The following is a 121,262-nucleotide window of genomic DNA, read 5'->3' as shown; positions in this document are numbered from 1 at the left end:
ATCTTTCTAGAATATTTTATACATTATGAATGAAAAAGCTCACGACGCTGGTGTAATACTCAACAATAGTTATTATTTTACAAACCGCTGTTCGGCTGTTACGCTCTTTTTGACAATGACGTAACAGCCCTGAATGTGTTTTTAAAATAAGAACTATTGTAGAATATTACACCAGTGTCATGTATTTTTTGTTATTAATGTCTGTTTTAATTCAATCACTTAATATGGTTAAAACACTTAGGACATAGAAGGGTGTCTAATTAGAAATCAGATATTTTTCTTCTAACAATTCTCGCCTTTACTTATACCCAAAATCTAATTTCAGAATATTTTCCACTCTTAACGATCAGTCTAAGGCATTACATTCTACGAACTTCGGTAGTCAAGCTCTAAGAGTAAAGTATGTATTAAAGATGGTAAAAATAACTTAATTGATATAAATCAAATTTTACTGAGAAGTCACATTTACCGTAATAACCGCACATCTAATATTAACGGTTATTCAAATAACTGACAATAGTGCGTGGTGCCATCTGTTTACCGAAGAGTGTACTACGCTAGGCTGTCGTATCAACTCAGACCTGACAACTGGCAGGTCGTGTCCTACGTGAGCGACAGAAGCGACTGACACCGCGTGACAGCTTCAGGCGACAAAACACAATCGCTCGGTATAGTTACGGAAGTGTCCTACGTGGCGTTGCCTGTTCTCTGCTACAACAAAGCCCCTGCCACGCCGTAACGGAGAAGCGAGGCAACTGTCCCCCAATTGAAGCAGCTGATCGCCGCCATTTGCAGGGATGAATCCTAGTACTGGGGATGTGAAGTTTATGAGACGCAACGAAAACAAATTGAAGCACAAATTAAACACGTTTGTTTAAATAATACTCAGTATTTGAGTCTATTTTAAAAGTATACTTAAATGAATGAAGTTTCCTAAAATCCGAAATACGTTTGCATAGAGACGCGAAATATAAGAATGTAAGGCTCTTTCCTGACAAGGTCGAGCAAGTTTACATCGAGTTATTTGCATTAGATAATTACATGAAACTTTTAAAGTAGCAGACAGTACCATTATTATTTAATTCACGTAATTTTCCTGTCAGGTCCTGTTTGCTTTTTGCCGACTACTGTGTACATTTTGCACGCTTACTTTTGTTTAGCACAGTATTGTCTACACTCGAATTTTGGTATGATGAATTGTAATAACCCATATCACTTTATATACCGAAGAAATTTCATTCGCACATTGGTTTTTAACACTGATAGCACCTCTGAAAGCACATTTGATCAAATATTTGACCATTTACGAAGTATAATCACCACCTGACAACACGTGTTAAGTATCTAAACGCAATTATTCGACCTACCTCTACATGATCAAAAACGTAAATACCTATCATGTGCCTAGTTCTTCATTCAGTTCAACTTAGTACATTAACCCTGTTAGTATTTTTAGCAATTTATATGCAAATACAATATAAGTACTTGACATACAACAAAGTACCTTTGTCTGTAATCTAACACTGCGACTTTTTCCCTATGTAGCTTGCTATTTTTGTAGCAGAAAGTTTATTAGATACAGTGTAAGGTGTAAATATAGACATCAGGTTAGGCTATAGAACAATCTGCTGTGACCTACATTTAGCATTTGCATTAATTGGCTTTGCAAACAAATTGTTACTTTCCAATTTAACCTACAACTCAGAGGCATCACATATTGGTTTATCACAACCAAGATGTAGTGTCACTTCAAGAATATTCTGTAACAACCTATTATTCGTATTTTGACAACTATCCATTAATACCCTTTATCATTATCAACATTTGTCACTTCAAATAAATGGTGAAAGCATGGAAATAAAATACTAGGACCAAAATAGCCTCTGCAAAGACCTAAAGGTACTAAGAAGAGTCAGCTATCCATGTTTTCAGTAACTTACCAGAGCACATTAAATGTCATGTAGTGGAGGTCAAAACACTCAAAGAACTTTCTATGTGGCAACTCCTTGAAATATATTCAGTAAATCTTAAATTTACTATTTTGGTTATAGAATTAGCACTTGAGTACAATGATGTTATGACTTTTCACTGTCTTACACTGACATCTACATCTCTAACTTCATTCCACACCCCACGGTATAATGATGATGTAATGTTCAGTAGAAGGAGGTAAGAGGTGTGAGGAACGACCACCACACTACAGACATTAATTGGCATAATTAAATTCACAGGATTTAATTTTGTACACATACATAAGAAAGACATTTACTGCAGTCTTGATTACTCATACACTGGTGGTAAAATGCAAGAGTTGAAATGATACAACAACGCTATTTTCAATTTTAAACAGTATTTAGCTTAGTCTTATATTGCACAATTTTTTCTTCCTTCCTTTCTTCAATTTTTTCGAACTTTTCCTTCAGCTTACTTGGACTTGATGGAAGTGAGTAATTGTGGTCTCCAGTGTAACCAGAAACGTGCACATCCTCACACACGTTTTCTGCTGTCTCAACATTTCTTGGCTTTGGCGGTTTCCTTGCCTTGCCAACATGGAAAAGGAACGTTCAAAATTATGCACACCGACAGTATTTCCACACTATTTAACCTAGGCCTATATTGCACGATTTGCAGGACACTATACCTTTTTGAAATGAGTTGGAAAACCAAATACTGTCGGTAGAGCATCGTCCTTCAGTTGACGTCTATTTACATAATTTTCCATGTAACAATTCTCTTCAAATTGAAGCGAGCACAGCAAATGATTTGCTGTCGGTTGGAAGTTCTCTCTCCGAGAAGCAGCTATCCATTTCCGATTTAGAAAATCATTTGTAAGGGGGAAAGGTAAACAAAAACAAACGCTCATGATGTTTTATTTCTCCATGAAAGTGCTATATGCAAGTAATAGAAAGTAACGAACAACCAGAAATGACTGACCTGTGAAGTTTAACATTGTTTTCGTCTTCGTCTTGCTTCCATTCTTACTGTTACCATTAAAAGCAGCACACGAACGAACCATGTTTACGCACTGTTTCCCTGCAAATGGCGGCTTGTATCAAGAAGGGACGCGACACTAGCGCCAATGCGCGGTCTAGTTTTTATTTAGTAAGTCTATGGCTACAACTAGCGACATTTGAATTCAAACGTGTTTGGATCTTGCTGCAGCACGCGCGACAGCGAGAGCGACAGCCACGTGTCTTCTCGGCAAAGCAGTGGAGCGGACGCGACGGCAGCTATGGAATACTTATTATCGGATTTTAAGAAATCTGTTCAGTGAAAAAATTTGATTCTTCCGCATCTTATACCTTAACATCTTTGCTCGATAAAGGTCTGAATTTATTTCGTTGGCGGCCGGAGTGGCCGTGCGGTTCTAGGCGCTACAGTCTGGAACCGCGAGACCGCTACGGTCGCAGGTTCGAATCCTGCCTCGGGCATGGATGTGTGTGATGTCCTTAGGTTAGTTAGGTTTAAGTAGTTCTAAGTTCTAGGGGACTGATGACCTGAGCAGTTAAGTCCCATAGTGCTCAGTGCCATTTATTTCGTTACTCGTCATAGTTTTTATGCTGCACGTAACTGAGTACATGAGTGCACGAAATTTTTAAGAATTTGCAGAGGTAAAATCACATTGCGTAGAATTTCAATATAGTTACATTAAAGCCACACATTACTGCGTAGGAAATATAACCAATACATCTAACTTGTATTTGAAGTTGAAACCGGAATGATAACTCTTTTAATTCTTGAGATATTCTTTGTTATATCAGCGGACGGGTCGCTCACGGTGCGTCCGGACGCTTTCCTGCACTTCGGGAATCAAATGGTCGTAAAAAAAAAAAAAAAAAAAAAAAAAAAAAAAAAAAAAAAAAAAAAAAAAAAAAAAAATTAGTTGTATCTCGTGAAAGGTTCTAGATATCGAAATGGCGTCTTTTGGAAATGACATCACGCAGAAAGGACTATATTATTGTATGATTAACACTCGATGCACTTTTGTAAGCACGTGAGCAGAGCGAAAACAAGTCTTTTTACAAATTACACAATCGGGATTTGTCCGAATTTTCGTAACCAAACAAAGAGAGAGAAACAGGCAAATGGGGTATCAAAGTGACCTGCATGAGATCAGTTTTTGCATGAAAACATGTAACTGCTTGAAAGTAATCAGGGTAAGTACGGAGAACTTAATTAATGAGCTGAGGAAAAATTGAATTATTTCACGAAAAGCTGCTGCCAAGCTGCGTAAATGAAGTCTCAGACGGTTCATCTGTTCAAGTCCTAGCTGTTTTGCACACAAAAAGATACACTGGTGTCGTATTTAAATGTCAAAAATGCTTCCTTCTCATCAAGTACCAAAGCTAGGATTTTCCAGAACAAAAGACGTTAGGAAGGCAAACGAGGAGTCAGTAAGATCACGCTTCCTGAATGAATTTGAAAATAAAAAAACGAAAGAAATCGGTCAAATATTTGTGAAATGATTTGTGTAAAGAAATAAATAGACCAGAGAAATGTTCTACGTGCCTTTGAATGATGCTCGAAATCATGAACAGAAAATGAGGTGCTTCAAACGTTTCCCAAATATTTTTTATTTCATACTTTTGGACTAATCATTTCACAAAACGTTTGACTTTCTTTTCAAAAATTTTGTATCCTTTACGTATACAGACTATTCTGATTAACTGATACGCTTGGCCTTGACGCTGGCTGCTTATGACTTACGTTCGAAACTTCAACTTTCTGTAAAAGTTCATGATTGTTCGTTGTAATTTATTAGGAATTTAATGTGTGTGATGTACTGGGGTAGGTTTGTATACACTTAAAGATCAAGTACTTTGGCACGACATTAAAATATACTTCGGGATGCAGTGTTAACAGTTTACATAAAACTTAGTATACAGAATATTAGCTCAGTCAGTTAAAATGTGGGGAGTAGCAGGGATTGATCATCGATCCCACGACCCTTCCGCAGCTGTATACTCATAATTGAGGACGTAGGTTGCAAGTGCTACTCTGAGATGAAGAGGTTAGCACAGGAAAGGAATTCGTGGCGGGCCGCATCAAACCAGTCAGTAGACTGATGACCGACAAAAAAAAAAAAAAAAAAAAAAAAAAAAAAAAAAAAAAAAAAAAAAAAAAAAAAATCTGGAACACTACTCTTACACCAGAACTCAGTATGTTTAGTAAGCGTTCATTCTTGTTATTTAGTCTAGTCAGTCATTCCTCTGCAGTTATTGGCTGTTAAAAATTCTTGATCATGTAAAAAACATTCGTCTTTAATTTACTGATGAGATAGTGGAATGCTCCTCTGCCCACTCACGTGTATTCGAGGAATTATCCGGTGATCTTCGCATTGATGATATAAATTATGAAATTCTCCATGAAGAGTCTTCCCTTTCTGAATTTCATACAGAGCATTCCTTTTTACCTTATTTTCCTAAGCAACGCTAATTTTGTAGCCTTACTCTCCAGCTACAGTATTCTACAGTGTGGTGGTGCCGTTTTATAGAAACAGCTGGTCGGCTCTAAGCAGCCATCTTGTAGCGCGACATGGTTGCTCGCACGCAAGACACCGGACCTTTTCACCCGATGCTGCTGGTTGTGACTGGAGTGCCGCGTATCCATACGCCGCGCGCTGTCGTTCGCTTCTGTCGCTCACGTATGCTATAGACACACACTGTATGTTGTTTTGAAGCCAGAGTGGGATGGGCCTGCCGCCATCTTAAATAGCTCAAAATATTAGCAGGCTACTGTTTGCGTTTGCTTCTTATTCATTATTCATGTCTTTTATATGCAACAGCTGTTTCAAATACAGTACTGGCCAATAAAATTGCTACACCAAGAAGAAAAGCAGATGATAAACGGGTATTCATTGGACAACTATATTATACTAGAACTGATATGTGATTACATTTTCACGCAATTTGGGTGGATAGATCATCAGAAATCAGTACCCAGAACAACCACATCTGGCCGCAATAACGGCCTTAATACGCCTGGGCATTGAGTCAAACAGAGCTTGGATGGCGTGTACAGGTACAGCTGCCCTTGCAGCTTTAACACAATACCACAGTTCATCAAGACTAGTGACTGGCGTACTGTGACGAGCCAGTTGCTCGGCCACCATTGGCCTTTCAATTGGTGAGAGACCTGCAGAATGTGCTGGCCAGAAACGCCCGTACATGACCTGCAACATGCGGTCGTGCATTATCCTGCTGAAATGTAGGGTTTCGCAGGGATCGAATGAAGGGTAGATGGTTCAAATGGCTCTGAGCACTATAGGACTTAACATCTGAGGTCATTAGTCCCATAGACTTAGAACTAATTAAACCTAACTAACCTAAGGACATCACCCACATCCATGCCCAAAAAGGCAGGACTCGAACCTGCGACCATAGCAAGAGCGCGGTTCCGGACTGAAGCGCCTAGAACCGCTCGGCCACAGCGGCCGGCAATGAAGGGTAGAGCCAAGGGTCGTAACACATCTGAAATGTAACGTTCTCTGTTCAAAGTGCCGTCAATGCGAACAAGAGGTGACCAAGACGTGTAATCAATGGCACCCCATACCATCACGGCGGGTGATACGCCTGTGTAGAGATGACGAATACACGCTTCCAATGTGCGTTCACCGCGATGTCGTCAAACATGGATGCGACCATCATGATGCTGTAAACAGCACCTGTACTCATCCGAAAAAATGACGTTTTGCCATTCATGTACCCAGGTTCGTCGTTGTACTCAACCATCACAGGCGCTCCTGTATGTGATGCAGCGTCGGGGGTAACGGCAGCCGCGATCACCGAGCTGATAGTCCATGCTGCTGCTGCAAACGTTGTCGAACTGTCTGTTGACTCAGGGATCGAGACGTGGCTGCACGATCCGTTACAACCATGAGGATAAGATGCCTGTCATCTCGACTGCTAGTGATACGAGGCCGTTGGTATCCAGCACGGCGTTCCGTATTATCTTCCTGAACCCACCGATTCCATATTCTGCTAACAGTCGTTGGATCTCGACCAACGCGAGCAGCAATGTCGCGATACGATAAACCCCAATCGCGATAGGCTACAATCTGACCTTTATCAAAGTCGGGAACGTGATGGTACGCATTACTCCTCCTTACACGGGGCATCAAAACAACGTTTGACCAGGCAACGCCGGTCGACTACCTTTTTAATGTTCACGTTTGCTAAAAAGTTTCCTATGCGTTCTTTGTTACCCCATAAACGTGTGCAATGAGGAAAGAAGCAAGGTATGCTATGGTATCTCATGCATGTCAACAAAGTGAACAATTATTGAAATGTCAAAGGAACAGAAGAGCATAGAGGAATATCTCCACGCAGAATAGAGTTCTTGTTTTTCTAGATTGTCAGTGCATTAGTCTCGCTATAGTTTACACGTCTTCTCACTTTGATATCTTACATATGATACGTCATTCAGTGTGGGGCCAATAATGGCAATTTACAGAATAAAAAAGGAAATAATTTTTTAAACGTCTTCCAGCATTGTGGAGGTTATAAATTTGATTAAGGGAATGGTTCCAAACGTTTAAGACCCCATAAATGGATATTTTGCTTTAAGATATACGTAAGTAATTTCTTTATTAATGATACCCTAACCAGTGTAAGATGTAGACCTACCTTTCCGACAAAAGCCTATTTGCTCCTTTTCCCGGAATATTTCTCGCCAGTAACTCTTGTTAGTTTTTCAGGAACAACCAAACACAGAACTGAAATATACGTCTACTTTGATCGTCTGCTTGATTTTACTGTCGAATTTCTTTTTGAGTTTTTCAGAGTACATAACCGTAAGCCATGCTTTGTAATATATCAGTACTTAGTTAGTTTCATGTTCCACTGACATTTGCACGATAAATCATAATGATGTCCAACGAATCATTGTATACTGACGTCAATTGTTTTCTGTAAATATGTCTCCATGCTGATCACTTATTAGTTTTTAATGTGGCCTAATGAATCTTTTTTTCTTCTGGTATTGTAATTCATTCGTCATTGTTCCTGTTGAAGTATAGTGAATTATTTAAAACAAAGTTCAGGAGGAAATAACTATGCTGCGAAACGGACTGACTGCTACTCGCTCGCCGAGCACCGGACAGGCACGACGAAAAGAGTATTCACGTAAGTTTTCCGCCAAAGCCTTCTTCAGGAAGGAAGCAAACCACACATACACATTCATACAATCATACACACAAAACTCACACACTCATGACCGCTGTGTCCGGCTGTTCTACCCGACAGAATATTTTTTACAGGGTGAGGAAATGTGAACTATGAATAACCATTGGAGGAAGGAACTTACGGCATGAGATGCTGTTCCAACAAGCAGCGCGCTTACGTAGCCGTGCGTTGTGCGGAGACGAGCCCGTTGATACAGTGTGGCTCGGATGTCGGAGGTTTGCGATTTATTTGGAAGGCAACGAAAAACGCAAGGAGGAAGAAAAACTACAGACACTGAGTGAAGTACGGCAAATCTAAAGACAAATGACAGAAATAAAACCATTCATGTGTACAAAAGAAAATATTGCTTCGGATCCACTTACAAATGAACTGTGATTACCTTAAACTTTAGGTTACGAGCGGATCGATTAGTTCAGAATGTAAGCTGGCATGTTTCGTGAAACAAGTACGTCTCCATACAATCAATGCACCCAACACGGTCGAAACTAGTCACGGACACGGCACGGAGAAATACCACCGCGGTGAACCATGGAGGTATCAGTGCGGTGCCACTAATGTTGTGGGCTTCTTGCGATGGTGAACGTCGGCTTCAAGTTTATGACGTAATGACAACTCCCTTCTCTTCTTACCTCCACGTAGCTGTCAGGCTGCATGCCATCTGTTTATCGAAGTGTGTACTTCGCCGTCGTGCTATATAACTAAGTAGTGAGACCATAAGTAATTCGTGCAGCAGTGGAAATAATCGTCAGTAGATGGTTAATCAGTTATATTTCTGTGAGTGTTATAACCTTATGTTCCATGGTTTTAACTGTCAGACCGCGATTCATCTATGGAAACAACCGTCAGTAGATGAGTGTATTTGTAAGTTACTTTTCTGTGGCAGTTACTTCTCGTTCAGTTATTTTTCTGTGAGAGTTACGGATTACCATTACAGGGAAGTTTATAACCGTCTCTCAGACTCCAGTAGGTCGAAGCAGACGATTCTGTTTTCAAAGAGGTTAGATACTGGAGTTAAATAACTTTTTTTTCGTATCCGACCGACAGGGAACTCCTACCCCCCCCCCCCCCCCCCCCCATATTAATTCCAAATTAACTTCTCGATGAGACAGAGATCTGAACTTTCAACACAGCTCAGAAGCGGATGGCTATTCAACATTAATTCGCTCTCCTTTCTAGTTTGCGGCGGAGGGAACTCTGTTTTCCTGCCTATCTGATGTCTAATACAAGTCGATTTTAAACTAACTTCCAGATGAGGTAGAGACATTAAACTTTCGACATGGCTCAGAAGCGGAATACAGTGCGATATTAACTCGCTATCCTGTCTGGTGTGAGGCGAAGGGTACTTTGTTCTTCCGTCTTCTTCATGTTCAGTACACATTGATTTTAAACTCACTTCCAGATGAGCTAGAGACTTGAAAGGTTCAACACGGGTTAGAAGCGGATGAAAATGCAATACTGATTCGCTTTCTTGTCTGTGTGGAGGAACGTATTTTCCGTACCACTGCTGTCTCCCTCTTTCTCCTGCTCCAGTCGCGAATCTTCCGTAGCTAGAACGATTGCTGGTAAGTCGCAGTGTGATTTCGAATCTCTCTAATTTTTATCTTCACTGTCTTCTCGCAATACGGTATATACGTAGTAGAGAGCAATATACTGGTTGACAAAGATGAACAAAGATGAAAAGAAATTGAAATAAACTTGAAATTTACAAATATCTGATGCACTGTCAATAAAACGTTTGAAATCGATTGAAAAATTAAAGACTAAAGACTAGAAAACAGAACACAATTATTTAAATAAAAATCTTGTGGATATAACACATTTTTAAAACGAACTAGAAAGTATAAAACAATTTCCCCTAGGCCCATGCAGATTCCCAGCCTCATACTGACAGTCCTGAATATCTGTGATTGTGAAATTTTAAGAGCTATGACAACACTTGAAAAATTTAAAACGAAAAATGGTGGCCACGTGCAATAGGTAGTAGTATGGAACGTAGAGGGTAGCTGTCCTTGAGAAAAAGCCACACAACAGTTGAAATCATTTGCAGTCCAATAAAATTGTTTGTGACTTAAGCGAACTGCTCATGCGTCAATTGTCTATTATATGTGGCCCTCGTTTGTCTTTCTATTTATTTATTTAATCCACAAGAACAAATTTTTACGACTATATTAATGGGGTTAGAAATCAATATGGGGTCGGAGAAGTTATTTTATACTTTTTAATCCTTTTGAAAGGCGTGTCTCGCATCACAAATTTAGGACCTTGTCGCTAACTGCAGAGAGTTTGATTATATCAAGCAGTTTCTCAAATCTCACAAAAACTTCATTACCACGCTCCCAGTTTCGTTCAAATGGAATATCTTGCCCAAATGGAGTAAACGAATCTCTCATGTTACATTTACTTTTGTGTTGTATTTCATATCCCTACACTTACAGCACCATGTAAACAGCGGCAGATATACAGCTTCGTACATTGCCTACAACATTCAGCTTAGATATTAGTTCATACTAGCAAAAGCATATGTTTAATATTTCAGTTTTAATAGTTCTGTGTCAATAATTCGTATAACGTATGTAGTAGCTTCGAGAATTTATTTCTACTAGCGACTGATAGCCTATATCGATGTAACATCAAACACCGAATACCTTTCAAACATCAACTGAAATGTAATGAACAATTAATTAAGTAAGGTTGTCGCTCGGTTCAGCCGATATTTCTGCCAGTTCGCAATACCAGCAGTTTTATTTATACTGATAAAGTAAACTGATGGATTCCATCTACTTAGTTATTTAACTCAGCCCCCGTCTGGTGAATTCGGTAGTAAAAAAAAACTGACAGTCATAAACAACTGTTAAAAGTAACTGCTATAAAAAATAGTCGTACCCGCGGTAACTGATACTTCGAAATTACCGTTTGGTCGACCTGCAGTGTGTATTTCTTCTCACGTTGGATCTAAAGAATCGGTGGGCAGTTAAACTCCGATGCGCCATCAGCGTACAAGGCAGCTACTAACGCATAAAAAATTCTCTGACTTGACTTCGCAAGAAACTGGTAGTAAATCTTTGGAGACACTATAAACTGCCCATTAGAAACAGGTATCTTGACCTATTAAACATGGCTGCATTTATTCAAGTTCTACAACGTCTGTGGCTGAAAGCCGCTATTATTTCATTCACATCCATTTGCTAGAAATTGTTCGCAAAATGTGAATTTTCCTTCATTGCGGCTAATAAGAACAATTCGCAGGTTTTCTTGTTGCATTTTAACACGTATATATATATAAAACATATACTACAGATACACAAAAACCGTTTCGCATTCCACGCACACTAACAGCAACATTTAGCATTTTTTAATTTGACGTACTATGTCCTATAAGATTTTCAGTTCTCATTGTACTTTTGATGATTTAATAGTACTGTACAGATATGCTCTTTTGAAGACATGTTCGATTAAGCGTTATGTTACAAACATGATAAACATGTAATCATCAGACCCCTCCATTCGTCAAAATTTGTTGGTGAGCGTACCAAGCATGTGATCATGCTGTTACTCTGAAATAAGTAAAATAAGATGAAATACATTTATTATTACTGCTGTTCAGGGACAGGTCCCAATTCATTTGCTTCCAATTGAGTAAACACGTGTGTAAAAAGCGTATTTGCTTGACTTGCCTCAGTGCCTTTTCCTCAGATATGTTATTAGCAAAGCATCTAGAAGACTAAACTTCCAAGAACTTTGTACATTTAGTTATGCCTACTGAGGAAAACAAATTCAAAACTTTAAGGATGCTTACCATTAAGCAGCACTGTCCATTTGTGGTGTATGCCAATTTTGAATGCCTTCTCGGTCCTGTGACCTGCTGTGAAGGTGACCCAACTGCCTCACATACTACATTCACAGGAAAACACAAACCATGTGCGACAGTGTACAAGACTGCATCGCCCTATGATTCGAGTCTTAACTGACACAAATCTAATGTCAGGGATAGTCCTGCGGATTTTCTTCTCAATGTGCTTGAAAACATCTCATAAGAGGCTGATAAGACTTCAGCACCGTCATTCCCGTTACCAAATCGAAAGAGAAGGAAAATTTCTACAATGCTGCGGTTGACTGTTATATTTATGGGCTGCTGTTATAGAGAAATGCAGAAACTCCTCATAGGAACCCCTCTCATCTTACGGGAAAGTTCTGTGGCATTACCTGTAACACACGCAACGTGAAGCATCAATTACCTCAACACATAGCCGTTTTCTTTCATAAATTAAACGGGCATGACACTCAGTTTCTTATTCATAACGTGGATAATTTTGATATGGAGAAGGATTAGGTCAGTGTTCCACCTGAGGCTGTTGCAAAATATATTTCGTTCTCCAAACCGATGACGCCAAGAAGTAAGCTCTGCTTCCTTGACTCGCTACGTTTTATGCAGGCACCACTCCACAAAATTGTTTGAAAATGTGCTTCAGAAGGATATAGTCATCACCTGAGCTGCATTCCCCGAGCAGGAAAAATTTCAACTTGTACTAGGATGGTCGCTTTTCCAGGCGAGACCTAGATAGTGTGACAAAACTCAACGAAATCAAGCTAGCTAAAATAGCATTCTCCAGCAACCTTACAGGTGATGCATAATCGATGCAGAGTATGAGCTTGCTGTGAATGTCTGGCAGAATATCAGCATCTCCACTTTAGGAGGAGGAGGAGGAGATTAGTGTTTAACGTCCCGTCGACAACGAGGTCATTAGAGACGGAGCGCAAGCTCGGGTGAGGGAAGGATGGGGAAGGAAATCGGCCGTGCCCTTTCAAAGGAACCATCCCGGCATTTGCCTGAAGCCATTTAGGGAAATCACGGAAAACCTAAATCAGGATGCCGGAGACGGGATTGAACCGACGTCCTCCCGAATGCGAGTCCAGTGTTCCACTTTAGGAGAGAGTGCACAACTTTACATAAACACTTACGTAGACCTGTTCGTGGATGTTTTCGAGAAATTCTGGAGTCTATGCATGGCCTCATGCTTTCCAGATCCCACATTTTACTACACAGCACCTGGGTTGTCTTGCGATGCAACGCACAAGAAAACAAAGCGCACCATAAAGGTACTGACCGATGCTAACTCGCTTCTTTTCCTTGAGTGAGGGCTCTGTGGGGTCTTTGTCAATGTGTCCACAGGCACGCCAACACAAATAACTTTCGTATGTTTGGAGGTTCAATACGGCCCTAGATTCGAGTTACATCACGTACGTGGATGTTAATAACCTATACAGCCACATCATGCAACAGTCACTGCCGATTGGCCAGTTCTCGCGGCTGCCCAAAGAAGAATGAAAGGGATTAGCTGGAAAAATCGCGGTTGTGCCGACTGATTCCGATTTGCTTTAGGCAGAACCCCCCCTCCCCTTCTAGTCTGCATGATACGCAGGCCGATTTGCTACAGTATCTGGAGCAATTAGTTCCACAGGGAGATTCCACCCAAAACTGATGACAACACTGGGATATAAGTGGAGATACATTATGCTCTTTCATAAACTCGTGAAATGTCTCAGAGTGGGGATGAGGCTGTTTAGAACCACCGGAGCTACCTCCTTCATGCAATGCCCCTGGTTCAAGGAGTATGTTTATTTGAATATGACTCTGAGGGCTTCAGAGACGTTTAACTTTGAGAAAGATTTCTTCAAATTAACGAACAAATCCATTTTCGGCAAAATGGTGGAGAATTTAAGGAAAAACGGTGAAATTTTCATTAGAACCGAATACGATGGGCACTGTGGCATAAGAAAATGCATCTCCAGACCAAGTTTTAAATGGGTCATAATATTCAATGAGAACTTCGTTGCTGTGGAATGTGAAGTTTGCAGTAGAGTTTACGAAACGATGCAATATACAGTATCGAGGGTTGATGTTTGAGCTGGGGACAGATACTGCATTGGGGACAGATCTGGGGATCGTGCTGCCCTTGGAAGTATGTCAGATTCATGCACACTGTTCACAAGTAATCTTGCGCTATGTGGACGAGCTTTGTCCTATTGAGAAATGGCTCCACGATACTGTCTCATGACAAGTATCACGTAAGAAAGCAGGATGTCAGTGACCCACCGTTGTGCCACCCTCAAACACAATGACCAGGAGTCATACCCAGTGGCTTCTCACACCCTGACGTCAGCACTGACACTAAAGCGCTCCTCCAAACTTTGGAAGAATGGACATCTTCCGTGTCTCCGTCACACGCTCCGAACATGGTTATTCTGGATAGTGCAGAAGCGTGATTCATCGGTGAACAGAATGCTATGCCATTCACCAGCATCCCAAGCTTACTAGTCGAAACACAGCCGTTTCTGTTGTGGTGTTAATGGCAGCCTGCCGTAATTCCATTGTCCCGCTGCTGTGCTTCATATATTGCTGTAAAGAGACTGAATAATACAATGAATCCTTTACTTGATGTCGGATGACTGACACGGAAGTGAAAGGATTACAATGTGCTCGATGCACAGTACTAAGAGCCTACCTTGTAGTGATCAGACTTGGTCGGCCGGCACCTTGACATATAACACTCGTTTGCTGTAACATAAACCAATGTTCCCCTCTGGGAGGATGTTTAATTTTGACCATGCGCGTGTCTAATGGATGAAGGTATCGGACAGTAATTTTGAATATATATTGTAATTAACAGAAAAACTAAACAGGCTTTAACTTTGGGGCTCCATGAAAGTAAAAAAGTTCATACGAAGGAAACAGTAAACGGTCTCCAGCCCAATTAGGCACATTAATTAGAAATACTATGATCAAGACAATTGAAGATTAGTTGTTGTAGTGACTTTCATTAAGACTCCCTTTGAATAGCACACTAGATATACACAAATACAGGGTGATCTAAGTTATGGGTAGCAGTAGTTACCATTAATGCACAAACCAGCAGTCATAGAAAGAAAAGTTATACCCAACTCATAATAATGACAGTCACAATCACGATCATTACTTGACTCATCATTGAGATGTTACTGCGGGAAGCACTGAACTAAAATTGGGCATGGATGGGCTTCTGACTTAACTGACATATAAATATCTCAAATAAAATTAAATAATACTACAATTACACTGTTTATACTCCCATTTATAGCAATGTATCAGATTCCTTTACTAATGATATTATTCCAATTATCTTTCTAATATGAGAAGAATATGGAGGGGACCCATAAACTAATACTGTATCACTAGTCAAACTCTATCATTATTTCAGTAGTAAGATTCAGTTCAGCTAAATTTAATTCTTAGCCTCACTTGGAATAGTTTATGTTTTCATCCTCCAAAACATATTATTCAACACTTAGCTCGATTAACTTAAAAAATCGTTCGTGATAGCAATCAAAGCTAAATTATGTTTCAAATAAGTTCAGTTTGTGTGCCTTTTTCATCACCTGTGAAGCAGGTATTTTAGACAGTAATATTTACACAGACTGGCACTGAAGTTTTGCACATTTAATACACAGAAATAAATTACTAGTTTGTTAGAAATAGGGTACTCTGGTTTCTGAACACTTAGGAGTGGATCCTGAATCGGTTCATGATTAGGATAAAAGTTGTGGTTCTAAACACAGGTTTATTTCATTGAAATCCCACCAACTCTTCTATGTTCTTTACTTTTCTTGTCAGACAGTGTGTAATGCTTCATCATGACAAACAGTAAAAGGGAGGGTAAATTATAAATTAGGTTTTCCCCAAAATTCTACACAAGGAATACAAAGTACACTATTTAATAAATGTGTCATACGTACTTACTTGTAGTACCAGTTATTTTGGCAGCTTCGTCCCATTTACAGTACGATATTAAATGATTGTTATAATTTTATTTCTCCTATCCCACAAAACACTACGTTCTTTTAGAGCAGTGATGAAAATTGCTGACATCGAAAGTTGAAACATAAACCGCAAACCACGTTCACTCTGCGCCTGTTGTTAGACTAACTGCCGAGCCGTCACCGCGTTCGTAACACAGCACAAAGACTCACTCCGTTTCAAACGTTTGAATAAACCCCTTTTTGCAGCCCAGCTAGCGCAAAACACTCGTTCATTTACATCGACATAAAAAAAACCTACGTATCGTACACAGTATCGACAAAGGAATAAAGAGGTATCCTCTGGAACAATTACAGGTTCCAACTCATAGCATTAAATCGCCCCACACCATTTAAACTGAATGAAGGGTATCAGCAAACAACCCATTTTTTTCAAAATTTCAAAGAATCTTTAATCTCTGTCTCTGTCTCTATCTCTCTCTCTCTCTCTCTCTCTCTCTCTCACACACACACACACACACACACACACACACACACACACACACACACACACACAAACATCTTTTTGCAATGATACACCTACTCATCAGTCTCTATCTTGTTCTAGTACATACACACACACACACACACACACACACTTAATGCAGAGCGTTAACGTTTATTCCATAAGATATGACGAACGTATATTAAACATCAAGATAAATGTCCAACGTAATCCCAGCACTAAAATAGTAGTTGAAATATCATGCAAGCTCATTGTTTAATAGGTTTTATAAGCAGCATATATCAAGTTCTTAATGCAAATTTATGTTATTTTTGCAAGGATAAGTACACTATGTTTCAAAAGTATCCGGACACCTAGATGAAAATGACTTATAAGTTGATGGCGTCCTTCATCGGTAATTTTGGTATTCAATATGGTGTTGGCCTATCCTTTAGCCTTGATGACAGCTTCCACTCTCGCAGTCACACGTTCAATCAGGTGCTGAAACGTTTCTTGGGGAATTGCAGCCCATTCTTCACGGAATGCTAAGGAAAGGAATCGATGTCGGTCGGGGAGGCCTAGCACGAAGTCGGCGTTCCAAAACATCCCAAAGGTGTTCTATAGGATTCAGGTCGGGAATCTGTGTAGTCAGTCCATTACAAGGATATTATTGTCATGTAACCACTCCGCGGGTACTTGATAGTGTTGAAAGATGAAATAGTCATTCCCGACTTGCTCTTCAACAGTGGAAAGCCAGAAGGTGCTTAAAACATGAGTGTAAGCCTGTGCTGTGATAGTGCGAAACAAAACAATAAGGGGTACAAGTTCCCTCCACGAAAAACACGACCATACCAAAACACCACAGCCTCCGAATTTTACTGATGGCCTTACACACGCTGGCAGATGACGTTCACTGGGCATTCGCCATACCCACAACCTACCACCGGATCGCCACATGGTGTACCATGATTCTTCAATCCACACAAGGTTTTTCCACTGTTCAATCGTCCAATATTTACGCTCCTTACAACAAGCAAGGCGTCATCTGGCATTTACCGGCATGATGTGTGGCTTATGATCAGCCGCTCGACCATGAAATCCAAGTTTTCTCACCTCCCACCTAATTGTCATAATACTTACAGTGGATCCTGATGAAGTTTCGAATTCCTGTGTGATGGTCTGGGTAGATGTCTGCCTATTAGACATTACGACCCTCTTCAACTGTCGGTGGTCTCTGTCAGTCAACAGACGAGGTCTACCCGTACGCTTTCGTGCTGTACGTGTCCCTTCAAGTTTCCACTTCACTATCACATCGAAAAAGTGGACCTAGTGATGTTTAGGAGTGTGGTAATCTCGCGTGCAGACGTATGACACAAGTGACACCCAATCAACTGACGACGTTCGAAGTCCGTGAGTTCCGCGGAGCGCCCCATCCTGCTCTCTCACGATGTCTAAGGACTACTGAGGTCGCTGATATGGAATACCTGGCAGTACGTGGCAGCACAATGCACCTAATATGAAAAACAACTGTTTTAGGGGGTGTCCGGATACTTTTGATCACGTAGTGTATAATATAAATTGATCCATACTTATTGTCGCCAATGTGCAAAACAAGTAAACAAGTGCTGAACAAAGAAACTCTCTGCTCCAACGTGAACTTTTAGATTGTAACTTTAATCATGATCTTACTTTATTAAGTTTTTTAAAGCCTGTGGAAGTTGTTACCTATGACTAAATTTGTGAAGTGGTGTATAATTAACGTTAGAGGAAAACGTAAGTTTTGTTTTCTACATCTACATCTACATGACTACGCTGCAATTCACATATAAGTGCTTGGCAGAGGGTTCATCGAACCACAATCATACTATCTCTCTACCATTCCACTCCCGAACAGTGCGCGGGGAAAACGAACACCTAAACGTCTCTGTTCGAGCTCTGATTTCTCTTATTTTATTTTGATGATCATTCCTACCTATGTAGGTGGGCTCAACAAAATATTTTCACATTCGGAAGAGAAAGCTGGTGACTGAAATTTCGTAAATAGATCTCGCCGCGACGAATAACGTCTTTGCTGTAATGACTTCCATCCCAATTCGCGTATCATATCTGCCACACTCTCTCCCCTATTACGTGATAATACAAAACAAGCTGCCCTTTTTTGCACCCTTTCGATGTCCTCCGTCAATCCCACCTGGTAAGGATCCCACACCGCGCAGCAATATTCTAACAGATGACGAACGAGTGTAGTGTAAGCTTTCTCTTTAGTGGACTTGTTGCATCTTCTAAGTGTCCTGCCAATGAAACGCAACCTTTGACTCGCCTTCCCCACAATATTATGTATGTGGTCTTTCCAACTGAAGTTGTTCGTAATTTTAACACCCAGGTACTTAGTTGAATTGACAGCCTTGAGAATTGTACTATTTATCGAGTAATCGAATCCAACGGATTTCTTTTGGAACTTATGTGGATCACTTCACACTTTTCGTTATTTAGCGTCAACTGCCACCTGCCACACCATACAGCAATCTTTTCTAAATCGCTATGCAACTGATACTGGTCTTCGGATGACCTTACTAGACGGTAAATTACAGCATCATCTCCGAACAACCCAAGAGAACTGCTCAGATTGTCACCCAGGTCATTTATATAGATCAGGAACAGCAGAGGTTTCCTGGGGAACACCTGATATCACTTCAGTTTTACTCGATGATTTGCCGTCTATTACTACGAACTGCGACCTTCCTGACAGGAAATCACGAATCCAGTCGCATAACTGAGACAATACCTCATAGGCCCGCAGCTTGATTAAAAGTCGCTTGTGAGGAACGGTGTCAAAAGCTTTCCGGAAATCTAGAAACACGGAATCTACTTGAGATCCCCTGTCGATAGCGGCCATTACTTCGTGCGAATAAAGAGTTAGCTGCGTTGCACAAGAACGCTGTTTTCTGATACCATGCTGATTACGTATCAATAGATCGTTCCCTTCGAGGTGATTCATAATGTTTGAATACAGTACATGCTCCAAAACCCTACTGCAAACCGACGTCAATGATGTAGGTCTGTAGTTAGATGGATTACTCCTACTACCCTTCTTAAACACTGGTGCGACCTGCCCAATTTTCCAATTTGTAGGTACAGATCCATCGGTGAGCGAGCGGTTGTATATGATTGCTAAGGAGGGAGCTATTGTATCAGCGTAATCTGAAAGGAACCTAATCGGTTTACAATCTGGACCTGAAGACTTGCCCGTATCAAGCGATTTGAGTTGCTTCGCAACCCGTAACGTATCTACTTCTAAGAATCTCATGCTAGCAGCTGTTCGTGTTTAAAATTCTGGAATATTCCATTCGTCTTCCCTGGTGAAGGAATTTCGGAAAACTGCGTTCAATAACTCCGCTTTAGCGGCGCAGTCGTCGGTAACAGCACCATCGGCACTGCGCAGAGAAGGTATTGACTGCGACTTGCCGCTTGTGTACTTTACATACGACCAGAATTTCTTCGGATTTTCTACCAAATTTCGAGACAATGTTTCGTTGTGGAACCTGTTAAAGGCATCTCGCATTGAAGTCCGTGCCAAATTTCGCGCGTCTGTAAATTTCAGCCAATCTTCGGGATTTCGCGTTTTTCTGAATTTTGCATGCTTTTTCCGTTGCCTATGCAACAGAGTTCGGACCTGTTTTGTTTACCACTAGGGATCAGTTCCATCTCTTACCAATTTATGAGGTATGAATCTCTCAATTGCTGTTGCTACTGTACCTTTGAATTTGAGCCACATCTCGTCTACATTTGCATAGTCAGTTCGGAAGAAATGGAGATTGTCTCTTAGGAAGGCTTCTAGTGCCACTTTATCCGCTTTTTTAAATAAAATTATTTTGCGTTTGTTTCTGGTGGATTTGGAAGAAACGGCATTGAGCCTAGCAATGTGTGAACCAAGAGCAAACCAATAGATACTGCTAACTGTAAGAAATGCCGACTAAATCGATGTTATAAAGAAACGTGTACATTTACCGTTTATACATTTTGCAACAGATCCACGACCCTACATTGCTGCAAGCATGCAATGAATGTGTACCATCTGATGATGAATCGCTAGACGATTTGAAACCAGTGATTGAAAATAAAACTTGAATAATAAAACAATAGGCGAGTGGTTGCCATAATTTGTCTAAAACTTTAACAGATTTCTGATTTTTTCCTTTACATTTACTGTGAAACCCTTCTTCTTTCCAGTTCTTGGAATTTCTAAAATCATTAGGGTTAGCGGAACAAACCAAATATTCGCGTTAGGGCCTAGAATGTATGAGACTGGAGATAGTCAATTACTGCATCAGTTTCAACATCTTGTCCACAGGGAACCAGCGACTTTATTAAATTTCTCAGAGCGTTTGTTAACGTTCTGTGAACAGTTTCAATATTTATACTTGGCTACAAGTTACAAACCTTACAGTATCTCTCCCATTTGAACTTTTTGTTGTAATACCACTTTTATATTCACAGTTCCTGATAGCTATGTATCCCTTTTTGTAGCCTCAGTAGCACATGCTTGAAAATGAAACTGTGAGGTTCGAAACTACTTTTGTTTATTTTTCTTTTTGTGTCATCAGTCTTCAAACTCGTTTGTTGCCGCCGCCACGAATTCCTCTCCTGTGCTAACCTCTTCATCTCACTGTAGCACTTTCAACCTACATCCTCAATTATTTGCTGGATGTATTCCAGTCTCTGTCTTTCTGTACTGCTTTTGCTCTCTACAGCTCCCACTAGTACAATGGAAGTCAATTCCACATGTCTTAACAGATGTCCTGCCATCCTGTCCCTTCTCCTGATCAGTGTTTTCCACATATTCAAGATTGAGCCTTTGCATTTCCGTTTCCAAATTTCCTACTTTCCCTACCACGTTCAAGCTTCTGACATTCCACGCCCCGACACGTAGTACGTTATCCTGCCATTGATTAATGACTCTTTTTCTCATTGTAGCCTCCCCCTTAGCAGCCCCCTCCCGGAGATCCGAATGGGCCACTATTCCGGAATCTTTTGCCAATGGAGAGATCATCATGACACTTCTTCAATTACAGGCAACATGTCCTGTGGATATTGTGGTGTCACCGCCAGACACCACACTTGCTAGGTGGTAGCTTTAAATCGGCCGCGGTCCATTAGTACATGTCGGACCCGCGTGTCGCCACTGTGTGATCGCAGACCGAGCGCCACCACAAGGCAGGTCTCGAGAGACTGACTAGCACTCGCCCCAGTTGTACGGACGACGTAGCTAGCGACTATACTGACGAAGCCTCGCTCCTTTGCCGAGCCGAGAGTTAGAATAGCCTTCAGCTAAGTCAATGTCTACGACCTAGCAAGGCGCCATTAGTGACATTGCATGTATCTAAAGAGTCTCACTTGTATCGCCACAATCTCCAGATGTACCAAAAGGATGGATTAAAGTTAAGTATTCCAGAAGCTACGTACTTTTCTTTATAGCATTCATTACGTATCCTGTTTCAGACCTCACGCCATCCAGCTTTAGCTTTGCGCGTGCCTTTCGGCTTCCTCTCATTGTATCTAGGCTGTCTTGTCTAGACACAACAGATACACGTTATGTGTCTTTAATGCAGTGGATTCCATTGCCTTCTGCATCCTCATGCTGTTGTTCATTGATGATTATTCCACCTTTAGGGGCAGTTTCCAACTATAATATTAGTATCTGTTTCGATAGCTTAAATAAACTTGCATTCGATAATCTAACAATGCAGGCTCATAAAAGCCATACAATTTGAGTAAAAATTTCTTAGATCGTCGCTGAACAGGGACCACCTGATAATTCAAAGAATTGTTCATAAATTGTATCGATAGCGATATTTTGTGTTTCTTATTTTTTGACAGCTGAAGAACTGTAATCCTCTTCTGTTACCACAGTCCTCATATATTTTTTATAGACGGCGCATGCGTCTATGGCGTGGTCCGCTATAACTAACTAGTTATTATAAATTATTACTATTGTCGAGTGCTGTGTAAGAATTTGTGTGTGCAGCTTAGATGAAATGTCGAAAATGTTAAAGGACGTTATTTAAAGAAACAGCCAGCAGGATATAAAATTGAATTGTACGGAGCCTATTGTTAGCAATACTGACTAAGGTAAATAAATTGGTTATTGTGCTCTCAAATGCTGTAGTGCCTGCTTGTTACTTAAAGTATTTCTGTGCTATCCATCTCCTATTAATGGCAACAGAAATAACGGTGTTTTTATAGTTTTCATACAGCTACCAGGGACTGACTGCATGTCGGCAAACGTCGTAGTTAAGGCAGAAGGCGCATTGCCATTTACCTTGTTTGTAATTTAAATGGTTCAAAATGGCTCTGAGCACTATGGGACTCAACATCTGAGGTCACCAGTCCCCTAGAACTTAGAACTACTTAAACCTAATTAATCTAAGGACATCACACACATCCATGCCCGAGGCAGGATTCGAACCTGCGACCGTAGCGGTCACGCGGTTCCAAACTGAAGCGCCTAGAACCGCACGGCCACTCCGGTCGGCGTAATTTAAATCCAATTTCTTTTGATGTGTGGTGTAGTATAGCAACGCAAATTTCCAGCTCTGTCTGGTCCCTTAGGTTTCTCTGTTCGTAGTTGCTATGTCTCATATCCAGTCGTGATGGAACTTGATCATGATACAAATAAATTAAGTGGCAATGCGAACTCTGTTCTTAATCTTGAGAACGCTTCGCCTTCTGCAAACAATTTCAGGTGACATACAAACTATCACATACAGTACTTAAGTTTTTGAAAAGTCTTTGCTCTTTCCGCCAAGAAGTGGTGCAAAACTCACAACAGGTTTCTGAATCTTCACAAGAGAATAATAGTTTAATCAAAATATAAAAATATAAAAAAAACACCACACCACCCCTAGGACAAGAGAGTGCCCTGAACCTCTGTCCGCTCAAGGCCGTTGGTATAACGAGGGTGACTTCTTATGGCCGAAGTCTTCGGCCACCAATGGTGATAATCAACCAAAATTTAAGCAGTGGCGGAATCGGAACCCGGGACCGAAGATGTTTTGATTATGAATCAAAGACGCTATCCCTAGGCCACAGGTACTCCCTACGTGGCTGATGTAAGTGCAAAACTGTTGACAATGTCGTTAATAAACGCTTTAAGGATATACCATGAGAGTCTTAGAAAACATCATCTACAGAATTACGAAGAAAGCAAGAGCTGACAAGTGCGAGAATTATCGCACAGTCAGCATGACAGTTCATGTATCCATTATGCTGACAAGAAAGATATATTGAAGAAAGGAAAAGAGAACTGAGAATCTGTTAGATGACGACCAATTTGGCTTTAGGAAAGGTAAAGGTATCACAGGGGCAATTCTGACGTTGCGGTCGTTAACGGCAGCAAGACTGGAGAAAAATTAAGACACGTTGATAGGATTTGTCGATTTGGAAACAACGTTCGACAGTGTAAATTGCTACAAGGTGTTCGAAAATCTGAGAAAAATAGGGTTAAGTTGTAGGGGAAGACAATACGGTCAAAGACGAAAAGGGAACAATAAGACAGGAAGAATATCGACAAAGACGTGCTCAGAGTAAAAATGGCGTGAGGCAGGAATGTAGTCTTTCGCCTCTTCTTTTCAATTTACAGATGGAAGAAGCAGTGACGGAAATAAAAGAAATATTTCAGAGTGGGATATATTGAGGGTAAAAAGGTATCAACGATAAGATTCGCTGATGACACTGCTATGCTCAATGGAAGCAAAGATCAGTTACAGGATGTAATGAATGGAATAAACAGTCTAATGAGTACAGAATATGGACTGAGAGTAAATCGAGAAAGAGGAAAGTAATGAGAAGTAGAATAAATGAGAACAGCAAGAAACTTCCATCATATTTAGGGCTCACCATGTAGACTAAGTTAAGAAGTTTTCCTAATTTGGCAGCGTTCATGATGGACGGATCATGTAGGACACACAAAGCATTGGCAAAAAGGGCATTCCTGGCGAAGAGAAGTCTATCAGTATCAAACAAAGATACTAATTTGAGGAAGGAATTTCCGAGAATGTGCGTCTGTAGCACAGTAATGTATGTTAGTGGAACAAGGCGTGTGGGAAAACCTAAACAGAAGAGAATTGAAGCATTTGAGACGTGGTGCTGCGGATGACTGTTAAAAATTTGCTTGACTAATATGGTAAGGGATGTAGAGGAAAGGAAGAATCAGCAAGGAAAGAGATATATGGGAAACACTGACAAGAAAAAAAATGGTTCAAATGGCTCTGAGCACTATGCGACTTAATTTCTGAGGTCATCAGTCGCCTAGAACTTAGAACTAATTAAACCTAACTAACCTAAGGACATCACACACATCCATGCCCGAGGCAGGATTCGAACCTGCGACCGTAGCGGTCACGCGGTTCCAGACTAAAGCTTCTAGAACCGCACGGCCACACTGGCCGGCCACTGACAAGAAGAAGGGCAGGGTGATAGGACATCTGTGAAGACATGAGGGAATAACTTACATGGTTCTAGAAGGAGTTTCTGAAGGTAAAAACTGTAGAGGAAGACAGATTCGAATACATCAAGCAAATAATTCAGGACATGGGTTGGAATTGCTACTGTTAGATTACAAGGTTTGCACTGGAGATGATTGGCGGGCAGCATCAAACGAGTTTGAAGACTGATGATTCAAATAAAAAATTATAATTATAATAAGCTGCTGTTAGCACGACAATGTATGCGACAGAATCTGAAGAGGTGCGTGACCGGGGTGTATGAACTGCTGATGACTGGAGTCGCACTGTGTTCTGTGTTGTTGAACAGCAGTTTTTCACTGCAACAGACGACCGTTATTGGCCAGTATGACACCCGATTGGGAAGAAGTACCATTTTTTCAGTGGTTCGCAGAGCCACAGCAATGTTACTCACGGTGTGTTGAGCCATCGGATAAGTACTCATGTAACGGCTGGTAGTGACTGATGGAGGTACGACGACACAATGGTCCGCCAGGGACATCATGCATGCCCGTGTGTTACATATCATGCGGTAGTGTCACTTTCCATAGGACAATGCTCCTTGATACATGCCACTTGCTCCTGTGAAATTTCTAAGCCATGTTAGCGAAGTCCTGTGGCCCATGATCTGCCGATGATAGAGCGTGGTTGGCACCAGTTTTGACGTCGACTCCGTTCCAGCAGCAGTATTCAGGATTTACAGGACCAGTTACAGTAGTTGGGGACCAAAGGAGGGTAGCGAATCCACATTCTTCACAATTACGTCCGACCGCTTGCGGCAATCTCTGAGTAGCGATCATGGGAGATAATGGACATTGACTGCGGTTAGGTGGCGCTAGGCGGGAGTGTGGGACGGCCGAGAAGTGTGCCGAGGTAGTCTGCGCACTTGCCATAAACTCTGTGTCTGGGTTCCGCAATGGTTAACGCAACTGCATAGTCAGCAGGAAATCCAGGGTTCAAACCTCTGTCCGGCACAAATTTTCACTCGTCGCCGCTGATTCCACCTCAGGTCCCGATACCACTGACATCAACAGTCCCTTCCCTTTCCTTTCCTTTCCTTTCCTTTCTGCTCCTTCCACCTTCAATTTACGTACAATGTACCACAGCTATGGGTTCCTCATCCGAAAGAACGAATGGTGTCTGTTCCTTCTGACAAGACCGATAAAACAGACACCACGCACTGATGTATTTTAATTATTCACTTTTCTTTGTAGCTCTGACTGGTGTCATGCAGCTGCCACAAATTCCTCTCCTGTGCCATCTTCTCTATCTCAGAGCAACAATAACATTGAGTGTTCTGAATTTTTTATACGCACAAAGTCTGTTTATAAACACAACTTACGATATATTTTCACATTTACCAACATCCAGAATGCAATACTTGAATGGCGTTGACGCCCTCACCCTGCTTAACTGAGGACTTTTAATAGTTCTCTCCTAGTAGTTCCGCCTGCGGCAGTGTTAGCTGAATCCTGAAGCTAGCAGAGAAAAGCCCTCTCGATATCAGGTGAAGACAACTAGGGGTGCTGTTGAAACATAGTCGAAATACAATAACACCATTAATTTGAACATAAAGCCAAAAATCGGAAAACATCAATTTGGCAGAGAAATCGTGGAATGTCACTTCAGATATAGTTGTTTGTGACGCAAAGGTATTGTCTTCAATCACTATTTTACAAAGAGGGAAACTACTAATGGCGAATACTGTTAAATTCGTCTGGAACAGTTGTACGGAGGAAGCGGTCTGAAATACACGCACAAACACACACACACACACACACACACACACACACACACACACACACACACAATGTCATCCATTTACCAGGAAAAGCATCTACGAGAAAGAGGAACTAAGCAGAGTGAAAACTGAAGGATTACAAGGAGGAGGTGTTGGAACATCCAACATCATGAAACTTCCTGGCACATTAAAACTGTGTGCCGGACCGAGAGTCGATACTCGTGACCTTAGCCTTCCGCGGGCATGTGCTCTACCATCTGAGCTACCCAAGCACGACTCACGACCCGTCCCCACAGCTTCAATTCTGCCAGTACCTCGTCTCCTACTTTCCAAACTTCACAGAAGCTCTTCTGCGTACCAGGAGTGCTACTTCTGCTAGGTTCGCAGAATAGCTTCTGTGAAGTTTGGAAAGTAGGAGACGAGGTACTGGTAGAATTGAAGCTGTGGGGACGGGTCGTGAGTCGTGCTTGGGTAGCTCAGATGGTAGAGCACTTGCCCGTCAAAGGCAAAGGTCTCGAGCTCGAGTCTCGGTCCGGTACACAGATATAATCTTCCAGGAAGTTTCATATAAGCGCACACTCCGCTGAAGAGTGAAAATCTCATTATGGATCCACCATCATGTTTGGAGTAGCACTGGTTCCATCTGTTCTGTTGTATTTATTTTATGGTTGCGTTTTACTCACCCCAAGAATATCATATAATAAGCGTATTCTTCATATCCTGACACTCATGGGCTGACAAATTTTCAAATTCTCCTAGGAATAGAGTGACAGTTTGCATGTAATACAGAAAATCGACTCCCACATTAGCATGTTCTGCATTTGCATCTCAAGCTTTGTCATTATGCAGATATGGAATTTTGTTCGTTTGTACTCTCTGTATACTATTTACTTTCTGTATATGCACACAGGTGGTTGCTCGAGGGAATTAAAATAATTGTAGCCTCGTCATAGAAAATCTTTTATTTTGTTCCTTATTTCTAATTATTACATCTGCACTGCTGACAGTTTTGTAAAAAACAAATATATCACATTCTTCAGTAAAATTAACTCTGTCCTAAATAGACAGGGCTCAGAACTAAGACAAAGTGGCAGAAATAAAACCCCAGTTAATTCCAAGCAAAGTCTTTCTAAGGTAGTGCATAAAAAATTGTACATCTTCTTAATTCTGGCTTTTCCATGTGTTCGTGGTTATTAAGCGCCTTAGTTCATGGGGCATGTCACATTCCTCAGTTTATTGAGTGCTGTCCTAATTACACAAATCACTGAGCTAAGCGACGTATATAATAGCTTACTCGATGAACTGTATTCGCCTCTCAGGTGTCTCCATAAAGAGAACAGATGATGAACTCCATTGCGACGTCTCTGCAACACCAAGCATCTTCCGCTGCGTGGTTTGGTAACTGCACTGCTCTGGGTGTTACACAAAGCCAGTGCCTGCCGGCTATTGCTAGGGACGTCACGAAGCGCTTCCAGCCGGGTGATACCGCCAGAAGAGCATAATTTTGCTGGAACTCGCACTGCAACGTTGTTGTTTCGCTGCAAGTCTTCAGGTGACTGCAAATATCGTAGCCTCACACTGATTGCAGCTGCTGTCAGAATCAGTGGCGTGGCGCTGCCAGAAGACTAGAAATCTCTACTAGGTGAGACGTACACTGCCCCAAGGAGTGACGACGTGCACACTACAGAGAGGCACCTTTCTTGAGCGACTCTGGTGGCATGAAGCTTCTGGAACAGCACGCGATTCTCCCGGGGGTTCCATTTAGAAGTTTCTGCAATGCAGTGCAGTATCTCCAGATTCCTCTATGAGTGACCATGTGCGGCCCACTTGCCGCTACTATCATGATACTGTAAGGGATTCACCACCCTGCTGGGGGAAATGTAATTTCGATGTATTGCTCTCGCGCTGCCTGCGAGAGAAAATATCTTTGCTGCAATAGAGCCGCAGCCTAGAGCAATCTCGGCAGTTGCAGTCGCTCGCGGCTACAGTGCAGTTGTAGTTTGTCGCTGGTACAGCGCAGTTCATAGCCATGTATTGTAATGTAAATTTTATTATATCTATTGTCATGCGCATTCTTAAGTCACTTGCCTGAGATGTTAATATGAATTTATTTCAATCTTTTCTGTGATTCGTCAGCACCAGTTGACCCAGATTTGTAATATTCAATTTTTCATATAATGGATTGCAGATGTTTGTCAACAATGTAAAGGATTTTCAGAATATAGTTTTTACCAGTCCCGATCAAGTCATTTATTTAAATTTAAATATTTCAAAAATTTACTCAGATTATAGTCATGTGTTCTTTAGTAATCAGACGACCAGCTGTGCAGCTATGTCAATAAGCAAAGTCAGTTTTTCTAATAGTTCAGATCTAAGACAAATGTTGTCCATTATCAGTAGATAGGCCAGCCTTGCACTAAGCTGTGCCATTTACGAGCAGATTTTTAGACACCATCATGAGGTAAGAATTTTTCAGTTTATTCAGATTGTTTTGGCAGAGCCATGGCGTAGAGCAGCTTGCATCAAAATTTATCAGTTTTCATGAGTTAAGATATTAATGTATTAACAAAAAATTATCATTTTTATTATTTTTGTACGGGAAGGTTACAATACTACTCTGATCTAGTGGACCAGTGTAACCAGCAGACCGCTCTATCTCCCACGGCGACGTTTCATCGTACATTCTCATCTTCAGGTGAGTAAATGTTCGTAATGGCTCGTATGTGCTGCCTGCTGGCCGCTACGACGATTGTCCTCAGTATTATGTACTACTATGATGGAGGTCCAGACTGTGACATTTCTGCAACACCGTATATCTTCTGATAACTGTGTATAAGGTAGCGACGAACAGGGTGATGATGATGATGTTCGATTTGTGGGGCGACCATAGAAAGTCCCCGTTTTAGCACATTCCATTTTAGCCACTATCACGAATGATGATGATGATAATGATAATGATAATGATGATGAAATGACGAGGACAACAAAAACACCCATTCCCCCGGCAGACACGAAATGGATGTTTGCTGGCTGCCGTCAAATGAATATGACAATCACCAGGGGCACACCACAAAAGAAAAAGCGTGTGACAATGTTGGACCTGCCAATAGGACCTTTCTGCAGTGCTGTGAATTTTCATGATAAAATGAAAGGCCACCAGGCCCTGTGAAGGACCTGAATGTACAGCCTACTTGTTGCCACCTGAATTATTTTGCGCAGATTGAAAGGAACTGCGTGAGTGGATAGAAGCTAGAAGTGCGATGTTTCAACACATCTCATTGACCTCAAGTGGTTAGATTTGAGGCACGAATTCGTGGGAAGTGACTCAAACATACTGTCTTCTTCTCTTACGTGACTCGGTACGCGACTGTCGAATATGCAAGTGTGATACATTACCCCTTGTGGCGTTCGTGCAATAGTGCACATCTTGAGACAAGAAGCAGCAAGGTTTCGGAAGTGACCTGGAAGTTTATGTTGCTGCTCAAAGGAAGATACCCTTGATATCATAGAGCTGCGAGAAAAGTGTCTCATATAGGAATTCCAGCAGTGACATTTCGATGATGCTCTGTTTCTGGCAGAGGTAACTAGACCCTCGAAACGACGCCTCCCATGCAGCCTGCTGCCAAAAGCTAAGATGACGGTAAACGACTCAAGTTATCACTGAGCTTGGAGAAGAAGGATTCTGTTGCAGCTTCCAGAGTGACGTTTATGTAATGTAGCACGTCTCCAGATTAGATGACACGCAGTCCGGCCCTGGAAGTGACTGGTAAGTATTACCTGTCTGCACACCTGCAGTGGAAATGTGCTGTCTGGAGACTGCAGAACAGAACTGGAGTTCGTAGTGTAACGTTGCATGATACCCTGAGCATCCTCAAATGATTAGATGTGCGGCGCTAACGTGGTGGGTGTCTTACTCCTAGTGCGACAGTGGTGGAGTTCCCAGTTGTGACGTTCTTACAACGCCGCTCATCATCTGGTGACTAGATAAGAGAGCAATCAGAACGTACAGTCCACTGCCCATCCCTGGGATGACTTCAGGCTGCTGCCTTAAGAGTACACCTTGCCCGACAGAGCTTCCGCTTCGACGTTTCGGCGCAGAGCGCGTCTTCAGGTGGCTAGCTGACAGGCAGCCAGGCCCTGGGGGTGACCCGCACGTAGAGGCCGCTGGCAGCGGCCAGGATGATCTTGCGAGGCTCCAGCGGCACAGGGCTGTCCAGAGAGCGCGAGCAGCGGCGGAACTCGAAGCGCGACAGCAGCGCCACCAGACAGGCCTTCACCTCCACCAGGCCGAACTTCTGACCTGCAGGACAACACCAAACACAGGCTAAGGCGGTCTGCGATAAACAAGCACGTGTCTTCAGCAAATATGTGTTGACATTCGCAATATGTCTGAAGAGTCTTACATTGATGTACAAAAATTAGGGACGAAAGTAACTTGCTCATGATGTCTCGCTGCGAAGTGACATAGCTCGATGAAACGTGTATTGCACATAGAACATACAGAGGCTAACTGAAAGACATCTGCGATGAGATGAACAGAAATTACACCTTCAGTCAAAGATAGTAGCTGCACTGACGTCATCGCGACTCATTGTGATCCCATGGACATTACAAAAGACAGTAATTAGGTGTGTGACTGTCGGGGATGGCAGTGCATGCTTTGCAACGTGCTTGCTTGTTGGCCACAAATTCGGGAGGGAGTTGTGATACGACGTTCCATTCCTACACCAGCGCAGTTGACAACTGCTGGGTGTCGTTGGTGCACGTGATCGTACTGCAGTACGTCTTCCCACCGCATCCCTCTCATGCTGAATGATACTGACACCAGGGGAAAGGTAAGGCCAGTCCATTTGCTGAATATATTTTCGTTCCAACAGTTCTTCCACCTGCACTGTTTGATGCCATCGCGCTTTGTCAACCACCAAAATAAAATCAGAGCCGAGTACCCACCTGAAAAGATGCACATGGGGAAGCAATACTGCGTGACAATAACGGTAACCAGCGTTCAAAGATCAGAACGTCATTACGCCCATACAACATTATTCATCCACATACAGCATCACCAGGACGACCAAAATGGTCGTATTTGGCAACGATCCTGGGTGCATTACGAGTTCCGAACTCCCGTCATATGAGGGTATCCACTAGGGATAATTAATATTGAGATTTGATAATTACAGTGGCCAAGGACGACGTTACAATTTATCCTCGTTCTCGCCAAACCAGTTTTGGACGATGTGTGCTGTTTGAACACAGTCCTTTCTTCTAGAAGGACAGCATCGCGTTTTGGGGAGAAAATTTGGAATGGCGGTAATGCGACTTTGCAGAACACCCATGGACACATGGGATAATACAATATAGTTGCCCAAATCAACACCGAACACCCAACGTGTATCACTCTCTGGACGTAAATTGGCCAGAAGTAGGGAACTGTATGAAACAAGACTCATCCGACCAAATGACTTCCATCCATTGTTCCACAGTCGAATATTTTATGGAGATCACTTCGTATTGTTTTGCTGCTGAAAGAGTCTGGGAGTGGGATGTTGAGTTCTGCAAATACTTTTGCAACCGTCAGCTCCTTATTTTTCGTCAAAATCCTCTTCACTGAGCGTCTGTCACGATCATTCAAAGCACACTTGAATCATTTCGTATGATGGTTTTCTGCTTCCCCTGTATACGGTATAAATCTTCAATACTGTGCCTCTTGAAACATAGATCAGATGGTTATGGAAGCATCCAACATACGAACCCAAAAAATTTGCCCACGTACGAATTCATTTAGCTCCAGTGTAATGCACCAAAAACTACACAGAACACTCTGATTGTCCATCTTTTCAGAGATGGTTGCGGGACTCGGCTGTTCGATATAGGTTGTAGAACCAAACACCTTTCAGGCGCCCTTTGAGCAGCTTTTATTTGGCTATCAGTTTCGGCGCTTTACTACGCCATCTTCAAGACTGTGACTTACGTGCTGGAAGATTCCACCAAGATTCTGATCAAAACAGAGGCCAGTAATACTGGTAATAGTAGATGGTGGGAATGATCGCTATGGCAAGCAGAAATCTACTTATACCTGTACTGCTGGACCTGTTTTAATCAGAATCGAGGTGGAATCTTCCTTCACGTATGTGAGGGTCTTGAAGATGGCGTAGTAAATTGCCGAAACTGGTAGCCAAGTAAAACAAGTTTGGAAACTCGACGACTGAACGTGTTTAATTTGATATCCTACAGAATACAGTTCTGACAACAGCTGACACTTGAAACGTCTTGACGATATTGCGTAGATGTTGATAATGACTCATTTCAACAGCGCAACTTGCAAGCTTGGATAGTATCTGCGTTTATGTTCAAACACACAATTGTTGAGGCAGTTTCATATTTCTGTCCAATCACTGTATTTCATAATATTATGCCTAGACCAAAGTAGAAACCTAAATTTAAGTAATTAACTGATTTTCAATGAGTTGTCACGATGGAGTAATTTAGGACAGCTATATCGAATCCGTTTACGAATGGCCTCCGACTTGCTCGAGAACTATCGTCGGAATTGGTGGGACTCTGGGTGTGGCTCACGTTAGTTGCGAATACTCACCGAGACAGATTCGTGGCCCGTCGCCAAACGGCAGGTAGGCTGGGTGGGCGTGGCCGCCGCTGAAGCGCTCCGGGTTGAAGCGCAGCGGCTCAGGGAAGAGGCGCGGGTCGCGGTGCAGCGACAGCAGCGGCACGTACACAATGTCCCCTACCCGCAGGCGCAGATCGCTGCCTGGCACCTGGTACGGCTCAGTACACTGCCGCATCAGGTAAGCCATCGGTGGGTACAGGCGCAGAGTTTCTGCCAACAGAAATTCACGGAGGCGTTTGCACAGAGTACTAGAACGCGTTGGCCTCTCCCCAACAGGATAACAGGTTCCGAAACATCACACTGTCCATGTTCCTCTGCACCTCTCTATAAATGAGCGCTCACTGCTAACTTCCTAGATACCTTAGGTTCCCACCCAACGTGCCGAATGTAGAACATTTATCATCCGTTCTTTAAAGAATCGAAATCTCTTGTTCACTGAAGCGCCAAAGAAACTGGTATAGGCATGCATATTCAAATACACAGATATGTGAACAGGCTTAACACGGCGCTGCAGTCGGCAAGAAAACAAATGTCTGGCGCCGTTGGTAGATCGGTTACTGGCGCACGAGCGATGGGACACAGCATCTCCGAGGTAGCGATGAAGTGGGGACTTTCCCATACGGCAATGTCACGAGTGTACTATGAATATCAGGGATCCGGTAAAACATCAAATCTCCGACATCGCTGCGGCTGAAAAAAGATCCTGCAACAACGGGACCAATGATGACTGAAGAGCATCGTTCAACGTGAAAGAAGTGCAACAGTTCCGTAAACTGCTGCAGATTTCAGTGCTGAGCCATCAACTAGTGTCAGCGCGCGAACCATTCAAGGCCCACTCGTGTATCCTTGATGACTGCACGACACGAAGCTGTACGCCTCGCCTGGGCCCGCCAACACAGACATGGAACATTTTATGACTGGAAATATGTTGTTTGATCAGAAAAGTCTTGTTTCAAGTTCTATCGAGCAGATGCACTTGTGCGGGTATGGAGACAATCTAATGAATCCATGGATCCTGCATGTCAGCATGGTAGAGGCTCTGTATTGGTGTGGTGCGTGAGTGATATGGGAACCCTGATACGTCTAGATACGGCTCTGACAGGTGACACGTACGTAAACATGCTGTCTGAGCCGGCCAGAGTGGCCGTGCGGTTCTAAGCGCTACAGTCTGGAACCGCGTGAGCGCTACGGTCGCAGGTTCGAATCCTGCACCGAGCGAGGTGGCGCAGTGGTTAGCACACTGGACTCGCATTCGGGAGGACGACGGTTCAATCCCGTCTCCGGCCATCCTGATTTAGGTTTTCCGTGATTTCCCTAAAACCGCTTCAGGCAAATGCCGGGATGGTTCCTTTGAAAGGGCACGGCCGATTTCCTTCCCCATCCTTCCCTCACCCGAGCTTGCGCTCCGTCTCTAATGACCTCGTTGTCGACGGGACGTTAAACACTAATCTCCTCCTCCTCCTCGAATCCTGCCTCGGGCATGGATGTGTGTGATGTCCTTAGGTTAGTTAGGTTTAAGTAGTTCTAAGTTCTAGCGGACTGATGACCACAGCAGTTAAGTCCCATAGTGCTCAGAGCCATTTGAACCATTTTTTTTTGCTGTCTGATTAACTGCGTCCATTCATGTACATTGTGTATTCCGACGGACTTGGGCAAATCCAGCAGAACAATTCGACACACTGTACGTCTGTAATTGCAACAGAGTTGCTCCAGGAACACTCTCCTTAGTTTTTCGCTAGCCACCAAACTCCCCAAACATGAATATTATTGAGAATATCTGGGATGCCTTACAACGTATGTTCAGAAGGGATCTCTGACCCCTCGTACTCTTACGAATTTACGGACAGCTCTGCTGAATTCATTGTGTCAGTTCCCTCTAGCACTACTTCATGTATTAGTCTAGTATGTGCCACGTCGTGTTGTAGCACTTCTGCTTGCTCGCTGGCGCCCTACACGATATTATGCACGTGTACCAGTTTCTTTGACTTCCAGTGTACATCAGTTTGAAAACGTCCGATTGCTTTACCAAGGAGTTCATGTGCCCAATATTTTACATACTTTAGAAAAGGCATCAAATTATGCTTAAAGTCTGTTGGAATTCTCTAAATGTTTCATTTTTAAACACTGGATATATTCTCGGCGATTTGCGCTCCATATTAAATAAATGCCAGTTTCACACGCATCTCAATGTTTATGATGTCATAGTTCATTAACTATGTGTTGTACAGTGATGAAAATTTGCAGGTATATTCAGTTGTCTATGTGGATATTGTCTGCAAAGTACGTTTCTAATAGAGTTAGTAAGAAATAACCAATAAACTAAAATGTAATTCTTGATGCTGATATTTTACTGCATGAACAGTGAAGATATAGAAAGCGATATACGTATTTTTTTTCCTTCCACCATTTTGTCAGGGGTGTCTGCGAGGAAATGTTTCATATAGGTTTGGAAGTTCTTAAGTAAATAATTTCTAACAGTACCACTTGCCTTTCTGTGTTAAGCCTTTAACGTAACAATACACCTCCGAATGAGCAGATTATGACTATAGTAAAGTTGTTAGATTAATGGATTTAATTAATTAATCTTATACTGTATTTAATGGGGTGATTTTATTTGGGTTATTTACCGTGTTAAAGTAACCACTTAATAGGCACCCCACTATTTTTCGTTACTTAATGTAGAAATTGGAAGGTGTTTTTATTTTATTTATGCTTATTTTCTTTAAGTGTACTAATTGTTGTAGTTTAAAAGTAACCTTTTTTTATATTTCTTTAATAAAATAATATAATTTCATAAACGACACTGAATAAATACGTAATTAAAAGAATTATCAAAATTTCTAACTATCTAATGTGTTATGGAAAAAGTAATTTTCATATCGTAAAATATTTATTATATTCTATTTGCTAGGAAGTACTCAATCCAGTCACAGGTCTGGAAGCGACTGGCAACACTGATGAACGCAATGTTGTAGAAATTTTAAAGCCTAATACCCAATGATGACAGCATAGCTCTATCGAAACCAGTCATCCAATATAATACTTTCTTACCGATCTTGACTTGATAGAAGATAGGTTAAGAAAAGGCTATTAAGGAAAGGCACTTGAGAAAAGGCAAACTTATTATAGCACTAGTCGACTCAGAGGGAGCCTTTGACAATATTGACTGGAATACACTCTTTGAAATTTTGAAATTAAAAACGGTAAGATATAGGGAGCCAAAGGTTACATAAAATTCCCCCAAAAACCAGATGGCTGTTAGCAGTACTGGAGGGTAGAAAGTGAAGCAATCGTTGTGATGGGAGTGAGAAAGATTTGTAGCCTATCCCCAGTGTTATTTATTCCTTACATAGAGCACGCAAGGGATTAAAGTTCAGGGAGAACAAATAAAAATGTTAACTTTGCGACGACGTTGTGTTTAAGTCGGAGACAGCACAGGACTTAAATAAACAGTTGAATAGAATTGAGAGTGGCTTGAAAAAAGTTAATATATAAGAAACATCAACAATTGTAACAATGGAATACAGTAGAATTGATCAGGTGGTGCTAAAGGAATTAGATTGGAAATGAGACACTAAAAGTAGTAGATGAGATTTACTATTTTGGCAGCAAAATAACTGATGGTGGTGGAATGAGAGAAGATGTAAAATTTGGACTGGTACAGCAGGAAAAGCAATTCTGACAAAGAAGAATTTTTAAACATATAAAGCTAGAGCACCTGGCAATGCTTCTTAGTAGCTAAATTATTATGTGACTTGTATGTACCTTTCTGTCTGTCTCCTCATCCCCCTCTGTTTGTTCACTCCTCTTCCCGCTCTATTTATCCATCTCCTCCTCCTCCTCCCCTTTTTCTGCCTATCACCTACTCCCTCCTATCTTTGCCATTCTCCTCCTTGTCATTTCTCTGTCCATCTCCTGCTCTCCTCCGTCTCTGACCATTTCTTCCTTTCCCCCTCTCTACGTGCATTTCCTATCTCTTCTCTGTCCACCTCCTCTTCTCTTTGACTTTGAAGCTTGTTAATTGGTGTTGCAAAGGAATCATTAATTGGGCAGTGAAGTCTCTAAAAATGAATGGGTTAATCGATTGGGATTATTGTTATACAGGGTGTGAGAGAGACGTTTAGAAGTGCTGCATCTGTCAGGATAGTAGCTGCAAACTAATTATTTCGCTTGCCTTTAATGTGGGAGCGGATAGGACTACAAAGTTTCGGACGATTCAGATTCCATACTAGTATTCTAATCAGAAGCCAGTAAGCCATAAACGCAGCTTTGCAGTTATCTGTTAATACCGACTGAGAGGAATAAAACAGAATCACACATTGCTGTGTACATAAATCATGTATATACATTTTCCCTCATTATTCAAAACTAGAAAAAACTAAGCCACACATTTTAACAGTACAGCATTATTTTTTTTCGCCGTCGGATGTAACAGAAAACCCGCACCGTGTCGACTACAGAAATACATAACCTATGCCCGTTCGAAAGTTTATTAGAGCAACGTATAAAAATTTGATGTAAATATTTCGAGATTTTGGGTAGCAACGTGAAGCAAAGACTTCCCTCTATTCAGTAGCAGAAAAATTTAAGTGTGTTTTGGATGATATTTGCCTGGAATGTAGCCCAAAACGGAAGTGAAACGTCGACGATAAAAAGTTCATACAAGAACTAAACAGAGGACTTTGGAATGTGGTGCTACAGAAGAATCCTGCATATTATATTGCGGTGTGTTGGGGGGGGGGGGGGCAGTATATAGTGAGGAGGTACTGCAGTGAACTGGGGAAAAAGGAATTTATTGAACATTTTGACAGAAAAAGGGAGTCGGGTGATAGGACACAGGCTGAGGCACGATGGAGTCGTCAGTGTGGTAAAAATTGTGTGCATGTGTGTGGGGGAGGAGGGGGGAGAAAGGCAGGGGATAAAATTGTAGATGAAAGCAAGTGAAGAATACAGTAAGCAGGTTTAGATGAATGTAGGTTGCAGTAGTTGTCTCGTGATGAAGAAGCTCAGGGAAGAGGGTTGGAGTAAAGTAAAGGGTTAGGTGAGTATTTCAGTTGAAGGACACAACCACAGTATTACGTAATGGCCAAGACTAGTATAAGATTGTTTACTATTGATGCAATTGTGCGCAGGAAAAGATCGTCGTAAGTACTTGCAGAAAGATCAGAACGTATCTGATTACAAGATTAGTGGCGAACATTTTGACCATGTCACATCCTGTAAGAACTTAAGTAATATTTTTGGAAGCATTACTAGGGAAGGCGAATAGAACACCACATTTATTTTTGTAAAAGTAATCCAACAGAAGATGCTACTGTTACCGGTTCTATTAATGTCCCGGGTATTTAGATTTCGACGAACTACACACACCGAACGACTTCAGAGAAGCGGTACTAGGATCGTAACAGTTCGGTTTAGCTGATACGAAGTTATATCTGATATGCTCGGGGAACTCAAATTGGATGAATGCGGTTCCCAGTTAACCTATTGTTTAAATATAGTGAATCCATATAGGAAGATGACTTTGTGACCATTACGCTACCATGAACTTGTAGCTCACGTATGACTCACGAGAAAATGGTACCAGAGATTAGGTGGCGACGGATGTGTAAAGACAGTCGCTCTTTCCTCGCGAAATGCGCGAATGGAAGAGGGCATGAAGTTCGTAATACCGGTACGATGTACTCTCTTCAATTCAGTGTACAGCGGCTTGCAAAATATTCGTGTATGTGTAGATGAAGAAGCATCATTGCACGATAATACCGAGAAGATAGTGGCATAGGATTCCGGAGAATCCTCAATCGGCCACAGGCTACTGTGGTGACCCTTGAGAGCCTCGAGGATTAGGACGATATCCCTTGCAAATCATTTGTGAATTTGATCGGGTCCAAGACACGCAAACTCTGCTGCTCCAGTATAGTGTAGCCTCAACTGAGTAAGGGAAGCTTGTGAATGAGCTGCTACATTAGCTGTGCATTACTCGAAAAACTATAAGTATTTCATGATTTATAGACACGAGAAAGAAAGTGAATTCTTCACAGTGGGATCGTTGTTGTCCTGTGGGTGGCAATAACGTTAGAGTTAATATACTACCTATGGAAAAACACCATATGTGCTGAGCCCCTACCTGCCACCACCATGTCCAGATAACGCATCTCCTGCAGGGCTTCGTACGTCATTTCTCCACCATATCGGCTGAGTACTGCATCCACCTCGACTCGCGCCTTGGTCTGCACGTCCGGGTTCATTGCCAACTCGTGCAGGCAGAAGCTCATGGTGGTCGAAGTCATCTCGAAGCCGAGCGCGAAGGTCATAAGCAAGTGCGCCGCCATCAGCTTATCGCTGATCTCTGAAACACAGTACGAGCTCCAAGTACATGTCCACTGAACAACGCTCTGGACAGCTGCATGTAAGCCCATACTCACTCAAGACATGAAAATCTATATGGACGTGAACACAAACATGAATGTAGATGCAGATACAGACGAGGGTCTGAATGTAGACGCAGAAGGTCGAGATGGACTTGCACTTAGATGCAAACTGTGGGTGAGGATAGCCATACATCCTGATGTGGATGTATAAATGGATGTGGACATAGATATGGATGTAGTCATGGACATGAAAGTGGGATCGTACTCTGTCATATTGACGGGAATGCAGGTAGAGATGTGCATCTATACTTTCACGTGAACATTAATGTGTATGTGGATGTAGGACATGTATGCAACCTTGGGTGGTTAGGATGGCGATATTAACAAATCCTAAGATACATATCTGAATGTGGATGTAGATATGCACAGGAATGTGGATCTGGGTTTGTATGCCGATTTGCAAATGGGTGAAGACGTGTGGATGTTCTTAGACACATATATAAGCTGTGATTGGTATCCATATAGACGATTATTTGGTAGTGTAAGTAGATTCTCTTCCAGATATGCATGTCTACATTGTCATAGATGTTGACATAGATATAGTTATGGATGTGGACATGAATGTAGTCACTGGTTCTTACATCCTTACTGTGTGTTCAAAAGAATCAAATAGGACAGTTGCGCCAACATCGATTGTGGGCATTGGCAACTGGTTGCACCTGCTATACCAAACACACAAATTTAGATTTAGAAAATGGAAATACTTGAAGTAGCTCCGTTATATTTATTAGCGATTCACAAAAAAATCCCGGATACTATTGTGGAAGTGTCAATCGATGCAAACGTGATTACCACAGAAAGAAAATATAAAAAATATTCCATTACAGATAACCAGTATAGCAACTTACGGAGCTACAAACACGTTTGAGGGGTTCGAACTTCACATTTACCAGATCTCTAAATACAGAGAACAGTATGCTAACAAACGCACTTCGTCACCATATAACACATCTGTCATCGAATTTTCTATTTCTTAATAGCTGACCTAATTATCAACAACATTCATCTCAAACTTGATCAGAGATTTTTCGGGCCTCAAATAATACAACAGCAATAGTTGGTTTTTTTTGTAATATTTTCAAAGCTTTTGATTATTTAGATCATTTTAATCATTTACTAAAACTTACGTTTTATGGATCCGCTGGCCTTACAAACAACTGCTCTGAGTCATACATAACAAAAAGGATGAAAATTTTGTGCTGATATTCAGACAATATTGGAAAGATTCAAAATTTTAGTGACAACAGTTTCCTAAAGGGCTCAATTTTGCAGCTGCTATGGACTTGTACGGCCTTCCACTTAACATTCCTTAAGCAGAACTGGTACTATTTGCGGATGATACTAGTTACAATACATACCTGTACTGTTTGAGTGAAAACAACTGCAGGAATGATATTTATCCATGAAGTGTTTGCCTCTCAGCTTCAGTTCCATACAACAAATAGTGTCATACCAACAAATGATGTAGCACAGTAATGGGAGTCAGTAAATGGAATAAAGTGCTCAAAAATTGTGTGCGTAAATATTGGTGAATATTTGAGCTGGAATGATCATATTACTGAGCTGCTCAACATCGGACAAGTTCAGTCACTTTTTCTCATCGTATAATTGCTAGTCTTCGTGAAATACTTTTGAACCGCTGTGTTAAAGCGTAGATTCTTACCACATCTCTTATTAACTTTTATCTGTAAGATAAATGTAATTACAATTAAATTTTATGATTCTGTAGACACTGGATGACATATTCCTCTAACCAATGTGTAGCAGTTTAGATGTATACCATATTTCTTCATTTAAAAAAATGGCTAAATTGTAGCAAACGTATAAAAATTTTAGATGTGTTACATCTACGTATTTTGCATTCCTTTATGTTTTTATAGGCCCATAAAAATTGTATTTGCTTTGTATTAATTTTTTTAATGTATACTTTAGTCAGATATGGCTCGACTGAATTTAGTTTCATGGACTGCCCTGTAGCTTGTATTTTATGCTTACATTTTTGACTGGATTGTAAAATATTGTATATTCTTACATTCATCAGTCCTGTTATTCTATTACTTTGTATGTTGTTTTATTGATTTTTTATGTAAGGTCAATCAAATGTAGAAGTTCAGTGTTGTAATCTGATTACAACAAAAGTGTTTAATCATAACTTCTTTTGGTTTGGTCAAGATTTCATCGTTCCCTTTTAAGTTCTTTGACTTGTGTTGCTGTACATCACATGTCGTCCTTTTGTCAATGCTCCATCATTTTTTAATGTTGTTACAATTTTTTATTGGGAATTATGGGTTTCAGTGGTAACTTATGTCAAAGCATATATGACATGTGATACGTTTGTGATAAGTTTTGTGAATATTTCGACCGCTTTAACAGTTTTTCCTATTTTTTATTATTTCGTTTGGTATTGTCACATTGTCCACTTTTGTATGTTGTACAGCTGCCACTGATGATGGTCTAGAACCGAAACTGGTCGCAGAATGAATAACATAATCACAGACAGCACAGTGTTATGCATTTTATAAAACTTGGAAACAAGTGAGTAAATCTCCTAACACATTTTCCGTATTTATATTCAAATCTGATTTATGGAATAATTTTCAGAGGTAAGTCACCATTTAAAAAGTGAGTATTAACTGCAAGTGAATAATAATGGGTATCTCTTCAAGGGGCTGTGTGTTTTAACTGCATCTTAGAATATATACACATTTTCGCTAGTAAAAGTAGTTATCATAATTTTATCAGAATTGGAGAAGAATAGTTTTATCAATATCTGCAATGCTAAAGGAAAAAAATAACTTTTGTTGCCCATTATTTAAGCTTTCAGAGCCTCAGAAAAGAGTTCAATATACGTAAAACATTTATTTAATCATTTGCCCAGTAACAAAGCAAAGTAGCAGAGCAGGTTTTAAATCCAAATTAAAATCATTTCTTCAGGAAAACTTCTTCTACTTTACAAAAGGATGTTTATTTAAAATCTGATAGCATCTATAAATAAAAATAAAGTCTTAAGTATATCGGCATGAGCAGGACTGAAAAACATATATTCCTTGATGTTAAAATTAATCAAGTACACGTATAATTTAAACAGCCTCGTTTTGTATCGTTTTTACGAAAATAACTTTGAAATGATATATGGAGAGCGTAGCTATTTAGCCGAGTCTGGAGAAGCTTATATTCTGAGCGTCAGTCGTGTAACTTCAGGTATAATAGCAATTTTAACCAGCGACGTACCACTTCCAGTAATTTCATTATGAGATATTGTATCAAAGTAGACACATCTACACAGTGCTATCAAAAATACGCGTCTTTTATACACGTTTAATGAGTCGGTGCCTATAAACAGCAAAGTTTCATACTCTGTAAGTTACGCTACTGGCCATTAAAATTGCTACATCAAGAAGAAATGCAGATGATAAACGGGTATTCATTGGACATATATACCACACAAGAACTGACATATGATTACACTTTCACGCAATTTGGGTGCATAGATCCTGAGAAACCAGTACCCAAAACAACCACCTTTGGCCGTAATAACGGCATTGATACGCGTGGGCATTGAGTCAAACAGAGCTTGGTTGGCGTGTACAGGTACAGCTGCCCATTCAGCTCCCACACGATACCACAGTTCATCAAGAGTAGTGACTGGAGTATTGTGCCGAGCCAGCTGCTCGGCCGCCATTGACCAGACGTTTTCAGTTGATGAGAGATCTGGAGAATGTGCTGGCCAGGGCAGCAGTCGAACATTTTCTGTATCCAGAAAGGCCCGTACGGGACCTGCAACATGCGATCGGGCATTATCCTGCTGAAATGTTTCGCAGGGATCGAATGAAGGGTAGAGCCACAGGTCGTAACACATCTGAAATGTAACGTCCACTGTTCAAAGTGCCGTCAATGCGAACAAGAGGTGACCGAGGCGTGTAACCAATGGCACCCCATACCATCATGCCGGGTGATACGCCAGTATGGCGATGACGAATGCACGCTTCTAATGTGCGTTCACCGCGATGTCGCCAAACACAGATGCGACCATCATTATGCTGTAACAGAACCTGGATTCATCCGAAAAAATGACGTTTTGCCATTCGTGGACCCAGGTTCGTCGTTGAGTATACCATCGCAGGCGCTCCTGTCTGTGATGCAGCGTCGAGGGTAACCGCAGCCATGGTCTCCGAGCTGATAGTCCATGCTGCTGCAAACGCCGTCGAACTGTTCGTGCAGATGGTTGTTGTCTTGCAAACTTCCCCATCTGTTGACTCAGGGATCGAGACGTGGCTGCACGATCCGTTACAGCCATGGGGATATGATGCCTGTCATCTCGACTGCTAGTGATACGAGGCCGTTGCGATCCAGCACTGCGTGCCGTATTACCCTTCTGAACCCACCGGTTCCATATTCTGGTAACAGTCTTTTGATCTCTGCCAACGCGAGCAGCAATGTCGCTGTACAATAAACAGCAATCGCGATAGGCTACAATCCGACCTTTATCAAAGTCGGGAACGTGATGGTACGCATTTCTCGTCCTTACGCGAGGCATCACAACATTTCACCAGGCAACGCCGGTCAATTGCTTCTTGTGTATGAGAAATCGGTTGGAAACTTTCCTCATATCAGCACGTTGTAGGTGTCGCCACTGGCGCCAACCTTGTGTGAATGGTCTGAAAAGCTAATCATTTGCATATCACAGCATCTTCTTGCTGTCTGTTAAATTTCGCGTCTGTAGCACGTCATCTTCGGGATGTAACAATTTTAATGGCCAGCAGTGTATAATACAAAACGCACCAGTTTATGTTTAGTACAGTATTTGAATATGGGGTCTGCTCGATTTCATTCGGATTTCGTAGCGCGTTGAGCAAAACCAACGGTATCGTATATGTTTAATACCCGGTGAATAGTTTTAACGGTTAAACTGCATGCTATGACGTCATAAATTTCTTCATGTTCCGTGTTCACGATAGACTTTACATTTCTTCTCGTAACTGATTAAGGGTCATTTCTTTACGGGAAAAACTGAAAAATATTTGTGACCATTTAGTAACTGGTTTTTTAAGCCATCAGCATTTCGACTGATTTGTTGCTACCCGCCATCCTTTCCTATCTTCTGTTTATCTTTTCATGTCTACATAGCTACGACACTATACTCCTCGCACTATTTGTTCTGCATGTTCCATTCTTCGTTTCCACCTACTATGGTGTCTTTCCTGGACTCCACGGCAGACGATACACAAACCTCTCTCTCGTTCTGGTAAGTTTTCCGTCTTTGTTTCTTAGTTTATCTGTAGACTACATTTTTTAACACTCCTCAGTATCATTACTTTTAAATCGTGTGTAGTTTCTTAATATCCGGAATTCTTAAGGTCCACTTTGTCCTTACACACGATGTTGTACTCAAGAAGCACGCTTTGAGAAAATTCATCGTCACTTCAGTGTCAATATCTAACATCAGTCGAGCTGTTTTACTGAGGACGGCTTTCTTCGCCTGTGACTGCGTGCTTCGGTTACGAGACTATCTGGTAGGGGAAAACAGTATCCCGCACCAGTAATCGAACACAGAACCTTGATTTCTTGGGAAATTCTCTTAGCGACTGAGCTATCCACGGCTCGCTCCCAGTGCTTTAGTTCCTACAGAAACACTTTCGTACTTTCCAGGCTTCGCACTAATTTTCCGTGATATCTCTTCTTCCAGGAGCACTACTCTCACAAGAACGTATTTGAAATTGGGAATTTAAGGAAAGCTACTGGGCTCTTTGTAGCAGTCCAGGCTGTTCATAGTCTCCCAACAATCCCTCTCGTCGGGCCAGCACATCTGGTGGTTATTTACTTGTTTATAACGTAGGATCAGCCAGTGAAATCGCTGATGACATCCACAATGAAAGGGAAGAAGAATTGGGGACGTGTTAAATGACCTGATACTAACCAGAATAAAGACGAATATAATAAGGAGTAGCAGAAAAGCTTAGCAGTGAACTCAATAGGATTGGGAAGCACGAGGTAGTCGAGGAGGGAGAAGTCTGCTATCTTGGAAGCAAGATAACACATGGGGGGCAGAAAAATCAGTATAGTGCAGGCAAAAAGGAAGTTCATGCCCATGGGTATCGAACACGGGTATTAAATTGCAGAAAAATTTCAAAAGAAAGCAAATTAGGAGCACATCATTGGGTGTAAAAAATCAGGTTGACTAATAACAAGAAATGGGTAGATATTGCGCTAAATCCACGAGGAGAAGAGGATGGGAAAATCATTGATAAGAAGAAGGGACAGGGTGATACCCATGGCTCTAGAGAGAGCTGTAGAGGGTAGAAACTGTAAGAAAGGACACAGACTGGAATATACCAAGTAAATAATTGACGATGTACGATGCAAGTGCTGCTTTGAGGTCCTTTGACCACGAGAGGAGTCCCTTGCGGGCCACAGGATAGACATTTCGTGTCAGGCCTTTGCTGGTTCGTTCTAATATTATGCAGACAGCTGCCTCACTATAGTCTGTCGTAATCCGGAGTGAAATTGTGTTACAAAGGCCCATCTCAGTTCTTGTGGCTTTGCAGGAAGTGACCAGCATAGGCGTTACGATCTGATGGCATGAATTCCCAGACATATTACGTTTTGCTCCTCAGTCTAACGGGCAGCCAGCAAGAAGCACGATCTGCCTCAGTCAACACTCCCTGACCATGCCATCAACACTGCGTCACTGATCAGCATTTCCACAAATATTAATCCTGAAGGCAGTACCTGGTTTTGAGCTAGTAATTGTAACATTTGTATGTTGTTTCTCATTAAGATCTTCATGGGTCTACTGCCACGTCATCATAAAAATAAGTACTACACAAAGTCCTGCACCACCTTCATGAATTCCATAGATCAAGTTCTATTTTTCTCCAAAATCTTTTCCTCGGTACTTTACAGTGCTGTTTCTTGTAGCCGTTTCCGTAATAAAGGTAAGGGTGTACATGCATTATTTATGTACACAGCACAATGAAAGTTTGGAAAATCACAGAGTTTACTACAATGACTTCTTATACTGAGGTTTGTACAGTGCCTTATTAACAAAGCAAATATAATTATTTCTTATAATAAAAACGATTTCCGTTAGTTACGAAAAATCATTGCAAAAAAATGCGGGCTCTCTCCTAAGTGTAAATCTTGAGACGGTGAAAATCTTTGTCTCATGATGATGATTATCGGTCATTTAATAGTGAGTATGTCCTCTCCAAACAAGGAAGAGTTCTTCCACTCTACGAGCTATGCTCTGCATGAGACCATCAAGTTTATCTTGGGATACGAGGACCTACACCACAGTGTAGTCATGAAGATTGTCAGGTGGATTCGGACGCTGCGCAATGGCTACCGTCAGCAGGTCTTACGTACGCTCAGTTGCATTCATATCTGGGGAATGTGCTGGCAAACGCATTCTGTTGATGTTGCATCTCTGAAGATAGCGGGACACTGCTAGATTACAGTGCCGTCTTGCATTGTCATGGACTAGGATGAAGTGATCACCGACTTCTGGGCTGTAGGGCCTTAAGTCGTTTGTAGCACCTCTTGGAGGTAATTGGGGACCAGTCAAATTGCCGCTAGGTGGGAATCAGAGGGGTCCCCAGTCCCATCATTGCCGCCGAAACATTACACTTCCACCTGCAAACGGATGGACTTCCTGAAAGTATCGGCGTTACTGGTGTCGTCTAGCACATCTCCAAACCCTGACATGTCTGGTGCCCGGTTCCGTTGGATCGTTGCAAAACTTCTCATAGGCCATCTAGAACAAAGAAGACGCTGATGCTGACTTCTACGCACTGTGTGGTCTGAAATACGGGTCCCTGTTGTCATTTCCAATATATGTGGCAGGTGATGTTGGACGCCCATGAGCCTACAGTTGGAGGAAACAAGCCTGAACTGGTGTTGTCGTACGAGGACGACCACGGCGAAGGGTATCGTTTACATTTCTCGTCTCTCTGTACTTTCTCCACACCTTAGACACACTACTCTGTGTATGACCTACTGAAAGTAAAGCCAGTATCCTGACTCTATCGAAGTGCTGCATGCCTGTGGGTGGCATGTCGCTGCAGTGCTGAACAAATACTGAATGAAGCTATTGTTGACACTGGATATCTCTTTGTGTGCCGTTGCGGCTGTGGTGTGTTTACATGATTGGGAAACGGCCACAAAGCATGTCATAAGTAAACATTATCCAGCTTATGGGCTCTAGTTTGAATAATGTACGAAGTGCGTCAATGAGACCTCTTGTGTCGTAGATTACATTTTAAGATATTATTCCAAGCTTTTGTTGAGTAGTGTAGTTCACATGCTGGACTAGGACTAGGTCTTGAAACATGTAGAAACGTTGACTGTCGAATTGCGTACTTGGTTGTGGGATCATGTCTAGCTGATATGCACTGTGTTTCTAGTCGTGAACTGTGCAATGGGGCTTGTGTACCCCACTCAGTAAAGACAACTACAAAAATGCACACAAACGTTATACACAAATTAAATCACGAAATTAAAAATTGAGGGGACACCTAGCAGACGAAAACAAACAGATCATCATAAACATACCAGCACAGACAGACAGAATATAGACATACAGAAAACAAACATGTAGAACACACACACATCACACACACAGACACACACAAATACGCAGAGACACATATTCTTACACACAGAAGAAACAATGTTTGTAGATGACAAGGAAACAGAACTGTAACGCAAAACATAGAAAACTACAAAAACCGCGGACTGTGGTAACAAAGCATACGTAAATAGTATTTCCTATTTTGGAATTCGTGGGTACATTCTTAAAAACTCAATTTTGTGTATGTACATATAGTAAAGAAAAATTTTCCTGTTGTTTGATAAAAATAAAATAAAAGGAAACCCCTTATGATGCCGAAACTTCAACGAATCATGTCTGGGTGAAAAAAGAAAAAAATTACTTGCTGAAGGAGGATTTCATGCAAAAACGAATTTATTGGCAAGCAAACACGGACACTAGATCTTCAGCCTCAAGATGAATACTTGTGCACGCTCTTTCGGTCGGTCAACATAAGTATAATTGTCATTTGCATCCTAGATCGTAGGAGCATTGGTACTTTACAACCAGCAGCGTTGTCGTCACGGAAAGTTGAGCATTCAACAGCTATCATGAGACAAAAAACAAGATTAGCCACAAAGTATCTTTGCAAAAGAACTGTCCTCAACCTTCCTGCACTCTCTTGAGACTGTGTCAGGACAGTCTGGAAACTACTCACTCGATGAAAATGGCCGTTAGAGCCCATTGTTAACGACAGTGGATTTTTCCCAACGGCGAGGTTGGCCACATAGATGGAATGGAATATGGACCAGTGGCGTCGTGCAGGAACTGTCTGATGACTGGTGACCCTCGTAGAGGAGTATGAAGAGTGCCCATTGGCACGTCTCAAGGACGCAGTCAAATGTATTCAGAAGGGCGTGGATGCATCCGTTTTGGACCAGTATCGCACAAGGACATCCAAACTTCACCATCACTGTATAAGGTAATCAGGATCACGTATCACGTGGACAGGAAGCTCCAACCAGTTTGGACAGGAAGCTCCAACCAGTTAGGCAGTCTCACAGTCAGCTTGCCTACGATGCGTTCGTGTTTCACGACGATAGAGCACTTGGAAACTGATCCCACTTCGCACACTGTTCTTTAGGAAGCAGGAATTAAACGAACGGAATGATGTAATGGCATGCAGTATCTTTCTGGCATCAGGCCACTTCAGCATGCTTGGGATTTGAAAACAGTAGTCCGCCATCCAGAAAACGTAAACACACATTGGATGACATCAAGAGAGCCACATTCTAAGAGTGGAGACGGCTTGAGCAGAAATGTCTGAATCACCTTGTGGACAGTATGCCAAAATGGGTTCAAGTACCTCAAAATGCACACAATGGAGCAACAAAGTGTGGAAGCAGATTTTATTTTCACGGCTGTGTGCTTTCGAAATCAAGCGAAAAATGAACCTATGCAATACAGTTGCTTGACCCTGACGAGTTACACATTTCCCCACTTCAAGTGAAATCTTTACTAACGGGCACAAGGCAATTATGATAATGGTTCATTTAATAAAGACAATAGATAACTTTCGCAGGTGTCCTAGCCACCAAGTGAGAGACGCAGACAGAGGTCAACTACTCACCTATACATTCTCCTTCCTCTGTAGTTAGCTTCCCTTCCTGTCTCAGCGTCATCAACAGGTGAACCACATCATCGCGAAGAACATTATGTTTTTCTCTGTACTGGCAGGTTTCTGTTGCAATTCTGTCGAAAAATTCCTTTACGTGATTGGAAAAGAAACTCATTCCGGGGAACAGTGCAACAGTTGGTAATGTTTGTGTGACGACTTGCCGAAATGCAGCTGGGGTCGATGTGTCAAAAACCTGTAAGAAATAAAAGTATCTTTATCGCAGTTATCATTATCATCGCACATTAACAGGAATGGATATTTTCTGGCTCTACCTCTACTCTTCCTGTTCACCCAAGGAATTAGAAAGAAACTGAAGAATTTTAACAGGAATTAGAAAAGTACCAAACAGATTATTATATTTATACCACAATGAAATAATGTTAAATGAATATTTAAGGGCCGCAATTGAATTGCGGATAGACATCTGATTTATTGGCAGAGAAAACGAAATTGGAGTTTGGAGGCATTATAATGTCGCCCTTTCCTTCTTTTACGTTAGGATCACTCATGTAGTTATGAATCTGAATTACATAGTGTGCTAGCATTAGTCTCTGCTAATACAGTATATGCTCAACCACAACTTTACAGCTTCTAGTATGTTACAGAAACCGTAATAGTTCAAAATAGTAATTGCACTGACATCCTGTTTTCAATAGTGAACACTTGAAACAGAACTGCATCATTTCATGCTTACTAAAACGTTAGGATAAAATTAATAACAAGCTTGTGTTAACTAGTTATGAAATTAACTCCTGAAACTCTGAAATATGTCATATGTATAAGACAATAAATGCTTGCCATTTTCTATAATGCGAATGTATTTATGGAAAGCGGAGTACGTTTTTCGAAACATAATAATAATTTTCTATCTAGTTAATAAATAGATATCGTGAACAATAACGAACTTCGGAAAATATCTGAAATACGTGACATTTTTAGTAACTCATGTAAAAATGGAATTTATAGGATAATTAATTTGCATTGCACAATATTATCTCCCAGAAATATAATAAGTTCTTACTACGTTGTGGACAAATTTGGAAAGATAGAAGATATCGCAAATGCAACGTATTTCTTGGAGAAACCGGAATAAGATGTTTTGCAGCTGAAAATCGGAATAAAAATTACTGGAAAGAAGGCAGAATCGTCAATTTCGACTAACTCGGGAAGTTGCCGTATATCTTGTTTTGTTATAAATTCTAAAAAGTTAATAGAGTTATCTGATGAAAAGGCGGAGAAAACGAAAATGAAATTTACAGACCTCCGGAAATATAATACTACAACGGTTTCATTCTGAACATTAATGTGCACGATTGGTCAAGGAATATATGAAAAAAGTATTTAAACTTACTCACATTTTTTTTTAAATAACTAATTCTTATATCGCTTTTCATATCTGCAAAACTGCGTGTATTTGGTTGTATTTGCCAATACGGAAATACGAATATAAACAAACAGAAACGTTGTAATACTAAACCAAAGCTTGTAAAAAATAAAAAAGAAGTATCAGAAATGAATTTCCCAGAGATTACAACATGGCGTCCCACAGTAAAAGTTAATATAATTCAGACGATGTGGAATGAACAGATAATTTTACATTTTGTTCTCTTCCTGTTCCAAGTTGGCAAATATATATCAGCGGAATTACATGATAAGTACGAAGTTGGAAGCACCAAGGACACGAGAACACGAACAGAGTTTATGAATTTAGGTATTCTCATTCAGAACATCGAATAAACACCATAAATTGAGTGCATCATCCACCAGCATAGCGAAGGTATGCGCAGGTACACATGATATAATGTGATGCCACATTAGCGGATGCTGTAGGCTAATTCTTTTATCCCCTTTAGAGTCATGTCTATTCACATAAGCAAGGCAATCGCCAACGTTAAACTCTGCCCGACAGCAGAGAAAATCACACTCAAACTCTGGTCTTCAGGTTTCATGGGAAACGTAGTGATTTTTTCTAGTTTGACCATCGCTGAATAAATTTTGTTAGTGACATTTAGCGGTCTGAAGGTGATACCAAATATCATCGTAACGATAAGCAAGGAACTAAAGGTAGGCACAATAAGTGTACACTTTCAAGAAATAATGAAAACTAGAGGGTAATTATTACACAGGAAAGCTAACTGATGACATCGGCGGAGTGGCAGAAACGTTAAAAATTGTGCCCGACATACAGGCAGTATGCACTCCTGTGTTCTTACAAATAGAACGCTGTCACACGGTAAATGTGTATAATTAAATGTCCTGTATAGCATAACGCATTGTTTGTCGTTACAACTGCGACACCAGGAAGCAGGAAGGATAGCAAACGACGAAAATCCATATGTCGTGCTTATAGAGTATAGTAGAAAGAATATATTTGTAAGTGACTTGCGGAAAAAGATGGTATGAAATTTAGCTCACAAAGCTGCCGTCTCTAGCAGAAGCAATGGACTTGACCTGGCTAAGCATCCAGTCGAACTGAGCTGCGTGACGGACAACATTCCATGCTACTTCAACCCTGTGAACAGTCCGCCATTCTTAGCGGCATGCTATTCAAATGGCTCTGACCACTATGGAACTTAACATCTGAGTTCATCAGTCCCTACTAGAACTTAGAACTACTTAAACCTAACTAACCTAAGGACATCACACACATCCATGCCCGAGGCAGGATTCGAACCTGCGACCGTAGCGGTCGCGTGGTTCCAGACTGAAGCGCCTAGAACCGCTCGGCCACACCGGCCGGCGGCAGGCTATTGCCGACGTTCCTGTGTGTGGCCATTCCATTTCCGTGAGTCCTAGATGTGAAGAAGGTGGTGGCCAGGATAAAGGTAATCCCTGTGTCGAAGTAGGAGAGGATAATAAGCAAGGGCAACATGAGAAATTCCGTCATCTTGTTGAAAGATAACCTCACGAAAACTCGAATACAGGTCAGATCCACAGACAGTAAGAAGTCAGAAATGTATCATATGCGCGCCAGTTTACCTCCTACACAAACCAGACGTGACCGCGTTGCTTACACAGTGGCAAATATCGTACCATCATGACAGGTGTTAGCATCGTATAACGATGAAGAACATAATATGCCAAAATTTGTTCTCTTCATTGCTTTCACACTCTGTTATGTCCTTCGTGATACTGTACGCATAATCGTGGTCCGCCTGAAAAGACGGAGGGTGCCACTACTGCGTCCAGTTCTGTTGTTGGGCATACCACAGTCACCAAACCTCTCTCTGCTGCCCGTCAAGAGAAGGCACAACAATGGTGGCCAGTCTGAGACTCGGCAGAACTCTAGATGTCATCGCACTTCACGTGTGGATGTCTCGCTGTAAACAAGCACACTTCCTCAACCAAGGTAAAAAGCACTACATCCCCACCAGTAAATTTTTAACTCTTTATTAAGTCACCGGTTTAGGTGTTACATTACATCGTCATACACTGAGATGATAAAAGTCATACAACACCCTCTAACATCGTGTCGGACCTCCTTTTGCCGGCGTGGCGCAGCAATCGACGTGGCATGAGCTCAACGTATCATTGGAAGTCTCCTGCAGAAATATTCAATCATGCTGCCTCTATAGCCGTCCATTATTGCGGAAGTGTTGCCGATGCAGAATTTTTTGCACGAAGTGACATTTCGATTGTGTTCCTTAAATGTTTGATGGTAGCCAAATCATTCGCTCAAATGTACCAGAATGTTTTTCAAACCTATTGCGAACAATTGTGGCCCTGTGACATGGCGCACTGTTATCTATAAAAATTTGGGAACATAAAGTCCTTGAAAGATTTCAGATGGTCTCCAATTAGTGGAACATAACGATTACCAGTCAGTGATGGGTGCAGTTGGACCAGAGTACACAGGCCAGTGCGTGTAAACTCAGCCCAAACCATTATGGAAACACCACCACCTTGCACAGTGCCTTGTTGGCTACTTGGATCCATGGCTCGTGGCTGTGTGCCACATTCGAACCCTACCGTCTGCCCTTACCGTCTGAAATCTGGAGTCAATCGACTGATATGGTCACGAGTCCAGGAGAGGTGCTGCAAATGATGTGCTGTTAGCAGAGTCACTCGCATATGCCGTCTGCTGCAACAGCCCATTAACTCCAAATTTCGGCTCGCTAACCAAACGCACAGGTTCGTTCTACACCCCACTCTGATTTCTGTGGTTATTTCAAGCACTGTTGCTTGTCTGATAGCACTGAAAATTCTGCGTAAATGCCGCTGCGCTCGGTCGTTAAGTGAAGACTTTCAGCGTTTGTGGTGAGAGCTAGTACCTGAAATTTGGTATTTTCGCTACACTCTTGACACTGTGGATGTCAGAATATTCGATTCTCTAACGATTTCCGAAGTGGAACGTCCTATTCGTCTAGGTCCAACTACCATTTCGCTTTGCAAGTGCGAAAACTCCCGTTGTGCGACAATAATCACTCCGGGAAACCGTTTCACATGAACCACCTCGGTGCAAATGACAGCTTCTCTAATGTACTAGCCTTTTATAACTTGTGTACGCACCTGTATAAGTGCATATCACTATCCCATGATTTTTATCACAGTGTACTTCTCTATCTTCTTGGCATAATCCATGGCTCGATACGTGATATATGTGAGGTATTCTACATTGTGTCATAAAATTCATGTTCTTATTTTATCACTAGTTTATTCATTCCACTATATCATGTATTTTATCTACAAGAGTTCCTTATTATTTGCTGTTCTATGTAGATATTTTATACACATGTCCTGGTAGTTTTTATCGATCGCTACTTCATATGCTATATCTTACGTTGCTGTGTCCTCAGATACGTGTTGTTGCCTTCTTGCACACAGACTGCCAGTTAATTTATATTTGTAATATTCTTATTGAACTAACTCACACTTCTTTCATTTCATCAGCTGTTTGGTTGTATCACCATGTAGAAACGTATCTCCATTCACTTTAATGTTTTTGATGAATTTAAGATCTTTCTATGTATGTACAGCTATTTGACTGAAATTACATGTTTTCTTTGTCCTTGCATAATCACTATTCCTTTAATATGAACCTGCTCACTGGTACATTTATGGCTGATTTCTACCGTGATACTACAGTACTACTCCTATATTTTTCATTTACCTTTAAATTTTACATGACTTTTGAGTCTTGCACTATCAATATTTTGTATGTTTTAATCACACTGTATTGTGGGTGTTGTGCAGATTTCCCTTTAAGTGTCGATCCAAAAGAACATAGATTTTTTGTTCAGTTCTTTCCTGGCAGCGTCTCATCATATAGACTGTTGCAAATGTTGCATTGTTACATAATGTTATCCATACAGCTTGATTTTTACAGAGTTGTGGTAGCTTACGACTGTGTTCACGTTTCACGTGTGATATATTACTTCTTTATAGATAGATGTATAAATTATGGTTACACTCAACAGTACATTTTTATTATTAACATTAACATATTTAAAATTATTAATCGTACTAAGTCACGAATCCATTTTTAACTACCAACATTTGAAATAATACATATTATAGAGTCTTACAAATATTTATTGTTTTATAATTTTATATATTACTTTTTGTCTTTCCGCCGGTCAGAATGGCCGACAGTTCTAGGCGCTACAGTCTGGAACCGCGCGAGCGCTACGGTCGCAGCCGGCCGCGGTGGTCTAGCGGTTCTAGGCGCGCAGTCCGGAACAGCGCGACTGCTACGCTCGCAGGTTCGAATCCTGCCTCGGGCATGGATGTGTGTGATGTCCTTAGGTTAGTTAGGTTTAAGTAGTTCTAAGTTCTATGGGACTGATGACCACAGATGTTAAGTCCCATAGTGCTCAGAGCCATTAGAACCATGTAGCTACGGTCGCAGGTTCGAATCCTGCCTCGGGCATGGATGTGTGTGATGTCGTTAAGTTAGTTAGGTTTAATTAGTTCTACGTTCTAGGGGACTGGTGACCTCAGAAGTTAAGTCCCATAGTCCTCAGAGCCATTTGAACTATCTTTTTTGTCTTTCTGTTGGTATCTACAATCATTTTCGCAATAGTCAATACAGTAGAGGTTGTATTATTTTCTATATAGGACCATCTGTGTAATACTCGTAGACACTTGTACTGAAACCCCATACATATCCCTCCCATAAGGATCATTAAGATAAGATTAGATTAATTACAGTGAATATAAAGGTATATAACAATCATTTTACTCACGCTCCATACGTAAATGGAACGAGAGAAAATGGGACGTATCCTCTGCCAAGCACTTCACAGTCGTTCGCAGTGTAGAGACTAGATGTTGATAGTTATTCTACTTCACAGTTATCTAGTTTTCGATGCAGTTTTCAAATTTGTTGTTTTTCTCTTTAGATTAAATGATCATTTTGCTGTCTTCTTAGTCTACTCTTCCATTCAACTCACATACATCAGTAACCTTCTTCCCCCAATTTTATGTTGTGTAATAGTGTTATTCCCTACACACAGATATTCATTTCATGCACAAGCAATTTCATCTTGATCTAGTACCTACCCGGCCACATGTGGTTTATTCACTTAATGAATATACTTTTTTTCGTCTTTTCCATGTTTCTTAAGTATTTTTACATAGTGAAAGTTCGTTACAGTTACCTACAGCAGACTGTTACAGAATATTTTATTATTCTGTAGGAGACAGATATTTTGTCTGTTAACTTCTAGGTGATATGTACTGATTCTTATTGTGGTATACTATTTATATTGCGGGTACAGTGTATACCTGTTTCCTATTACTATTAAGTATTTTATATGGATTCAACTTTAATATTACTAATTATCGCATCGACATTGGTAGACACTTTGCTTGAACTGAATTTGGCTATTGTTTCATGTTAACTTCCTCATAATATTAATTGATTCTTATAAGACTTACATGATCCATTGGCAACATTTACTGTCCCAAACTATTCCTTAGCGTTGATTGTTAGGCTTGTTTGCACATTGAGGTGACAAATGTCGTGGGACAGCGGTACACAGATGGCGGTAGTACAGCGTACACAAAGTTAAAAAGGCCAGTGCGTTAACGGAGCTGTCATTCGTACTCATTTGATTCATGTGAAGAGGTTTCCCGTCGTGGTTAAGGCCGCACGACGGGGATTATCAAACTCTGAACGCGGAACTGTAGTTCGAGCTAGACATACGGCATATTCTGATTCGGAAATCGTTAGGGAATTCAATATTCCGAGCTCCACGGCGTGAAGAGCGTGTCGAGAATACCAAATTTCAAGCATTAACTCTTACCGCGGACAACGCAGTGGCTGACCGCCTGCATTTAACGACTGAGAGCAGCGGCATTTGCGTAGGACAGTCAGTGCTAACAGACAAGCGACACTGCGTGAAATACCCACAGAAGTCAATGTGGGACGTACGACGAACGCATCCGTTACGACAGTGGCACCCTGATGGTGTGAAATGTATTTCCATGGAATGGACTGGCTTCTTTGGTCCAACTGAACCGATTATTGACTGGCAGTGGTTATGTTTGACTACATGCAGAGGATTTGTAACCATTCATCGAATTCATGTTCCCAAACAACGACTGGAGTTTTATGGATGAGAATGCGGCACGTTACTGGGCCACAGTTGTTTGCGATCTGCTTCAAGAACATTGTGGACGATTCTAGAGAATGATTTAGCACCCCAGTCACCCGAAATGAATCCAATCGACATTTGTGGGATATAATCGAGAGGTCAGTCCGTGCATAAAATTGTGCCCTTTCGCAGTTATGGACGGCTCAGTATTTCTGAAGGGGACTTAAAACGATTTGTTGAGTCCATACCAAGTCATGATACTACTCTATGCCGAGCGAAAGGAAGTCCTACACGATATTAGGAGGTATCCCTGGGCTTTTGTCACCTACTATATTGCTGTTTATGCATGGGCCAGATGACGAAGTAATGTAACATGCAAACAGGTAGCTCGATGAAAGGTTCAAAATTTACGGCTGAAGGCGTACTCCAGTTTACTTCAAATTGACCAACCGAAGTCCCAATCACCATCTTGTACAAGCATGGACATACAAAGATCACTCAAGGTACATCACGTGACTGGCGTCAAGAATGTTCCTCCTGAACGCATTGAGTCCATTTTCGCTTGCCTGGCGTGGGACCGCGACCGACACGAATAGAAATATCGTGACACGATGAAGTGTTGCCTCGAGAGACCACTCTGCCGAACTCCGGCAGATCTCGTTGCAGACGGTGAAGCGGTTTATTGAATGAGAAAGAAATCCATTGTGTAATCTTTTCTTTCTTACTTCTACTTGCTGCTACCTACCAAATGCTATTGTGATTAAATGCTTATCTTCTGCATATTCAACCAGTTAATTCACTTCGTGCCACACAACGTTTGTTGCACGCCGCCGTCATGACGCTGAAATCTTAATGGACAGCAGTGTAACTAAACACTGATCAGCTCTTTCCATGACACTACTTCTGACGCACTAATCACATTGACGACATCTATTCTATTACGTGTTGCCAGAAAGTACTCCTGACCACTTTGTGTTGCTTCACTCTTATGTAAAAATATAATGCTATACCCTGTTTTGAGAGAAAGTCTCCCCCTTTACACATGATACTAGCTTACCCTTGAATCGTATAAAACAATATATGTTTGTCAGATCAGTCTGTCTCGGAATTTGCATTCCCAGCACTGAAGTCCAGATCTGCGCTATAACAGCTGTGTAGTATTCAGCAATCCGGTATTTTATTGCGTTGTTCGTATCATAGAAATTCCTAATAAAAGACTTATCCATTGTACTAGGGGCGTTCAATAACTGATGCAACAATTTTTTTTGGGTAAAGCAAGTTGGTTCTAAGTTAATGATCGAAGCAGAAGACATGAATTAAAATTTGGGCTGTGGCCAGGACTTGAATCAGGGTCTTCTTGCTTGCTAGGCAGAAATGCTTACCATTACAGCACGCTAGTCAATAGTGCCGAACGAACTACCCAAGTTAAGTGCCCTCCCCAACACAAAATTCAATTAATTATCTTCTGATTATTTTCCCTTACATTGTCACTACTGCTTGGGCTCTCCGACATTTTAATAGCACCCCGGCGTGGACGTAATGGGAAAGTCTTGTACCATAGGTTATCTAACAGAGCTGGCCTAAGTGGCCGTGCGGTTAAAGGCGCTGCAGTCTGGAACCGCAAGACCGCTACGGTCGCAGGTTCGAATCCTGCCTCGGGCATGGATGTTTGTGATGTCCTTAGGTTAGTTAGGTTTAACTAGTTCTAAGTTCTAGGGGACTAATGACCTCAGCAGTTGAGTCCCATAGTGCTCAGAGCCATTTTTTTATCTTACAGATCTTATAATTAAATGTCCTTTCAATGAGACGGTCCTGCGCCATCTTACTGAGAAGGACTGCAGGCTCACACGGCACCACTCTAATGGTGGACGTCAGAGCCAATGTCTTGCTGCATCAATAACTTCCCCATCATCCACGTGCTGCTTCCCGCGGAGAGCATCCTTCACTGGACCAAACGTGTGGCGATCGGCAGGTGCCACACCAGGGCTGTAGGATGGGTGAGGAAGAACAGTCCAGTCAAATTTTCTGATCCCCTCTCGGGTGCGCAGACTTGTGAGACACGTGCAGCTGAGCACCGAGGTGTTTGATTGTGATCCGTCGAATGAGAGTGTCCGCACCGTCCAAGTTTGCAGGAGTCAAAGCTGTGTGCCGCAGGCTGGCACGCCGGAGATCCGACAGGTTTGCGACACCTTGCTGCGATGATGATAGCTGTCTCGTCCAACGGTCACCGTGGTTTTGTTCACTGCCAGGTCTCCGCAGATATTCTACAAGCGCCTTTGAATAACTGCGATGGTCTGCTTCTCCGCCAAAAGAAACCCAGCGACAGCTCCGTGCTTGGAATTTACCTCCGTTAGAGATGCCATTTGGAAGGCCACGTACAGCGCTGCCACCTATCGGAACTTCGTGAAACTATAGAGTCACGTATCGGTGGATTATTTGTCGTGTTCTTCCTCTTGCTTAGGTGCAGATTCTTAAATTTGTTGTTTTATCTTACTACTTCTCCACTCAGCTGTGTAAATTTATTTTCAATCGATGGCTGAGTAACTGCAGCTTAAGCTTCAGACTAAAACTGCAGTGGTGACGCACAGCGCAAGTATATCCCGTACTCCAGCCGTCTCTACTGTGGCAGCTAGAACACTAGATTCTCTAATCTCACTCAACATCGTGTCCCTCGTGGCGTAATTTGGACAAGCAACGATTTACACAACTCTAACATTTAACTTTCATCTTCCGTCACCTTACTCATCAGCACTGTCAATCCTTTCTCTTTCTCAACTTTACGACTGACTCAGGTTCAGGCGTAGAGCTACTGTTTCAATTCCTTTCAGACGCTCATTGTTAAATTTAGATTTTACTGGTTAACTCGTACCACGTAAAACGGAACTCCTTTCTGGTATTTAATAACGTGGAACTGAAACTACTGACTTTATTACTGCAGTTCACGTCAAAATCAAACTAATGAATTTGATCCTAATTATTTTTAAAGGTAGAAAAGTTGTTGATGCTTATGCAGTTATATATGAAATATAGTTAGTACTGTATACAAGCTAGCCGGCCGAAGTGGCCGTGCGGTTAAAGGCGCTGCAGTCTGGAACCGCAAGACCGCTACGGTCGCAGGTTCGAATCCTGCCTCGGGCATGGATGTTTGTGACGTCCTTAGGTTAGTTAGGTTTAACTAGTTCTAAGTTCTAGGGGACTAATGACCTCAGAAGTTGAGTCCCATAGTGCTCAGAGCCATTTGAACCATTTTTGTATACAAGCTAAAGATCACATAGTCCTTGTGGTGTTACTGAATCATAACTTTCTGCCTGTTAGGAAAGTAAGTAGCAATGTAACACGGCTAATTCCACAACTCTCTGTATTATGTGTAACTGTGGCGTTATCTCCTCAATTAACTTTCTTCTTTAAGTTAAAGAAGATATTTACCATTCTCATTATACGATGGATAACTACGGAAAGGTCACACTCAAAAGTACAAACTTTATTTCCTTCTGACGAATACTACCTTTCGGAAGCGTACGCCAAATATGGTACGATTTGATATGTGTTACATGCTGGATAAGATGGAAAATGATGAAAATTCTCTCAGTAAAGACAAACGTAAGTGAATCAGCACCAAATATTACCTATAACACAGAAAAAGAACTGGACAGTATCCCATTACGAGGCTATTTGAGAACATCTCAATCACATCATAAAATAAAAATGTTTATCCGTAATATCAAGGGCACGTGAAATAAAAGGCGGAGGGACGAACATAAGGCAGAAATTTGTTGGAAGAGTTCCGGGAATGTGCAGTATATCTTTAAATGACATCACATACTAGATATTAATACAACCAATCAACAGCATGTATCTGTTTTGTGCAAGAGGATAAATAGTGCCCCTGGCGTAGTAAAGTACTTCTGCTACACTGGAGATGTAGCGAAGTCGCTTAAATCCGTAATAATTTTCCTCGCTGTCGGCAATGTAACGAAATTATTTTTATTTGTCCTTCAAATAATGAAAAGGAAAGACTGGAACAGTGGTTACGAGCGAAAAGTCTCATTTGTTTTGTATGTTGGGGTAACGGTGTTTGGCCAGAATTAAATGCAAAATATACTTCTTTAATCCGTTTCTGTGAAATTACTATAGATTTTTAGCTCGTTCTAGAGTAAATCTTATAGTGGAATAGATGAAGCGGATAGTTCCTGTTCCAGTCGCGTATGGTTCGCGGGAAGAACGACTGTCTGAAAGCCTCCGTGCGCGCTCTAATCTCTCTAATTTTACATTCGTGATCTCCTCGGGAAGTATAAGTAGGGGGAAGCAATATATTCGATACCTCATCCAGAAACGCACCCTCTCGAAACCTGGCGAGCAAGCTACACCGCGATGCAGAGCGCCTCTCTTGCAGAGTCTGCCACTTGAGTTTATTAAACATCTCCGTAACGCTATCACGGTTACCAAATAACCCAGTGACGAAACGCGCCGCTCTTCTTTGGATCTTCTCTATCTCCTCCGTCAACCCGACCTGGTACGGATCCCACACTGATGAGCAATACTCAAGTATAGGTCGAACGAGTGTTTTGTAAGCCACCTCCTTTGTTGATGGACTACATTTTCTAAGCACTCTCCCAATGAATCTCAACCTGGTACCCGCCTTACCAACAATTAGTTTTATATGATCATTCCACTTCAAATCGTTCCGTACGCATACTCCCAGATATTTTACAGAAGTAACTGCTACCAGTGTTTGTTCCGCTATCATATAATCATACAATAAAGGATCCTTCTTTCTATGTATTCGCAATACATTACATTTGTCTATGTTAAGGGTCAGTTGCCACTCCCTGCACCAAGTGCCTATCCGCTGCAGATCTTCCTGTTTTTCGCTACAATTTTCTAATGCAGCAACTTCTCTGTATACTACAGCATCATCCGCGAAAAGCCGCATGGAACTTCCGACACTATCTACTAGGTCATTTATATATATTGTGAAAAGCAATGGTCCCATAACACTCCCCTGTGGCACGCCAGAGGTTACTTTAACGTCTGTAGACGTCTCTCCATTGATAACAACATGCTGTGTTCTGTTTGCTAAAAACTCTTCAATCCAGCCACACAGCTGGTCTGATATTCTGTAGGCTCTTACTTTGTTTATCAGGCGACAGTGCGGAACTGTATCGAACGCCTTCCGGAAGTCAAGAAAAATAGCATCTACCTGGGAGCCTGTATCTAATATTTTCTGGGTCTCATGAACAAATAAGGCGAGTTGGGTCTCACACGATCGCTGTTTCCGGAATCCATGTTGATTCCTACATAGTAGATTCTGGGTTTCCAGAAATGACATGATACGCGAGCAAAAAACATGTTCTAAAATTCTACAAGAGATCGACGTAAGAGATATAGGTCTATAGTTTTGCGCATCTGCTCGACGACCCTTCTTGAAGACTGGGACTATCTGTGCTCTTTTCCAATCATTTGGAACCCTCCGTTCCTCTAGAGACTTGCGGTACACGGCTGTTAGAAGGGGGGCAAGTTCTTTCGCGTACTCTGTGTAGAATCGAATTGGTATCCCGTCAGGTCCAGTGGACTTTCCTCTATTGAGTGATTCCAGTTGCTTTTCTATTCCTTGGACACTTATTTCGATGTCAGCCATTTTTTCGTTTGTGCGAGGATTTAGAGAAGGAACTGCAGTGCGGTCTTCCTCTGTGAAACAGCTTTGGAAAAAGGTGTTTAGTATTTCAGCTTTACGCGTGTCATCCTCTGTTTCAATGCCATCATCATCTCGTAGTGTCTGGATATGCTGTTTCGAGCCACTTACTGATTTAACGTAAGACCAGAACTTCCTAGGATTTTCTGTCAAGTCGGTACATAGAATTTTACTTTCGAATTCAATGAACGCTTCACGCATAGCCCTCCTTACGCTAACTTTGACATCGTTTAGCTTCTGTTTGTCTGAGAGGTTTTGGCTGCGTTTAAACTTGGAACGTTGCGATTTATTAGATTCTTTCGCGTTCAGAGAATATAGGATTTCACATATAAACTGATCACGTATTTATACAATAGGAACTAATGGAAAATGGGAAAGCTATAGAAGAAGCATTGTTCCAGCAGCTGAGGATGCTTCTCAACGTGACAAAGAAAGGAAGGCAGATTTGCGTTTAACTTTCAGTTATAGATTTGCTCGTTCGTCTTTCGAGGTGGAGACGTCACGAAGGAACCGAACGTCCGTAACCCAATGGTTTCTTTTATCAGACAATTCTAGTAGGAAGAGGAATGGGATAATACATCATCCGTTCCGTCATGAGGCATGATTCGGCTACAGGAGGTTTGCTGAAATCGCGGTATTTAATGTGGAGACGTTGCTCTGTGCAAATTTCTGAACTCGTATTGACTGATCAATATAAATGGTACTATATTCAATACGAACGGTTTCAGAACGATAGTTGCTACATTAAATCCGCAATTTCCACAAATCTGGTTCTGTCGATCACAGCCTCATTAACAAACATAGGCTTACGTTTGATGGTACGGAAATATTATTCCATGCCTCTTTCTACTGGAATTCTGTCATCAAAGAAGCTGTTGAAATCAGAATATGTCACAGCTAAGTGGTGCATGGAGACAGGCGCCTGATGCTGAAATTGACCACATAAAATAGCTTAGTAACCCACCATTTAACGAAATCGAAATTGCTACCAATGTTCTTCCATCATATATACCGACATAATTTCTGGCAGCGTATGGAAGTTCAGTGAATTCGTGTCTCATGATTTAATTCGACCAACTAAATGGAGTACCAAACAAACAGGAGCACTGTTTAGACGATGGTAACGCAGGAAGTCGTCGGAGGCCTTTCATAGAATTCAAGTCTGACGCGACAAGCAATCCGTGAAGCAATTATTCAAAAATGTCGCCGCGAAATATTACGTTGTCAGGAAAGCAGCATCATACCACTGTCACTTTACAATTTAGAAAATTCTGACAAACTTATTTGCACGACTTACTGACTTAGTCTTGTGTCATTTTGAAGGAAAACAGTTTTGACTTACGTAGTACACGACTTTCAAATCGCTCCACTGCGACCGCTAGCAGCAGCTGCAGCAAAAATGGCAGACTTCACCAGTTCCTAGTGTGCTCGCTATGTGCTTTGGTTCCAACAACTATGTAACGAAATTTTTGTAGAGACAGTGGTAAAGATCATTTCAGTAATCCTAAGATTTACGAGTGGCCAAGTGTTATACTGAAACTGGATGTTCGGTAAGATATAACAAATCATTAGGCCATCCCCATGCGTATCATGAGGTCGTAGAGCAAGTGAGGCAAAGCTTTGGGAACAGTCCTATAAAATCGACCCGGGAAGCTTTTCGAGAACCAGGCGTCCAACACATGACTGTTTGGAGTGTGTTAAGAGAATGGTTGCACTTCAAATAACACAAGTTCACAATGGTGCAAAATGTAAATGATAATTGTGGACTTGTAATGACTTTTGTGTTTAAATGTTACATCGATTGGATGCAGATGAAGATTTCATAGGAAAGATTATCTTTAATAAAGAGTCGACTTTTAGTTGATAAACAGAGCTGTTATATTTGGGGCATTGTAAATCCAAGGAAATCCCAGAAACATGAACGTGATAGCTCAGAATGGATTGTGTTTTGTGCACTGAGGAGCAACAAAGTTTATGGACTTTCCTTTTTAGATGAGAAAACTATCAGTGAAGTAGCGCATTTAGATAGGCTGGAAAACAATTTGATCCGCGATACTGACGTTGATGAATGAGAGCAAAACGTAGAGTTAATGGAAGGTGGTGCATTACCACAGTGCCTCTTTGACGTCTGGGATATCCTAAATATCTCCTTTCCTGGTAAGCAGACGGGCTGAGGTGCGCCAGTTGCGTCGCACACATGTTCACTGCCTCTAACACATCTTTACGTTTTCTTTTGGGGATTCATGAATGATATAGGCTTTGTTCTACGCTTACCGGATTATCCAGGTTGAACGTGCCTCGCAATTCAGCAACTCACGCCTGATGTGCTGCAGCGATTTGTGCAAGAAATCGACTTCAGACGGGATGTTTGCCGCATAACCAATGGAAGACACACCTTAACATTTCAGGAACAAGGTAAAACCAACAACAATGTAAAAAACTTGAAGTATCTGACTATAAAATGAGGCCAAAACATATCTGACTGATTTGATGCGGCCCGCCCCAAATATCTCTCCTGCGCCAACATCTTTATCTCAGAGTTGCAGTTGCAACCTACGTCCTCCATTAGCTGCTGGATTTATTCCAAGCTCTGTCTTCCTCTACAGTTTTTTCCCTCTACAGCTCCCTCCATTACCACTGAAGACAGTTCCTGATGTCTTAACAGATGTCCTGTCAACCTGCCCCTTCTTCCTATCAGTGTTTTCCACGTATTCCTTTTCTCTCCGATTCTGCGCAGAGCCTCCTCATTCCTTACCTTTTCGGTCCACCACAGTCCATGTTTCACTACCGTACAATGCTGTACTCCCAACGTATATTCTCACAAATTTCTTCCTCAAATTAAGACCTATGTTTGATACTGGTAGACTTCTCTTAGCCAGGAATGCCCTTTTCGCCAGTGCCAGCCTGCTTTTGATGTTCTCCTTGCTTCGCCCGTCATTGGTTATATTGCTGCCTAGGAAGCAGAATTCCTTAAATTCATCTACTTCTTGACCTTCAGTCCAGATGTTAACTTCCTCGCTGTTCTGATTTCTGCTGCTTCTCATTACATCCGTCCTTCTTCGATTTATTCTCAATGCATATCCTGTACTCGTTAGAGTGTCCATTCCATTTAGCAGATCTTGTAATTCTTATTCACTTTCACTCAGGATAGCAATGTCACCAGCGAATCGTAGCAATGGTACCCTTTCACCTAGAACATTTCTTTTATTTCCATCATTGCAGAGATGCATGCGGAGCATAAATATGAGTCTTTCTAAGGCATCCGATGTAGTTCCCTCGAGCTTTAAAGAACCAGAGGAAAAACAGCGCTACAATTCTCCTGCCACATACGTGTATCTACCAAGGGGAGAAATAAAAGAGATCTAGGACACGTGCAGAGGGAAAAGGCAGTCGTATTTTCGTCACTGTACACGAATCCAATGGGGCATTCAATCGCTAATATACGTGTGAAGTAGTCTCTGCCACGTACTACGGAGTAATAAAGTGTCTAATCTTCGGTTGCCACGATACTTGATTTGAAGATAAAATCCCTTGTCCTCTTCGCAGTAGTCTCCTTCGTAATGCACACACTTCTCCTGCCGCTCCACCACTGTTGGAAACATATTCGTAATACGAAGCGATGGTGGTAGATTATAGAGCTTGACTAACCTTAGAAATGTTTTGTTTGGCGTTGAAAGTCTGAATCAGATGCGCAGAATGGTTGGGAGCGTCATCATGACGAAGCTGCCAAGTTTTTCCTGGCTACAGATTCGTTCATTTCCGGCACAACAACATTATGACGTTGACAAAGAACCTGCTAGTAATATTCCAGTGTGATTTTTTTGGCCTGCAGGTGCATACTCGTGATGCAGTACACCATCAGCGTCGACGAAATACACGGAAGCCAAAGAAATTGTTATAGGCATGCGTGTTCAAACATAGAGATACGTAAACAGGCAGAACACGGCGATGCCGTCGGCAACGCTTATATAAGACAACAAATGTCTGGTGCAGTTATTAGAATGGTTACTTATGCTGCAATGGCAGGTTAGCAAGATTTAAGTGAGTCTGAACTTTGTGTTATAGTCGGCGCACGAGCGATGCGACATAGCATCTCCGAGGTAGCGATGAAGAGGTTACTTTCCCGTACGATCATTTCACGAGTGTACCGTGAATATCAGCAATCCAGTGAAACACCAGATTTTCGACATAGTTGCGCCCGGAAAAAGATCCTGCAGGAACAGGACAAACGACAATTGAAGAGAATCGTTCGAAGTGACAGAAGTGAAACCCTTCCGCAAATTGCTGCAGATTTCAATGCAGGGCCATCAACAAGAGTCAGTGGGCGAAACATTCAACGAAACTTCTTCACTATGAGATTTCGGAGCTGAAGGTCCACTTGTGTGCCCTCGATGATTTCCCAACACAAAGGTTTACCCTTCGCCTGGGCCCGTCAACACCGACACTGGACTGTAGATGACTGGAAACATGTTGCCTAATCGGACGAGTCTCGTTTCATATTGTATCCACCAGATGGACGTGCACGGGTATGGAGACCACCTCATGAATCCAAGGACTCTGCATGTCAACAGGGGACTGTCTAAGGCTGGTGGAGGCTCTGTAATGGTGTAGGGCGTGTGCAATTGGTGTGATACGTGACGCCTGATACGTGTAGATACGAATAACAGGTGACACGTACGTGAGCATCCTGTCTGAACATCTGCACCCATTCATGTCCTTTCTGCATTCCGACGGACTTGGGCAATTCCAACAGGAAAATTTGACACACTACACGTCCAGAATTGCTACAGGGTGGCTCCAGGAACATTCTTCTGATTTTAAACACTCCCGCTGGCCACCATACTCCACAGCCATGAACATTATTGAGTATATGTGAAAACCTTGCAATGTGCTGTTCGGAAGAGACCTCCATCCCCTCGAACTCTTACGGATGTATGGACGGCCTTCACTGAGTTCCTTGTTTACATGGCTGACGGTAATCGTAACGCAGGTTTGGTCATGGTGCTGTAAAACATTTACAAAATCCACACGTGCGTGCACTGTTGCTGCTCTTATTTTATACTATAAGTTGCTAGGCATATTGTTTTCAGCTCCTCTTCCTATAAGTACCTGATCCTTTTCATCAAAATCTCTACGTAAAGGCTCTACGTTCTTGTTCACCTGGCTAGGCTTGCCACTAGATGTCATTATGCTTGTGACGTAGCATCCCACATCTAGCTTTTCCTGTAGAATTTGGTAGACATGCCTCCCACGACTAGTATCACGCGTAAGGACTCTGTTCTTTCCACTTGACTTTTCTATTAATGTAGCCTTAAAGCATTCTACTTTGCTCAAAAACTGTTAGAAGCTGCTCTCTCATTTCAACTAACAAGTCTAACTGATTGCGGACAGGAATGTGAAAATGTAAGGTTTTTCTCCTTTTGCTTATTACTTTTCACAACTTTCCAAATAGAAAATAGTTCTATCCCCTGCCACCAGCTAAATTCAAAATACGCCATTTCTACTTCTACGTGATGGGCACAAATATTTCTTCCCTTTCCCATGCTTCTCGTCATACGACTACGTGATCTACAACTCCATGGAAGCCCCCATCTGCTACTCAATGGCTTCCTCGATACAATCATCCCCGTGAAACATCAACCAACAGTCCTGACATGTCTCTCGCATACCAATAAGCCACGGTGACATCCAAACTTGTCACACATGACGCTACTTTAACAGTAAGCTAAAAAGTACTACCACACACTTAAACTTCAATACATTGATAATTGCTGATAACTTATCTTTCGGTGGGTTGTGCAGGTAATTTGTAGATGCCAGGCACCCGTAAGGAAACACGAGAATGTAGACGCAACACAGATGTCCGCTGAACGTAAATTTTAGGTACCAGAAGACACTAAATAAACGAAAACTACGACACTTGATATTTTTAATAACTGTGTTAAACAGATACTATCGGTAGATTATGAAATGCAATGCAGTGTATCTGAAATAACACGTAATGTCCAGCGACTGGTGGTGTTGACGCCAGAGTGCGACCGTCGATCATCGTTCAACAAGTCCTGTGCGGTTTTCAGACAGCATGCTTCTGCTGCACTGACAGCTGCTTCGGTACGAATTTTGCAGATACTCTTCTTCTGCCTAAATGAAAACCTAATATACCAATCAACGTATGCTCCTGTCTCATTCGCAGGTTCTCGTACTATGGTGCTGCGACCTTTGGTGACTAATGTCGCATTTGTTCAGTGAAGCTGTCGTTTCGACCTTTCAAGCTTTCGCTGATTCGCTTAAACATCCACTGATGTGCGGCAATTTCAGAAGCTGTTGCACCACTCCTTCGTACCTCAGTTGTTCATGGCATCGTTCAAGAAAGCCTGATGAATCTTGCAAATTGTTTGCACTTTTACAGCCGAAGCTTTTTGCCAAATCTGATTCCGTGTCACTGCTCGGTTTTTTCTTTATTTCACAGTTTACTGGAATCCGACACATAGGCTGATCTCCAGCGACTGATACATTCTGCTGGCCGAAAAAATTTCACGGCTGCTCATGAACATCCCTACCATATCTCCATCGAAGAAAGTTTCTCGCGCTTTGCTGGTTGACGGAGGAAAGACGGAAGTTCGATATATTATGAACACATCTCTTATGAAAGATAGGTAGGAAGATTAAGATTGAATGACCTGTCGAAATCGAGGTCGTTGTGTGAGGTATTCATATTATTTTGATCATTCAAGAAAATTGGGGTTTTCACATAAATATCGATAGCCACAGCTAACATGGAGCAAAGTCATGTAGCTGAGTAATCTTTGACTATTCATACACTATCTTTGCCTAAACTGAGCAGTGTTGAGTAGCAGATGTATTTTGAACAATGGTCAGGAAATTTTCTTTATAATTGTGATAGGAGATAGCTAGAATTAGATTATAACTATTTTTGATGCAATTATGGAGAGATAAGCCAAGGAGAATATTTGTTAGTTTTTCAGGAATGTTGAGAGATGGAGGTAAGCACACAAGCATGTAGCATTGTTCCGTGTTGTCGAGAATGTAGTAACGAAGTTCACATAGCAGGATTGTTATATGGATTGCTCTGATGGAAAGATAAGATTCCCCTTGCTTAAAGTCGTGTTATATAAATACTATTGTGAACATTTACCTGATATTAAAAGCATTAATTTTGAATGCAGAATTTCATTTGAATTTTGTCAGAAGTTGTTTCTTTCCAACTAAAATTCCCACCCTTCATTCAGTTCATTATGTACGTACATACTTTCCACTTCATGGTATAGTTTTCTTTAATGTTGCTCTGCTGCTGTATGCTGTGCTCTGATTCCGAGTAAACGTAATAAACCAACTGAAACGTCGTATGGCCAGGGCCTCCCGTCGAGTAGAGCGGTCGCCTAGTGCAAGTCTTTTTAGTTGATGTAAGTTCGGCGACTTGGACGTCGTTGGGGATGAGATGATGATGAAAATAACGCAACACCCAGTCCCTTACCGCAGAAAAATCTCCTACCCAGCCGGAAATCGAACTCGAGACCATTTGCACGGCATGCTGTCGCACTGACCACTCAGATATCGAGGCGGACAGAAACCGGCTGAAGGCTGGGAATTTTAACTGGTAAGAAATGACTTGCGAGAAAACTTCAAATGAAACTTTACATTCAAGAGTAACACTTTAAAAATCACTTGAATTTTCGTAATAGTACGAGGGTCACTCCAAAAGAAATGCACACTGTTTTTGTAAAAATACAGTTTTCATTCTGCATGTGTGAAAGTTTTACAGTGCATACATCCTTCACGCTTGTTTTCAAACTTAGTTCAACCTGTTCCCGTGAGTGGCACCGTCACAGCAGGTATTCAAGATGGCTGCTACACTCGACGTCCGTCAGAAGCAAAGTGCTGTCATAGAATTCCTGTGCTGAGAAAACGAGATAGTGGGAAACATCCACAAGAGGTTGAAAAACGTGTACGGGGATGCTGCTGTCGATCGCAGTACAGTTAGTCGGTGGGCAAGCATGTTACATAGTGAAAGCGGGCACGACAATATTGAGGATTGTCCTCGCAGTGGCAGGCCTCGAACTGCACTCACTCCAGACAATGTGCAGAGAGTTAACGAATTGGTGACTGCTGACAGACCCATCACAGTGAAGGAATTGTCACGCTACACTAGGACAGGGAAAGGGAGTGTTTGCAGCATACTGAAAGTGTTGGCGTTAAAAAAATATTTGTGCCAGGTGGGTTCCCAGGATGTTGATAGTGGCTCACAAAGAAACAAGAAAAAAGGTATGCAGCGAACTTTTGGAACATTACGAGAATGGTGGAGATGAAGTTCTTGGAAGAATTGTGATAGGTGATGAAACATGGCTCCATCATTTTTCACCAGAGACGAAGAGGCAATCAATGGAGTGGCATCAAGCAAAGTCACCCAAGAAAAAAAAATTAAAACGACACCTGATGCTGGAAAAGTTATGGCTACGGTGTTTTTCGATTCCGAAGGACTTGCTTGTGGACATCATACCACGTGGAACCACCATAAATTCTTATGCATATGTGACAACACTGAAGAAACTTCAAGCTCGACTGAGTCGTGTTCGACCACATCGGCAAAAGCAGGATGTTTTGCAGTTGCACGACAATGCACGGCCACATGTCAGTCAAAAAACCATGGCAGCGATCACAAAACTCGGCTGGACAACACTGAAACACCCGCCTTACAGTCCTGACCTGGCTCCATTTGACTATCATCTCTTTGGGAAACAGAAAGACTCTCTTCGTGGAACAAGGTTTGAGGATGATGACTCTCTTGTGCACGCTGCCAAACAGTGGCTCCAACAGGTTGGTCCAGAATTTTACCGTGCGGGTATACAGGCGCTGGTTCCAAGATGGCGTAAGGCAGTTGCGAGGGATGGAAATTATGTGGAGATATGAAAATATTGTTCCTAAAGAATGTATATACACACTTGAAAACTTTCAAACATGTGGAATAAATGATGAATTTTTTAAAAAAATAGTGTGCATTTCTTTCGGAGTGACCCTCGTATTTACACTGTGTGATCAAAAGTATCCGGACACCTGGCTGTATATGACTTACAAGTTCGTGGCGCCCTCTATCGGTAATGCTGGAATTCAGTACGGTGTTGGCCCACGCTTAGCCTTGATGACAGCTTCCACTCTCGGAGGCGTACGTTCAATCAGTTGCTACAAAGTTTCTTGGGAAATGGAAGCCCATTCTTCACGGAGTGCTGCACTGAAGAGAAGTATCGATGTTTGTCAGTGAGGCCTGGCACGAAGTCGGCTTTCCAAAACATCCCAAAGGTGTTCTGTAGGATTCAGGTCAGGACTCTGTGCAGTCCAGTCTTTGACAGGGATGTTGTTACTGTCGTGTAATCACTCCGCCACAGGCCGTGCATTATGAACACGTGCTCGCCCGTATTGAAAGATGCTATCTCGTTACCCAAATTGCTCTTCAACAGTGGGAAGCAAGAAGCTGCATAAAACATCAATGTTGGCCTGTGCTGTGATAGTGCCACGCAAAACAACAAGAGCAGCAAGCCCTCTCCAAGAAAAGCTAAAAACACGGCCACACCATAACACCACCTTCTCCGAATTTCACTTATGGCACTACACACACTGGTAGAGGACGTTCTCCGGGTATTCGATATACCCACACCCTGCAATCGGATTGTCACATTGTGTACCGTGATTCGTCACTCCACACAACGTTTTCCCAGTGTTCAATCGTCCAACGTTTACGCTCCTTACACCAAGTGGGGCGTCGTTTGGCATTTACCGGCGTGCTGTGTGGCTTATGAGCAGCCGCTCGACTATGAAATCCAAGTTTCCTCACCTCCCGTCTAACTGTCATAATGCTTGCAGTGGTTCCTGATAAAGTTTTGAATTTCTTTGTGGTGGTGTGGGTAGATGTCTGCCTATTACACATTACGACCCTCTTCAACTGTCGGCGGCCTCTGTCAGTCAAATGAGGAGATCGCCCTGTACGCTTTTGTGCTGTATGTGTCCCTTCACGTTTCCATCTCATCGGAAACCGTGGATGTCTAGGAGTGTGGAAATCTCGCGTACAGACCGTATGACACAAGTGATACTCAATCACCTGACCACGTTCGAAGTCCGTGAGTTCTGCGGAGCGCCCTATTCTGTTCTATCACGATATGTAATGGCTACTGAGGTAGCTGATATGGAGTACCTGGCTGTAGATGGCAGCACAATGCACCTAATATGAGAATAGATATTGTATCAACAGTGAAAGATTACTCAGCTGCATGGTTTGGCTCTGTGTGAGCTACGCATCTCAATATTAGAGCTGTCAGGCAGAGGCGCTCTAGCAACACAAAGATATTGTAGCAATAGTCAAAGATTACTTATCTGCATGGTTCTGCTCTGTGTGAGCTACGCACATCAGTTTTTGCGTAAGGGACAGAAATTATAGAGAGACCAAAATAATATCCAAACCTAACAATTAGAGACGGAGCACAGGCACAGACTGTTTCAAGAATGGTCAAGGAAACCGGCGGAGACCTTTCAAGGGAACCATCCCAGTATTTGCCTGGATTTAAGGAAATCACGGAAAACGTCAAGCCGGCCGCGGTGGTCTAGCGGTTCTGGCGCTGCAGTCCGGAACCGCGCGACTGCTACGGTCGCAGGTTCGAATCCTGCCTCGGGCATGGGTGTGTGTGATGTCCTTAGGTTAGTTAGGTTTAAGTAGTTCTAAGTTCTAGGGGACTTATGACCTAAGATGTTGAGTCCCATAGTGCTCAGAGCCATTTGAACCATTTTTGAAAACGTCAATGCGGTTGACTGGACGCGAAGCTGTGCCCTTGTCCTCTTGTATGCGAGTGCTAGCAACTGCATCACTTCGCTCGGTGCCTCGCATGTCAGCCTAGAAGCCACTGTAGAAAGAGTGTGGCACTCACCATGCTACTGATACGACGAAATTGCGAGTTGACGTCATCAATGGCACCGCACTCGATGCCGAAGGCGCACACGCCGATGACGTCAGTGGTGAACGTGGACAGCAGCTGCTTGAGCTCCACCTCGCAGCCAGGCTGTCGCCGGACGGCCACATCCACGGACTTCTGGAGGCGCGAGCAGCACTCCTGCATCAGGAAGAAGACGCGGCGCGTGTGGCCCACGGAGAACACTTGCGACATGCGCAGACGCATCTCCTTCCACAGGGAGCCGCCCATCGTGAAAAGATGGTGCGTCATGGGGTCCCTCTTGAAATGTGGGAAGTTCATCCTGCCAGACAAGAGGTGACACATGCGACTAAGAGAACTATATGTGGTCTCCTCACAAGAACAGAAGCAGACTTCCAGTTGACTTAGCTTTATAGAGCTTCCTACCACACAGCGTCATACAACTACTTCCACTGTAAAATACTTTTTCAGTAACGGTAACATGTAATGTGTGATCTTGTAGCGCCTGAAGTAAAGCAAATTAAATGTTACACTGTACTGGTTCCTTCTGGTGAGACTTACTCTGTCTGTCATATAATTTAGTGCCTCTTGTCTCAGTCGTGTTAATAGCTGCTGCCTGCTGGAACAGTGTTGAAACTAACAGTGTGTCGAACACATTACATGAAATGAAAGCAGTACTTAAGAAATCATAACTACACAGAAATGCGTTATTAATCTATATTTGCCATTAAACTATGGTGTTAAATAGCTGTCTCAGACATCTCAGAGCCGCTTGGCCAGGATGGTGGGATATGTGTTTCAATGGTCTAACATCTTGGCTACCAGTCACAGCGTCAGTGCCGGATCACGTATTGTACTCTACTTATTCCATCTGTGCCCCTGATTTCAGTTGCATTACCAAATAGGAAATGTCTGTTGGGCAAGTGGGTGTAGTGAATTGCTAGTGATCATGTTGGTAGCGCTGAGTATACTCTCATGAGTCACTCTGAGTCAACAAGTGCCAGTGAAGGCTTTTGGATCGTGAAGAATAATTCAGACTTCTCAGACGACTAGGCGATGGACGGATTTTCAGAGAAACGTAACTCGTAATAACGAGATCACTTCTCGTATGTTCAGTCCCTATTAATCCTTCGGTCTACACTCATCTAATCCGGTAGCATTCTAGTTTTTCAACATTTTGTAGGACTGGGTAAGTAATTATAAAACTTGTTACTCCTTGTTCAAACTCAATGCTTTCCTCCGTTTTTCGGTCAATCTCGTCTGCCAATCCCACCTCACATGGGTGCTGACAATCTCATCACGGAGCAACCCTGTCATTGCTCCCGGGTTCGAACAAAGGTACCACTTCAGTTTTGAATAAAAATCATCAGCTTTCGGATCCGAAGCTTTCCGGCATAAAAAGCTACTCTCGTTCTGTCAACGTCCTTGTAGGACATGGCGGAAGAGCGGAAAGACGTTCTGGGCACTCTCCTGTCCCTGGAGTGGGAAACTACCCCTAAGGGCTGAATAATCAGCAATGACTAACGGCATCAGCCAGCAGAAGGCAACGTAAACCACTGTATTAAATTCACATAACGTGATTCCACAGGACAAATGGCCTGCAACTGAAAAAGCGTAATGATGATCTCTCCATTGACAAAAGATTCCGTTATGGTCCCCCATTCGCATCTCCGGGAAGGGGCTGCCAAGGGGAAGGTCACCATGAGAAAGAAATTGATTAACCAACGAAAAGATAACGTTCTATGAGTGGGACATAAAATGTGAGAAGTCTGAACGTGGTACGGAAACTAGAAAATCTGATGAAGAAATACAAAGGCTCAATGTAGATATAGCCAGGCTCAGCGTAGTGAATTAGAAAGAAGACCAGGATTTATGGTCAGGTGAGTATAGGTCATTGGCAACAGCAACAGAAAATTGTGTAACGGCAGTAGGATTCGATATCAATATTAAGGCAGGATGGAGGGTATTTTATTTTGAACAGTTCGGTGATAGGCTTGTTCCTATCAGAACTGATAGCAAACCTACACCGACAACGACATTTCAGGTATAAATGTCGACGTCGCAAGCTGACGATGAATAGATACAGAAGAAATAGTACGTGACAAGAATCACTTTAGGCTACTTATAGAAAACGCAAACTATGAAGAAGATGAGCAAAAACATCGACCCAAGAGAGTGTGGACAGATGAGCAGAGACGAGCAGTTGGCGAGAAAATGAAGAAGTACTTGGAAGAACGGAAGAAAAAGAAACACCATAAGTCTTAATTTGTATGCGGTCCATAGCTTGCCAAAGTGAAACCGATACTGCGATGAGGAATAGCTCACAAGGCACTTGAGTTGAAGAGGAATAGAAATCTCTAAAAAGGGCAATCATAGCTGTTGGAAAGAAAAACATAAGTACAAAGAAGGTAACTGTGAAGAAACCATTGGCAACAGAAGACATACTTCAGCTGATCAGTGAAAGAAGGAAGTACAAAAATGTCCAGGAAAATTTAGGTAATACAAATAAACAAGTCACTTAGGAACGAAATAAATTTACGTGGAATAAGTACCTTAAATCCCTCTATTATTTGGAAGACTTGCCTGGTGTGATAGAAGAAGAAACATGAGCCGATATAGAAGAGAAAGGGCATTCAGTATTAGAATCAGAATTTAAAAGAGCTATGGAAGACTTAAGGTTAAATAAGGCAGAAGGGATAGATAACATTGCATCAGAGTTTCTATAATCATTGGAGAAAGTTGCAAAAAAAAAACGATTATACAATTTGGTGTGTAAAATTTACGGAGTCGGACTATATACCATCTCACTTTCGGAAAAATATTGTCCACAAAATCACTAAGACTGCAAGAACTACCAAGTGCCAGAATTATCGCACAAACAACGTAATAGCTCGTGCATCTAAGTTGCTTACAAGAATAATATACAGAAGAATGGAAAAGGAAGTTGAGGATGTGATAGGTGACGATCAGTTTTGCTTTAAGAAAGTTGAAGACACCAGAGAAGCAATTCTCACGTTGCTGCTGATAATGGAAACAAGATGAAAGGAAAACGAAGGATTCGTTGCTGCTGATAATGGAAACAAGATGAAAGGAAAACGAAGGATTTGTCTATCTGGAAAAACCGTCCGACAGTGACAAAAAGGTCCAAGATATTCGAAATTCTGAGGAAAACAGCGGTATACTATAGGGAGAGAAAGTTAGTGTACGACATGGACAAGAGCCAAGAGGAATAACAAGAGTAGAAGACCAAATAGAAAGTGCTCGGATTAAAAAGGGTGTAAGATAGACATGTAGTCTTTAGCCCCTACTGTTCAATCTATACAAGGAAGAAGCAACGTTGGAAATAAAAGAAAGGATCAAGAATGGAATTAAAATTCAACATGAAAGTACTTCAATGATAAGATTCATTGATGACATAGCTATACTCAGTGAAAGCGAAGAATTACAAAATCTGCTGTGTGAAATAAACAGTGTAATGAGTTTGTAATAAGGATCGAGAATAAATCAAATAAACAGGTAAGTAACCAGTAGCAGCAGAACTGAGGACAGTGAGAAATTGAACATAAGGATTGATGGCAACTAAGTAGAGGAAATTAAGGAATTCTGCTACCTAGGCAGCAAAATACCCAACGACGGGCGGAGCAAGGAAGACATCGAAAGCAGACTAATGCTGACAAAATGTTCATTCTTGGCCTAGAGAAATCAACATGTATCAAACATAGGCCTTCACTTAAGGAGGAAATTGCTGGGAATGTACGTCTGGAGTACTGCATTGCACGGTAGTGAAACTTGGACCGTGGGATAATCGGAACACAAGAGAATTGAAGCACTTGAGATGTGGTGCTGCAGACGAATTTAATTACGTGGGTTGATAAGGTAAGGAATGAAGAGGTTCAGCACAGAAACTGAGAGCAAAGGAATGTGTGGGAAACACTGACAAGAAGAAGGGAGAGGATGATACGATATCTGTTAAGACACCTGGGAATAACTTCCATGGTACTAGAGGGAGTTGTAGAGGGTAAGAACTGTTGAAGAAGACGGAGATTGGAATACATACAGCAAATAATTAAGGACGTAGGATGCAAGCTCTACTCTGGGATGAAGAATTTGACAAAGGAAAGGAATTCGTGGCGGGCCACATGATGCCAGTCGGAAGGCTGATGACAAAAAACTACTTAATTCAAAACTATGTTGTACATTATATTATTTTCTTTATTCTTGTTTATAAATAACTGATATCGTCCGGAGGGAAGGATTTACTGACAAAATTATGACCGTTGTCTTCGGCCTCAAAAGTCGGGGCTGTCCTCTACGTTTCTGAGTTTAGGGCCCTGCTTAAACAGACTAGCATTGAGTGGCAGTCAGTTGTAGATAACGACGGCGCAGTGCTGTCACCAGCCAGTGTACACGAGTAGATAATTCTGGGCCTTAAAATATTGTACAGCGGTGACTGCGGCAGCCGGTTTTGTGTATCTACATTAGTAAGTCGTCTTAACTATGCAACTACCGCGGATACAAGATTTCTTTCCTAGGCTGAGCCTATGCAGTAATTGCACGAGCGACAAGCCCACGAAGTATTGTGATCAAGGAATCCTATATGGCGAGCAGCAGCTACATGTCCAATATGAAACGTAAGGATACCGTAATGTGTTAATTACTCGCTGCTTATATGTCTATACTTTAGTTCAAAAGGCAATAATGTCTTTCCTTCTAGTTAGGTCTGTCAAGACACGACCAGTTATGTTAGGAAAAGTTTATATTAAATAGTTCAGAACTGTATATTGACACGATTTATAGGAATGTTTGATAGTATTACTTAAAAGCTTATCATTTCCTTCCATCCAAGTTATTTTCGAAAGTCTTATTGATAATCAAATGGAAATTATAAGTAGTATAAATGCCTGTACAGTACTGCGACGAAATAGGAGTATAAATGAGACGCCCTTATAACTAAGAAGAAATGACGTTTTACTTGTTACTGTTTGTTATTTTATTTTGGTTCTAGTGGCGTGTCAATATTAATCAAAAGTTTTGACTAGTTTATTGCAGTGGACACGTCGCCGAAATCCAAGGTTAATTTGAGTGTTAAAACCTTGTAAGATTGACGAAAAATATCAAAATTAATAACTATTCTCATTTCTTCTTGAGTAATTCAGAAATGTTGGTAGCAAAAGTAGGAGAACAAAATTGTGCTTTCTCGCTTACATTTTATTCGCTACAGGCAAGTTGTTAAATATCATGGACAGTCGTGTTAATGGGCATGAGTGAAGATACAAAAAAAAAAAAAACTCTGAGTTTTCAGATACAAGATGGGAGGAGAGACAGCATCGGCCGTAAGCTTCTAATCTGTTTACTGTAGATCGATTTCGGCTACTGTGTAGCTATCTTCAGTTATATCGAAGTCATGACGACTCATCGTAAATAAAATCACACATGGTACCACTTGACATTACAGACAGTTTAACAGTTTGTTGTTATGTGTAATGTGAAGTGGTACCACGTGCGATTTTATTTACGAAGAGTCACCATGACTTGGATATAATTGCACTGAAGATAGCTGCCGGCCGCGGTGGCCGTGCGGTTCTAGGCGCTCCAGTCCGGAGCCGCGCTGCTGCTACGGTCGCAGGTTCGAATCCTGCCTCGGGCATGGGTGTGTGTGATGTCCTTAGGTTAGTTAGGTTTAAGTAGTCCTAAGTTCTAGGGGACTGCTGACCACAGCAGTTGAGTCCCATAGTGCTCATAGCCCTTTGAACCATTTTTTTGAAGATAGCTACACAGCTGATGAAATTAGAGGCGTCGAGAATTATGTGGAAGATAAGTGTCAAAATCGCGACAGCGTGGATCCCAAGGCAACATAGCAGGTTTTAGAGCGCATATCTCGCGAAATGACGATGACGAGAAAATCAGAAACGATCGTCCTCACACAGTGGCTTGCCAGCTGTCATTCCTGCTACGCAACAATCGCAGCCGAAGTGCCAAAAGCTGGGGCTGTAGAGTTACTAAAAGTACCTTTCTGCACACCGGTAGGTAGCCTGCTCAGAATCGATACGCGTGCGACAGCATGCTAACATATATCTTTCAAAACGCTGCGTGTAAAAATGGGATTTTTCTGATGCTCATACCATTTGTTCTGTTGGTGATAGAAAGGTACTGCTATTTGTTTATGATTACCCTAGGGCTGGGGACTATTTGTATACCCAACAGAAGGATCGTCTTACTGTCACTATACTCAGTACTTGGGAAAAAGTATAAACATTACAAATTTCCTCCCACTTGGGCAAATGGAGCAGATCGGTTGATTCTCTTTGCATTTGATTTGGTCTACAGTGTTATTAGGGGGTTTATGGAGGCATCATTAGTTCAATGACAGTTCCAGAGAAAACTTGGAAAATAGCACTTCTTTACCATGTTTTCGTGTCAAAACCGAGCGGCGGATTCCAAGATTCCTAAGCACAATAAATGGCTATAATTTTTACTATATAATCCTATGAGCCAGAAATCAAACAACATCGAAAATTTCTTGATATATTTATCCATTTCCGAGATACGGAGGTTCAGAATTATGCTACCTGTATATGTAAAACATCTAAAATCCAGTGAGAGACGAAAAAGTTGTTTATTAAGTGACGTAGCACGGACAAATATGCTGTAACGTGTGTGCGTTATCGTCCCGTGTTGTACAACTGGAGCACATGCGAAATTTTTTGCAGGTAAATTCCGGAATGAGATGTAAAATTAGTGCGTTATTTCAATTTGACATATGTAAAACATCAAAATTTTACTGACCAATTGAGTATGCCATAGGACCCACTCGGTGATCGTTTCGTATGTGTTCTGACTTAAACTATAGTATAATGTGCACTTATAGCATGTTGTACGACATGTGAAAATTGTATTGTTCTACTGATTTCCTGGATGATGGGTTAGAAAGAAAACCGGCAGGACGGAATGTATGATATTCAATACAGCAAACTTGTGATACATTTCTTGAAATAAAAGCTACGTCATATCTAAAATGGAATTTCAATTTGAACAGTGTCTTCCAACAGCACAGCAATTAGCAACCGGAGTCCACAAGAATTTAATTTCTGATTTCCAGAACAACACGTGCTACAGGTAGCAAACATTGGATATCAGTGTTCACTTTTACACGAGTGACTCAGATTGAATATGAAGTGTTCCACAAAAGGTACTGGCGACTTGAGCAATTATTCATCTGCAGTATGATGAAACTCCTCAAGATAACTTGTATAGTAGAGGTTGTGAAATAAACAGTTTACAGAGATGTGAATGACACGACAAATGTTTGCTGTTTGAAGAAGAATACGCTCCTGTGATCATTTCTGCAAAGCTGAAACTACTATATTAGCTAGTCTGCGATTAGATTATGCATGCCTGTGGCGTATTACAAAGTCCAAGAACAAGTCTCTCGTTTAATTTGAAGACGCTACAGTGTGAGTGTCGTTGCGGGAGTTGTGCTTTGACGATGCAATTCATAGCACACTGTCCACGAAATATAAATATGTAAGCGAATCCATTCTTTCTGAAGTTATGAGAGAGCGAATGCTTATCTACGTATTACACAGTACCAAATCACGGTTCTCAGAGTCGAAGCAGAGGAAAGGAATATGGTGAACGAGGAATGAGAGAGATATCATTGTAGCATAGCGTCCATTTTATTCATTCTGTTCGTAGAGCAGCAGGCAAGGAAAACAAAGAACAAATGTTCAAACTTACGATGTCAGAGATGGCAAAGGGCTTTGATGGACAGTTGAACGGAATAGGAAAAGTGTCTTGAAAAGAGGATATCATAAGAACACCACCAAAAGTAAAATTAGGAAAATGGAATTTAAAATTGTAACGTGATTGATGCTAGGGCAACAAGATTTCAAAATGAGACACTTCAGTTAGGAGGTGAAATTTGCTATAAGGGCAAGTAAGTAATTAACAACACATGCAGTAAAAAATATATGAAAACATTAAGTAACAAGAAAAATTTTCTCTAAAAGAGTAACGGTTTAACATCGAATACAAATATGTACGTGCTAGAAAGTTTTTTTTCTGAAAATATCATTGCATGGAAGTGAAACGTAGATGATGGGCTCTGTCGAAAATTGGAGAACAGAATTTTTTGAACAATAATAACACAGAAGAACCTTGAAGGTTGCATTTGTGGACTGTGTAAGTACCGATGACATCTGACGATCTGTCGGTGCAACTAGCATCACAGCCAAGTGGAAGGAATCGAAAGGTGCTAGCGTCAATGTTTAGTGCACTCAACAGATATGTTGTGACAAGTATTTAAAAAGAAAATCAGGTACAGAAGTGCCTGCACGGATACCAACGCACGTACACAAAATCGAATGGACATACAAATAACAATGGGGACATATAAGCCAATGATGACGTCTAAAACAAATGGATGAAAAATGACAGGTGAAAATTTCAGTTGAAAAGACGAGTAACAAGCACCTTACTTACAATATATAAAAGCGGTAATTGTGCAGAGGTGACTAGACGTCCAATTATATAATGGCGTGGAGAGCTGCTTCATAGCAGCTTCCCGTCTCCTTTGTTCTACACATGCCCATTCGCCTTCGTGTAAGTCCGTGGGCTTTCGTGCCAGCACTTCTGCACCTGATTTTCTTTTTAAGTACTTGTCACAATATTTCTGTTCCACACACTAAACATTGACGCTAGCACCTTGTGATTCCTTCGACTTGGCTGCGATGCTAGTTGCACGGAACGGTCGTCAAAGGTCTTCAGTACTTCCAAAGTGTAGAGATCTAATCTTGAAGGTTCGTCTGCGTTATTATTTTTGAAAAAATTCTATTCTCCAATTTTAGACAGAGCTCATCGTCTACATTTCGCTTCCATGCAACGATACACATCAGACAAATATTTTCAAAAGAAACTTCCTAGTACTTAAATTTGTATTTGATGTTAAATTATTACACTTGTAGAGAAAATTTTTTGTTGATATTAAATGTTTTCGTTTATTGCTTACTTCATGCATTGTTAATTACTTACTTGCCCTTATAGTAAATCTGACCTCCTATTTGTACTGCCTCATTTTATAATCTTGCCCTAGCATCAACCACTTTACAATACTAGATTTCATTTTCATAGTTTTACTTTTGGTGGTTTCCGTACAATATCCTCTTTTCAAGATACTATTTCTATTGATACCAACAGTCCAGTCCGCTCTAGCTGTTTGTCATCTCCTACATCGTGAGTATAAACATTTGTTCTTAGTTTTCCTTGCCTGCTGCTCTACGAACAGAATGAATAAAATGGACACTAGGCTACAATGATGTGTCACTCATTCCTCGTTCACCATATCCCTTCCAAAAATGTTCAAATGTGTTTGAAATCTTATAGGACTTAACTGCTAAGGTCATCAGTCCCTAAGCTTACACACTACTTAAACTAAATTATTCTAAGGACAAACACACACACCCATACCCGAGGGAGGATTCGAATCTCCGCCGGGACCAGCCTATCCCTTTCATCTGCCTCGACTCTAAGAACTGTGGTTTGGTGCTGTGCAATATGTAGATAAGCTTCCGCTCTCTCATATCTTGAGAAAGAGTGGATTCACTTACGTACCTATATTTCGTACTGCAACAACTGGTTCGAAAAATTATCGTGTTTTAGGACAGGTTTTTCAGCACATCTGCCATAGCAAAACGGTTAAAAAATCAATTTCTCCAGTGCAAGTGCTTGTCAATGGTATGCTCTTACCTGTCATGGAAATGTCCAAAGTCCCCAACAAATATTCTGTTGATGAGGCCGAGGTCCCTCACGACAAGACACGGCGTCATCATGAGGTAGAACCCTCCAAATGGCAGCCCCTCCAGCTGGTGGTAGACCCTGTCCAGTGCCTCTGGCAGGCATTCCTTGAGTAGAAAAAAGCGGCGTGTGTTTCCGAAGAAGAGTTCCGGCTTGGGGTGCGGGATCCCCAGTTTACTCCAATGCTGGTTGACGGAGTACAGGTACAGAAGGAACAAGGCAGCTGCCACTACGAGCAGCACCAGACTGTACCAGAGCCACATTCCGGGGCAGTCTCTGCATTCGTCAGACACCAACTGGATGCAGTGATGTGCCTAAATAGCAACTCTGCAGGGAACAGTTTCGTTGTGAGGAAAAACGTTTCTACTTCTCAGCTACAGATCGAAGGTTTTCGCATTTACTATTCGGCACATGCTGTAGCGTAACTTACGTAGGAAACAGTTAATGTTCGTAGCTTACCACGCGTTATTAGATGGCATCGATCACGCATAAGGTAGGTTTACAGGAATCTCGCACTGTTGTTTGAGCGCTGCTCAGATCCTGAACGGCGATACGTCATCCGACACGAACCCCGCGCCCTTTCACTCCTACTTGGGCAAGCGCTGCCTGATTGCCGCGGAATGTCTATCACGACTCGGTCTTTGAGGAGCGAAGCTTGCGATGGCTACTGTCTGCCTCTGAAGACGCCAGGACGGCCTCAGATGCGCAGCGGTTTCGGAGGGCAGATAAGGGACCGCGCAAGTCACGGCGACTAAGTATTTTGAACTTGACCTACGCAATGACGTAATATAATCGCGAGGCAATCTGCTGTGCAAACACTGAAGACTCCCGCAGTTGCTAGCGAACAGACCCAGGTCCTACAAGCTCTCGTTTCGTAACAGCTTTTCTGTAAGCGCTAAAACCGAACAAACTGTGCCGTTTGGATTAATGGCACGTGGTGTTCGTGGCATAGAGACAGTAACCAGTCAGTTAAGGATCAGTGTTCATTGCGTTTCTGAACGAATGCTGAGCCGTGATGTGGCCAGAGAGATACATGGGCTGAACGAAATTATAGAAACCTCGCCAGAAATGGGTGCTTGAACATAAATGCAGGTGATAGGCAAGATCGCAGATTGTACTGTTGTATCTGACCACGAAAGGCGCATGTTCAATGTACTCAGTACTCTGTGAGTGTTACTCGGTCTCGGGACAGAGTTCTGTATACGAGGGTGATTCATATGAAAACCTTAAATATTTTTAATTATTATTTATTGAGCAGAAGTGGTACAATGCTGTTTCAACATAATCTCCCCCATTGGCAATGCAAGTCCTCCAGCGCTTACAAAGTGCATAAATTCCATTAGAAAAAAATTCTTTTGGTAGTCCGCGCAAACACTCATACACCGTGTGGAGTACCTCTTCATCAGAACGGAACTTCTTTCCTCCCATTGAGTGGTCCAAACATATGGAAATCACTTGGGGCAAGGCCTGGTGAGTATGGTGGATGAGGAAGACACTCATAATGCAGGTCTGTGATTGCTGCAGCTGTTGTACGGGCAGTGTGGGGCCTTGCATTGTCATGATGCAAAAGGACACCTGCTGACAGCAATCCACGTCGCTTTGATTTGATTACAGGCCATATATTATCGTTTAGAAGATCTGGTTATGATGCACTGTTGACAGTGGTTCCTCTAGGGGTGTAGTGTGTAACATTATGTGATTGCCTTATCATTTTAAATCATTCACTAATCGAGCAGTCGCTCAGCAACAGCTACAGTTAGCAAATAATGTTGCGAGAATGTAAAAGGTGAACGACCTGTGACGTAACTTGTTTATTGTCGAAGCGCCGTCAGAGATGCAGTGAGGTATTGACTTTGAAAACCGCGGCGCGAAAAACGGACAGAAGCAGAACACTTTTACACATTCTTTTTTTGATGTACGAGATATTCTCGATGAACAGTTACTCATTCTTCTCTTGTCTCTTGTAACTTGTGTCGGACGCGCATGTCTTGCCGCCGTATTATTATTATCGTTAAAAATAATATTTTTTTAGTGTAAAGTAAATGTGTAGTACTAAAAGTCCCTAGCAGTAGATTTATTGTGCGACGTGTATGTGAAAACGTCAAAGGAATTGTTTTCATTACGAGAAGTGCCAATCAAAACGGCATCCATGTTAAATCCTTCATTGCAGTGTAAGTTCATCTATTAATTGCCATAAATTCAGATTTAAATGGAACTGGTGTATGGACTATTTATTTAATATTGAATCTATGTCTCACTCCTTCATGAAGTTATTTAATTTTCTTTATGTTTCTGCCAAATAGAGAGTTCACAGTCACGAATTCTTTCGTCGAAATCGGACGGAAGTTGTATGCGGCGAAATATTTTCTCCAAGCCATATTCTATTGGTAAATGCATGATAAACTACGGTCCCTTAGGAAATTCATGTTGAGCTATCCAAAAATAATTATATTTTGAATAGGCATTTACTCTCTTCCGCAATGCAACTTTCGACTGATCAGACGATCCAACAAGAAACAGCCGCACACGGTCGGCGTTCGCAAATATGTTACCACCGCTGATTATAGCTATATGTTACAGCACAAAAGTAAACATATTGTTATAATTAGCGGCTACGACGGGGACATTTATAACTGTATGTTTATGTATACACATTACGTAAACATTACGTTATAAGTGCTCCAAAATGACGTCTTTTTCGTCCTAAAAGAGAGTCATCATAACCTTCCCTGCTGATGTGATTCTTGAGTATCTCCCGGCGTATTTGATAGTCAAAATATCCACGGGTGGGCTGCCGGTCTATAGTGTCCAACGGGCACAATATTTCGGCGATCATACATGTCGCCATCATCAGGTGAACTGACGGACTGAGCTCCTGTGAATGTGCCGGCACGGAGATCCGTACGCTATGGCTGCTCAGAGGGAACTGGGTTCGGTCGCGGCGGCGGCAGATTTAAATACCCTCCGCCCATGGCGACTCCCTCCGTTTGTTCGTAGTATTCTCCATTAAAAAGAAAATACGTGGAAGTCAAGGCATGCCTAAAAAGTTCAGTGGTCTTCCCGTCAAACTTCTGACTAATCAATTCTAGTGACTCTTCTTTTTAGTGGAGAATACTACGAACAAACGGAGGGAGTCGCCATGGGTAGCCTACTCTCACCGGTGGTAGCGAATTTGTACATGGAGAACTTCGAGGAGGAAGCCCTGTCGTCATCCGTATGGAAACCTACTTGCTTTATCCGTTACGTGGACGACACGTTCGTCATCTGGCCACATGGTATGGATAAACTCCTTGACTTCCTTACACATCTAAACTCCATACACCCCAACATCAAATTCACTATGGAGACTGAAACGGATGGTAAATTACCTTTCCTTGATGTCTTGGTCAAGAGAAGGGCTGACGGCACCCTAGGTCATGGGGTGTATCGGAAGACAAAAGCACACTGATCTGTCTTTGCACGCAGACAGCTGCCACCACCCTTCACAGAGGAATGGGGTACTTAAAACTCTAGTACATAGGGCGCGCACTATCTCTGACGCAGAGAGTCTACCCCAGGAATTGGAACATCTGAGAACTGTATTTCAAAAAAATGGGTACTCAGAGTGGCAGATTCAACGTGCTCTCCACCCAACCTCTGCAGCACAAGCTGTTGAGATGGATGAAGTCACGAGGGAGGAGGTAGGCACTGCATTTATTCCATACACAGGCGCACTCTCGGGGAAAATCGCCCGCATTCTGAAGAAACACCGGGTCGGAACTGTGTTTTGTCTTCCAAATAAAACACGTGCACTGGTGGGGAGCGTCAAAGATGACCTCGGTTTGAGGAAGGCCGGCGTGTACCAGATTCCGTGTCAATGTGGCAAGTCGTATATGGGTCAGACGATGCGTACCGTCGAGGATCGATGCCGTGAACACCAGAGGCACACTCGACTGATGTATCCGAGCAAGTCGGCGGTCGCTGAACATTGTTTGTCGGAAAATCACGCCATGGAGTATGACCGCACGAGGATTCTGGTACAGACGTCGAGATACCGGGACAGCGTTGTTAGAGAAGCCATCGAAATTAGCACCAATGACGACCTCGTAAACCGTGACTGTGGCTATAATCTTAGCAAGGCTTGGGAACCAGCGATTGGGTTAATCAAGAGTAAATCGAGCAAACGTATAGTTGTGACGACCACGGCGGACAGAGCCATCACACCGACGTCATCTCAGACGCCGTCGCAATCTGTTCCACCGCGCGACCGCGGCGCGGGGCGCGGACGGCGGCGGGAGCGCGCCGCGGGCGGAGGGTATTTAAATCGTCCGCCGCCGCGACCGAACACAGTTCCCTCTGAGCAGCCATAGCATACGGATCTCCGTGCCGGCACGTTCACAGGAGCTCAGTCTGTCAGTTCACCTGATGATGGCGACATGTATGATCACCGAAATATTGTACCCGTTGGACACTATGGACCGGCAGCACACCCGTGGATATTTTGACTTCCCTGCTGATGTTTCTGTTAGAAACTTCTTTGGTTTTCGTGATGCGGAATGGCGCCATTCATTGCTCGCTCTCTTCGTTTCCGGTTGGTGAAAGTGAACCGAGGTTTCGTCCCCAGTAACGATTCTTGCAAAGAAGCCATCACCTTCTCGTTCAAAGCGCCGAAGAAGTTCTTCACAAGCATCAACACGTCGTTCTCTCATTTCAGGAGTCAGCTGCCGTGGCAACCATCCTGCAGACACTTTGTCAAACGGGAGCATATCATGCACAGTGTGGTGTGCTGACCCATGACTAATCTGTGAAAATGCTGCAATGTCATTCAGTGTCACTCGGCGGTTTTCCTTCACTATGGCTTCAACTGCTGCATTGTTCTGTGGACCTGGACGAGGAGCATCTTCCACTGAAGTCAGACCATTTGCGAACTTCCTACTCCATTCGTAGACTTGCTGCTGTGACAAACATGCATCACCGTGCTGACCCTTCATTCATCGATAAATGTCACTAGGTTTCACTACGCAAAAACCGAATAACAGAGCGCTGTTCTTCCCTGGTGCAAGACGCAAGTGAGGCGGCCATCTTTATACTGATACTGCGACGGTATGTGTGCATCTGCACTATGCTGCCACCTACAGGGCATTGTGCACGCTGTTTGTAGCACTCTTACCAACTTACAGGATAACGGCGCGAAATTTCGATTTGTTATTACAAATTTAAGGTTTTCATTTCACTCAGCCTCGTAGTTGTGAGTGCATTATGCCAGAGCTAAGTGAATTCGAATGTGAGCAAATTGTTGGTGGTTATATTGTGGGGTCATTCCGTAACCAAGAGATCCGAATAGTTTGGTATCGAAGATTTATACCGCATACAGGAAAGGGGGGAAACATCATTTGCTAAGCTACAACCGGGACGAAAGTGTGTGTTAAGTGCTGGTCACGGAGGGTGTTTGAAGGGGATTGTGGTGAAAAATACTGAGTACAACAGCTCAAAAGGTCACTCCAGAACTGTATTTCGCAGTCACGAACTTTGTCAGGGGAACTCCGTAAGCAGGGAATTACACGGCGGGCTGCGATTCCCAAACCAGTCGTCCATACTGCAAATGCCGGTAACAGGAAGATGTGGCGCCGAAACCAATATACCTGGAATGTGAAGTAATGGAATAGCTTTATTTGGTCGAATGAGTCTTTTTCAACAATATTTCCAAGTTCTCGTCAAGTTTACTTCTTGAGAGTAAGAGATGGTGGGCGTTCTATGATAATTTTGGTAGCCATGTAGTAGTATTCCGAGGTCCCTATTGACGATTTGCAAGGCCGCATTAGTGCCAAGAATTATGTGAAGATTTCGTCTGATCAGATCCATTGCATGGTACAACTTTTGTTCCCCAGCGGTGATGGTATGTTCCAAGACTACAAGGCCATTGTTCATCCAGCTCGCATCGTCCAAGACTACCTTTGTGAACACTAGCAGGATTGTCGCATCTCCTTTGATCACCGTAGTCATCAGAGGTCAATATATATTACGCATGGTAATGTGTTATGTTTCTGGTCCAACCGCTGTATGGTTTCTCATTAAGCGTGAACCACAGTGTACGTCTCTGACTCGAAACATATCACGTCGCTAGGCCGTCTACATCCGTGATGATTGAATGAAAAGGTAATGTTTCCTCATTCGTAACTTGGGTTTCGGTGGAAGTATTTTAACAGATAAGACACAGAAATTATCCTTAGAATTTGTACTTTAATTACTGATGTTCAATTTTCCACATGATCACGAGACAGTTGATTTCCATACGCTTCTGAGAAGCATGTTTCCCGAGCCCATCAGCAAAGAAGTTTCCACTTTGTTTCCGTTACCAGACTCCCATAGTTGCCTCAACTTCTTGCTGTCCCCGCAATTCTTCCACGACTGCAAACAGTGCTAGTCAGAGGTCACTCTGAACAGTATCGAGTGCCATGTAGTGGTGAACTAAAGTGGTTGACGTTTCGCTGCGATGAAGTTCTCTTACATTGCTGTACTGCGGGAAAACATTTCCCCATTCCTGTCAGATCCATCTTAGCCGTGGTATTAAAGTTTACAGCTTTGTGATGCGTCGCTCTCAACTGCTTCTTTTTCCTTGTTTAGGTTAATGATCATGGATAACGTCATGTCATGATTCTGAGAGACGACTACTAGATCCTGCATTTGTTTCTTTGCGCTTGCCTTCGTGTCGACAGTCCAGGAAGTCACCTTTCGTCTCTGGTTCATAGTTTTGTACTCATTTTTCCTTCTCTGATACAACTGAAGGCAGAATGAAGTCGTTTTCATTTTCGTAAAGTGAATGTAGTTCCTGGAAAATGTGAAGTCTGTGCTTCTTCGTTTCAAGTCCTAGCATCTGGGGTACCGATTGTGCACAGATCTTCCGACAACGGATAGAAGCAACAATGGGACCCACACTTTCTGCGCAATTCATTTTCTGTTGAATTTCATTCGGTGTGACTTCTTCCTGTACCAGGCCGTTGCGTAAATCGCATTTACCGACTGTCTGCGCACGGTACTTTTCATAACACTGTAATAATACTGCCAACTGGAACTGTGGGGAGAAGTGTGCTGAACAATTCATTACCTACAGTAAAGCTGGGGTGCCAGTTCCTGAGGAGTCATGAAGTTGGAGGCATTTTTTTATTTGTCAGTACAGAGGTCACCATTTCCCAGGGGAGAGGTGGGAGGGGGGAGGGGGATGGACGCGCCTCTCTAGCCATAAAGGCAAGGAAAAAATATAATGTAGTAAGATAGATTTCTTTCAATATAATGGTTAAAATGTGTTACGCAGGTTTTTAGCAGGGTCGGAACTGGAACTTTTTTACGGCTACTTACAAGTTCCAATCGTCTTCCAAAATACTAAAAGTTTTCCTTAGCCCCAGGTGTACTATCGCATGGACGCTCTTGGTCAGTAACTGTCCATCTTGATCTACTTCTATACTCTTATGAAGTACATGGCACAGGGTACGCCCCACTGTACCCAATATTATGGTTTAACCCAGTCGCATTCGCGTAAGGATCTTAAGAAGACCGTATGATTAGCGCAGAGCGTAATTAGTATAAGTACCTTTTTCTTATGGTCCCTAAGCATAGTAGTTGATTTCAGCGTCTGTCAGGACAGGTTTTTCAGTACTTCCATGACGGTCTCCCGTGGGTCATACGAAAATTTGTCCATTCACGCTGCCCTTCTTTGAATTGGTTCAGAGCTGCACGTTAGTCCCTTTGGATTGGTCTTACACAGTTACGTAATATTGTAGGACGGATCACACAACTGTTAAGTAACTCCCTTCTTTGCAGTCTGATTCCATTATACTAGCATCCTAACAAAGAACTGATTTACTACGGCTTCCCGCAGCTAGTTGCATTCACATATTTGTCTGAACTGACTGTAGTCCTGATTCAGTGGTGTGCACGATGGGGGTGCTAATTTTGTCCTTAAAGACGAATGCCTCGCTAATACGCTGCCGATATGCCTGTACTATCGGTCGGAGGATGGCATTCACGCATCGTACAGCCGTTACGGCGCCTTCCATGACTACCAGCGGCCTACGTCGGCCCAATATAATGCCACCCCAAAACAGCAATGAACCTCGACATTGCTGGACAGTGTGTCTAAGGCGTTCAGCCTGACCGGGTTGCCTCCAAACACGTCTCCGACGATTGTGTGGTTGAAGACATATGCGACACTCATCGGTGAAGAGAGCGTGATGCCAATCCTGAGCGGTCCATTCGGCTTGTTGTTGGATCCATCTGTACCAGGTTGCATGGTGTCGTGGTTGCAAAGATGGACCTTAGCGTGGACGTCGCGAGTGAAGTTGGGCTGTCTATTGCGCACAGTTTGACTCGTAACACGACGTCCTGTGGCTGCACGAAAAGCTTTTTCAACATGGCAGCGTTGCTGTCACGGCTTCTACGAGCCATAATCCGTAGGTAAGGGTCATTCACTGCAGTAGTGGCCCTGAGCGAGTCATGTCATCGACATCTCCTGTCTCTTTGTATCTCCTCAATGTCCGATAAGCAACGCTTTGGTTCACTCCGAGACCCGTGGACACTTTCCTTGTTGTGGGCTCTTCCTGGCACAAAGAAACAATGCGGATGCGATCGAACAGGAGTATTGACCGTCTAGGCTTGCTTTAACTACAGCCAACACGAGTCGTGTACCTCCTTCCTGGTGGAAGGCGCTGCTCATGCACGGTTGTTTACATCTTGGGTTGGTTTAGTGACATCTCTGAACAGCCAAAGAGACTGTGTCTGTGACACAATATCCACAGTCAATATCTATTTTCAGGAGTTCTATGAACCGGGGTGATGAAAAACTGTTTTTGATGTGTGTACTTAAACGAGAGCGAAATGTTCGTTAACTCACACCTGCTTGGTACTTAACATATGACGTGACAGACAAGGGCCCCAAAACACTTACAATGGCACCCTTGAGTGTAATTCTATATCTTTCCATGAAACGTCAACCACAACTACGTGCTGTATCCACCCAACTAAAAAATCATCAATACAGTTACAAATTACGTTTGATACTGTGAGTATCCCATGTCGTCATGGGATACTTGCTATTACCTGTAACATTTGAAAATATGTATATCAAACTGCTTGATCGTAATGACTATGTTGCAGCTACCTCTGGTCTCGTAGAGCCAGAATTTTAAAGTAATCGCTGCCCGCTGACAATGTTTCGAAAGTCTGATCGTTGCTGCAGGGCGCAAGCGCATAGTGTGGATGTCTAGCAAGTGTTGATGTCTGCATGTCGAATGCGAGCGGTCGGGTTGGGACCATGCACCGGCCATCATTCTTCGGTTGAAGTTGTTAATTCGTTTCCATTATAGTCATTAGCCCCGCGTTTGTTTGCTTAAGTGTTTCTGTGTTAAAAGGTCGACGTCATAAGGTGGCATGTGGAATATTAATTAACTGAGCATAACTTACTTAAATGTGTTTGTTTTGAGTAGCACTTTCCGCAACAGATCTTCATTTTCCTAATATGCTAACAATAACGGTTCTAAATCGGACTCGACATTATCAGCTTTCTTAAATGGTCTCGCACTTGGTTAAATGTCTCTTAGTTCATGGAGCTGTGAAAGGCAACTGTATCGTAGCAATGTGACATGGACCCAGCGGTCACGTTACAGCATTGTTGGTCAGGACAACGAGAGCTGTCTATGAACAGTAACTTTCAGAGTGAAAGTTTAACTCTACAGTGGAGCGAAAATTTCATTCTAGAAATATCCCCCAGGCTGTGGATAAACCATGTTTCCGCAATATGCTTTCCTCCAGGAGTGGTAATCTTATAAGGTTCGCAGGAGAGCTTCTATGAAGTTTGGAAGGTACTGGCGGAAGTAAAGCTGTGAGGAGCTTGTCGTGAGTCATGCTTGGGTACCTCATTCGATATGGAAGGTACTGGCGGAAGTAAAGCTGTGAGGAGCTTGTCGTGAGTCATGCTTGGGTACCTCATTCGATATGGAAGTTACTGGCGGAAGTAAAGCTGTGAGGAGCTTGTCGTGAGTCATGCTTGGGTACCTCATTCGATATGGAAGGTACTGGCGGAAGTAAAGCTGTGAGGAGCTTGTCGTGAGTCATGCTTGGGTACCTCATTCGATATGGAAGGTACTGGCGGAAGTAAAGCTGTGAGGAGCTTGTCGTGAGTCATGCTTGGGTACCTCATTCGATATGGAAGGTACTGGCGGAAGTAAAGCTGTGAGGAGCTTGTCGTGAGTCATGCTTGGGTACCTCATTCGATAGAGTCCCTGCCTTCGAAAGGCGAAGGTACCGAGTTTGCGTCTCTGTCAGGCTCACAGATTTAATCTGCCAGGAAGTTTCACCAGTTACCTTGATTATAAATTAGATGTGCAGTGTAAAGCTGAATAACAATGGCTGGACTTAAAAGATAATAGTGAGGGTATTAATGGAGAGGACAGTGGCAATGAGGACAGTATTGGAATGTACCTTATTAATAAGTAGGAACAAATTAGGAGAATTCAAAATATAGATGCAGCGGAAAATGGAAATCCAAATTCCAACGTAGATCTTTAACCATCTGAGGCAGAGATAGAGAATAATCAAGTTGACGTCGAAGGAAGAGAGAATGTGCTAAAGGAATTTTTTCAAAATTGAAATACCAAACATGACACCTATGATGATAAAACTCGGTGATAATAATCAAAACTTGAGCACGGGTTTGAACGAACACCTTAAGGACACTAGCAGAAAGATCGGTAATTTTGAGGAAAATCGGAATAAAAACAGTAGGAAGGTAGTCAATCAGTGAAATAGATTTGGACAAAAGGTTTGAGAGAAACAGTAGATTTTCATAAGGAGTTGCAGATTCAGTTCTATAATTTTGCGCAGGAATATAGTAAATATCTCGACGAGAAACAATCTGAGTTTATAAGCTAGGTCATGAGACACTGCCAGCAGAGAGGAGCAGCTGTGGTTAAGATTCAGACACAAGTAAACTCAGAGCAAGAAATTGTGTGACAAATTCTACTGCACAGTACATTAACAAAAATGATGCAGTTCGTGCTGAAAGTGCGCGCGACGGCAACGGGAACCAGTCATTGAAATTTTGGTATTCGCGTCTGCCGATGATGCCATGGCAACGGAGGGCGCGGGGCCGATGACGTGGGCAGCCAGCGAACTGGGAAGAGGGCGAGCGAGAGGAGTCGGCCACACCATTTGTACAGGGTAGAGACAGCCTCTGGTTTCCTAGACGCAAAGTTGAGGCTGCCGCCCACTCATGTCAGTTGTGTGATTACTATCTTAGCAGCGGGCCGGAGTGGCCGTGCGGTTCTAGGGGCTACAGTCTGGAGCCGAGCAACCGCTACGGTTGCAGGTTCGAATCCTGCCTCGGGCATGGATGTGTGTGATGTCCTTAGGTTAGTTCGGTTTAATTAGTTCTAGGCGACTGATGACTCAGAAGTTAAGTCGCATAGTGCCCAGAGCCATTTGAACCATTTGAACTATCTTAGCAGCTTCAAGTGCGAATATTCGGTCACTTAGACGTTTGAATGTTTAGGGGAATTTCTTCTTGTTTTATATTGTAGAAAGCATTGTTGGCTGGAGCACAGCGATCGATATAAAATGTTGAAAATCAACAGAAACAACCTATATCACGTTTTCATTCGATTTTTTATTTTTTGGCAAGCGGTTACGGCCCTTTCCTCGGACCATCTTCAGGCTTACACCGCAAATATGGTTGCAGGTGGCGGCAAACGCAGCGAGATCCGTAGAAATATTGACAGTTGTACTTCTACGGATCTCGCTTCGTCTGCCACCACCTGCAGCCGTAATTGCGGTGTAAGCCTGAAGATGGTCTGAGAAGAGGGCCGAAATCGGTTGCCAACAAATACAAAATTTGGAAGCGCGATCGAGACTGTTTTCATTGATTGATAACTCTTCCCATTTGATCTCTTGTTTACGAGCGAGGTTGACGTTCTGGTTTGTACACCGGTGTCGACTTGATTTTTGCTGTCGGACGTTTCCGCTGTTGAAGACTTGGAGTGGCAGGGACAGGAAAACACCAGCGAGTCTCATACCCCCGTATAACGGTAGGATTGCAAATTGATGGCTTTAACGATTTGCGACAGCAGCGTATGCAAATTCAACAGCAGCAACTACAGCAACAACATACTGAGCCTATACAGGTGTTGGAATCACGGGAGCAACCTAGGCAACAGATGCCACCGACTCCGGTCCCCCCCCCCCCCCCCGCCTATTGGGCCATTTCACATAGGTACAGAGAGATGGGACAATTACCTGAGACGTTTCTTCCTCTACTGCAAAGGAATAAAAGAGGCTGATACGGGTGCACTCCTCCTGTCTTCCTTTCTATACAGTTCGGTACCGAAGCTTTGTCTGCACATGAACCCTGCCTCGTTGAACTTTGAGAAGTTGTGTGCCGCCTTCTGTCCCCATTTTGAACGTAAATCGCATGATGTGGCAGCGCGCCTTGCGTCCAGTCAACATCTAAAGCGGAATAACGAGTCATACGCGAAGGGGGTAACGGAGTTACATTATTTGTTTGGAGATTGTAAGTTTGACTGTAGTCAGCGTGGTGTATCTTAAGCAGGTCCGCTTATCCAATATGGAGTTATTCGCTTGGCCCCAGATAAATCATTTCAAGCGAAGATTCTAGAGTGGCGTGACCCTTCAGTAGTTGATGCGGTGCAGTTAGAAGGGTCGTACAAGCCGTCTGCGGCGGCCCAGGAAGCTGTTGTTGATGAGTACCACGTAACAAAAGTGGACTGTAGTTCTTCCTGTAGTACGTCGTCAGACGAGACAGCAGATACTCGTTCCATACGGCCTGACGTGCCTGGGTCACCTTTAATTGTTCAGAAGCGGTCTCGCCGCCACTCTGTTAAGCACCTTAATAAGGTGGATGCCAGAAGTCAGTTTTCCCCGCCGTCGGATCGACTTCCTTGCGCTGTGGTCTTCGCAATTCTTGATCCGTAAGGAAGACAGTAACAGCCGTTCTTCCTCGGCGTCAGACGGTTCCTTTGATTCTAGTACTTGCCCCGGCTGCCTCATCAAACATAAGTGGCGGAAATGTCACCATTAAAATGAAATTTGTTCCAAATGCAACCCCAAGGGCCACAGCGCTGCTGTCTGTACTACGCAGCGTCTTGTTCGCAATGTTGAGCAATGTTGTCCTTTTCGCGCCAAGCTCACACATCTGGCAGACGGCACATACGCGAGTGTTGCAAATGGTTCAAATGGTTCTGAGCACTGTGGGACGTAACATCTTAGGTCATCAGTCCCCTAGAACTTAGAACTAATTAAATCTAACTAACCTAAGGTCATCACACACATCCATGCCCGAGGTAGGATTCGAACCTGCGACCGTAGCAGTCGCGCAGTTCCGGACTGAGCGCCTAGAACCGCGAGACCACCGCGGCCGGCAACGTGTGTTGCAGTCCAGCTACTGCGGACGAGAAATACCCATTTGCGAGCTTCGCTGGGCCGAGAAAACCATTTGCGATGTGCTACGGTTTCTCTCTACACGCGAGATCGGGAGAAACACACGGGTTGCACTGGGTGATCACAATAATTTTAGTTCAAAGTTAGTTATCTAGTAATACTAGATGACTCGAGCCAGAAGAACAAAAAAAAATTATCATCCAAGCACCTACATAGCACGCATCCCCTTGGGGTTCCGTAAAATGTGGTTGGAGTTATTTACTAAATTGGCTACGTTAGGTCTGAGGGGTGCCAACCATATCCGCTTCACTATCCCCAATAATTTTAAATTAATGTCATGTTTATGAAAACAGATGTTACCAGGTAGGAATAATTTTTAGTGAACCCAACACAGTTTTAACCAACTGGAGTTTATTTTAGCTTGTTCAGGACAGATATGACTGAAATACTGTTAAGTGTTCTTGATTTGACCTCACAAAAAAATGGCTCTGAGCACTATGGGACTTAACATCTTTGGTCATCAGTCCCCTAGAACTTAGAACTACTTAAACCTAACTAGCCTAAGGACATCACACACATCCATGCCCGAGGCAGGATTCGAACCTGCGGCCGTAGCAGTCGCGCTGACCTCACATATTTACCGAGTAATTTCAACAGCGGCACTCAAATATTAATCACAATCATTCAGCAATTATTCACTTAACTTTTCTTTTAAAATAGTCCCAAACCCCAAGATGAACAAAGTTCCGAGCGGAGAATACTTCCTGAAAAAAATAATAATAAACCAAACACAATCCCAAGTACAAACGCAAGCTGAAACCACTATGGCCCACAGCGATTCTTCATAGTTGAAGTTCGACTCGAATTCGAGGTACGAAAATATTATTGGTTCAACTCGTGCGCGAAATTTTCACAAGTCTCACAAACGCACCACAGAGAATTCTTCAAGTCCAGCAGCACCCAACTGCTGAAAATCACAAGTTCCACGCCACTTCGCGGTACGAAAATATTCTAATTCCAATTCGTGCACGGACTTTTTCCAGTCACACGTGCTACGCGTTTCAACTCAACTGAATGACTGCCCCCTCCCACAGAAAGCCCTCGGTTTGAACACTCTGAAGTCAAATCAAGTGTGTTTGCACATAAAATTTACTTTTACACTTAATATAGATGCAATAAAATGCATGTAACACTTCTATTCAGACGGAAATTTTCTGCTGACTTCAGATTCATCATCAGAATTTCTGTATGGGGTCTTATTCTCATACTATTAAGATTCACGTGTCCTTTATGTAGAACTTTTCATTATTTCAAATACTTTCAATGCATAAATAACTGATATTATTATTGTATTACCTATTTCCTTATGTCTACTTTTCCGTTCTGCCGCTATCTTTATAGTTCCTATTTTGTATCTATCAAAATTCTTAGTTTTTAATCACGAAAACTGCATTCCAGCTCCTTATTTGAATTTTTAAAACACGTAAAAAAGTTACGTAGTTATCTTTATACTACTCATTTAGAGCTTTCATTTGACTCCTCGTTCGTAAAATTTTGTCAAAGCGTCTCCAAGATGTTCAAATTACAGTCTTGCTTAGTTATCATAGTATTGAATTTATTATAATTCAAAAACTACCAGGGCCACTGGAGGCTCGTTTATATGAGCACAACTGGGTAATTTTCTGCTTTAAAATCAGCCTACAAGTTCCTTTGTGCCGCATTGGGATCTCATTTTATGTATTTCTACTACATGATACATTCACTTTAGCTCTATGCTAAAAGCGGCGGCCCGGAGAAAGCCCGCCATGAGCCAGCGTGCCCTCCGTTGAGTTTCCGCGTCACGTGGCTGGACACCAAACTGACCGTACTCATTTTAAAGTACCGCCATCTGTCGGTCAGTCCCGAAACTAGGACAATTCTGCTGCTGTGAAGACGGCTGACACACGCCCATCTTAGATGTAAACACGCTAGATTCTCGACAGCCACTTTGCCGCGATTTTTACTACAGAAACTGCGGTCTTCACATCCGCGCCCCCCCCCCCCCCCCCCCGCAAAGCCAGTCACCTTACATGCAGTTCTGTATTTTGAAACTCTCCGTTGAGTTTCAGGTTGATACTGGGGCTGCGGCCTCGTTCATCGATGTGGCTACCTATCCGGTGCCCTCCATTACAAGCAGTTGACAAAGCAGTGGTTTCCTACAACCACCAACGCGTTTCGCTGAAGTGTCAGTTGGTTGTGGCGGCATAATATAACGGTGTGGAGCGCCAAGTAACATTATTGGTGGTTTGGCCCATTTGTGACATTTCATTTACAAGTTGTTAATCACATTAATTTAGTGTCTTCAGAAATTCCTTTTCACAACGATGAGTCGCTTTTTCAGTACTATAAATAGTTGTTTGAGCCAACGTTGGATAAAGCAAGAGATTTTCTTGCCCACATACAGCATAAGCCTTCTATAAGCCCTAAGTTTCGCCATGCTCGACCTTTGCCATTTGGCATGTAGTTTAAGCTGAATTGGACAGATTTAGAGGTTTTTTCGCTTGTAGCACTGATTCATTGGGCATCCCCTTTCTTTGTAATTAAAAACTCCGTAATACAATTCGGCTCTGTGGCTATTTTAAATCCGCAGTTAATGTCCACAATGAGGACTAGCTTAATCAAACCCTCGCACCAAGGAGGTATTGGCGAAATTGGCTGGTTGATACTATTTTTCGAAGACTGATTTGGGGGAAGCCTCTCTGCAGTTGCCTCACGACAGTAAGAACAGCAGTTCGTCGCTATTAAAAAAGCGTTTGCTCTCTACAACTTTAACATGTTACCATCTGGTGTTGCATCAGCCCCAGAATGTTTTCGGCGCTTTATTGAACAGAAAGTTCAAGATATCACAAAGCGTGCTACTTACCTGGGGGATTTTATTGTCATGGGTGCCACATGGGAAGATCATTTCCGAAACATGTTGGTAGTGTTTCAGGCACTGAAGGACAGTGATGTGCGTTCTAAGTAGGAAAAGTGTACGTTCTTTGCACCCTGTGGTAAGTACGTGTGCCATGTGTTAAAGGGAGGGAGGGCATTAAATCATTCGATGACCACATCAAGGCGATAGATAAATTTCCCTCCCCTCAGAACTTGAGGAAGCAGCAGTTGTTCCTTGGCAAGGTAAACTAACATAACAAATTCATACCAAACGAATTGGATGTCTCACAACCTCTCAGACAGCTTTGTAAGAAAGGTGTGAAATATATTTGGTCCGAAACTTGTCAGTGGCCGTTCTCGTTGCTCAAACTTTGTTTACACACGGCTCAAAAGCTTATTACTGGCTGCTGACACATCTCTGTATGGCATTGTTGCAGTACTGTCCCACAGAAATCTGGATGGATCAGAGCAGTGGATTTCTTTCACGTCTAAGGCACTGTCGCCCTTCCAAAGGATTTACTCCCAAAACGAGAAGGAGGCGCTGTCCATAGTCTATGGTGCTAAGAAAATACACCTTTTCCTGTATGATCCAAATTTCACTTAGCCTCAAATCAAAAACCATTTGTATCGTTGTTCCATCCTAATACTGGCCTCCCTGACAAGACTGCTCAGAGACTGCAGATCTGGGCATTATTAACAGTTGTTTTTATGATTTCTGCTTTTGGCCCACCACACAGCAAGCAAATGCTGATGCAATGTCCACGATGCCTGTGAGTCCCAATGCAGAGTTTGATAGGTAGGACATTGTTTGTCTTGCACTTGACAATGTGTTAGACACGACGTTGCAAGGTTTTCCTGTAACTGCTAGGGAAGTAGTGATAGTCATAAGTCATGACCCGGTGTTGTACAGTGCGGTTGCAGCAGCTCAGTTGGGATGGCTTTTGGACCTACCTAAGGACACCCATTCCTATTTTCGTTCTTATTTCAGTCTCAGAAGAGCTCAGAGTACTTCAGTGAGTTTTGTCGCTTATAACAGTGGATGATAAATTGCTGTTGGTAGTTACTCCTTCATTCTGTCCCGATGTCCTTCAGTTGCTTCATTTTTCTCGCATGAAAGTGTTAGCTCAGCAGCATGTATAGTGACATGCAGTAAACACTCATGTGGAACGTGGAGTGAGACAGTGTCACACTTGTTCGCGCAACCAGGCAGCCCTCACCAGAAGCTTTTGTCTTGGCCTCAGCCAGTTCATCTGTAGGACTGTGGGATGGAGCTGAGAGAGGATGTGTCACTCTCTCACTATTTTTCATATTCAATGCTACTCTTTAAAGTTTATTTTACACCCACGACGTCATTTTTGTGAGATTACAAAAAGTTAACAGCATGAGCAGGCATTGATGGAAGCGTGTACGTTGCTAATGTATGCAGCATCTTTATGATGGCTCTTATTCAAACAGCATTTTTAGAGCTGAGAACCAGCAGGCAGCTTGGTCATTTAACAGTTAATCTGACAGCAGACATTTGGGGCTTGGAAGCCATGTGCAGCTATTAGAGAAAAAAGGATCTCAAAGCACTTACTGGAGACAGAAACCTGGTCCCAAGGATTTCTCGCGCCAGTGAGCAGACTATGCTTTTGACCGAAGAGATGAAAAAACACACCTCTCTGGACCTACTTGTTATGTGCCTCTAGCCATGACAGATAAAGGGGTGCAGGAGAAATGTATTCTCCTAGCCGAGGCGTTTCGAGAGTGTCGTAAACTTCCGCAAACTTCCTTTGTGAGCAGGGATGGCAGCCATAAAATTTGGCAAGTTCCCATGTTCACTGTAGACTGGGCGCTATCTAGGGAGCCATCAGTTGGTGACGTCCCTCGCTTGCCGAGCTTTTTGGCAAGCCTCAGGCCTTCGAAAGAATTATAAATGGAACGCAACATTTATGGCCACTCTGAAATGGTGTGCGTTAGAACACAAAAGCACTTCTCTTCGTTTAGCATAGGCTCCTGGCCAGGCATACTGTAACTTTTGGGCGGTCCACATAATGATGTCTGTGATAAGCTTGTTATTCACTGTAGGCATGTCCAAAAGAACAGATACCATCTATATATATATAAGACTCACTTGCCATTGGACCATCTTCTTGTGTGCGGAAACAGAAACAGTGCCCAAACTCTTTCGGGAATCGGCGGTAAAGCTGCGAGTAATGAGTATGATGGGCACGAGCACTATGAATATGGTGCGGGACAATGTTGCGAATGTGGCTCTCACGGGAAGCGTGCCAGAAATAAGTCCCTGCAGTCACACTATCCCCTGTGTCCTCGTAGGCTCAGATGGATAGAGCGTCTACCATGTAACCAGGAGATCTCGAGTTCGAGTTCCGGTCGGGGAACACATTTTCAACTGTCCCCGTTGACTTAAATCAACGCCTGTATGCAGCTAAGGGTATTAATTTCATTGTAATCTCATCAAAACACGGTGCCTAAAGTGGCAGTAGAAAAAGCGTCGAGAAAGCAACATCTTTCCTCTCTGTGTGGGAATTTACTCGTCTGGAATTGGCTGCTTCTACAGAAAAGAGAAGAATGTTATTAATCTTGTTTAGGATTTGCCAAGGGTGAAGCAGATGAGTTAGATGGGAGTCATGAGCTCGCTGAGTCTTGTCATTGGCACGAAATCCTTGTGAGGGTTTTTGACCAAGTTTTAATGGGAAGGGAGGAGCGCAAAATCTTGTTCTTCTGATTCAGACTCCGGTCTGTAGAGGATTCTGGTCTTGACTGCCATTATGAGTGGGTTGCTCTTGAACACTCGACCTAGGTGTGACTTCACTCTGGCATTGGTCTTGACTGGGGAGACTGTTGTGGAGACTTAGCTGTACCGACAATTTCGACCTCAGTCATCTAGAACAACTCACTGTTCTGAGGGCAATCTAATTCGCGTTAGGTCTGCCGCCTTGACGTTTGATCTCGTTGTGCACACTGCCATATCAATGAATCAGATTGGTCCAATAACGGGCAGCGGATGGGAGTGTCTTCTGCAAAGAATTCAGGACTCGATTAGACAGTAATTGCGATCCGTCTGAGTCTTCGCCAGCCGTGACTTTGCATATTCCGTGTCCGCGGTAGCAAATTGTGGGCGCCACACAATGCTACTCTGCAGACGCTTGCATCACGACCCTCACCTGAGACAGTGCTACGCGTCTAGTGTGGGGGGGGGGGGGGGGGGTATAGTATTGCAGTACCGGCTTGTTAAGGAAAACAGAATTACATCTCACCACTCGTTCTCAGCTGTGCCAACGTCAAACTGTATTTCAGATTACGTTATCCATGTTTTGAGCAGAGTAAATAGATTAATCAGACAAATATTACTTTTTCTCAACCAGTCGCCCCCCAGTGGAGTGTTAACTATTTGTTGCAACTATCTGTGTTGCCAACTGTTCATGATTAAATTATCATCTCACTTAACTTGTGTTATTTGTCTTATTTTATGATCAGTAAACTTTGCCACAATTTTTATAAAAGATTGTCCCATGATGATATATTAACCACCCTACAGTAATTGATTATAGTAATTACAATCCCACCATTTCATTACATTACTTGAGCATTCAGGTTATTTACATTCTGGTAAAAGTGATAACCTCTAATGCATGCCAACAACACTAAACATTTTCGAGATGCAGAATCAATTAAACAGGTGTATGGGCCAAGTGGACAACTGGAAGGGTTACTAATTAAAAGGGTTTGCTGTGAAGATGTAAACACAGTCGCCTGTAGTGTCTCAATCAATGCCACAAGACCAGTGTAGTCTTGCAGAGTACACGTGGATTTCATCATTCTCTTTTTTTTTTTTTTTTTTTTTTTTTGGGTGATGTGTTTGGTACTGGAGGACACCCTGTGAAACATCCCCTGTATAGAATACATGCTAACCACAACAGCGAGATCAACCATCATGGCACTTACAGCTATTTTTGCCACAGGTGGTGCGGTAGTCACACCGGTCTCAGATAATGACCCCCGGTTTTTGCGTCGAAATTCCAGGCATTCTGTTGAAACAATGGTACCCTGCACCTGACCACTACTGGTTTTCATCCAGTATCAAATCCTGAGGCCAGGCAGATGGTTTGGAGTTTTAAGACCCATATGAGGAAGGCAGTACAAACAGTGCCAGTACAGGAGGTGCTTCCGCATTTATTATCCAGGTTCTGCACCAGCCTGGTAAATGGACGTAGTCAGGCAGAACTCGTGCATAGATGACAGCCTCAAACCTGTTTGCATCCTTTGTGCCACACGCGCGTCCCAAGCAGTCTTGTTTTACGCCCAGTTTCCAGAAGGGTGCGATGGTTCGGGTTCTAACGCTTGGGTGACTACCAGAGTGGACAGAAAGGATGACAGTCCAGCACAGGGGTCGGCAAAATTTTGTGGTCGCTGTCGGAGACGATAGGTGCACGAGACGCAGTAACCGTTTACGGTTGCGACAGGAGCGTAATGAGCCGCCACCTCAGGAGCACCTCCAGTGGCAGTACTCTGTACGGACGAAGTCAGTTTTTAACCCCCTGCATATGAGGCAACAGGACTCCACACCCCCACAACCTGAGTATGACTTAAGATCACGGCGGTGTTTGTCTTCCACAGTGCGTCAGGAACAACCAATGGAGGTTGATTAACTCCCGCAGATGCCATCTCCACAGTCCGTTGGACGAGATGAACGGTTGCCGTGTTTTGAACCGCTGGCCAGGCTTCCAGTTTCTCGCTCATCCTTCCCCAGACTTTTTGAGTCATCGGCCTGGGCACTTTTATCTTTACGTGCCTGCGTCTGCCAACAGAGCCATGGCAAAGGAGGACGAAGAACCAACGATGTGGGCACACACCGAACTGGGAAGAATGGCCGCAGACGCCGACTGAAGTTAGTTGTGTATTTAGTAGCTTAGCAGTTTGGCGTGCTTATATTAAGTGATTGTGACGTGTGCATGTTTAGGGCAATCTCTTTTGATCTCTCAGTTACATGCCCTGTAGACATCTGCCTTGTCTTGTGGTCTCGATTTGGTTTTGGCTCCTTCGACACTATAATTCCTGCTGTTGTCGACTTAGCGTGGCCAGGACAGGTAAAAGTAGTGTCGGGTTCACAACAACAATGTTCCGATTTAGAGTAAAAAATGCGGGAACTGGAAGAGACAATGAAGAATGTAAAAATATCCAACGCACCAGCCGATATAAATGTTATCCGACAACAGGATGAAACGGTCATGCAAGATATTCTTGGTACAGTTTGTTGTAGAAATATTATTGTCGCTAACATGCTTAGTTGAGGACAATTTGAGTTATTTGATCTTTACAAACCGCTACGTGATATGGAATTCACGAAACAATTAAGAGTTGTGTTTGCAGCATTTCAGAGTGAATCAGAAACAAAATTCATATTTGTGTACAACACATGAGTCTAGGTGCTAGAAAATAGGCAAACAGTTGTCCGATCAGTATTCCGTACTTGTGGACTTTGCAAATGCATTTCTCTTCAAATATTGCTCACACGAGAAACAATGAAGCATGAAATCATAATTATCTTCCATGCAGAAGTACGTCTGCCACGAAGGGTCGATGCGTAATTTTCTTCAGAAACACTATGGGAGTAATAGTTATCTGGATGATTCTCTAAGCGATTTAATCATAATTTTCATAAAGCATTTACCACGGAAAATAAGAAAACAGTTGGCATCATCACGAACGTTTGATGATTGTGAAGCTTTATTGAGAGTTGTAGATTGTTTAGAACATATTGGCCATGAGGACAGGCCTGTTGAATCGGTGAAAAACGTCTCATCGTTATTAACATTTTCAGGAATGTGACACTACATGACGAGATAATTTTGACCGCGCAGTCAAGAAAGCGACGGTCAATAGTGGTACTGAGACACGCAAGGATGTGAACACTCGCGAAAATGTGCGGAGTGAGGAACGATTTCGTAATGACACGAGGAGGAAAATGATTTTGCTAGGTGGAAAAAGCAGGTCGTGAATGATGTAACAGTTTGGAACCTTTCACTGCTCCGACATACAGATAACAGACACCGACAACATGCGATATCACCAGTAAACTAGAAGTAGTTTCAGATGCGACCCCCTCCATAACATGTGAACAGTTTCGTGAGTCTGATATCAGATTTCAGATGGTTAGGTGCCAAAATGAAGATATTAAAACTGAATTACTGAGAGATGAAGTGCATTTTGTAGTTGAATCTTTGAATCCAGTGATTCAATAACAGAGTAATTACAATAGTTTTGGATTCTGGATACTACAGCGAACTCTAAGAATTTATATGAAAAGCTTCGTGATACAGATAACGTACCAGTTACCCCTGTCAACAGTGTGCTGTAACGCCACAGAGCAGAAAACGGGAAGACATTAAAATTGCACTTAAGCTGACGTGAACAAAGCGACTCGCTACAGCAGACATAAGTAGTGCCGTAGCCATGCAGCAGGAAGAAACAATCAACACTACAAGTTAGTCGCGCACGTGAGGATACGTCACTACACAGCACCAATCACCAGGCAAAAGTTATACATCCAGCGAAATGTCCAATGAGAGAGAGAGAGAGAGAGAGTGAGAGACAGATATATGTTACGGATACCTAAGATTATTAGCTGAAGAGGGGGCACGAATTCAGCATAAAGAAGGCTTCAGATATGAAGTCTTTATTGCCTCGATCTCATGTAGGTACACTAGATTAGTAGTTTCGGCACGGCTAAGCCGCCATCTTCAGATCTTCATGGTTACAAATGCTTGCTTACCTTAAATCAGTAACCTAGACCCGGGTTATGGCATACCCTTCTGTTATGTATACAGCCATTATTGTCATATGCCAAGATGCTAACACTTTTATGCCATGTTTTCTGTATCGATGTAGACAGCACCATTAAACATGTATGTAAAACAGCACTGTAACTGGAAGTTTCAGTAAGACGTCTATTGTGAGACGAACAGTATGTAATAAATGATATTCAAATTTGCAAAAGTAAGCATGCCGTCATAGTCCTACAAAGTGAACGATTCTCGTATTGTTGCCTATATTGTGTCCCACTTGACATCGTTCAAAAAATGGTTCAAACGGCTCTGAGCACTATGGGACTTAACTTCTGAGGTCATCAGTCCCCTAGAACTTAGAACTACTTAAACCTAACTAACCTAAGGACATCACACACGCCCATGCCCGAGGCAGGATTCGAACCGGCGACCGTAGCGCTCTCGCGGTTCCAGACTGTAGCGCCTAGAGCCGCTCGGTCACCCCGGCCGGCTTGAAATCGTTTTCCCAGTCTTTATCGAGTGCTTAATATTAACTGTCTCATTGAATATAATTTTTGCGATCTTAAGAGTTGGCGAGGATGTGTCTAAAAGAACATTCGCCAAACCGTTAATTTATGGTTAAAGTTATAAAAGTAATTTGCAATTTCTGTAACATATTTGAAGTTATCCTTATACAGATATTTCATGTTTCCGTACGTGAGCGTATTGCACCGTTTTAAACTAATTTTTGCGTGTGAGTACTAATATTACGACGCGAAGAGCGAAATTTGTGTTGGAGTGATCCTGCCCCCTACCTGCTACTTCCGTGAGCTGTTGGCAACCCACGGTACGTCATCTCATCGTTAGTCGGGCCATGCCACTAGGAGACTTTGGGGAGCGAGCGAAGTCACAACACAGTGGATAACAGTTTCCGAGCTGTTCCAGGCGGCATACATTGGCGACACGCGCGAACGCACTGTGCCAACTGGCTGCGCAGTCACCTTCCTCTAGTTAAAGTGAGCTATTTATTGTGTCGTTTATGTTACATCACAGAGAACGAAAGACCCACAAGTGCATTGCAAGAGTATGATAAAAATGTGTATCACATAATGTGGATATTGGGACTTGTCAAATTTTAAGACATTTATATATTCATGTAACTGGATCTGTGCACTGCATGCCACCACCCCAATGCTGAAACTTCTCTTCTTTCATTTTCATTTCTTATTTTATTAATTATTAAATCTAGTGATATATATGCAGCATCGGTAGCTGCGATACTGCGCCTGCCACGAGAAGAAACGCAGGTTGGCAGCAAAGTTGCTGCGGGCCGTCACGAGGGCGCCCCGCCACGTGGCAGCCAATAGAAGAAGAGCACCGAGTCTTCCTGCCGAGAAGGGAACCTCCCCATCGCACCCCCCTCAGATTTAGTTATAAGTTGGCACAGTGGATAGGCCTTGAAAAACTGAACACAGAACAATCGAGATAACAGGAAGAAGTTGTGTGGAACTATGAAAAAAATAAGCAAAATATAAAAACTGAGTAGTCCATGTGCAAGATAGGCAACATCAACGATAATCTGATCTCAGGAGCGCCGTGGTCCCGTGGTTAGCGTGAGCAGTTGCGGAACGAGAGGTCCTTGGCTCAAGTCTTCCTTCGAGTGAAAAGTTTGATTTCTTTCTTTTCGCAAAGTTATGATCTGTACGTTCGTTCATTGACGTCTCTGTTCACTATAATACACTCCTGGAAATTGAAATAAGAACACCGTGAATTCATTGTCCCAGGAAGGGGAAACTTTATTGACACATTCCTGGGGTCAGATACATCACATGATCACACTGACAGAACCACAGGCACATAGACACAGGCAACAGAGCATGCACAATGTCGGCACTAGTACAGTGTATATCCACCTTTCGCAGCAATGCTGGCTGCTATTCTCCCATGGAGACGATCGTAGAGATGCTGGATGTAGTCCTGTGGAACGGCTTGCCATGCCATTTCCACCTGGCGCCTCAGTTGGACCAGCGTTCGTGCTGGACGTGCAGACCGCGTGAGACGACGCTTCATCCAGTCCCAAACATGCTCAATGGGGGACAGATCCGGAGATCTTGCTGGCCAGGGTAGTTGACTTACACCTTCTAGAGAACGTTGGGTGGCACGGGATACATGCGGACGTGCATTGTCCTGTTGGAACAGCAAGTTCCCTTGCCGGTCTAGGAATGGTAGAACGATGGGTTCGATGACGGTTTGGATGTACCGTGCACTATTCAGTGTCCCCTCGACGATCACCAGTGGTGTACGGCCAGTGTAGGAGATCGCTCCCCACACCATGATGCCGGGTGTTAGCCCTGTGTGCCTCGGTCGTATGCAGTCCTGATTGTGGCGCTCACCTGATGGCGCCAAACACGTATACGACCATCATTGGCACCAAGGCAGAAGCGACTCTCATCGCTGAAGACGACACGTCTCCATTCGTCCCTCCATTCACGCCTGTCGCGACACCACTGGAGGCGGGCTGCACGATGTTGGGGAGTGAGCGGAAGACTGCCTAACGGTGTGCGGGACCGTAGCCCAGCTTCATGGAGACGGTTGCGAATGGTCCTCGCCGATACCCCAGGAGCAACAGTGTCCCTAATTTGCTGGGAAGTGGCGGTGCGGTCCCCTATGGCACTGCGTAGGATCCTACGGTCTTGGGGTGCATCCGTGCGTCGCTGCGGTCCGGTCCCAGGTCGACGGGCACGTGCACCTTCCGCCGACCACTGGCGACAACATCGATGTACTGTGGAGACCTCACGCCCCACGTGTTGAGCAATTCGGCGGTACGTCCACCCGGCCTCCCGCATGCCCACTATACGCCCTCGCTCAAAGTCCGTCAACTGCACATACGGTTCACGTCCACGCTGTCGCGGCATGCTACCAGTGTTAAAGACTGCGATGGAGCTCCGTATGCTACGGCAAACTGGCTGACACTGACGGCGGCGGTGCACAAATGCTGCGCAGCTAGCGCCATTCGACGACCAACACCGCGGTTCCTGGTGTGTCCGCTGTGCCGTGCGTGTGATCATTGCTTGTACAGCCCTCTCGCAGTGTCCGGAGCAAGTATGGTGGGTCTGACACACCGGTGTCAATGTGTTCTTTTTTCCATTTCCAGGAGTGTAAGTTTAGTGTCTGTGTTTTGCGACCGCACTGCAAAACCGTGCGATTAGTAGACGAAAGGACGTGCCTCTGCAATGGGAACCGAAAACATTTGATCGCAAGGTCATAGGTCAACCGGTTCCTCCACAGGAAAACACGTCTGATATATGCCTCACATGACAGGAATATGTTGTCGACCCACCTAACTTGTACATTGGGCGAATGGGTAAAAGGATTCTTCTACCTTGCCCGATTTAGGTTTTCTTGTGGATGTGACTTGGTGGAAATTGTGTACTGTCAATCTGGTAAACACTTGTCTCATCTTTTTTCATCTAGCCATAATTGACTTTATGGCTCCTGTATCGTAAGTTCCTGTATTTATGTCTCCGCTTTTTTCTTCAGTTGTTTTAGTTGGCTTTCCGATCTGCCGTTGTTGGACAGCATCAGGTTTGTGAATGGTCCAAAGAAGGACACCTCGTTTTGTATTATCGCGAAGTGGGGAAGAGAGGATCACGGATATGGTAAGCGAGTTCGAGTGGTAGTCATTAACATAAGGGCGTTTCAGTTTGCAGATTCATTTTTTCACTGTATTTCAATCTCCAACTTCCCCCACCGCAAGCGAAAACAATTTGACTACCGCAGCTACAATGGGAGAGACGATCGTGGTAATAAAGTAATAGAGTTCACAAGGAAAGAGTCATAGCATTTATTCGTTTATCCCATGCGCTATTCGAAAATGGATTGGTAGAAAAATTGTGTGAATTTGGTTCGATGTCCTGTGCCAGGCATTTAAGTGTGACCTGCAGAGCAATCATGTTGATTAGATGCATGTCTTCAGGGAGCTCTTTCGGAAGTAAGAGCTGTCGTGGCAGTAAGTCAAATGTCTTTCGGAACTCAAGAACTGCTGCATCTACCTGTTTGCTTTGATATGATGACCGATGTTTTCGGAATGCGTACTGACTAGCATGGAGAGGGCCGTTCTGTTGCAGATACCTCAAGAAGTCTGAGCTGAGATTCAAATTTTGTATTTTAAGATATCAGTGGTAGTGCGTATCACTTCTGCTACCGTTTCTGTAGACGGTTGTGACCTGCAATTTTGTGCAAATATTAGACACAGTTTTTCTAGAGGGCTGTACACTGTGTTCGTTATTCTTCTAACTTCAGCCTTAGTTCAAACAAACGCACTATCAGTAACCTATCGTTGAGCGCAGTGTACATAGACAGCGTGTTGTGGCGCCACTGGATGATAAGCTGTTCTTATGTTTTAAGTTTTTGTTGTTATTCTAGGGCGCCGAAGCAACGAAAGCCCTCGGACTTTTTTCCTAGTCAACATACTGCGACTGTAATGCATTTAGTTCTTGTGTCAAAGCTAATACTGCAATCTTGTCGCTCGTACAAAAGTCTATGGGGTAACTTCATGGCCGGCACACGTTTAAATTTGGTGCATAAAATTATGAAAAAGAGCAGAGAAATATATTACGTTTGATTTAGTTGTGAATGTTTTCGATGAAAACTCCATCGCAATGGTCAGTCATCGCGTAGAGTGAATTATCACGTCAGTCCGAAAACTTCGGGACTAGATTAATAGAAAATAAGGAAAAGTAAAAATAGCGGTTTTAAAGCTTCGTGTGTTATACATACTCTCGTAATTTCAGCACAACGCAAAGAACCTTGATATAACCATGCGGAACTATCAAAGAAGTTGTTTGAGATGTTGAACTCGACTTGAATGTTGGAATTTTTATTTCTGAGAATAAAAAATTCACTCAGCAACAAATAGGGTTAATATGGATATGACTGAGAACTGGCACTTCCGTTAGAAGCCGCAGTGCAAATGCAGCAGTTTGAGCAGACGCATTTGTTTTGCAGCAAGAAGAACACATTCACCTTCCATTATTAGGATCAAACCCTCTAAATCCTAAAGCGCAACCGATCCATCGCACTCAGATAATGGAATTTACAGGGGTACCGGGGGGAATAAATTCTCTGTCGATAATCTCGTGAGTGTCAGAAAAAGGCGCTGAGCGTTGTCTTTACTTTCGATTTTTGTCATTCGCACATTCTTCGGGCTTGGTGAAATATCAGGCATCCATTCCGCCGATTGTCGTTTCCTGGTAGATTGCTAATGATAACACGAAGTCTCCTCAAACGTATCGATTTTTTCCGGGGACGAATTGTCTGCGTTTTTCATTTCAACCAAGTCCCAGCAGGTGCCCACCCGTCGTTGTTTTTAAGTGGAAGCAAAGCGTGTGGAACTGGATTTGCACACACTTTTCTCTCCTTCAAAACGTATTGCAGAATGTCTTCAACACTTTATTTGATTATGTTCATTTTTTTCAGCGATAGCTCTATTGCATCATGGGTGATGATCGGTTTTTAAAAGATTGCAAACTTTATTATTGTTTCCGTTGAATTACTCGTGGTGGGATGTCCTGACCTCTCGTTGTTCTCGCGTTACAACTGTGCTTTAACAGGATTAACTACTGAAACGAGCGTCCAGAATTGTTGGCGTAAGCCTTTTTCATGGACTCAAGTGTCTCCGTAGCATTTTTACCGCGTAAAACGTCAAATCGAATCGGTGCTGGTTGCATCATTGCGATTTGTGACGCAACAACTGACACACTACGGAGTACGTCCGCTACTTAACAATGCCTGCCCACAAGTGACTGGCTGAACGCACATTGTTGTTTACACATGTTAGTTCAAGATGACACCGTAGTAGAAAACTGCGCTGACGTCGCTCCTACGCCAGGAGTAAAAAGCGGTTTTGGAGCGTCTGGACGGACGGTATAAGGTGCGCGGAAAGCAAATCTGTCAAGTCCTGACCGGGAGCACTGCTTTCATCTGCTTCGGTATTTTGTCACTCCGTGCAAAACAATACGAACCCACATGACGCATATATATTGTATACACGTATATCCTATCCGAACTGAACTTTTTGTAGCTTAGCTCGTGGTTTCCGTCTGCTAGGAAGTATTAAAATACCTTACGTTCGCGACAGAATGTCTTGCAGCTCGTTTTACGTATTAGTGCAACTTTTATCAATTGCTCTAAATGAAATTTGAATATTTGTAGTTAGCTTCCCACTGTTTCCACGCATCACACCCACACATGGAATTTTACGTTCCATAGTTCGGAGCGAGACTGCTGCATAAAAACAGCCATGTATGACCGTCTGGTCAACGGATCGTGGATTGCTTTCCGCAGGACGAGCATTTCTGTTAGAAACAACAAACGAGGAGAGTTATATACCACAATACCGAGTTCCGTACGAAACGTATCGTGAATGCGGAGTAACCAGATGGTCAAACGTCTGAGTATGAATTCATTTGCCAATTAATGGCCTGAAAAAGTGACAGTATTGAACGCAGACATTATCAGTCCTCCTGTCTTGATTGTTTCGAATGATCAGAACTCGAATGGATAGTATTCGACAGATACCTCTCTTTCCCTTTGCTCTACATGTACATCTAAATCTACATAAAAGCTCAAGCAAGTCAGTTTATTGAGTTGGATGGAGGGTACTTCTGTACCACTATCATTTTTTCTCATTTCGTGTTCCATGCACGAATGGCGCGTGAATAAAATCATTTTCGCTAAACGTCCGTATGAAGTATTATTTCTCTGTCATTCTTGTCAACATAATTTCGCAAGACGCATGAAAGAGAAAGTAATTTGCTGCTCGGCTACTCCCAGGACGTACACTCTGTGAATTTGAGTTGTAAACCTCTACGTGAAGTAACTGTTCTCCGTTCCAGCATCTGTCGCTGGCGTTTGTTGGCATTTCGATAACGCTCTCGCGTCGAGTATGCGATCTCGTGGCGAAACATTCTGCTTTTTTTCCAGTCTCCTCTACGGTTTATATTAATCCTAAAGGGGCCAGACTGGAGCAATACTAAAAAACTTGAGTGCTTTGTAAGCCGGTTCCTCTGTGGTCGAGACATTTCCTTAAGATTCAGTTATTTTACCCAGGCATCTGATTTTCCCACAACCATTTTTATACGGCCATTCCACTTTAAATTATTCTCGCAGATTACTTCCGCGTATTTTACGGTTATTACTGTTTCAAGCGATCTATCCTCAAAAGTGTAATCGAACAGTCGTGGACCTCTTCACAAATTTCTGAACAGCATTTTACATTTATTTACGTTCAGTGTGAACTGCGGAGCCTGCACACCAGTCAGGTCTTTACGGATTTCGTTACTGTGTTTGGTGTTGCAGCTATCCACCAGACAGCAGTATCGTCTGAGAAGAGCATCGCAGCCCTCCCGACGTTATTTACTACACAGTTTATATACAGGATGATTCACGAAGATATGCAAATATTTTAATATGTTATTCTACAAGTAAAACTAAAGAAAAAAGTTCAAATAAACATAGGTCCGCAATTGTTTAGTTACGGAGCTACGGCTAATAAAAGATTTTGCCTGAAATTTAGCAACTTCGCTAATATGAAGCCATCGCAAAACTGTACGAGGCTAAAGTGAAGCACGATGTCCATTTTTTTGTTGGTATTGGTCTGGTGAACCTAATAAAACATGACCCAGACGTGTATCTGCAGCAGTTTTCCAGAACATCCACTATAGAAGTAAATTTGTTGGTTCAAATGGCTCTGAGCACTATGGAACTTAACTTCTGAGGTCATCAGTCCCCTAGAACTTAGAACTACTTAAACCTAACCAACCTAGGGACATCATACACATCCATACCCGAGGCAGGATTCGAACCTGCGACCGTAGCGGTTGTGCGGTTGCAGACTGTAGCGCCTAGAACCGCTCGGCCACCCCGGCTGGCGGAAATTTGTTGACTTTCCATTAAGAATGTAGAAACATTTATGTGATTGTAGGCAACCGTTAGTGAGTTGTTTCAGTCGTTTCCTAACCCTGAAATGTGTTGTTTTTCTGTACTGTTCAGTGAAAGAACATAATAACAACAGCTTCGTTCTTCTGGTTTAACATGAATTCATGTCTGCTACAGTATTAATGAAAGCAGATTATCTGGCGCATTCATACAACTAGTAAAGGTTTTTCGGACTTCGAGCCGCGTCAAGTGATTTAAAATCCACGAGCTTTCGGCCGAGTACTCCTTGGCCATTGTCAAGTGGTGACTGTCTTCCGGTTGCTGCTGCATTCTATATATAGCCGCACTGCCTTTCGTGACGTCACAGTCTTAGTTAACGTTATTACCATTATTTTCCAAAATTAAATTCTCTACAACTTCTGTTGAAAACTTCGTGCAATTTTCTGGAATTTAAAAAACAAATTGGTCCAAGTGGTTAATAAATCAAAAATTTTACGAAATTACGTCTTTGTTTCTCTGGATCTTGTGGAAAACTAGTGCAGATGCAGGTCTGGGACATGTTTTATTAGATTCACCAGATCAATAACAATAAAATAAAAGGAAATCTTACTTTACTTTAACCTTGTACAGTTTTGCGATGGCTTCATATTAGCGAAGTTGCTTAATTTCAGGCGTAATCTTTTGTTAACCTCAACTCCGTAACTAAACATTTGCGGACCTATGTTCATATGAATTTTTTTCTTTAGTTTTATTTGTAGAATAACTTATTAAAATATTTGCATATCTTCGTGAATCATCCTATATAAGCTGTAAAATTCATATTTTTTCTGGCACCAAGACAGGCAGTTTTGTTTTCGCCTAGATCAGTTGTAAGAAAGTCCACACTAAATGATGTACAATCTCTATTAATAACTATGCTAATCACAGAGATACCAGTATCAATTATGCTTTTGCAAATAGATCTACAGAAATTTGTGCTGTTAGCGTCGCGATTCTAAATGATAAACATTCATGAAATGGATTGTTTTCAGAACGTCATATCACATAAGCAGCAAACTGGGAGTTGTAACAACGTGATACATGTATGAAAGGGGCTTTGAGGAAACTTAGCTCCCCTTCCGTCTGTGCCATTCACGTGTGTAGCGTGCAGCTCTGATTGAAACAATAAATAAGTCACAAAAACTAAGAGAAACTAGATACTACATTCACTGTTACCATGCAGAAGGGAAGAGAGGACAACAATTAAATCATACAAAAGTATCCCAACGCAAGCTGTCCAACAGGAATGAACCTGAGCAAATGTGAAGAAAATTGTCACCGGAATGGTGCTAGAATACTTTACAGAGGGTAACGAACAAGCCTGGAACAAGCTGAGGAACGAAATAAATATTGTGACAGCTGTTGCTCATAATCCAACAATCCGCCATATTAGCTCCAGGCAAACTGCGAGTGTGTCTGGAGTAATTCAGCCCAGCGCACAAATACCTACCATCTGCGTTAAGTGTCACTGACTGAGACTGGTAGAACATCAGAGACGAACTTTAGTATTATTAAAGTTCCGCGCCCGGTTATTATAGATTGCATGATTGGTCCTTGCACTACTTATGAGATCTTAACGGCAAACAGGCATGAAGGAAAGAGGACGTAGGAATCGCGTTAACACATGCGATGATGGTATACCGACCAAAGAGAAACCTGCTGCTCTCAGTCATAGACCTTGATCTCAGGGTGAAGTGTCTGATAATGTAAGTTTTGAGAACAGTATTGTATGATTGTGGATCCTGGGCTGTGAGAAAACCGTATAAGAAGAAGATCGAAGTATTAGAGATTAGATACTGTAGAAGAAAATTGACAATTGGAATGTTTAATAAAGAAGAGGTGGTTCTCTATATGAGCGGTTCTATGCGCTTCAGTCTGGAGCCGCGCGACCGCTACGGTCGCAGGTTCGAATCCTGCCTCGGGCATGGATGTGTGTTATGTCCTTAGGTTAGTTAGGTTTAAGTAGCTCTGAGTTGTAGGGGACTGATGACCTCAGAAGTTAAGTCCCATAGTGCTCACAGCCATTTTTTTTATATCAGGGTATAGCTTCTATCGTAAAATGGGGATGGAGAAAAGTGGATGGGAAGATAATGATGAGAATGCGTCGAGCAAATAATTGAAGAAGTATGGTGCAACTGCTACTCCGAGACGAAGAGGTTGGAACAAGAGATGAGTTAGTGACGGACAACATAAAGTCAGAAGACTCATGACTCTAAAAATAATGACCCTGTGGAGCTACGCTTCGACCTTTAAGAATCAACCCACTGTCACTCCGTTTAACCAACCAGTTGTTCTGTCTGCACAAAGATATTCTTGACATGCAGTTCCTTTCAGCATAATATGGTCAAAACATTGCGTGGACCTTTAGAGAAATGATGAAACTTTGCGCTTAACACTAATTTGACGCAGTTTGATAGATTGCTTTATTTAAAATTTCGTACTACTGATATAATGATAATGATGTCATTAAAAGAGTATGGGAGAGCAGATACACTTCTACTGTTGTTTCTTACTGTGATGGCTTTCTTGCTCTAACACCAAGTGTGATGAACGCTAATAACTGTCAGCATATGAGCATTAACGGTTATCTCATCATTAGAATGATAGTATAGTTCGAAGTATATGCTCGCTCACGTGTGTTCGTGACTTGTGATACTTTTGCCTCCTCCCCCGCACCTCTCCCCCCTCCCCTCCTCGCCCTTACTGTTTAGCCATGAAAGCACGGTTCTGATTCTGTAAGTAGGCTGTTTACGTTGGTAACGCCACGTAGCGCTCTGTATGAAAATCACTGGCTGTGCTGTGTGCAGTCTGTGGCTGGGTGGCATTGTTGTAATATTCACTGTTGTAGTGTTGGACTGTTGGCTGTTAACAGCGCGTAGCGTTGCGCAGTTGGAGGTGAGCCGCCAGCAGTGGTGGATGTGGGGAGAGAAATGGCGGAATTTTGAGAGTATATATATATATATATATATATATATATATATATATAGTATGACTTTTGAACACTATTAACGTAAATACATTGTTTGTTCTCTATCAAAATCTTTCATTTGCTAACTATGCCTATCAGTAGTTAGTGCCTTCAGTAGTTAGAATCTATTATTTGGCTGGCAGTAGTGGCGCTCGCTGCAATGCAGTAGTTCGAGTAACGAAGATTTTTGTGAGGTAAGTGATTCATGAAAGGTATAGGTTATTGTTAGCCAGGGCCATTCTTTTGTAGGGATTTTTGGAAGTCAGATTGTGTTGCGCTAAAGATATTGTGTGTCAGTTTAAGCACAGTCATTTATAATTTTTCTAAGGGGACGTTTCACTTTCTCTTTGACAAATTGGCGATTGCATCTTTCAATAAGATCGAGCACCGGTCATAATGCACGGCCTGTGGCGGAGTGGTTGCACGACAAAAACATCCATGTAATTTCAAATGTTTCTAAGAAAAATTATTTTAACTGTACATTCAGAACAGTACCTATCGATTATATCATCGGGACTAAAATATTTTGTAAAGTAATTCCTTTTCCTGAATTTTAGCTTGAAATATAACATACAGTGTATAAAATTATATCAAAGTTTTCAGGAAAGCAACTGAGGTAATACTGACCTGCCCAAAATTCGAAAAATATTACTGGTATCGACAACTAATGTTGATGAAAAGTGATGCTACAGGAGGACGTCCCGTTACACTCACAATGCACAATCTTGCTACTTAGATTGTTTATTCCTATTAACATCTGAATTTCATCCTCACTTTCTCTGAGTTTACCAGTGTTAACAAGGACATCTTTGCCTACTGAATTTTAAGTCCACCCCTGAGCTTCACTTTATTTCTGTGATTGTTTGTTCGCTGTAAAGATCGAATATCAGAAGCGAAAGACTGCATCTGGAGCCCCATCTTACAACCTTTTGAATGTTAGCGCTTCGTTCTTGGTCTCCTAAACATAATGCGTATTACATGCCTGTTCCTATACCTTACATCCATTTCTCATTGCTCAGTGTATTTCGAAAGTAGTACATCATTTTAACAGGTTTTTATTAGGTCGCTTTTTTATCTATATGTCTGGTGCAAATTCTGCAACATTTTAATCTATACTGTAGTTGAGTTAGAGACATGAAACTTCCTACACAGCTCAGAACTCAGTGACATTGCAGACTAGCCCTTTTTCGTGCCTGGTGTGAGGCCTGGAGTAATTTGTATACCATTGCTATTACCCCTTTTCGTGTTCCACTTTCGAATGTCTTGCGGTAAATACGGTTGCAGCTAAGTCCCTGTGTGAGAGACATTCTCTCTGGTACTTACCTTAGTGGCAGCTAAGGCCCTGTGTGAGCGCGATTCTCTCTAGTGTTTACCTCAGAGGTCTTTCCTTGAAATAATCGCAGGAGGAAGCACTGTATTGGGTGATTCATTTGAACAGAAACTGAAATAATACTGTAGTTTACCACATGACTGTTGTGGACTCACCGAAATGTTTTGAATGGAATGAAAAATTTTACACACACATAGACTGAAAAGCAGAAAATTATAATTTAACTAAAGAACTTTTTAATATAACACATTTTTAAAGCGGATCAAGAAGTGTAAAATAATTTCTGCGGGCACCACACAGGTTCTTAACCCTCTACAGATAACCCTGAAAATTTGTGCTTGCGAATTTTTAATAGCTATCAAAGTACTTGTGGAATTTACAACAGAAAACGTAGGGTGCACATAGTACTTAATTGATGCTTGAATAGTTCAGCTCCTTACTATTATCTGTTGCAAGCAGCCAACGTTTTACGTTTTAAATTCTAAAGTATTTCAATAGCTATTACAAAATTCAAATCCACAAGCACAAATCTGTAGGACTATCTGTACGTATGGGGCTAGGAGAAATTATCTTATAGTCAGTAGTCAACAGCAATAATGACTGTGTGGACGATATGGCCTATTCTACACCTCATTTTAGATCTATGTGACGGTGCTGTGCTGACTATATTTACATGTTTTGACGATGCCATTATGACCTTATCACTTTAGGACATGTTGTAAAAAAGATCTGAGGATGGTCACAACGGACTGAAACCGGTCATCGTCAAAAGAATTGATATTGTGATCAAAGACTGGAGTAAAAAACATTTAACAATTATCTTAAACTTTTTAATCCGTCTTAAAAACGCACCGTGCTAAAAACAAATTGTTTGAATAACCATTACATTCTCATATTAAATCTCCAGAATCTTAAGAAATGTATGCCAAGGTGTACCATTACTGGACTTCTTGATTTCTATTACTTGGTAGATATTTCCAGACCTCACCTATATAGGTTAGTTGGACATTTCACATACGAAGCAGCTACTTGGGTTTCAAAGGACATAATCATTTACATCTGAGTTTATTCTTCTTGTATTTCATTTGACTGCCGTCTGCTCATCAGACTTTGATCCCCACCCAGTGTTCGTCTCCAGTGTCATCTGTTCCAAGTAATGAGGCTTAATCTGGGACGTCGAGCTTTTAGGCTTTATACAATCAGTGTCTTGTTTGATAGTCATGAATTACTCCATGATATTATTCCCTAACACTTTAATCAGTGGAATACGCAAAAACATTGTCACGTTGTTTTGAGCCCTAGAAATTAAATAAACAGTGCCCGTCAATGGATTTTTGTGTATGAATAGCTGAGGAATACACTTTTTCCAATTCAGATGTTATCAGTACCTATACTTTAAAAATATGGAGCATAAATAGAGTTTTCAACTTTGTTGCAGATGCTTTACTTTTAATTGCCTCCAAGTCAAGTGGAATTTGTGTTGAGTGCATGCAGTTATTATCTGTATCATTTAGTGAAAAGATTACGACTGCTACGTTATTCAGAACACAGTTGGATCACAGTTCTGAGAAACAGCAAGCTGAATGGCTGTGAATACGGCAACACGAATTCACTTTCCACGTAAAACTTCAAGAAACCATTGAGACGGTCTGCTTTATTGAATATGGAAATTTCTCTAGTTTTGGAGCATCTCACATCACTAAACCGTACGCGCAGGCTACATATGGCCCAGCGAGTAAAACACTCGTTTGTTTTCAACAATTGGTGGGCTAGAATGGCGCCGTTTTACGTATTCCTCAGGTACGAATCCCAGTTCCCGCTAGCAGCGTGCCGACTCCCGCGGTGCAAAGACGTGTAAATGAATTGTCGCTGAAGTATGTGGGCTATCTCTCTACGCCGCACGACTGTTCGTGGTCGTTAACTTTCTGATTGCACCAGGTTAATATGGTACAATTACTGTAATGAATA

At 42.4% G+C, this 121,262-nt stretch overlaps 1 protein-coding gene across 2 annotated transcripts; it reads right to left on the bottom strand.

Moving 5' to 3' along the window:
• Nucleotides 1–27,641: 27,641 nt before the first annotated feature.
• Nucleotides 27,642–84,618, bottom strand: LOC124595512 (probable cytochrome P450 6a13). Of its 2 annotated transcripts, none has more exons than XM_047134275.1 (6): nt 83,870–84,618; nt 74,123–74,447; nt 49,914–50,154; nt 39,453–39,674; nt 33,296–33,535; nt 27,642–31,000 (listed from the first exon to the last, which is right to left on the bottom strand). In XM_047134275.1, the coding sequence occupies exons 1-6, from the start codon at nt 84,178–84,180 to the stop codon at nt 30,816–30,818; spliced, it is 1,524 nt and encodes a 507-aa protein (XP_046990231.1). In that variant the 5' UTR covers nt 84,181–84,618; the 3' UTR covers nt 27,642–30,815. The 2 variants fall into 2 exon arrangements, with proteins under 2 accessions (XP_046990231.1, XP_046990232.1); XM_047134276.1 differs by having other exon boundaries at nt 74,123–74,425; nt 83,870–83,980.
• Between the last annotated feature and the right edge of the window lie 36,644 nt (nt 84,619–121,262).

This window comes from Schistocerca americana, chromosome 2 (assembly GCF_021461395.2).
Source record: "Schistocerca americana isolate TAMUIC-IGC-003095 chromosome 2, iqSchAmer2.1, whole genome shotgun sequence".
In the NCBI taxonomy this organism is placed as follows: Eukaryota; Metazoa; Arthropoda; class Insecta; order Orthoptera; family Acrididae; genus Schistocerca; species Schistocerca americana.
Note: the sequence above shows the minus strand (reverse complement) of the source record. Positions and strands in the feature narration are given on the sequence as shown.

What these genes read in the sequence shown, in the direction of transcription:
- LOC124595512 (XM_047134275.1), bottom strand. Translation starts at nt 84,180, where the DNA reads ATGTGGCTCTGGTACAGTCTGGTGCTGCTCGTAGTGGCAGCTGCCTTG. An exon ending in AGAGGAAGGAGAATGTATAG is followed by an intron (nt 39,675 to 49,913) that starts GTGAGTAGTTGA and finishes ACTGTGTTTCAG; the next exon opens with AGATCAGCGATAAGCTGATG. An exon ending in TCTGGACATGGTGGTGGCAG is followed by an intron (nt 33,536 to 39,452) that starts GTAGGGGCTCAG and finishes TTCTGTTGGCAG; the next exon opens with AAACTCTGCGCCTGTACCCA.